This window comes from Rhodamnia argentea, chromosome 10, assembly GCF_020921035.1.
Source record: "Rhodamnia argentea isolate NSW1041297 chromosome 10, ASM2092103v1, whole genome shotgun sequence".
Lineage (NCBI taxonomy): Eukaryota > Viridiplantae > Streptophyta > Magnoliopsida > Myrtales > Myrtaceae > Rhodamnia > Rhodamnia argentea.
Genome location: NC_063159.1, coordinates 11518493 through 11656085, shown reverse-complemented (window position 1 = coordinate 11656085; position 137593 = coordinate 11518493). Strand labels below are relative to the sequence as shown.

The following is a 137593-nucleotide window of genomic DNA, read 5'->3' as shown; positions in this document are numbered from 1 at the left end:
ATCTCAAAAGCATGGTAAGAATCTTCTTCATCATGCGCCGGCTCGATGTAAGGGATAGTCGTTTCATTGAAAATCCGGTAATCTTCCTCTCCGTGGACAATCACCAACTTCTGCTCAACCACGAACTTAATTTTTTGATGAAGGCTTGACGGGATAGCCCCGGCGTTGTGAATCCAAGGACGGCCTAGGAGAAGGTTAAAGGTTGAAGGAATATCCAAGACCTGGAAGAGAACGTCGAACAAAGAAGGCCCGATCTGAATCTCCAAGTTGATTTGCCCCAAGACATCCTTCTTCACGCCATCGAACGACCGGACGGAAGTCTTGGCCGTCTGCAACCTGGCCAAGTCGATTCCAAGACAATTCAATGTGGCTAATGGGCAAATATTCAGTCTTGACCCGTTGTCAATAAGTACCCGAGCCACGTGAGTTTGCTTGTGTTTGATCGTTATGTGCAAAGCTTTGTTATGACCCCGCCCCTCGAGCGGAATCTCATCGTCGGCGAACGCGACTTGATCCTTTAGAAGGATCGTCCCTACAAAGTTCTCCGGTTTGTCCCGCTCAATATTCTCGTGTACGTGAATTTGACCGAGTACCTTCATTAAGGACTCCCGATGCTTCTCGGATGATTGCAGAAGTTCAAGTAGGGACACCCGAGCCGGTGACTTCCGCAACCGATCGACAATGCTATACTCACTCGCTTTGATCACGGCTAAGAATTCCTTAGCATCCTTCTCAGCAACTTGCTTAGTTGGCTGGTCGTCGTTATAAGCACGTCCCGATCTTGTTATCGGGGCAAGATCGTAGGACCAAGGAACCGCCTTGTCGCTAACATACGGAAAAAGGTGGGGCGAGGCAATGACGATTCCGAGTTCATCATCCACCGCATCTTCCAAGGCGGGCATATCTGCCAACTCTGGGTCATTCTTGATCAAGTCAATCACATCAGCATCTTCTACCCGAGATTCTTGAAAGGTCCCGGGTTGGGTCAAAGCCGCAAGCTCCCGATCCCAATCAATGACAATGCGGGATATGGTGGCCACCGTCCCGACTTGACTTGTCCAAACTATGAATCCGTTCTTCAAGAGACTGGAGACCTTTTCCTTCAACTGATCGAGTGATATCGGTTCACCGACCTTATAATATCCCGCCCTGATCGGAGCGTCGAGGATATCGGCTACTTCAACCTTAACAACACCAACCTGTCTAATTCCTAACCCAAATACAGCATTAACTTTATTTGAATGATCCGGCAAAGGATTATTCCGGACGTTCGGCTGTTTGTTGCCCTGGAACGAGAATGCCTTGGAATCGAGTAGATCTTGAATCCGATGCTTCAATGCAAAACAGCCGTCGGTATCATGTCCAAGCTCCCCACAATGGTAATCACATTTCTTTGATGGTTCGTATCTCGGCGAGCTCGTGTTACTAGGTCCCAGAGGCTCGGAAGTCGATAAGCCTCTCTTACGTAGAACCGCAAGTACCTGCGACGGGGTTCCCGGTAGAGGGGTAAACCGCCGAGGGGACCGTAGATTCCCTCTTTGTCGTTGTGCGCCGAAATTAGCCTCTTCTGATTAGGAATCTGCACGACCGGCGTCCGGGTCATGGGTTTTTGGCCGTAGGTCATGTTGACTCGTGGGGCCGACTCCTTGTCTTTCTTTACCGCAAACCTCTTGGTTGTTGTGGCGGCATCACCGTACCAACCTTTCTTCACGCCGTTCTCGACCTCTTCAGCCATTGCGATGAGATGGCTGAATGACGTGGCAGCAGATCCCAAAACTCGAGTTCTCATAACTTGCGGCAGGGTGGAAACAAACAATTTCATGAGCTCCCTTTCGGGAGGGACCAGGTTCAGCTGAGATGCCACGTTCCTCCACCCGGTGGCATACTGCTTGATCGTTTCTCCTTTCTTCATCTCAAACTGCTCAAGATCCTCTCTGGTGGTGAGCACATCCAAATTAAAGCTAAAATGCTTGACGAAAGCATTAGCCGCCTTCTCCCAATCATCCATCCGATAGATCTCGTAGTCCGTATACCATCTCATGGCAGCTTCCTTTAGACTAGCCTGGAAAGTCCGAACCATTAGGGGGCCATTGGTCGCATGCTTGTTCATTCTTGCCTGATACATCCGAACGTGCTGGATTGGGTTGGAAGTCCCATCATACTTCTCGAAATCGGGCATTTTGAATTTCTTAGGCACACCGACCTTCGAAAAGGCGGAGAAATCAACCTGAGGTATGTTGTGGGTACCCTCCATTTCCCGTATTCTTTGTTCCATCCGGGCCAACAGCTTGGTCGTTTCGTCATTTGGTCCAGGAGCCACGGGATCGGCTTGGAGAACTGGAAGCAACGGTGGGGGGCTTGATCCGGTACCGATTACGATAACATCTTCTAGTGACATGGTATTGATGGGAACATGCTCCGGAACCTTGTCAAGATTGCCCGCGGGGGGGGACGGAGGAGGAATGACTAGTGGAGGATTTGAGCTTGATGGCCGATACCGAGCTGCAATGCTGGCCATCATCTGCTCCATTTTTTGCGACATCATCCCTTCAAAACGCTCGCTTAGAGTGTCGAGCTGCTCTTTCAAGGCCTCTCGGACAGCAGCATTGATCTCAACTCTCTCCGCCATTTTTCTTGCGATCGATCGAGTAATATGTGGAGGATCCGTGATAAATTACCTACACAAGTATCAAGCCAAGGTAAGTGCAATGAACAAGAATAGTGGGTCAGTCCATGACGCTCCTCTAGACTCAACGAATGAAGTAGTTATGATCAATCAACTGAATCAGACAATTTTTAATTTCGTCAACTTCGTCTTAATTCGTACGTTGATGAAGCTACATCCAAGTTTTACAAGCTTGTAGTTGAAGGTCTGCCGGTCAAAACGCATTGCGGTTTCCGTGTGTCGAAAAAAAACGTGAGTTTGCTTTTACTTTGTCCCAAGTAAATAAAATCCCTTTGTTCTGGATCTTTTATATGTCGAAGATTATTATGTTGCCTACGACTTCCGTTAAGAGCATTTACTCAAAGCTTGATCGTAGAATTTAGTAAAAATCGTACAATAGAGCAAGCCAAATTAGAATTGAGGAAAACCGACGAAATTACTATTAATGTAAAGACTATGGAATCGAGGTTTTAAATTGTGAAACATGACAATGAAATTCCTAAACAATCAATCTATGAAAGTAAAGACATGACTCAATTTTTTAAACAAAGCAAAAAATCAAACGGTCTTTCTTTTTTTAGAAGCTACATGCTCTATAGACGAATGGGCCTTCAAGGCGCGCCGTAATCGTGCATTCTCCTTAGCCAAAGCATCTGCCTTTTCCTAGGCCTTCATTACCTTCTCCTCGCTAATTTTCAATTGAGTTTGACGGGTATGCTGCACTGTCACGATCGGGATCTTCGGGAGTATCTCAGCGGGGATGGTATGAGACCGAATATATCCGGTTGTGGCAAAGTGACTCTTCATTTTTCCAGTGAGCTCATCTACGGGCCAAATCGGCTTCTGATTAGAACACTCCTGCCAAGCTTCAAAATGACGTCTAAGCTCGGCTCTGTAGTTCTCGTCCTTCTCAAACCGAACTTGGAATTCATTCGGCCGAAGTGAGGGCGGGAGCTTACGGAGAACTCGAAATTGTCGTGCAACTCGAAGAGGCCGATAGCTGGTTGCTCCATAAATGCCCATCAAAGGTATGGGCTTTTGATCACCATGGTATAGCCGAGCCTCGCCTACTCGAAACCATACAGCTTGCCAAAGGAAAATCTTAGAGTTTGGATCTTCAAATAAATGGATCCACTGTGTATAGTGCAAGTTCTTAGTTTGATCTTGTATTTGTTTAAATCTTAAAACAGGGTTATCAATCATGCCCATTTCAAATACGGTCATGTTTTCCCCAAATTAAGAAAGGTGTGAGAAAAACCAGATTTGTAAAAGCTCAATTGGGGCTCGAAAAGTCTTATCTTTTTCTTTCTTGTTTTCTTTTTCGGAATGAGCAAAACGTGTCATTGAAATGAAAGTTTCAGCAAGAATGGCATTTACAAAATTGACCCCACGACAAACTTGTTTTACCGTCCAGGCTATCACAGGATCTATAGCATTCTGACGGAATGGAAAAATGATAAGTCCGAAAAAGGCTAAGATAAAAATCTTAGATCTCATGAGGTCAGAGTTATTTTCAAAACATTCAATGAAGAAAGATAATGGGCATGCTTGGCGGTTATTCTTCAGCACTTTTTCAACTTCTTTTTTAGTCGAACTCAAAAATTCAGCAAGCACTACCACGGGATCCACCCGAATAGGTGGTTCAACTATATCCAACTCGATTGACTTTCCAATGGCAACACTGTATTCTTCTAGGGTAGGCGTGAGCTCAAACTTACCTCCTAACACAAACGTGGTCGTCTCGGGGCACCAAAAATGAGCAAGTGCTTGCATGATCCCACTCTGAACATCGATGTCAAGAATCGGCAACATGAACCCAATATGCTTGAGCGCGTATCGCCGACCATCCGGCTTCAATCGACCCCATAGCTTCTTGAGCTCTAGCTTCGGAGTAGGCACGAAACGGATATCGTTGCGACCCATTCGTATATAGATCACGCGCCAAATAAATCAACCTAAATCATGGACCAACCCAAAATAAAATGAGATGACAGAGGATAAGGGATATGAAATTACCGCCCATGGGAAGAAAATGTCAATCACAAAGACATGTGCATGAATTGTGAATTCAAATTCTATTTCTTTTAGCAAAGTGAACTGAAGGACGGAACGACATGTCGCAGCCTCGCGCACGTTCATCATGACTAGTTGCCGCCTCGCATACATAGTCATGACTAGTCGGGTCCAATCATTTCGGCTTGGTTCGGTCGACAAGGGCAACTCTCATGCATCGTAGCCTCACGTGCATGAGAACAACCCTTGAGCCATTTTTTGAAGAATTCGGGATCCAAGTGGGATAACCTTTAGCGAAGCCTTACCACCAAGATTAAAGAACCACTTAAATACCATCCTAAAACTATTGGGTGACCCGGGTTCGGTCACAAATCGATGTGGTATAGTGCAATTATACTAGGGGCATGCACAACATTTTAAAATCAAACAGCGCTCCAATAGTTAAAAATTTAAAATTAAAATTCTCATCACCAATCCCGCAAAACAAAGGGTTAGCCATAGACTCCTCCACTTATAACTCCCTTTCTGCAAAACCATTTAACACCTAGGGGTTAGAATTCAACCAAAATTTCCAAATCAAGCGAATTTTTCACGAAATTATTTGGCCTAAGTCCTCCTAAAATTTCAAAGAATTCAAGTTTAAGCTTCCCCAATGGAGTCGCCAAGTTGTCGCGACCTAAAATTCGGATGTTCCAATTTTAGGTTAATGGATTGCCAAATTAATTAGATTAATTAATTTAGCTCGAACTCTCCCAAGTTCTACCAAATCGTGACTTATGGTTCAAATGATTATCTTTCAAAAAAAAATTTCGGAGCCGCCACTAATCATTTCTTGGTAGGTTGATTAGAAACCTAAATAAAATAGTGGGAGAAAACTATTTTATTTCTGCAAACCAAAGATCTTAAGTTCGGGACTTGGTTACATTAATTTTTCAATTAATGCCCTTACGGTACCAATTTCATGAAAAAAAGTTTGATTTGACAATTTTGATGAATTATGACTTGCGGTTCAAAGGTGTAATTTTTGGGTTTTCTTTTTATTTATTTATTTGTATTTTTGATGTATTTTCGAAATTAAAAAATTAAAGGAAAATGAGAGTGAATTGGTTCAAGATCATCTTAAAGTTTTCGGATTTAACTTGCATTAATTCCAAAATTTTTTAAGAAAATATCTTAACCCTATGTCTGCATCTTTTAATATCTATTCTAATGGATTCCCAAGATCTTGTTTATTGAATGTAATCCATGAGATAAGATTTCTAGAAAATCCTATCTTTCTAAAAAAGTGATAAGACGTGGTTTTTAAGAAACCATATCTTGCTACATCCTTTTTTTATTTTCTGAGATTTTGTGACATGAAAATTAAACATGAGACATGCACGATTTGTTTCTTTTATTGAATTTTTCTGATTTTTTTTTTTGTGATTTTAAGTTTTTATGAATGAATTTAAATTAAAGTTGCAAATCTTTTAATGGAAAGGATAATTACCGCTATTTCTTTCGAATTAAGTTTAGGTCCGAAGCCCGACGGATCGACCCTAAAAATTCAAAATTCCCGCTAGGGAAATAATTCCATCTAAAGCCCGATAGATAGACTTATTCCCATGTACGCGGTTGCGGATTAGGAAATTCCTAATCGATCACATTTTGAAATATTTTGGTACCTTGAGTATATTCAAAAAGATTTTTGGGTTACCACAAGATTATCACCAAGATTTCAAAATATTTGCATTACGATATAATCTTCCCAAATTAAAGACAAGATATATTGCAAGATATATTCCGAATTTCTTCCAAAAAAATAACGTGCAATCTTCCAACTCAAGCAATGAAATATTCAAAACTTCTAATGCAATTTTCTAAGTAATGCAATTCAAACAATCAATTTTGCAATCAAATATTCAAGATATCCAGGATTCGATTTTTGACATACAATCTTCCAAATCAAGCAATTTTCGGGTATCTCAATCTTGCAAAATGATTTCTCAAGATATGCAGCAAAATATTCAGATTAAGAAAATATCCTAAGAATATCGTGAGATTAGATAATTACCTAATTTCGAAAATTGAAGCAGAAAACTGTAGCACCAAGCAAGCTTTCTTGGACAAAATGGCGAGGAACTTGTGCGCACCTAGGGGAAGGATCACGCAAGCCCAAACGGACTCTGGACAGCAACCAATTTCGAGCTGTGATTGGTGTCAAATGACAGGTGTTCCGCTCCTAAATATGGGGTACTCGATCCCGGACAGTAAATATAACCAACCCTGAAAATTGTCAAAGAAAACACCAAAAACTGCGCTGTTTTGGACCCAAACAGTGGCTAAAACAGTTTTGGACAGCAATTAAATCAGCTCTGAACAACAGCTAAATCAACACCAAATCACAGGGACTTCGTACGCCAAACTCCAGCACAAATGAGCACCAAACAGTAAGGATTTTGGCACACAGTAGCAGCTAAACAAAGAATAAACAGCAGCACAGATTCGCCTTGGACAGCTGCGAAAACGTTTCACCCGGACAAGAATTTGGACTCATTCAGGTCGCACTTCGATTACGTCGGGACAACAGCTTGGATGGTGATGATCAGCAGTTGGTTCTTCGACCGCCGTCGTGCTATAACAGGCTACTTCGGAACAGAGTTGACGCTGGGACGATGCTGCAACGTCGGTGGCAATGCAGCGGTGATGACGGGAAGGATAAGGATGGCACGCGGAGGGAGCTTGGCTCGAAGGAGGGTTTCGCCCCTTGAAGAGAAAACTTTCGAACTACTTAAACTCCCTCAAAACCCCTCCCTTTCTCACGTGGATTTCAGCATATAAGCAGAAACGATAGTTTTTTTTTTTTCTCTCTCTCTCGCCAATAGCTCTCGACGTTCTTTTTTTTTAGAAGAATCCCCCCTGAATGTGGACAAGAAACCTCTTTTATAAGCGAAGCAACGGCCCATACAAGAAAGAAAATAACATCACTTTCTCTTAGAATATTAGTATATCTCTTCTTACTTTACCCACACGGCCGAATATATAATTTTCTTATGAGCACAGTTAAATTTCCTTCATTTGACAGTGTATACATCTATTAGTGATTTGCTCGTATTTCCTTCTTATTCCCTCATGGCCAAATATGATTCTAAGAGATATACTCTAGTCTATGAGAAAACCAATATTATTTAATTTCGGCATTGCAATTTTCGGCAACACATGTACGTGTGAAGAGCTTGGCCGAATATCACCGCGGGCTTAATCCAGATGTTTAAATTCAGAATTATCAACTCGAGTTCATCGCTCGTCCAATTAAGTCAATCTCGCACCGCCGATGCGAATAAATGCTAATGCAAATGCGTGAACTTAAAATCGAGAAACATTAAATATGTTATGCATAAAAATTATTTTTGGCGAGAACTAAAGTTAATTCTCATTTTAAAAAAATATATATGACTAATTTAAGAAAAACAAAAATTTAGGTGTCAACACCAGCGACCTAATATTTTAATATTTTTTTGCTTTTTTTGCTTTTTTTCTTCCCCTTTGTTGACACCTAAATTTTGACTAAACTTTTCAATCATTTTTGCATAGAAAATTAGAGCTAATATTTTAGTTCTAGACAAAAATAATTAAGTCATTTTTCATTCATGCATTGCATTAGCATTTGTCTAGATAGGTGGTGCGAGACCGAGCTTAATTTGTCAGGCGATTTGGACTTAAACGAACGGGCAAATTTTTTGGCAATTCATGGACATATGTGCCGAAAATTTAAAACTATTTTGGAGCTTATATTTTAGAAAAAAAGGCTTTATCTAAAATGTCAATTATTTGGAAAAAGCCTAATTAAGCTCACAATTGACATGAAAAATTCGACTAGCCCATCTATATGGCTAGGCCAAAATTTTCAGTTCATTCAAGGATCAATTTGTGCAATTACACCCTTCAGGACTTAATTCAAGTTATATTTTGAGCCCGGGTTTATTTTGCAAAATTTAAGAAACCTTAGGCACTTGATTTGGAACACTTTTATCTATAAATACAAGTGTTATGCCTAGGGTTTGGGGGGCATTCATCATAATACACGGCCTCAAAAATTTCTTTGCGCGAAACCAGGGAGGCTAGAAGAGACAAATTTGCCAGGTTCTCGTGCAAGAATCATGGGGATGAGGAAAAAGACCATGCTTGGTCAACTAGAGGAGTGAAATCAAGCGGTCAAGATGATTACTCATCACCATCTTCAACATGAAGACTGGCGAACAAATTCACCGGAAAATAGAGGGAGTCTACCCGTGAAGTTTGTCACATGAGAGCCGCACCACCCTTTATCCGCCACACGCGAATCCTTTGCCGAGCCAAGTCGATCGTATTGAACCCTACGCCGACGGCGAATTCCCGACTCAAACGCTAGCGGCAATAAAAAATTACCCACGACAAAGCTATTGTCTGTGCGACTAATCTTCGACTCAGATTTTTTTTCTGTTTTGCAGGTTCCGAGGTCTTTCTGATGACCGCTCCTCCAACGAGCCTTTTGACCCGAGCTGAACAATCTCGAGTTGTCCAACGATCATCCACGACTAGATTGGTTTTGCCACCAAGCCATCTCCCTCGCGGTGAACTTCGACAACACCAGTTTTCTTCCATGCGTTTCACTTGAATTTTATTACAGGTCTTTTATTTGATACACACGTGAAACACGGAGAGTGGATAAGTGGAGGATCTAATCATGGGGCCTGGGTAGTCAAAGTTCGCCATTCAAAAGGGAGTTCAGATTGTGAAGTTCACAGAAGCAAAAGTCCAAGTCAGATAAAGAAAGACTTGGCAAATCATTCAAGAATAGACGAACAGGGATGCCAGCTACAAAAGGAGAATTCCTTTTGCTTTATTTTTTTCTCTGCAGGACGGAAAGGACGCGAAGAATTCCACCATGATTTTGGATCTTTCACGCGAGAACCCTTGTCCACAGTGCACTTGTCGGAATTTCCTTGTCGGCTTTCCCATTGTCGATCACCGTATCGCGAGCCCTCCAAGCCGTCCCCATCCGCCGGTCCTGTTCGCAAGCGTGATCGAGCCGATTTGATTCAATTCCTCATTTTGGAAAGGTCATATGCAAATAAGGTAAATTTTTATCTCAAATATTTGTAGAATAGTCGCTTGCCTAGTTTTCTATATAGTTTTGCATATCATATTTGCATATTATATTCGCATATCATATATTTGCATATCCGATCATATCTTACATATTGCGTAAGTGGATATTTTTCAAAATACATATTGATTAGGAAATTTTTTTTTCCTAATTTGTAACTTGCCATACGATCGAGAAAGTTCATCTTTCAGATTATTGATGGAATACTCAATTAAGCAAGGAATTTGGGTTCAATCGTTAATCGTAGGATTACGAATTAAAGATTGACTCAAATATTCGCGAAATATTTCAAAACTTGATTGATATATCCATTTTCTCGATTGACATTGATTGGCATATTCACTTTCCTCATTTGGTTTGAATTGTTTGATTGTCATATTTTTTTAGCATATATCCGTCGCATGATGTAATCTCGAAAATTCTAAAAGATTCGCATTCATTCACTTTCCATAGTTGAAAATTGCATATCTTTTCAAAAAAATAGCATCATGTAGATAATTGCATATCTAATCCTTTTTGTAAATAATTAGGTTAGATTTCATTTTAGAATAGAAATTGCATGTTTAAATAGAATTTTATGTCTAAAATAATATATCTTAATATATTAGGGTTTAGGTCAATTTAAACTCTAAAATATGCAACATAAAAATTATTTTGGCATAGTTCTAATTTAGGAAATAAATTCATCCGGAAAAAAATATATTCATCTATGCGGTGTCATCTATGCCATGTCATTCATGCCACATCATCCATGTCATGTCATCTATGCCACGTCATTTATGCCATATCATCTTTGCCACATCATCCCCGCCATGTCAACTTTGCCATGTCATATTAGATTGCATTTTAGGTTAGATTGCATATTAGAATTGCATATCTAGGTTTTAATTAATTTACATGTCATGTAGTTAATTTAATTAATCCATGGTTTCTCTTGCATAATCATTTAATTCAATTTGCATGTCATCTAGTTTAGTCTTGCATTTAATTCATAACATTGCATCATTTAGAATAGGTTCATGCATTTATATAAAAATTGAAAATTAAAAAAAAAAAGAACCATCTTGTGTGGCGCTTACTCCCTTGAGTTTATTCACTTCTAGATGTTCATTAATTGATTGCGCACCCGCATGATAATCTTTGTTAGTGACTTATGTTAAAATTAATTAATATTACCTTTTCAAATGATTTTTCATTAAATAAAATGGTATCGAAAGGGCATTAGAGTAATCAGGCGTAACCAAGTCCCCGAACTCTTAATCTCTAGTTCGTAGGAATAAAATAGTTATCCCACTATTTTATTTAGGTTTTTAATCGACCTACTATAAATGATTAGTGGCGGCTCCAAAATTAAAATATATTGCATGTTATTCAATTAAACCTTAAGTTGCTATTTGATATGGACTTGGGAGAGTCTGAGTTAGGTTAGTTAAATAATTAACCCGATAATCCATTAACTTGGAAATTCTCGAATTTTTTAGGTTGCGACACCCTTCCCTATTCTTCGGAGGAATGGCCGGTCGCTAGTTGGCAATCGACGAGGCTCTCATTGGCCTCGCCGGATCCGGGTTGGTAGGTGAGCCTTCCTTGGCCATGGCGAGCATTAGCCTCGCCGACAACTGTCCATCCCTCCGAAGAAGAGGGAAGGGAAAGAAAAAAGAATAAAAAAAAGGAAAATAAAAAAATAAATAAAATAAATAAAAAAGAATTCAAAATAAAGTATTAAAATATTTGGTGGCACGATGATTGGTGTCCAAGTCAGCCTTGGCAAACAAAATTCGTCGGACAAACCGAATTGACATAATTACAAAATGTTTAAGACTGAATCGATAAAAAAGAAAAGTTTATGACTAAATTGACATAATTACAATAGGTTTATGATTTTTTTGGTAATTTTTCCAAATTATGTGAGTGGAGACTACATACACGTTGCAAATACTCCGGTTGAGGGCTGAAATTTCAAATAGTGTTTAGGACATTTGAAAAAGGCGTCGAGTCGATTTAAGCGAGACATAATGTACAAAAGACAATCCGAACATCGTGTGTCTCTTTTCATTTTCCTTCTATCCCCTTACCTTTTGGTTCATCTAATTTTGCTTCAATTTGAGTATTCCTGTAGATTTCATCGTGTACGACACCTGGACCTTGAATCAAATAGCATCTCTTCGGAATCGTCTATATTAACTGGCGCACAACTTAGGTGGAAAAAGGAAATAATAAAGATTAATGAATAATGTGAAAAAAAGTCAATCAGAGTCTTACAAGGTACAAGTGAATTAGCATGTCGATGGTAATGATAAAGCAATCAAATATTTAATTTAGGGCAAATTGTCAAAAAAGTCCTAATCTTATTACACTTTTGCCAATCCAGTCTTAAATATTTTTATTTTGCCGCTTTCATCCTAATTCTTTTGTATTTGTGTCAATTTAGTCATAAATCTTTTTCTGGGTCAATTCAATCTTATTTGATTATGTATATCTCTCAGGAATATGCATATATCTCCTTTGATAGTGCATATTTAATTATGTTTAGTGTTATGTTTATATTATTATCTCATATAGTCATCTAATAAAGCTTATAAATAGACTTCGTGTACTCTTTTTCACATGACAATATACAAAAATATTGCCTTTCTCATTTTTCGTTTTATCATTTTCAACTTGGTATCATAGTCTCCTTTCTTGAGGCAACCCTAGTGCATCGGTAGGTGCATCCGGAATGTGCAACTGCACATTCTAATAAATACATTCCCGTGCACAAGTAAATCCATCATCGTTGTTCAATAGTGTTCATAAGTCTCATATGAGGAAGCACTTAATCGAGCTGTCCCCCAGTGCACATCCCAATAAGTACATAGCCTTACACAAATAAATTTGCCATCGCTGCTCAACAGTGGTCACTTCATGCACACAATCTCATCCGAGGAAGTACTTAATCGAGCCCATTCCACAATAGTCATGATTCGACGCTAAACGCATCGATCGCGTTACTTAGTCCAACCTTTTCACGGAGATAACTTTCTTTCGATGTCACCTGTATAGGCTGCATAGCTCAAGAACTACTTTCCCAAGTTAGCCACATAGGCAACTTGATGCTATAACGTCGGTTGCACGGCCCACTCGGATATTGTTTCGCAAGCCGACCACATTAATCACTTATTGTTTCCCCTCGGATTCTCGACTTTTGGGCGGCATTTCGTGAAGCCAACACCACCACTAGACCGGCCGCCCTCATACCAATAAGATCTGGAAATTTCACCACGAATAGCCACCAGACGCCGCCTAATCTGTCCCGTCTCTGCTGGGAACGCATTTAGATTTCTATTCAAATTCAAATTGACATATTCTATGCACCTTGAATTTGAGTGGATTTAGCGATATTATAATATTTACTTGATTCTACATATCTCTCAGGATTATGCATATATCTCTCTTTTTTTGTCATATATTTCTTTTAATAGTGCATATTTTTATTTGAATATATTGGATGTCATGTTTATCTTATTATCTTAGATAGTCATATAATAAAATCTATAAATTGGCTCTATGTACTCTTTTTCTATGCACATGAAAAATATACAAAAAATTCTCAATTCTTTATCGTCCACTTTATCATTCTCAACTCATATATTCCTGATTCAAAATTGGCCAATCGGGGAAGAAGACAGCTAATTACACATTCCGAAGCTCCGCTCCCGGCTCAGTGTTCCGTATGGCGACTTTACATCCACGTAACCACTGAGGGCTGACGTGATCTAACAACGACGTATCGTTCTCTTCCAAATCTGACTCTGGTGGAGAGCTGGGCCCCACCTGAGTTACGATCAGATGGACTCAGGCCTCCCGGCAGAGTTTGTTGTCCGTTGTAGAACCTTCCAATACGACAACCCGTATGTTTAACATTGTATTGGCTGTCTATGGGCCAAAAATAAAAAAAAATAGAACACGTGACGAGGTGGCCGACAATGGGCAACTGGAGATGTGTCGCAAGTGCATCGTGAATCATGTGTTCCATATTACATGTTTTGAATCAGTATCACTTCACAAGTCATTGAAGTACGATATCTTCATTGAGAAAATCCTCAAAAAAGAGCTCAATTCTAAATCCATTAATATTTTTAGTTAGATCCATCTATATTCGAAAGTTTAAATCAATATTTTACGCATATAACTCAACACTGTTGTTGTTTGTAAATCCACCCAAAAATGGAGATAGGTAACACAAATGGAGAGAATAAAATTGCCAGTGCAATCCAAGAGAGATTTTACTTTCACCCATGAGAGAAAGGACTTTGTTTGCATGGGGGAGAATTAAAGCGCAGCCTACAAGATAAAATTCAACCATGCACATCCTTCTGTTTATGTTTACAAATTTATTCGTAATGTATGCTTAATTCGCCTCCCTCGAACGTTGCAAACCCAATAGACGACAAGAAATATTCATCAACGGACGCATTTCACTCGCGCTTCCACGACTCAATGAGTTCGGCCAACGCCGACCGAGACGACCCGCCGGGACCCAGCGCAGCCATAGCTTCTTTCTTCATGGCAAGCGCTCGCTCTCTCACCATCTTGCCCTCCTCACTCTCCATCAACTCCCTGACACGCTTCTCCACCTCCTTCGAACTCACCGACCCGTGCTCTGACTCGTCCACCGGCAGGGCGATCCTCATCTCCTGCACCAGCAGCACCCTGTTGTGCCGCTGCTCCGCGTAGAGTGGCCACGCCAGCATCGGCACGCCCGTGCACACCGCCTCAAGCACCGAGTTCCATCCGCAGTGAGTCACAAACCCGCCCACCGAGGGATGGCTCAGCACTGCCACCTGCGGGGCCCATTTCTTCACCACGAGCCCCCTCTCTTTGGTACGTTCCAAGAAACCCTCCGGAAGCAGCGAGCCCAAGTCTTGGTCGGGCATCGCGGACGTCACGGCTTTTTTGTTCTTGTCCTCGGTTGGGTTACGGACCACCCACAAGAACCGCTGACCGCTCCTCTCCAGCCCCGTCGCTATTTCCTTCAGCTGTTCCACCGAGAAGACACCCAAGCTCCCGAAACACAGGAACACGACGCTTCCTCTCTTCTGCGAGTCCAGCCACGTCAGACACTCTGGTGATCCGCCGTCGTCACCTCCCCTGCTCGAGATCAGCGGACCGAGGCAATAAAGAGGCGGAGTGGGGCTGCTGGGCACACACTCGCCGTCCATGATTGCTCGTATCGCTCTCGGCTCGAGCTTCTCAAAGGTGTTGACTATGATCCCGGCCGAAGTCTGCATCTTCAGGGACGAATCCAAGAAGCCCTTGTAGGCCTCGTCGAAGCGATCCAGTAGTGGCTTCGAAACATCGGAGGGCGGTATAGGTGGTGTGCCGGGGACATCTATGGGGGCGTCCAAGTCTTTAAAGCTTTTGGTGAACTTGTTGTGAATAGTTGGGAGGAAAAGGTAAAAGTTGAGGACACCAGCTCCACTAGCGAAGTAGTAGTAGTAGGGGATATTGAGCTCGAGCGCGATGCTGACGGCAGCAACGCAGAAGAAGTCAATGATGAGGCCGTGAACGACGTGGTTTTCAGAGATAGTGGTGAGGGTGCGGCGAACGTTCGGATTGTTGAGGCGGAGGAGCTCGAGGGCGAGAGTCTCGTGGTGGGGGGAGGTGGTGGAGAAGTCCGGGGGGAGGCTGGTGGCGGAGAAGTAGTGGAAGGCAATGCAGGGGACAGTGTCAGTGACAGAGGCGAGGTAGGTAGTGGTGGAGCCGGCATCGTAAGCTTGGTTGGTGATGAGGATGTGGATGGAGAGGGACGGGCGGTGCGTGAGGAGGAGCTTGCTGAGCTCCACCATGGAGATAAGGTGGCCGATGGCCGGTGACGGATACAACACGATGGCTTCCTTCATTGCTTGGGCCTTTTGGTGTTGCTGGAACGACGTTGCAGCTCTCTGAGACTGGGGGTTTTAGTGATACGGGTTTGCTTGTTTTTGGTCTGATTTACAAGACATGAATTTATTGTGCGTACAAAGTTAGATTTGAACCACTGAAGATAATGGTCTTACCAAATCTGAGGTTTCACATTTAGTTTAGTCTCTTTCGGCTCATGTAAGCTACACTCATTTCAACCACCGACAATGAAGGCTTCAGGGTGAGGCCCACTTATAATTTACCTATCAAATTAATATGTATCCACAACATGATCTACTGATTGCATGTGATATTTTCTTATTAATGACTTGATAAAAATGTAACTATTTCTTAAACTAGCCGGACCCCTACACGCCTTCGGAGAGAGCTTTTCAAAAGCACTGATTGTGTTCGATCAACCACGTTCTTTTCTTTTTACAGCTGGCGGGAGCTTTTCACGATCCAACAAGCTCTCCGCAAAAATCACAACATGAGCATTATACCTATTCGGAAACACCATAGAGAAAAAAACTATGTAATTAACTTATTTGAAAACTCAATTCCACGTTATGTAATCGTTTCATAAATGAGTTGTATATGAAAAAGTATCGATAATATTGGCACTTAATGCGATGACTTAGAAGTCTTCTTTGGGGTCACCGGTAGAGTCTAGAGATGCCAAACGAGAAAATTCGGACAGAGTCTTTTCAATGATTGTCCGGACATGGGAATCACGTCAACACCTCACTCACTCCCACCGAGGGCTGAATAGTGATTAAGACATTGCACCTATCCGGACACCGCGCGCTTCTATTCCTTTGCTTTTGTTCCCCTTTCTTTTTTGGTGAAACTAACATGGAATTGCTTATTAAAATATGCGATGAAAAATCAATCAGAGTCTTATAAGATAGGAGTTTTTTTTGGGTCAAATATAAGATACGAGTTCATTAATGCGTTACTGATGATCACAATGCGATCAAACGTGTAATTTATAACGTGATTTTTGCATATTTATCTAATTTCTAAGGATACTCGTTTTGATCGTTTCAATGGTCAATCACTATCGCCATGAACCAAAATTGCATGGAGGTTTAGAAGCTAAATATCGTTATCTAAGATTTTGCCAAATGTCATTATCATCAAAGTAACTTTTATCTTTGAAAATAGTTATGCATATTTCTATTCACCTCACTTTGGGAAAAAATCTTGGCTCCCCCATTGGAGTGGAGAAAGAGAGAGATAAGGTTCTTTTTTTTATTTTTTATTTTTAAACTAGAGTACATTTGTCTTGGGGCCTTTTTGTTTGCCATTACTCAAAAGTAGACATGTCAAAACCCATTTAATAAGCCATTTAAATAAGTTATAAATGAATCATGATCAACTTAGCATGCAAACATAATAGATTTGCAAAAAACAAGAGATCAAAATAAGTGATATGGACCCATTTATAACCCAATTAAAACAATCCATTCAAGAGGTCCTTTGTTTTACTTTTCTTTTTAATTTTTTTCTTTTACCTTTTCTTACGCGCGCAGGCTAACCCTCGCAGACCGCCGGCTAGGTCGTGCTGCCAGCTGCCGCCGCCCGATTGCCGATCGCTCGCTAGTTTATTGCGTGACCGCATAGATTTAGATCTACTCTGAACCTTTAAACCGAGCACCACCACCACTCGTCACTGAACCACCAACAGATTCAACAATCATTACCACCTATATGGCAGGTGATCCAGACGCGCCGTCAACACCCACCTCTATCACCATTGTCCAGAAGAGAAGTACCCAACCAGTAGAAATTTGAAACGAAAAGGAAAGTGACGGACCTGAGAAATTTTAAGCGGAAACAAGTAGGGTCGCAAATTACGATAAGATAAACAGAACAACGAGACAAGAGACGTCAAAGCACAAAAAGCAAGAGAAACAGAGCCTTCGAGCTAGAGAGAGAGAGAGAGAGAGAGAGAGAGAGAGAGAGAAATTAGGTACGAAATTCAAATGAAGAAACAGAACAGCGAGTCTTCAACTCCAACATGAACTTCGGGGACTTTCAATATTCCAGGCCACATCAGAGCCCACGAAAAATCCTTCTATTTGCGACAGGACTTCAAGTCTAGACAAGAGTTCGAGCACAAACTCAACCAAAACGGAACTAGGCAAAATGAAAATGGACATGGCATGCATGCAAAGATCATCATCTCATGAAAAGAAGACAGCGGGGCAGGCGGGGGCAGTGGCCAGGGGGGTGGCCCTCACCTGTGGTAGTTAGAGATATGCAGCTGGAATATATGGTAGTGTCTCCCTTGATTTCCGTTAATTGGCATAATCTCTTGAGGATATATCGATGTCTAACGTTAACTTTTTGCCTTCTCTTAATGCAAAATGGAACAGCAAAAGTGCAGTATGGCACTTCTTTATCTGATGCAGATTGGTTACATTGAGGTGCCGAATCACTACTCACTTTGGCCAACTTATTTATAGTTCTAGGCTTGAGAAGAGCCCTTAGGAAAGCAAAAGAGACAAAAGAAAGCACAACAGTGGGGAATCTAGAAGAGAAGTCTTCTGTATAGGTACAAAGAAGTTGAGCTTGTGGTTTTAGCTGTGCTGGCATCATCTTTGGGTCTCTACGCCTTCTTATTTTCTATATTAACATCACTGTATTTCTGCTCCTATGCAGATGTAATTATCGGATGGCTGAATCAGATGTATTTATTCACTCATACTATAATTTAATAGAAACAATGTTAGTACAATTTAAAGATTGAAGGACATCAAAGAGATTGGAGGAGGTGTCTGATATGGGTATGTTTCTGGCTCTCTGTTTTAGTCACTATGAAAATTGTGGTATAATTTAACGGAAATAATGCTTACTGTAACTTGTTTGTTTCTGCTATACCTTAGCTGCACATAAAGGATGAGAGATTGCAGACAAGGGGAAGGATCCATCTGAGGAATTAGAGGTATGGTCCTTCAGGAAACAAATACATGCATTATCGCGATTTCTTATGCTTTTAGTTTCCACGAACGCGTATTGTATTCTCTCTAAAGTTTTCGTGTTGCTTACTGCAGTCACGGAGAAACCACTAAGGGTTCGTGTTGGTGAGAAGCTCATTGGCATGGAGCATCGCATGGATGCCGTCATCTCCTCCCTCTGAATAGTTAGAATAAGATGCTTGATGTGGAGTTGGAGGAACTTACATGTTTTATAGATACCCTTTTTCTTTTCTTTTAACCTGAATTATCTACTGGTCACTTCTGCAGTCCCAAAAGGTCATGACTCTGATAATGAAGAACTTGACCATGGAAACTGCATTTTGACCTCGGTTGTACCCTGTTAAAATTCAACAACATCTTGGTGGATCAAATGCGGTATCTAATGTATATATTTATCATTGATGCCAGTTCATTGTGAAATAGTTAGGCAGATAGAGATATGCAGCGCTTCTCCTTAATTGCAATTTAAGTCTACCAAAATCAACAATGCTTGCTTTATCAGGATATAGCTAAACTGCAAGATATCTAATAGCTTCCCACCTTCAGGTGGTGTTTCGAAAAACTTGGGAGTTGCTATAGCTTTTGCAACATGATCTCACTATTTTTGGAAATTTTTTGGCTTCTTACCTTGACATCTTGACATTATAAAACTGATTTTGTTGAGCGACTACTTTTGAGATATCACGATAACATTAAAAATCGTAGCACAAGTAAAAAGAATTTGTTAGAGATCAACCGCCGTAGATCATTCATCATGCTACAGAAAACTAAAACTCCCTATCAAATTAAAAAACTGGAGGCTAGAAATTGAAAAGAAGGATAGTTCTACTATAAAGCCATTTTCTTCGACTAAGAGACATTACAGGAGAAAAATATATGATTCATTCCACCCAGGTTTTCACTTAAAGACTTGGTGAGAAACCTACCATGGGGAAGAGAAAGAATTGGAAAAATAACATCACATTTGAACATTTGGATCCTATTCAATTTGCCAAGACAACATCTCTTGCCAGGCCTTTTCTCATATCTAGAGGCTACCGAATACTACTCCAAAGCAAATGCAAAGGATATCAATTAGTCATCATAATCAGGCAGCCAATCCTCAGTCGATAAAACTCTGACGCCGCTTCGCGAAAGCGGCCGACCCGGAATTCATGACCGCTGCTGCCGCTGCTGCAACTGCACTTTGGACAAGTCGAACCCATAAAGAAGGTGCCTGCTTCCTCACTGGAGATGACAATGCGTTTGCATTTTCCAGATGAATTCTTCTTGTTCGTAGCTCTTTGGCAGAGCGGAGTTTACTCTTTGTAAGAGAGCATGAACCCAACTCCTGCATATTGTAACAACAACAACAACAATTTAATGAACCGCTCACTCACTAGGAAAAAAAAAAAAAAGACAAAATAGTAGGTGGTTATACTTGCAGTTTTATTCCGACCAAAAAAGAAAACACTTGCTATTTTACAAGCACAAAAACTGTGTCCTGGTTCCCCAAATATATAAGAGACGAACCCCCAATCCAGCTTCAGATATCTGAGAACAAGATATCAGAAATATCCAAGGCCAATAATTCCTCTTTTCTCGTAAATTCTATTATGCAGGAACTTACAAATGAACCTAAAACAAAGAGGGAAAAAAAAAAACTCTCCAGCGAGTAAAAGCCAAGTGAAGGACTAGTCGCAAGAAGTCATTTTCTACCCCCCAAAGAACTACGAACAAGAGTTCATCTAGAGATCCGGTCAACTCCAAAATAAGCAGTAACAATTGGCATTCGAGAAGTTCCCACAGGAATCTAGCACATTATATTCAAAAATCCATCCGAAAGAGATAATCTTGCGTGTCACCAACCCCATGTACGGAACTGTAACACCAAAAGAACCCATAATGTAGACACACTCACAGAGCAATCTTTCAGACACGTACTGGTGGCTCCGACGAAAGCGAGCAGGAAGTAGAATCCGAATAGATCAGCCTTGGAGCGGACTGGTCTTGTTGGCTCGGGTGCCAGTCTGGGCGGCGACGAGCTTCTTGAGGTCGCCGATGGTGTCGTCCTCGTTGCAATTCACCCTCACCTTCTTCCCCAGCCGGTCGTTCAGCATTCGACGGACCAGAGGTCTCTCTAATAGGTTGGGAGTCGATATGGGAGGGAGAGATCAGAGAGTTGTCGCTGGGCGTGAGACAGGGAGAGACGGCAGAGTAGGGCTTCTCGGTTGTGAGTCGAGAGGGATGGAGAGGCCCCACAATTGCCGCATGTTGCACGATAAATGCTTATTTGGACTACGTCAGCTTTGCCACTGTCTGTACGCAATATTTTGTCCTATATTTGCTAAAATTTGTGGAAAAATCCAAAAAAGTCCGAAATCTTTATGTTTTCTTAAATAAAGGCCCTAAATGAATCCTGTTTTAAATAAAGGTATGAAATACCCTTATTTTCTCAAATAAGGGCCTGAAGTGAACATTATTTCAAATAAAAACTTAAAATGACCATAAAATCTCAAAAAAGGCCTAATTTCAAGGGCCTTTTAATCTTTTTACTTATTTGATTTTTTTTTCTTTTTTATTATACTTTTTGTTATCTATTTTCTAAAAAAAAAAAGTGGACATTCACAAGCGGGAAGGGCAACCCTCCCACCTGTGGCCACCGCCGAAGGGCGGTAGGCGACGGCGGCAAAGGCTAACGGGGTCGCAGCGCCCCGCCGACCCGGGGTGAGGGCCGACGGTCCCCGCGCAGATCGGGGGCCGCCGCCCGTTGCCCCGTCCCCGGGTGGGGGTTGCCGGGTCAAGGCGACCCGCCTGGTCCGGGCGACGCCCAACGGCCCCCGATCCGGGCGGGGACCGCCGGCCCTCACCTAAATGTGGAAGAGGGTCCGACTCTCTCCCGATTTTAGCGAGGGCCTCTGGCCCTCGCCTCTGATAGGTGAGGTTGCTAGGGTAGCCGGCGACCCCGCCGGCCTTCATCGCGCCCACCAACCGGCGACGGGCCGGTGGCCACAAACGGGAGGGGCAGACCCTTTTTTGAAATATTATGGCCACTTCGAGCCCTTAATTGAAACGTACTATGTCATTTTGAATCTTTATTTGAAACATAATTCATTTGGGGTCTTTATTTGAAAAAATAAGAGGAGTTCAAGCTCTTTTTTGGATTTTTCCCTAAAACATTCCACACATATCCACGTGTGCATGCACATCATACTTTCTTGTTACCCGACGGTCCCATCAGCTTAATCTGGTTGAATCTAATGTCGGAGGGATCTTATTAAAAAAATTGTAAAAGTGAGGAGTTGATTATATTAAATAAAAGTAAAAAAAATTAATCGGATGAGAAGTAAAAGCATAGGGACAAAAAGTTAAAAAAAAATTATCGTGTGGAGGACTTTTTTAGACGTTCACGTGATTTGACTGGTGTGCTAAAACCTACTTTTTATAATGCAATCAAACATATAATTTATTTTGACAAAAAAAAACATGTAATTGTAACATGATTCATATATATTTACCTAATATCTAAGGACGCTCTTGAATTACACTTTGATCATTTCAATGGTCAATCGCTATCGCTATGAACCAAAATCATATGTAAGTTTAGGAGCTAAATGTTATTTAAGATTTTATCAAATGTCATTATCATGAAAGTAACTTTTGTCTTTGAAAATGGCTATGCATATTTTTATTCACCTCACTTTGGAAAAAAAATATTGGCTCCGACATTGGAGCAGAGAAAGAGAGACAGATAAGGGTTTTTTTTTAAAACTGGAGTACATTTGTCTTGGGCTTTTTTGTTTGCCATTACTCAAAAGCAATCTCTTTTTTCTCTTTCCCATCCAAATGAAAAATTGAACAAAAAGTTTTAAGCCTATTATACTAAATTTTTCAATTTTGACAATTATGTCATAAACTTTTTGACACTTTGCCGGTCGATTCATGTTAGGATTCAATGCACAATCACAAAAAAGTAGAGTGTAAAAACGAAAAAGATAAATCAAAGATAAAAAGTTTATCTTGATTCACAATAAAATTAGGGCTATATCTAACAGATAATTTTACTATAATTAACACTCCACGCCTCTCTGTTACATAATTTAATTACAAGAGAAAGAGATAATATATAGCAAGAACCATGCATGAGCCCAAATTCAAATATCAATAAAATATGAGCTCGAACAATAATAACAAGTTATCTCGATGGGATGTATAAACCACACCTCAACTATCTATCCTATTAAATTTAATCGAAAATCGCCGACGTAGATATCGGACTTTCTACGTGACACTTTCACTATCGACGTAGACAATTTGTATACTTTTTATTTATTTATATTTGCTTTTTTTTTTTATTTATTTTCCATTTTTTCTCCTCTCAAGTCCGGTGAGAGCCGGCCAACCATCCCTTTTGCTGACGAGGGTGGTGGTGACACTTGTCTGCGAAGCCCTCACCCAGTCACCCTCACCCTCACCGGACTTTAGAGGAGAAAAAATGGAAAAGAAATTAAAAAAAATTGTAAAAGCAAGGAGTTGATTATATAAAATAAAAGTAAGAAAACTTAATCGAATGAGAAGTAAAATATGGGGACAAAAAGATAAAAAAGAAAAATTATCTTGAGGAAGACTTTTTTAGTCGACGTTTACGTGGCCACGTACTGCTTGTTGTTGTTATAAAATCACGTCCTTTTTCACAAATGCAAAGAGATATCGTACAACATATTGCGTGGTACAGGATATTCTAGCGCTTAGTTTGAAAATTCTAGTCTTTACACTAAAAATATTAATAAACCATGGAGTGGACCATTGATTATCCTATGAGAAGCGAATTATTCGCACTAAACTCACTTGTTAACAGCTTGTCGGTATCAATTCAGCAAAAGCAGAAATTTCTATTTTGCTCCTTCTGCGAAATTGAAAATATTATGCCACGACACTTCAATGCCCAATTTTAGAGGGGGAAAAGCGCATAATATATGAGATTTTGTGAAATTATTGTCAATTATTTTAAAATTTTAAGCTATTAATTGAAGACGTAATATGTTATTTAAATATTTTAACCCTCCCCCTCAAGCGTAGGGGGACTTTGATCTTAGTCTAAGACGTGAAAATATCCAATCGGGGAGGTAAATAAGAGTCTGGAAGATTTCAACTTAGGACATTTGGCTCCCATGCTATGTGAGATTTTGTTAGACAACTATCAATTTTTAACAAATGGGTATTTAAATATTCCAACATAATAAATGTATTGTTGTAAATTTTCCTCGGACAACAACCATTTTTCATCTTATTGACGTAAATGCTGGATGTCACTCCATTCCACTCCCTCGCTTTCGCTTCCACGACTCAACGAGGTTACTCAATTCAACGCTGGATGACCCGCCCCGGCTCAGAGCAGCCTTCGCTTCCTCCTTCAAAGACTTCACCCGCTCCCTCATGATCTCACCCTCCTCCGACTCCATCAACTCTCTGACTCGCTTCTCCACCTCCTCGGAACTCACCAACCCGCTCTCTGACTCGTAGAGCGGCAGGGCAATCTTGATTTCCTCCACGATCAGCCCTTTGTTCTGCCGCTGCTCCGCGTAGAGCGGCCATGCAACCATCGGCACGCCGGCGCACACTGCCTCGAGCACCGAGTTCCACCCGCAGTGAGTCACGAACCCACCCACTGAGCTGTGGTTCAGCACCTCCATCTGCGGCGCCCACGTCTTCACCACCAGGCCCCTCTCCCCTGTCCGCTCCAAGAACCCCTCTGGGAGAAGCGAGCCCAGGTCTGGGTCGGGCATCGCTGACGTCGCGGTCTTCCGGTCTGTGTCTTGCGGCGGGTTTCGGACCACCCACAAGAACCGTTGGCCACTCCTCTCCAACCCCGTCGCTATTTCCTTCAATTGTTCAACCGAGAAAAAGCCCAAGCTCCCGAAACACAGTAACACGATGCTTCCTTTCGGCTGCGAGTCCAACCACGTCAGACAATACGACATTCCATTGCTGTCGCCCTCTCTCTTTCCTTCTCCGCTTGTGATAAGCGGCCCGATGCAGAACAGCGGCGGCGTGGGCCCGTCGGGCACGCACTTGCCATCCCTGATCGCTTGCACTGCCCTGGGCTCGAGCTTCTCGAACGTGTTAATTATGATCCCAGCAGACGTGGGCATGTTCGTGGAGATCTCAAGGAAGAGCTCGTAAGCCCTGTCGTTGCGGTCTTGCACCGGCTTTCCTATATCGGAGGACGGCAAGGGCGGCGTCCCGGGGACATGAAGAACGGCGTTGAGGTCCTTGTAGCTCTTAGTGTAGAGCTTGTGAAGAGTCGGGAAATATAAGAACACGGTCAAGACGCTCGCGGGGGAGGTGAAGAAGTAGTAACAAGGGATGCTGAGCTCATGCGCGACGCTCAGAGCCGAACCGCAGAAGAAGTCGATGACGACGGCATGGACGACGTGGTTCTTGGAGATGGAGGTGAGGGCGCTGTGGACGTTGGGACTGTTGAGGCGGAGGAGCTCGAGGGCGAGGGTCTCGTGGTGGGGGGAGGTGGTGGCGAAGTCCGGTGGGAGGGAGGTGGCGGGGAAGTGGTGGAAGGTGATGGAGGGGCAGGCAGCGGAGACGGAGGCGATGTAGGAGGTGGTGGAGCCGGCGTTGTAGGCCTGGCTGGTGATGAGGACGTGGATGGAGAGGGAAGGGCAGTGGGAGAGGAGGAGCTTGCCGAGCTCCACCATGGAGATGAGGTGGCCGATGGCCGGCGATGGATACAGCACCACTGCCTCCTCCATCTGCGGTGTAGAGAGAGAGAGAGAGAGAGAGAGGATTCTTCAAGATGTGTGTGATGTGTTGCGATTGTGTGGAGAAGTTGTTGGAAAAATGGAATAAATTGAAGGGTGAATGAATGAGAAATTAACGCTCAAAAAACACCCTTGAGTTGAAGATGGGAAGTGGAAAAACACTAGTCCCACGTTGAAAGAAAGAAGTGGGCCTCGCGACAAGCCCATTTTGCCTTCTGGTCTATTTTTTCCAACTCAACCTGTTACGATTTTTTTTGTTTGTAAAAGCTGCTGAATTAACTCTGTTGTTATGTTATAACAGCTGCTGAATTAATTTTGTTGTTACGTAATTAATATTACAACGGTCGATTTAATCAGCCGTTATAATTCATTTTCCGAAACGCCCCCACTTACCCTAGATTTAATCTTGCTGTTATAATTCTATCTTTTGCAACCAGAAAGACTTCACTTTTTCTCGATTTTTCTGAATTCTTGCATTGCCTTTTACGAAAGTGTTCATTCTCATTTGGTTCAAGTTCCCCGAGAGCTTTGAAGCGTTGTGCTAGCTTCTTTGCTGCCGACCGTTGTATCTTGAGAGACAGACGTTCACGAGACTTCAAGCACGTATCAGAGGGGGCAAATCTGTTTTAAGGAAACTGTGTCTAGCACAAGCCTCGGTATTTATTTGTATCGAATCCATTCCCTTTCATTTCAGTTGTTCTACTACTATAGTCTTAATTTTGTGCGATTATTTCTTCAATTTGTTTATGTACAATTATTTTCATCAATTTGTATACTGTGCATAACGTACACTAATGCCATACTGAATGGAAATAAATATAGGACGGATTCCCCAAAATTTCCACGAGCAAAAGTGCTAGTAGGACAAAAGTCGGTAAAGGGGATGGGAGTGATTTTTTGCGTTTGTTGCAAGTCAAACAAGAAGAGAAAATCTGAAGAGTGGGGGCAACCTGCACACGTGTCAATCTACCAATGAAAATCTAAAGTGTGCTGTATTTGGAAGGAGAGTGGGAGAAAGCGACTTCAGGTCATTGCTTCGGATTAGGAAAAGTCGATTTCGGATAGCTTTCAGCTCACTAAAACTAAATTTAGATCATTGACATACTATAACCCAACTTACATACCTAACCTAACATTTCGTCATCTTCACATTAACGCCACATCGATCCTTTAGATAGATCTAAGCAATGCCCGTTTCGATAATTTCACATGCTGATTAACTCCACGCGAAAAGGTTGGCAAAGTCCTCGCCAGAGACGAATGAGATCTGTCAAGTCTCATCATATGATGCTCCTCATTTTACTCTCTCTCCTTCCATCCTCCTTTTCCATCTTCAAATTTTCTGTCGTATTATGCTATTACCAATAGAAGAATTCGATTGCGCATTCAACAAGAGTTAAAAGGGACTCGATCGCCCAATCGAAAAAATTAGAGCAACCACGTAATTTGACCGGTGTCTTGAAACCTACTTTTTTAATCGCAATTGCAAGAAACCTTGGGATGAAGTTAATTTGAGTGTACCAAAACGATCAAGAAATACTATAACCCAACTTACATATCTAACCTAACATTTCGTCATCTTCACATTAACGTCATATCGATCCTTTAGATCTAAGCAATGTCCGTTTCGATAATTTCACATGCTGATTAACGTCACACGAAAAGGTTGGCAAAGTCCTCGCCAAAGACGAATGAGGTATGTCAGGTCTCATCATATGAGGTTCCTCATTTTACTCTCTCTCCTTCCATCCTCCTTTTCCATCTTCAAATTTTCTATCGTATTATGATATTACCAATAGAAGAATTCGATTGCGCATTCAACAAGAGTTAAAAGGGACTCGATCGCCCAATCGATAAAATTAGAGCAGTCACGTAATTTGACTGGTGTGCTGAAACCTACTTTTTTAATCGCAATCGCAAGAAAGCTTGTGATGAAGTTAATTTGAGTGTACCAAAACGATCAAGAAAGTTAGGTATGATGTAAATGAGTGGGACAATCAAAGCATCCCCGCCGACAAGTTTCTGAGCACCATGGGGGTTACCCGCGTGTCAGCCTTATGGACCCCCGTCGTTAAATCGTGTGTGTTGTATTGTATTGTATTGTATTGTATTGTATTGTATTGAAGAAGTTAAGGTTTCGATGACGTGCTGGACTTATCGAAGTAGCATTTTGGCACATCCGATGTTCAGACGGTATCTTCACGCCAAGCACGATCGTTTTGGTTCGGATTCACTCCCACTTTTTTAAATTTTCCTCCAATGGCTTCGCACCTAAGCGTCAGGCCTTCGTGATAGCAAAGGCTCCTTAAGGATATCCAATTTCAACCGAGCACGGAGGTAACGGGAGAGTTATCCCAAATAATGATAATAATAAATAAATCTATTATACCACTATCGATTCAATCTTAAATTTTCTAATTTGATTAATGTGGTTATAAACCTTTCGACTAGTACTTAATGTAGTCCATCCGGCTAATTCAGATCGAAAATCGCTAACATGACCGACTAGTTAGAACTTAGTGCCGACCGTCGTACATGACATGGTTAGCGGGTGATGTGGACCAAAGAAGAAATTACCAAAAAAGTCTTAAGTCTATTGTGCTTGTGTCAATTCAGTCCTAAATATTTTGATATGGCAAATTAAGTCCTAAATCTTTTGACAAATTGTCAATGTAATCCATTCAGCCAATTTTGATTGAAAATGTCCGATGTAAATGCCAAGCGTCACCTGAGCATCGATAGGCCTCATCGAGCCTCGACGGATCTAGCGAGGCCGACCCTTGCCGATGATTGGCCACTAGCAAAAAGAAAAAGGGAAAGAAAAATAAAGAAAGGAATAAATTCAAAAAAATTATCCATATCGAGACCGGTCATGCCATGTAGGACAGCCGACATCCGTGTTAGCGATTTTCATCCAAAATTGGCTAAATGGACTACACTAATAATTCATCAAAAGGTTTTAGAACTTAATTGTCCAAAGTAAAAGATTTATGGCTAAATTATCACGATTACAATAAATTTAGGACCTTTTAAGTAGTTTCCCCAGACTTAATGGTGTCAATTTGCACTTTTTCAAAGTTTCCAAATTCTTTCTATTTTCTTTTTTTATTTATTTATTTCTTTGCATATTTTTCTATTCGTCTTCTTCCTCTGCCGTTGCCTTGGTGACGGTTGGGGAAGGTTGCTGACTACAGGTGAGGGATGCGACCATAGATGAGGGTAACGGACCTCATCGTCCACAGCGAGCCCTGCCTTGCCTGTGGCCAACGAACTTCATCGGCACCCCATGGAGGAAGAAAGTAAATAGTGGAATAAAAAAAAAATGCGAAGAAAGAAAGATTCAAAGTTTTTTAAAATAATGGTCGGATTAAGTACGTCGAACAATCGTCAAATGGTTTAGAATTACATTGGTGAAAAGTTTATGATTAAATTGATTGTCGTACCGTAGGTTGATGACTTCTCGTACAAGTTTCCCTGCACGTAACTAATTTTCAAGAAAAAGTGAACTTTCATTTATCTGGTCCATGCTAAATGAGGCTAGTTGATCAGCTGACATTTCACCCTTCCAACCACGATTCAAAAATAGTTATTACTGCGGTCCTTTTCAACGTCGGGACTTCGAAATTTGAAATATCACATAGTTCCAAAATGCTGATGGACAATTTCAATAGGTTGCTTACCAAATCGAGCAAGAGTGCACAATAAAATACTTCTCTTACTTGTCTTCCTCGCGTATCATCAAAGTTTTAAGGGCAACAATGTCGATCTTACCTAGATACGAGTTATTGATGATGTGGGTTTGACGTGACCCCATGTTATAAAATTTTTTTTTATTATTATGGGGAAATTCGTTAGGAACAAGCAAGCGCTTATTATTTTTCAGTGCTTCCAAACAGAGAAGTCGAAAGCTTAGAAAATAAATCGAGAAAATGCTCAATTTTTAGTTTTTTTTTTTTAGTCTCACTCCTCTATTCCATGTATTTATGTACGCGGTGGTTATGGTGATCAAATCCCGAACGTAATACTCTCCTGCCCTCCTCCTCCTCCCTTCCAAATGGCTTTGCCAACATGACCGCATGCCTGTCGACGCTCAATTGTTAGCTAAACATCACATCTTTTCAAGAGTTGTTTTTGTTTTTGCATAAACATGAATTACAGAGCGTATCGCACGAAAACAGGTGATGGACGTCAATATATATAAATTACTAGGTGTTGACAGCAACCACGTGGTCGCATGGAGTGCAAGTGCTTTTCGGTCAGCATCAAATTTGAATTCCAACCCCTTGAAGGAGGAGCCTCTCCTCAAGAGAGAAGGGAAGGGCGACCACCAAATCCAACACCTAATACATAGTAATATGTGTCGCCTGTAAGGGTTTCCCTTCTTGCTTTGACAAGAGCGTGCGAGCATTGCTCTCCCTTTATCGCGGAATGAAAGAGAAGACCCCGTTCTCCTTCGTCCTGGATTCGAGGAAATATATTCTCCAACCAAAGCTTTCGAAAGCATGTGGGTGATGTCCATGATTTGTAACTTCCTAATTAAAAACATTCGGGGTGAAATTTCCTCCAATTAGGTGCGGAGAAAATCATAGCTCTCGAAGATAAATCGGGTTAAATTGAGATGATGTTAGGTTGTCACCACCGTAGGTTGCGTTGGTCTTTACCAATGGTTAGCTGAATATCACGAGGCTCCCAAGTCCAAGTTATTGTTTGCTGTTGGATCGCGCCCGAGGGTCGAACAGTCTCAAACCTTTTAATTAGATCAATTTAGTTATAAACCATTTCACATTTTATCGATTGAGTCCATCCTGTTAATTTTAGTCGGAAAACACCGACTCGGTCGTCAATCATCCTTCGTGGCACAGCTGGGACTTGAAGTTAACACTTCTAATAATACTCGAATAAATTTTTTTTATCATTTTTATTATTTCTTTCGGATTTTTTTTTTTTTCAATTGATGTAGAAACTTCCGATGTCACAACGAATCTTAACCACCGATTTATTGTCGAATGGGAAGCACATGCGTAGATAGAGTTATCCATTTCTCTCGGCAGGCTCTCCCCGATTTTCAATTTTAGTTATTCTAGATCAGCAGAAAATTAAGAGGATCGTCGTTGCTTAGGCCCATCTGTTGGTGACTTTATAATTTGCGGAACTAAAGAAACGAACCAAAAACTACTTCAAGATAGCAAAACGACAGAAACACTTGCCCCATTCATTACAACCCTTTTTGGCCATAATTACAAACATGTATTCATTTATGAAAATTAATTGAAGACGTGGCTCGTAATACGTTGTTATTTTCACAAATTATGCTAGCAAAAGACGCTTTGTCGATGTTCCAAGAATAGTAGATTGTGCCATGGTTACTCTTCTCCTCGCACCATTCCGCTTCTAAATGAGTCCACCAACTTTGCCATCGCCACCCGCGACGACCCTCCCTCGCTCAACGCCTCCCTCGCCGCATTCCTCGTCTCCGCCACTCGCTCCCTCACCGCTCTCCCTTCCTCCGGGCACATCAACTCGGTGATTCGCCCCGCCAACTCGTCCGCCGTCACGAACCCGTCTTCTGTCTCGGCCACCGACAGTACCAGCTTCATCTCCCCAGCTACGTACGCCCTAATCAGCTTCTGCTCTGCGTAGAGCGGCCAGACTATCATGGGCACACCGGCGCACACCGCCTCCATCACTGAGTTCCAACCGCAGTGGCTCACGAACCCGCCTACCGAGCCGTGGCTCAGCACTGCCACCTGCGGGGCCCACGACTTCAGCACCAGCCCTCTGTCCTTGGTTCTGTCCATGAAGCCACTCGGAAGGATCGCATCCATGCCTAAAGAGAGAGAGAGAAAATTGTTGGGCGTACTAAGAAATATTGTAAAATGGTGACCGACAGCTCATGAACTGGATTATTTGACTTCTGACCGTGATCCGGAGTCCCGCGAATTATTCTTAGGCCGCTTGATGTAGACAAGAGACGGAAATATACCTGGATCATCTTCTGGTTTAATAGCTAAGTTGCCCCAGATTTCATCGTGCGGTGGTGGCCTACGCACCACCCACAAGAACCTGACGCCAGTCCTCTCCAGCGCGTGAGCGATCTCTCTCAGCTGCTTCGACGAGAACACCCCCATGCTCCCGAAGGTCATAAACAAGACGCTTCCGCTTGGTTGCGAGTCGAGCCAGCTCAGGCAATCGCGCTGACTGATGTGATCGTTGGCCGCCACGAGCGGCCCAATGCAGTACACCGGAGGAGTTCGGCCGTCCGGCAGGCACAGTCCCTCCAATATCGCTTTGACGGCCCTTGGCTCGAGCGCCTCGAACGTGTTGCTTATGAGCCCGGCAGATTCCGCCAGCCGCACCGACGTTTCCAAGAAGTGGCCGTAGATTCTGCTACTGCGGTCCAGCATTCTGGACGGCATGTGCTTCGCCGGAATGGGGGGTACGCCCGGGATATCGACGCTGCTGTCCTGGTCTTTCAAGCTGGTGTTGGTGAGCTTGTGTAGGGTGGGGAAGTAGAGAAACGCCGCGAGAGGGTTCGCGCCAGAAGGGAAGTAAAAGTACGCAGGGAGGTGGAGCGCGGCGGCGACCTTGGCGCCGGCACCATAGAAGAAGTCGACGACGAGGGCTTTGGGCTTCTGTGAGGGATTGGAGGCGGAGAGCAGCTCAGACAAGGCTTGGTGGAGGTTGGGGTTGTTGAGGTGGGCGTATTCAAAGTACATGGCCGGGTCGTCAGAGAAGGCGGTGGGGGTGGAGGAGAGAGAGTGGGGGAGGGAGAGGGAGGGCAGGTGGCGGAAGGCGATGGAGGGGGAGACGGAGGAGATGTAAGGGGTGATGAAAGGGAGGAGGTGGGGAGGGGAGGAGATGAGGACGGTGACGGAGAGGCAAGAGTGGTGGCGGAGGAGGGACTGGGCGAGCTCCACCAGGGACATGAGGTGGCCTCTTCCCGGTGACGGATACATCACTACATGACATTTGTCTGCTTCCTCCGTCATGGTTTCGCTGGTTTTTGGGGTCGTTGTTGCGCTGCACTTGGGAGCTGCCTTCTTCCGCAGTGGCTTTATAGGGACACGGACGAAAGCAACGGGGCAACTACTACTATATACATATTGCATATACAAATGGGGTTCATCAAGAACTCTTTCTTCGGATTATTGACAAACATTTCTTATGAATAGATCAAATTCAATGCCTCGTAATAATTTGTCCCTTCACCTTCGCGTGTACATAATTTGTGAATCAGTCTCCAACGTTTTCCTTTGTTTTATGATTTTCAGCTATACAAAAAGTATTGCGGACCCCCTTACCAAAATTTTTTTTGTTCCTTACCAAAAAAAAAAAAAAAAAAATATTGCGGACCCCCACCATCCCGAAGAATAGTTCATTGCACGTGGAAAACCTTCATTATAAAAAATAAAAAAAAGTACTACGGTATACAATGTAAAGAGATTTTCTTTTAATCCTAGACATCCTTCGCATTTGTAGTTTTTTTTTTTTTGTCACAAAGAACATAACATGTACCAATAAGAATCAACTATACCGTAACCCACGACCCACTCTTGAAAGGCAACCATGGGGGCATTGGCAAGAATTGCACTCAAAATTATCCTAAATCTATACTACTATGTTGTGAATCTTGTGATAGTGTAAGCTTGTCCTCCTTACCTTACGACGAGGTCCATCACAAAGAGGGCTAGGGCATAACAAAGGATGTGTTGCCCATTGAATGAAAATACGAGTGAACCTTCCTCGTTTGAACATTTGTACTAAAGAAAGTGGGAAAAGGGGCAGCCTTTCCCTGGATCAACTAACTGAACCTTTCCCTTAATTCAGTTCAGAGCTGCTTTTCTTCCCTGGATCAACACTTTTTTTTTTTCCTGTTTCCATGGAAAGACGGATCAACTATCGTTAAGAGCTGCTGAAGAAAAGGATGAAGATGAACCTCCCAGCATTACAACGGAGAGGTTGAGAATCCACACTGTTCATCAGGATACGGTTCGTGAAGGATAGCTTTCACATTACATCACAAGAATGAGTAGCGATTGTGGAGGTGACATAGACTTTGCTCAAAAGTCAACAACGTTCACTGAACTGGACCCACTTTCGGATCATTTTAAGGTGCGTCTGCTAGTCTATAACATGATGACCCCGTCAAAAAGAGTCCTTTAAAAACTTGCATCTAATAATACATAAATCTACGCATTGGATTCACAAAATTATATAGAGCAAAGAAATTACATACATCGCCAACTTCAGTGATTTTCTGAAAATATTCTGTGAAGATCTTTGAAGAACTTGGACACCATCACAATGTGCGGCAGCATCGCGACGTTTATCATGTGTGCAAACAACAGCAAGCACAAAAGGGTAAAGAGCAAGACCAGAAGCCAGAGCTATATTGCTTCTCAATATAAAATTCACGACCAGCAACTTCATTAACAATAATACATGTACTACCAACAACTCCGGTTTTTCTATGGGAAGGTATTTCTACAAGATTCAGACACAATCCATAAAGCATGATTCATGAAAACAGAACAGAAGCAACCAAAATGTAAATGAGCATGACTTCTCTCATAAAGTTACAGAGGACCACGAGCCTAATACTCCCATTTCTTCACCTCCATACCTTCAGGAGGACTTCCCTCTACCTTCTTCGACCCCACTTCTTTCCAATTTGTGGACAGGACTGTTCCATTTGACTCCACCTGTTAAATGCATCGTTACAAGTTGAGCAAAATCTAGTCAACACAATTGTATTTAAGGCAGTACCAAACGCTGAAAGCTTCCCCAGTGAGGAAAATATGCAATATCAAACACGAAGAAAAGATGACCTTTGCATGCCCTTCATGAAAGAACTAAATGTACACAAAATCATGTCATGCATAAGCTACAGCTATGGAAGATAATCCAAGAGCCTTCAGTCTTACAAATGATTTTCTCATTGCTCTCCTTGTGTCTTCATCGGCATCCTTGTAGATATCTTGGAAAAATTTGTTCAAAGCTGCATCCCCATCCAACTTTTCTTCTTTCTCCTAAAATTCAACCAGCAAAAAAAAAAAAAAAGCCTCAGGTCAAATGCAATTCTCCGCTACATACTATTGTAAAAATGATCCCTACACTCTAGCTTGAGATAGATAAACGAGACATCAGGTTGACGACAAACCTCCTTCTTTACTTGAGCTTCGAGCTTATCCCAGTCTACCCTTCTTGGTTTTGATGTCGGATAGGAGGGTCTCTGAGATCCAGTGCCTGTGAGTTTCATTTAGCATGCTAATCAATAGTAAAATCTCCCAGATAATTCAACAGTATAAGAGGAGGTAATCTTTCTTCAGGACAGCCATGCTCAGACATGGTGGATAAATCATGTACAATCCATCAATAGTCCAATGACCAAAACTGGTTTGTTAGTTCTTAAATAATAATGTTTCAAGACTCCATAGGTTGCCATGTTCCAAAGATGCATAACCTTCTTGTTTAATGAACTTGCTTGTTTGTAATATACTTTGGATTGTTACATCACCAGACATATATAGAGAATGCCCCTAACAATCTCCTGACTCCAAGGCAGCATTTAAGTGAGACAAATTAGCAGCTAATTATCTATATCTATATCTGTGTAACTAGTAACACTTTCATAATGAGTTAAGTAACAATGTGTACCTTCCGAATGAGTTGAATAACAGTCTGTACCTTCAAAAATTTTATAGAAGTTAGCAAATCTAAGGTAATGTTGCAAGACATCAGGTGTGAGTCCACAAATTCAAGACGAAGGGCGGCTTTTTTTCTTTTTCGCGGGGTTAAAAAAATTTCAGGAGGTTTGACAACCCGAATACAGGCAAGAAACAAAATATGGAGCACTTTCACTATAGGTACGAAAGAAAAGCGGAACATGTACCTGAAACTACAGTAACTGTTTTAGGAATTGTGCTGTCCTTGCTAAAATCAAGAGAAGTCCAGTTTAATGGCTCAGCTTTAGCAAGGCGGACTTCGATTTTGCTAGGCAAGACATCATATCTGCACTTCTCTGGTGCAATCTGTTAAAAAAGGAATCAGAATGAAGCAGAGCAGAAAAGAAACTGGATGAAAAAGACCAGCAGAAAGTACATTTGCTAGACTCGATTGGTACTCAAGGAAAACTATAAAGTCCTAGTGATCCCATTGAAGATCTTGAATGAGAATCCTGTCTCAAATGTAACCCAAGAAAACCAACTAATTAATGCATAATTAGTGCCTTCTCATATATGTGATAAGACCTATTGCAGAACAACCAACTCACAAATTTAAATGTATTCGCCTCTTTGCCCATATTTGAAACAGGTAATTTTTAACTTAGTTTCCTTCCAAAATTTTGGAAACTGAAAAAAAAAATCTAGTTTAAAAGATTATGAAAATTATGTATGAATCAATCTGTCAAGGTTAGTATATTTTGAAAGGTTTCTTAAATATATGTTAACTTGCAAAAGACGCAAGATTAGATTAAAAAGTTACAGTTTAACGTAAAGGTCGCTACAAACAAACAAATTATAGAAGCTACTCTGCTACAAATTGCTAGGTTAGACACCTTTCCAAATAGGCGGGGTTGAAAATGATACGCATCCTCACCAGGGACATCAATGATAACGCTAAGCTGCAAAGGACATCAAAATCAAGTCAATCTCCGTCCTATTTTTCAAGCAGAAAAATGAGCAATAAGTCCAACATCAATAAGCAAGAAAACCTATGTGATTAAAACCTTACAATTTGTTCACCGAAATCAATTGCAACATTTTGAGCTGGTATGCCCTTTGCAAATATAGTTATAACCACTTCCTCAGGCTTCTGGTAGTATTCATGCCTACACTTGCAAAAGAATAGCAATCAGATTACTGGTAAGCCTGCTTAAAAATGGAAAGGGCATCCATTCTGAGATTTATTCTAATGGATGGTATAAAGGCTTTTTAACTGGTACAAGCATAACAATTGCGAAGTCATCACTAATGATAAGCTGCAAACTTCCAGAATCCAGGCGTGACACCATGATGATTTTGAAACTAACAGAACAAAAGTGCAGCTCATATACAATTGATCTGAAACAAATTCTTCAGTAGTAAGCATAAAGCGTATGACCTGTATTTCTGTTTTACATTCAACTGCGAAGTCACCTCATTGGGAGCCTCATTCAAAATCTGACCACTTTCCTGATCACTTTCCACAGATACCACCTCGGTTGAGGCCTTTTCAAGTGGTTGGTCAAGTAGATCACCAGATTCCTCTAGAGCATAATTCCACAGAGCAGTTGATCATTAAGATGTAATTCGATTTCCACCATGTGAAACAAATCATCCACACAGATCAGTACAAACACGCACACTCATGCATGAAAGGTGCCTAGATCATGTGAGAAGGTTGGCCCATTCAAGGGGAATAACAACGAGCTTAGCTTATGCAACGGAAATAGATTCTGATCAAGTTCAATTAGCTCCAAAACTATATTAAATTAATTTCAATCCTCAAGCAAAAAAAAACTCGAGCAGCTTCAGCAACTAATCAAATTATGGTTTTAGGATCTCTTTTAAATAGATTTTCACAAACTTCTGTATGAAGCAAGACTATCACACTGCTTCTCATTGATATAACAAATTGAGAACCCAAGTTTGAGCTCGACTCAAGCTCAAATTAATTGAGTGGAGACAAGTTGAGCTCAAACATATCGAGTATCTTACAAAACGAACCTCAAGATAACAAAATAAGCTTCATTTGACTCAAAATACCGAGCTTTTATTTCTCAAGAGTTAAGTTCCAATAATACATTGTGCATCCACTTGTCTCAATCACACATTTATGCAGATTCATTCATCATCAAAGTGATTTAGCTGGTCTAGTACCTGCAATACGGTCGTCACACTTTTTGATTAAATTGGCGAATCTCGCATCCCCAGGAGCCAGAGAAGAACCTAACTCAAATGCTGCTTTGGCGGTCTCATACTCTTCAAGCTCATAACAAGCATTGCTGAGAGAGTGAGTGAGTAAATATCAGGTCTCAACAAATAGCATAGTTTTACATAAATGAACAAAGATGATCCAACTGCAAGTTCTAGGGCAACTTTACATGCACTACTTCATAGGGAAGCATGTGAGATAAGATATACCTCCTATCTTTTTATCCCACACGCATGTACATGACCTTCTAAAGATTGAATGAAGTGAATATCTGTCTTGACAGACTAAGCAATAATGGTAGGCGAGAATGGAATTAAAGACAACGAATAGTCACGACGCATGAAGCATGAAGTCTTGAATAGAGGTGGGGGAAAACAAGTTTCAACACACGATTATCACAATTAACTGATCCATGGTCAATCCAGATGTAGGAAAGGTTAGGGAGGGCATTGAGTGATACTAACCCCTTGCGAAAGTATGCTTTAGACAATGAAGGATCTATCTCGATTGCTTTGTTTGCATCAGCAACAGCCCCTACAGAGGATCAGATTGACATAATTAGTAAGCAGGGAGGGCTACGTAGTAGTCTAAACAAGACAAATTATGTCCTAGCTAACAAAAAAACACATTAAGACCGATAAGAGTAAGGTTCTCTCTTTTTTCTCCACCCTTTCTTTATTTCGAGCCTGTTTTCTCCGAAACAAAGTAAACCGGAGAAAGGCAAAAAGGGTTCCGCAGAAAGTATCGAGAAAACAACACAAAGCAACAAATAAAGCACAATCTCAGACGGATGTACTAGCTATATACGAATCCCCAATTGCGTGTAAAGCCCCGAAACAGCGATCTGTAATACAACATCAAACTGATTCCTCAATTACTTGAACATGAAATCAAATAAACCAAAGACTCGACGAAAGAATGGTAGAGAGGGAACAAGTGTACCGGTGAAGTTGCGGAGTTTAAGGTTGGCCTGAGCGCGGTCGGCGAAGAGCTCGGCGTTGTCAGGGCTGAGGGAGATTGCTTGAGAGTAGAGGTCGGCGGCGAGTTCGAAGTGGTCATCGATGAATGCTTCCTTCGCTTTGGTTTCGAGATCGGACGCCATGGCCGAAGGATCTGAGGAGCAGAAGACTCTAGAATCGAACCACAGCGAGAGAGAGAGAGAGAGAGAGACTGGGCAATAGAGATGTCGAAAAGTAACTGGACGAGGATTGACTTCAATAGGTCGTGATTTTAAATGTAAAATCCTCTAAAATACGATTTTATTTCCAGACCCTCCTCCAGCAAAAAACCGGGGGCTGAAATGGTAATTTCCCTTTGTGAAATCACTAATGCGACATAGGTAAATAATTGAAGTTCGATATCTCTTCAAATAAACTTCCGATTTCCTTAAAAGACCGTTCTTGTTCAGCCAAAAGAAATATTCGCTGCCCTCTTTTTGTTTTACGTTTTCCCCCCTTGAATTTATCTTCTCTCTTCCCATTTGATATTGTAATACAACAAAAGGGAATATTTTGTGTGGCTTTTTCAATACCCCAAATTATTTTTTTTAAAAAAGAAGTTTATTTCTCATTTTTTAAAATATTTTTCTCGCATCATAGACCGATACTAAATCCTAAAAACTGGTTGAAGGCACTTAAATCTAATTTATAACTCGGCATTTATATTGTATGCGTTGAAATATCTCACGTCGTTTGGCTATGAAATTTATTTTTATACACACGCATATATATATATATACATATGTCATTTTATTGATTTAAGCTTTTTTATTAGATTTATTAAGGCATGTGTTCTACTCGTTTTGCATTTGCGCCCATGCCTCTCGCCAAATTTCGTGCGATATTTCTAATCCGGCCTGTTTTTGAGAGGCTTGTTAAAATATCCCACCATTTATATACTCATTAAATATATATGAACTCCTTTCGCCTGTTATGAATTGCATTTTCTAACAATACGAAGGAAAGTGAATGCGGATTATCAAATCTAATAGAAGACCATATGAATTGCATTTTCTAACTGTTTCATCGGGTAAGACAAGGGAAGGGGCCTCTTCCGATTGATAGACCACGAGCATGTAAACTACCGTCGGATGCCTTATCACATCCAATGTATTTCGTAGGGTGCGTTCGATTCGCGAAAAATAAATAATTTGATTTTTTTTTTAATGATCGAATTTATTGCTCGTAAAAATGGCTGAACTAAAAGTATTTTCATTATCCATGCAATTATTTAGACATAAATTGTGGTCGATGATGAAAATTATTTTATCGATTGATTATTTTTCACGCAACGAAAAGACCCTTATTTAAGTTGTAAAAATAGAAGAAACAACGATCCAATATAAGCTTGCATTTCAATTGTCTCATGTATTGGGAGCGTTCAAGTAGATAGGACAGACAAGAGACAAGCTTCTGGCCCGCTTTTAGCATATTTTCAAAATTACGTAGTCATTTCGAATGGCATTTCTTCTTTTTTGAGCTCACATCATAGAGAGATCATTTCAGTGAGAGAGTATTGCCTAAGCTCCATGCCACATTCAAGAAGTCATGGACATCATTTTTAATCTCTTTTAGATTAGACTTTTTAACAACACGAACGAAAATAAAACGGATTGCATAGACTTTGTCGCGTCATTGAAGAAGTCGTGGAGACCGTCTTCAATCTCTCTCTGAATCAATGGGTTTGGAGTAGACTTGCTGATTGAGCCCGTTAAGGCAAGCTCAGGCCCATCGTGCTCGGCTCCAAACCCATGATTAATATATGGGTGGGTCGGGCCTGCTTGAAGGCCCATGTCCAACCCACCCACCTCAAAAAAAAAAAACCTCAGAAATCTTGCCAAGCCCACCTGCCAAAAGTTCCTAAGACTATTATAAGGCGGTTAATTTAGTCTTAAATGTTTTGATGATTTGTCAAAATAGTACTTCCAGCCAATTCTGACAAAAAATTGCTAACTTGGACAATTATTTTTTAAATTCTCTAAACTTTTTTATCTTTATTTTCTTTTTCTTTTTTATAGATTTTTGGTCAGCGAGGTCACTAGTAGGCGAGGGCATCCACCGGAAATCAGAAAATAAAATAAAATAAGGAAAAAATGAAGAAAATTTCAGCATCGGTCGTGCCACTTAGGACAACCGACGCTGACTAAGAATCAATGTAAGATTTCCCAATTAAAATTGGTTGAGAGGACTACATTGGCAAATTGTCAAAATGTTTACGAATAAATTGACAAAATTAAACAGTTCGGGATTGAATTGATCATCATATAACAGATTTATGAATTTTTGGACAACTATCCCTAAATATTATTATAAGGCTCTTATACTTGCAACGTGACATGCGACTTTATTCTAATCACAATGTGCCATTCAACACCCGATAATCTTAAAATTGATAAGTTACTTGCAATAGTTTCACCAAATTGTTAGAGGTTCACGATTCACTTGTATAAACTAGCTCCACTCGAGTGCTAGATATCTTCATAAGTTTGTGTTCATGTGCTTATAAAACTTAATTTGTATCGGTAAATCGGGTCGTTGACCATCAGATCTTGTTGAGTTATTGGGAAAATCACATGTTCCTCGAAAAGATAACAAAATGAGTGAAAATGCCGATTAGAGAAGAGAAAATCGTATGTTTCTGAGCGTTGTACATAACTTTTGATACTTCTAGTATTCTTCTTCCCCGTATAATTTGTAGCCAATAGATAAACCAGTGTTTTGCCAAATTTTTTCATCGATTTGATTTGGGTAGTTTTCGCAATTCGGATCGATTTCCACTTCTTGAACGTGCACGTGTCAAAATTCTTAAAAGGTTCAACTCAATTATCAAATTTCTTCTATGGAATCTTGGACTGCTTCGGAGTTGTTCGAAGGCATTCAAGTTCATTGGCCAAAATTCATTCTGCATGTTCGATGAAACGCCTAAGTGACGTCAGAATGCATAATCATAGGGAAAAAATAGTTCAATTAGCCATATCATTCATTGTTTAAACAATTAGTGAAAAAAGAGAGATTAGAATTGAATTAATACAATTGCAATAAGTTTAGGACGTACTTTTCCTCTTTCACTTGGGCTTCGGCTTTATCAGACTCTACTATTTTCCTGATGGATAAAAGGGCCTCTAAGATCCAGTGCCTGTGAGTTTCATTTGGCATGAGTTAATATTTGTACCGGACAACCATACTCAAACGTGGTGAATAAATCATGTACAACCGGTCAAAGCACCAATGATAAAAAAGCAGCCTGTTAGGGCATTAATTAAAATGTTGCAAGACTCGAAAGGTTGCCATGTCCCATTGAAGCTTCATGTTTAGATGAATGTGTTTGTATGCAGTATGATTTGAATTAATATATCCTCCACCAAGCAACACAATAAATATCGCATCACCAAAATGGCCAGATTAGCTTGACTGGCTAGTGAAATGGAATCTAGACCTGAGCGCGAAACAAATCGACGCATTTTGGATACAAAAAAAAAAATCATGAAATTGACGTCAAATGAAAGATATGGATGTCTTTTTCAAATTAGGTCAAATTAGGATAATCATGATTAATTTTGATCAGAAATCACTAACGTGGACGCCGATAGTGTATATGGCATGACTGGCATTGAACTCAGATAATCGGCAGCAATCGACCACAAGCAACGTAATAAGTGCTATGTTCCTCCCCCATCCTTAGATGAAAAACAAATGAAGCACTTATAGGGACATGGTCAACATGGTCAGCGAGTGAGATCTTACCACGTGGCAATCATATATCACAGGAAGATCAACAAATCATGCAGCATCACACGTCATGAGGACATGGGGTGATCACGCATTTGAAGGATAGGGCTAATCCAAGATCTTGCCAGTGCCACTAATCTAGAGTTATCACTATTTAAACCATTGTGTCACGCAATACACTATGATATTATATGCATGTATGACTTTAATATTATACATTGACAAATTTGTACATCTACATTTTGCCCACTTGTATGGAATCCTTCAAAATTTGAAAGGTTGCCCTGCATAAAAGAAAAGATTGCAAGATTGCAATTGGTGTGGCCTTTGATGATTTAGAAGTAAATTAAAACACGCGCAGCGTTAACAAGACGATGATGATTTCATTAGAAGATGTGGGCATAATCGTAATAATAACAAAAAATCGCAGTTGCGAAGATCACTCAACATCCCGGTCGAGGCATGAAGTTCTCGCAATCGGTGAAACTGAGCATCTTGCTCCAATTCCTTGCATGTAATTTTGATTAGCCTTAGATCAAGAAGTTTGCATGTTGATTTCCTCCTAAAAGAGGGGGCCTTAATGTAAACAAGGTAATTAAGAGATGCGTGCACAAGGGAGGAAAGTGGAATATCTCAAGAACAAGGAGACCACTGAAGGTAAATCTTACTGGAAATATGGACATGAGACAAGGGTTGGAGGTGGGAACTCAGTTACAACAAATTTCTATTTCAAAAAGTTGAAATTGATTGCAACAAATGACAACTGAAATGCAAGGATAATTATTCCAGGATGCTTCTTCACCCTAGGATTCGATAAGCTTGCGCCTCATGAAAAATGCTAAATTACTAGGGGAAGGTAATGACAATAGAAAGTATTTCTAGTCTATCCCTGTGGAAAATGAAGAGGAAAGAATGAGCGAGACCAAATTCTATAAGGCTGATTAGAATCTCTCTTGCTGCACCACTATCTACGTCCATGTGAGCACATTTGTAGATTTCTTCAAGCTCGCTTCGCATCTTCAAAAAGAGCTCCTCCATCTTACTAGCCTTTAGCGCATTCAACCTCTCTATTTCAAGCTCAACTTAGAAATAATAGGTTTAAGCATGTTTACAGAAATGTGACAAGTCGCATCGCCTGCAAGTGCATGTTGAAAACAAAATTTAACAATTCATTGCAGATATTTTTGGTTAGCCTTAGAATAAGAAGTTTGCATGTTGAATTCCTTCTAAAAGAAGGGCCTTAATATATATATGATATAACTAGCGCTGACTTGCATAATTTTTTGAAATTTTTTCAAAAATTTTCTTTTCTTCCTTTCTTTTTCCCTTTTGTTGCTAGTGGCCCAACTCAAATAATTGGTAGCAACCGACCCAAGCAATGTAATATAGTGCTATGTTCCTTCCCCATCTTTTGATGAAAAATAAGTGAGGCATTCATAGGGATGTAGTCAATATGGTAAGTGAGCGAGATCGTACCATGCGGCAATCATATCATAGGAAGATCGACGAATGGTGCAGCGCCACATGTCATAAGGACATGGGGTGACCGCACATTGAAGGATAGGTCTAATCCAAGATCCTGCCAATGCCACTAATCAAGAGTCATCACTCAAACTGTTGTGTTACATAATATGCTCTAATATTTTTATGGGCCTGAGCCCTTGTCAATGAATTTGAGAAATCATGACAATGAATGATATACATATATGTAATAATATACGCGTGTATGACTTCAATATTATACATTGAAAATTTGTACATCTACATTTTGCCCCTTTTATGGAATCCTTTAAATTTGAGAGGCTGCCCTACGTAAAAGAAAAGTTTGCAAAATTACAATTGATGTGGCCTTTGATGATTTAGAAGTAAATTAAAACACGCACAGCATTAACAAGACATTGATGATTTCATTAGAAGATGTGGGCATACTAGTAATAATAATAAAAAAATCCGCAGTCGCGAAGATCACTCAACATCCTGGTAAATAGAGTAATCATGAACATGGGGAGAGCATAGACGAGGTACGAAGTTCTCGTAATCATGACATCAAAGCGAATGCATGAAGTCGCTTCTCTTGGCTTGAACATGATCTGATTCATATTGGAAAAGTTTTGTCCGTGAAGATGGTATTAGAATCAAAAGCTAATTAAAGAAATATGCAATTAGAGGAAATCAAGTATCATTGCTTTGTTTAATCACAAAGTTAGGCAGCTTGACCGCAGGAATTTCATGGCGGGAACAATGCGAACAATGTGCATCCATGGAATTAGAACCGTTCGAGATGTTTCTCTACTTCTCATATTTCTGAAATTATTCTTTCGATTACGAAAAGTCATGTCCAAAGGCTACAATTCTCGAGTTTCAAACTTTATATGATTTATTGATTTGCTTTTAATTACTGCCTAGGGATAGACAGGCATAGGGACTGACATTTAGAAGATGCAGAAGATGAATTTTGCATAGAAAAGAAACGTTAAAGAGTGTGTTTGTTTCTCGAAAAACTCCATGAAAAAGGAAAATGATTTCTCGAAAATTATTTTCTGGGAAATCCGGTTTGTTTTTCGTTGCTTGGAGATATGTGACCGAGTACGTTTTCTAGTGTTCGGTTATTATTTGGAAAATGATTGCAATCTCATGATTTTATAAAATAAAAAAATAATTTCAATTTTTTAAAATTTTATGTTTATGTTTATTTTTTATTTATTTTCTATGTTTTCTTGTTTTCTTTTCTTTCTTCCTTCTTCTTCCTTCTTCATCTATCTCACTATTTATTAGTCATCCAAAAGAGGAGTAAATATCGCATTATCTGGGCAGAGCAGACCCTTCTTAACATCCTCGAGCTCCCAAATATTCGGTGCCAAGGACCTGGTTAGTCTATCATATATGTCTGGTTTGTTTAGATAGATCTTACAAAATAGCAGTAAAGGCAAATTCTCTGTCATCCAAAGGGAAAAAGAAGAGCCGATATACCATCTGTTCATCAAATGTGACATCCTCAGTTCTGTTAAAACCGTTTTCAACTTCCATTGGGTCATCTCCTTCCATTCTTGACTTGAATGGGGAGTAAGCAATCCAGCTTGAACAATGATTTGACAGTTCCTCTGTGTTGGTGCAACTCTTAACACTCATTGTCTTGTAAATTCCAGTTACCTGTTGAAATAAAGTAGTGTCAATTGACCGAGAAAGAGTGAGATCTCCATGTTCTTCAGGCTCAGTATGATGTTTACCTCAACTCTATCACCTGGCTTCCCTGCACCTACCAACTTATCATATCATTAGCAAGCTAACTTTATGTGGTGATCCCCCTTCAGGGATTTCATCTGGTGTCTCCTGGAGCCTCACAATCTGCTTATCTGCAAAGCCGGTTCATTGCAAGAATAGACATCAGCTACAGTCGCAACAAACTTCAAAATATTTTTGCTGAAAGCACCAGCACTGCCTTTCTAACGTAATACGTTTCGTTGTCCGCTGGCATTTCCAATTGATGCCCATCTTCTAATTCTCCCCTCCTTCAAGTATCCGACGCTCAACAAGAATCGACAAGGTCTTTCCTCATGTATCCTGATATTGGGCTTTTCAATAACAAACATGAAGGCTTCACCAATTATGAGTTGGGCGCTTTAACCATTCGTGCTTATAGCGGGGATCCTCATACATGGTGATTAAACAAATTCCAAATAAAATGAAATCTTTAGGAGAAGCCAATGTAGTTTAGGAGAATTCTATGGAAGGACTGGTGAGCTAGTGCACAACATATTAAAACTTTGAAAAACCTTTTGGAGCTTGAAGCATGGACACTTCTGCTAAGACAAGGTTCGAGATGACCATCTTGGAATCACTAAAGACTAATATGTTTGTTTGTTTGTAGCGAGGATTGGCTTCCAGATTGCAAATAAACCATTACCATCCATAAGGAAGCCACTTCCAGTATCTTAGCAAGTGATGGTGCAAAAAGAGGATGCAGTTTACATTTCATAGCAGCAGAAGAAACGATTGAGCCTCACTCAATAAATAGCTTAACAAAGCTCCTGACTCCTGACCAGGTTTGGAAAACCAAATCAGAGGGGTAAACTACCTGTATCGATTGTGAACTGAAGTCATGGAATTCTTGGTAGCACATTCCTCCTTCATACATCTCTTAGGTTCACTGATTCTTCCTGAGAAAAATGAACTGTTAAAAACGAAAATCAAGCCATTCTTCTTGATTAGCTTATTAGCACTTACCTCTTTCAACACGAACAGGATCAGAATAATATCCACGGACGAGGCATCTAAAGACAGCTTCCCTTATATCAGAGATTGCTGAACTGCACCGGATTATCATTCCTTTAAGGGACACCATCTTCTCAATATCTAGTCAACACAAGACATCATCCGTTACAGACAAAAGCACTTAAAGCTCCACAATTTCATTCAGAGAAACAACCAAAAACCATGGAATAAAAGATATAAAGACCAATTTCACATTAGAAGTAGCAAATGCATACACAATAAGCCAATCATACATTCTTAATGAACTACTTGCAATGATATGACATGCCTTTGAGTGACCGTCAGAAGCTCTAGTAACTGGAATTCCAGCGCAAGTTTCAATTCCTTTACTATCTTTATTCCAACCACAAAGTTAAAGTGAATGCTTCGATTTCCACTAAAAGTTGCTGTAATTGTTCTAACAAGTCTACACGATATTGACCGACCTTCAGCTTAAGTTACAAGATTTGTCAAAACACCTAAAGGCAGACAAGAACCTCAATAGGCCATACAGACTTGCTCGGCCGGGTTCACATCCTGCCCGCTGATGTTGGCTCCCCAGACGTACATCTGCTCGGCCGTGTGGCGACAGCGTCGTCGGTTGAGGAGGGAGTGGACACCTCGAAGGGCCTCCCACTGGGGCCGCTGGACGCCCGTCCGTGCGTTCGGGAAGGGGTACGTTGTCGGGAGAGGAGAGCATGCTGCCAATGGGGCTGGAGGGAGTAAGGACCTGAGAATGAAAATGAAAGAAATCACATAGCATGACCCAATCGTGCATTTCTAGATACGTGTACCAGTACTCAGCAGACGGAGTGAGTACCCGTGTCGGAGGCCATTGGAGGAGAGAGAGGATGAAGTTTGCGTTAAGGCGGTAGAGACTGAGCGGAGATGATGAAGCACGGAAAGAGGGAGACCGCGAGAGAGTTTTGTGGGGAGTCTGATCGATCTTTTTTGGCGGGAAAGGTGATGAGAATTTGGGCCCCCAACGAAGGGAGGGTGTGTTTTCGGGCCGACCGCTTTTAGGCTGATAACGGCCCAAGAACTCTGTCGAGATTATCATGGGCCCATTAGGCCCGGCCCGGGCCTTTTCACAATGGGCCAAATGCACTTGCGATCGTTACAATTCTTCGTACAATTTGTTCCTGTAATACAATGCCATCCCCTGCTTCGACAAGTGCTCACGTTCCGTCTTGACTCGAGTTGAGGCTCGACTAACAGAGCTAGAGAGATGCATGAATTATACACGAGTCGAAATATGAGGAGGAGGTCGCATTCTTCTCGTCATGCAGAAGATGGATAGCTCACTCTCAAGGTGCTTCCTGGTATCTATCGTCGGAAATCTTTCATGCAATGATCGAAGCGCCGTCCACATCGTATGTTGATCTCGAAGAACATGAATCTCCTGGCTATGTTCTGTTTCTAAAATCGTCGCTCTCAGCTTTCCAACATTCGTAGTTCGTACAGCTAGGAGAAAGAAACATGTCACGCCCGACCCTAAAAGCGGTCTTCGGTGAAAACCCATCATCACGTTTCAGAGATATTTGCTCCCGGATATTGGTTTTTTGCAACTCACGGTCTCTTAGAGATGGTATATGCGTTCACAGCCCAGTTATCAAGTTGGGTTTCGAGGATGATCTGTACTTGAGCAACAACCTCTTGTGCCTTTATTCGAAATGCCGTGGTCTTGAGCAAGCACGCCAGTTTTTCGATGAAATGCCACACAGGGACGTCGTGTCTTGGACGGGGCTTTTGTCTGCTTATGTTAAAAGTGGGAATCATCAGAAAGCCCTGCAGTTTCTCTATTCGATGTTGATGTCAGGACAGACTCCGAATGAGTATACTCTTTCGAGTGTCTTGCGGTCATGTTGCGCACTAGAAGAATTCGATCTTGGATCCTGTATCCATACTTATATCGTAAAGAATGGGATGGAGTCAAATCCAATCCTCGGTAGTAATTTGATTGATCTGTACTCCAAATGTGGTTATAGAGAGGAAGCCTGTAATATACTTATGCATATGGAAAATAGTGATGCAATTGCTTGGACAACAATGATATCGTCATTTCTTGAAGAGCGGAAATGGAACTTGGCATTACATCTATACCTCCGGATGGTTGAGGCCAAGGTTCCTCCAAATGAGTTCACGTTTGTTAAGCTTCTTGCTGCGTCGAGATTTCTTGGTTTGAAATACGGAATGCTTATTCATGCCCATTTGACAATGTGGGGAACTCAGTTGAGTTTGATATTGAAAACAGCTTTAGTGCACATGTACTCAAGATTTCACAAGATGGAAGATGCCATCAAGGTCTTCTCTCTAACGCCAGATTGTGATGCATTCTTATGGACTACAATAATTTCTGGATTTGTGCAGAGTTCAAAAGTCAGGGAGGCCATCGAGGCATTTCTTCTGATGGAAGTATCTGGGGTTACAGCAAATAATTTTACGTACTCGAGCCTTTTGACCGCTTGCTCATCAATTCTGTCTCTGGAACTGGGACAACAGCTCCACTCAAGGGTAATCTTGGTTGGCCTGGATGAAGATGTATCTGCTGGAAACGCACTTATAGACATGTATATGAAATGCTCATGCACGGTGGAAAATGCCTTTCAAGTATTTAGATGCATATACTCACCAAATGTCATCTCTTGGACCACCTTGATTGCTGGTCTTGCTGCACATAACCATATAAGGGAATCTTTCCAGTTCTTCCTAGAAATGCAAAAAGCTGGAGTTGAGCCAAATTCCTTCACTCTCTCTAGCATTCTAGGGGCTTGTGGTACGGCAGAATATCCTACTCATGCTATGCAGCTTCATGGGTTTATAGTCAAAAGTAAGGCAGACCATGACATAAGTGTTGGCAATGCACTTGTTGATGCTTATGCTGGACTGGAATTGTTCGATGATGCATGGGGTGTTATAAGCACGATGGACCACAGAGATACCATCACATACACAACTTTGGCTACAAGAATGAATCATGCGGGTCATCATGGTATGGCATTGAAAGTGATTAGACATATGGTAAAGGAAGATGTCGTGATGGATGAATTTAGTCTGGCCTGTTTCTTGTCTGCATCAGCAGGGATGAATGAAATGATTTCTGGGAGGCAACTTCACTGTTGTTCTGTAAAATCAGGCCTTGGTAGATGGATTTCAGTCTCAAATGCCCTAATTGATTTGTATGCAAAATGTCAGTGTATGAAAGATGCACACAAAGCTTTTGAAGAAATGCCTGAACCAAATACTGTGTCCTGGAATGGGTTGATCGGTGGATTGGTATCGAGAGGGAATATTTCTCCTGCTTTCTCCATGTTCGAAGATATGAGATTGTCAGGAGTCAAGCCCGATTCTGTGACACTCTTGTTAGTGCTTTCTGCTTGCAGCCATGGGGGTTTGGTTGATCTTGGTCTAGAGTATTTTCATTCTGTTAAAGAAGCATATGGAATAGCACCAGAATTGCTTCACTATAATTGTCTGGTCAATCTTCTAGGCCAAGCAGGACGTCTAGACGAAGCCAGAGATATGATAGAGAACATGCCCCTAAAGCAATATGCAATGATCTACAAAACGTTGCTCAGTGCCTGTAGAGTACATAAGAATGTACCTTTGGGTGAAGAGATGGCAAGAAAAGGGATGGAGCTTGACCCATTTGATCATACATTCTATCTTTTACTTGCAAAGCTGTATGATGCTTCCGGAAAATCTGATCTAGGTGATGGGACTCTCCAAATGATGAGGGATTTGAGGAGTTTCCCTCGGCTGAATCAAAGGGTCTCTTTTGCTGGAGAAAAGTTCAATATGCAGATGTAATATCTATGGAAGCTCAACAGATTGGATCTTGCCTACCGGATGATGTATTTGTAAGGATCACTGCAATATTTCTGAGATTAAGCCACCTCCTGTTGCAAAGCTCAGAGATCTCACCTCTGTTAACGACTCAATTTGCTTGACTGGTCAGTCTAGTGAGAATATGGGCAATGTGAAATCAGGTCCTCAAGATACGGAATGCATGACAAAAACCTCATCTGTGGCAATGAGAAGCGGTGAAGAAATTTCTTATCACCTCAAGCTTCTTCATGTCCAAAAATCTGACCATACAGTACTCATCACCCGGTCATTTCATGGTTAGTCAAACGTTGCTAGGCAGGGCAATTTTTCCCCAAGCCTCCCGACCATCTTGAATTCAACCGTAAGCATAATTTTTTGCAAGGCCATTTCATATGCAGAAGGTGTCCGGGCCGAGCGTGGAGCGTCATTTCATCAGAGTTGAAATCTACAGACTCCAATAGTCAACGATGCACACGTGAGCAAGAAAGTGCCAAAACTCTAGACTGTTGATTTCCAAGTGTTATGACTTGCGGTAATTTCCGATGAGTGATGAACATTATGTTTACTGGATGTAGAGTTTTCTTGGAAGATAATGCAAAGAAAGTTCCCGTTCGACCTACCATACATTTTATCTGATCAATTAGACTTAATTTCTTTCTCACGTAATGAGTGAAGATGCACCCTGATTCCATATCCTTGAAGATTCAAGATTGAGAGGAAGACATATCATATTTCTCTATTACCATTTTCTTTTTACGACACAGCTTCTTGTTCTTCTTCATAATATTGTGCATAGGCCTTGCATGATTGTCCTGGAGACGGGCTTCTTCCGAGCTTCATCAGCAGGAAAAGGAATACTGTATACTTCTGGTATGAAGGAAGAACAAAATTTGCTTCCACAGGGAGAAGATATTGTCAGAAAAAATTCCCCTCTCATAAATCAAAGCCAAGTAAAATTTCAAAACTACCTACATGTTTATCTTCTCTTACCACTCTGATAGAAAGACTATGACAGGCCCATTGACAACTTTCGCCGCAATCAAAGAACAAAATATATTCTTGCTAGTGAAGAGACAGTTCGTTTCTGCCACATATGTAGTTTTCTCCGAGAAAACGAGTTTATACATTACGAAAATCTCATTTTTCACTGAGTACGAAACAAAGCTTAAATCCCTCCCATGGCACAGAAATCAATAAAAAAAAACCTTGAGATTACATGCTGAATGCTTCGAAATGAGTCCCCCAATGCGAACTAGAGCATCTAGAAGAAGGGCTTATTACAGAATCACACATCAAAGAGAATATGGAAATCACATTGTCAGATATCAAGAGCCGGCGGAGCTTCATGCCTTCGACTGAGATTCGCCAGATGTCACTTCAGGCTTACTTTCCTTCTGGCCTATGCTAATAGTCTCCAGCGTCTTGTAGAACTCCTCCGGCAGTGGCCCCGGCCGGTGCTGGGGGACATGCTTCGGAATAGGAGCATCGTTCTCAATAACCTCACACTCATAGTCATCAGGGACACCCCATGGATCCCATTCTGCAAAATGACAAAGTGCACGATAAGCACTATTTATCCACAAATGATCTGTTCCTAACATTCTTCATCCGAGACACCAGGAACGACATCAGCAGAGTGTGAAACAGAATTATGAGTCTGGTTATATACTAAACAGTAACTAACAACCCAATATTTTTTAAATTTCAACTCTCCTGAAGAGATGCTAAAAACTGAATAGACTCAATGAAGATAATGGCAGTTTTATTCGGCAAACTCCCATGCTATGATTCTTTGCAATATGCCATGTCTAGATTTGTTGCTTCATGCGGAACTCAATTCAAGACGCCTTGCAACTGATACAATAAAGAATCAAGTCAAAAGAGCAAAGTCAGAACTTCATTCAAGGCTCATCCAAGAAGCAAACTATGTGGAATAATCCTAATGCAATGACCCTCTTACATCGGAAGCAAAAGCCTACAAACTAAAGCACTCGCTGCCACGGGGTTTCCCAAAATTATGACTTAAAACAACAGACACGGACGGATATAACCATCTCAACGAATGACACATACTTCCCTCTGAACAATAAGTAATGCAGATCTCGAGGGAGGTGGAACTATGAGTCTTCAGGTCCCTAAAGGCCAACACTTCATTGGAGGCTTTCTATCAGCAATTTCCACGACAGTCATTCTCATTTGCTCCAGATTCATCAGAAAGATTTCATCATTGTCTCGCGAAACCTAAATAAGTCGATAACTTACCACTCTAACGATCATTTTCAAATCTAGCAGCGCAATTCCAAGGATGCGCAAACGTAATCGTTCATCTTAGTAGATTCTGTGTAATCTAGAGTAGCATATATAAGAACATGTAAATCACTGACACAAAACCTCTTCGACAACGAAGACCAATACACCCTCATCCATCCATCGAAATACCACTGCACCACCAGAACCTATCCAGAAAACACAATGCGACAACCAACCAGAAACAGTTTTTGAATTAACGGACCGATCATTTTGGAGATGAGAGTGAGCTCGTCACGCGCTTCCTCGATGAGCTCCTCAACCTGGCCGCACCCCAGTCGCTTCTCGATCGTCTCCCAGTCCTCCTCCTCCTGGCACACCTTCAACCGGTGCCTCGTGAAGCTCTCCACCGCCTTCCGGTAGCCCTCGTCCTCGGGGACTGCCTGGATCTCCTTTAGGGTTTTGCCGTACAGCTCGATCAGCACCTCCCTCGCGTTCGGGACCACGTCCAGCCCCACGATCCCCGTCGTCTGCTTCACCTTGGCCATGAGTGGCCGTCCGATCGCTCGCAAAAACATCTCTGTCGCCGGTAGCTTCGCAAGGCACTGGATCGATCACTCTCTCTCTCTCTCAGCAGTTGGTTTGAGCTTCAGGAGAAATGAAGGAGCGCACTGAAACTGCGTTCGTGAAGTGGATTACTGGGTTCTGTTTGGTAGGGCCCAAGTTCGATGTAAATGGGCCAAAAATCAAATGCACGGGCTTTATATGGGCCTTGGCGTCCAGTTTCTTGCCAATCAAATTGTGAATATGTTTTGGACCAAAATAATAATAATAAATTGAATATGCTATCTTTCTAATATGGTAATTAGAGCATTTGAATTTTGAACTATCTAGCTTGAGTAAAAAATATTCTCCTTACACAAAAAATATGCTTTTCATGCCAGGAAATAATTTCGTCTACACCATGCGGCAAGGATGCGACAAAATATGTACAAAAATCGATGTTTGACTCCTTTTTTTGTAGTAAAATCTCGTGTCTGACGTGATTTAATGTCACCGAACGAGACTGTTCGACAAAATATGTACGAAAATTGATGTTTTGACTCGGGTTTTTGGTGTTAATCATGTATCTGTTTGGCTTAATGTCACCGAATGAGACTATCGACAAAATATGTACAAAAACAAATGTTTAACCCAAATATGTACAAAAACCAATGTTTGACCCAAGTTTTTGGCAAAAATCGCGTGTCCGGCGTGGTTTAATGTCACCGAACCAGACTGTGTGACAAAATATGTTCGAAAATCGACTTTTCACTAGAGTTCTCGGCATAAATGGTGTGTCTAACGTAGTTTAATGTGACCGAACGAGACTTGATGGAACTCCTTTTTTTCCTCAAAACTCCTGCCTAATCGAGTATAAAATCTGCTTGAGTGCGAGTCTCGCTTCCTCGAGGCGAAGGAGGCATAAGGAGAGTCTTAGCTACTTGCTCATAGTCACTCAAAGAAACCCATGGTCAGAGCGCAGGGAGATCGCCTCCGATTGTGAGTGAAAATTGTCATGTGAAGGCCACAAAAAGTTGTCGAGGTAAGTGGTTTCAATTGACAAAGCTAGATACTCTTAAGGTTCGTTGATCGGATCGTGGCAAGTGGTTTTAGTTGACAAAGCTATATACTCTTAAGATTCACTAATCGGATCACATCGTACGCTTTAAGCATGCACTGAAAGTCTTTCAAGGAAATTCTTAGCAAAAATTCACGAGGAAAAAAAAAAAGAAGCGGTTGTTAATCTTTCTTCTCCATGTCATTTTTGCTAAATCCAGTCCTTTTTTTTTTTTCCGTCGAGCTAAATCCAATCTTTGCTCAACACAATCCCGACAAATTCGAGCACACATGATCGAGCTCATGGGCCGAGCCGAACCCATGTTCCGCCCCCAACGTGCGAGATCACAAAATCCATCCAAGGTTGACCCAGCTCGGCCCACCGAGAAAGGTACGTTCAATGTTACAAAGCATAGCCGATTTAAATATTAATCAGCACGGTCCATGATGGATCGCTCCCCGTTCTTTTCTTCTCGTACATAGTCGTGTATTAAGTATTCCACTTGAAAGCAACATCGATGCCGCCCATCTATTTTTCAAATCATTAAGATTAGAGCCACATTTTGCCGTACAGCCCATTAGAAAAAGGCAATGGAAATATTAAGATCGTTTGTCATTTATCTAGGAGGAAAAAAGAATTGGGATTTGTTCGCCGAATAAATCAAAATACGGACGGAAGCTTTCGAAGTCCTTTTAGATGGAAATTACCCAAAAATAGAAAAACAAAAATAAGGTCATACATAATTGTTCTACGGATCGTTAAGAGTCCATTTGGTTCGCAAAAAATGAATAATTTACAAAAAAACATTTCTAAAAATGATCGTTTATACTTATTTGAACACATATTACAAGATATGATGACAGTATTTCTCGTCGATTAATTATTTACGCAATACAAGTGATCATTTTTTATAGGAAAATGCTTTACAAACCATTCATTTTTCGCGAAATAAACGGCGCTTAAGTCTCTGTTAATAGCGACGATTCCATAAGATAAAAGATAAAATCGTCAACTCGCGTTTGCCCAATTTCCAGCATTAGATTCCACACACGACCTCACGGGGCGATGCATGCGTGGAGGATGCTCTCTTTGATATGAACAGCCCCCGGTTATTATAGGAGCCCCATCATTATTGTCATCATTAATAATGATTATTTTAATGGCAATTGCGGAGGTACAATCTCTTTTTTTTTTTTTTTTCTAAAGTATCGTTTCCTCCTCCGTTCAGACCCGATGACGAGGAGATAAGCACGAAGGAATGGGATGAATAAAATAGGTTTGACCAGCTATCGCAAGTAAGAATAAGAAATATTTGACCAGAGAAAAAAATAAAAATAAAAATAAAATAAATAAATAGATTAATGGGCCACTAGCGTGAACAGGCAAAAAGGCATCTTGCGTTGGTCTCGTGACAGAGGCGACTGGAGCGGAGCCGGTCACGCTCTTCGGCCTCCCTCACAGGGAACCGACAACTGTCACGCACCCACTTGCCTTTCCCTCTCTATATATATCTTTTTATTTGAATTTTTTTTTTTTTTAACGAAAACATGCATTCGGTTCATGCACGGACGGATGTAAGTTCGCGATCTCGGTAAAAAGGCAAAAAAAAAAAAAAAAAAGTGGGCGATCCTATCAAAGTGAGCTTCTTTGTAGTCTTACACGTAGCGGATAAATTGATTCTTTAGGATGCGTCGGGTCGGGTATATGACGTTGGTATTATGCAGAGGACGGAATCGAATCAACGCAAAAAGAAGAGGCCGGTGGCATCACGGGGGGGGGAGGGAGGAAAAAATAAAAAAGACCGAGGGTCGAGGCATGGCAAATGCCGGTGACGAAAGAGAGCACAAGATGAACACGATAAGCCCACCAAAACATCAAGAAAAATGGATAGACGGTAGAAGAAAGAGAAGGTTTGAAGCTGCTAAACTTAAGTTCCACTTTGATATTCCACGCACCGCACACCTACAATTTCTTTCTGTACATACAAAAACGAAGGTAAGACTCGGAAGATGAAAAAAGTTGAAAAAACAAAAAAGAGAGGGAGAGAGAGAGAGAGAACTGAAAAAGTGAAAGAAACAGAGAGAAGCATGGCGATGGATGGTGGCGGAGGGAAGAGAGATTCTTCCTATCTAATCTCTTTCTATGCCTAGTCGGTGGTGGACGAAGATCTATCAAGAAACAGCAAAAAAAAAAAAAAAAAAGAGAGAGAGAAAGTCTTCGTATGTGCGAAACGATCCGACTGTGTACATCTATCCACGTCAAGTCTTCGACTTTTCGAACTTTTTTCCGGCGGTTCAATGGCCCCCGCCAGCGGCGGAGCTGAACCGGGAAAAATCCGCCCGCCCTTGACCCGACGAGAAGTTGTCCCCGGAAGCCGGGCTCTGGCCGAGCTCTCGGAGCCCCATGAGGATCTCTTCGCTCATGGCCGACACGTTGGGAATCAGCAGGTCGTCCTCATCTTCCTCCTCGCGGGCGCCGTCTTCCTTGTCCATGCCCAGGTCCTCGCTCATCGGGAGAGCGCAGTGATGGGCCACCTCCTCGTCGATTGGAGCTGTCAGAGGGGTCGTCGGGGAGAGGCTGGCTGTGGAGGAGGAGCACGGGGCGGCGGGAGCAGAATGGGCAGGGCCGATTGGGTCGGGTTTCTGGAGGGAGGAGGTTGTGTTGAACCTGCTGCGGGTGCTGCCGGCGAGGGAGTTGCGGTGGGTGGGATGGGGGTGGTTGTGGTCGCCGGTATAGGTGATGATGAAGATGTTCGGGTCGGTGTTGCTCCGCTCCACTTGCTTCCTCGCCAAACAACCTTTTGTGCTACTGCATCGGTAGTAGTTCCTGTTCATCATTTTCATCCAAAATTATAAAAAAGAAGAAGAAGAAGAAGATGAATGAATGAATGACTGAATGAGACTGTGACTGATGAGTCGTGTGAACTCGATCATAAGAGAGAAAGTTCATGGGATCGTTGGGGACCTCGGGAATGGAGAGCCTTTGATGGGTTTTTGACCGTATTTTCGCCAAGCCCACGGATCAGACGACAGATTCTCCGCCGTCACCTGGCAAACCGACTTCTTCTGCTGGCTCTTCCTGCCGCAGGAACAAAAAAACAAAAGAAAAACGAAATTAAAAATCTCTTCTGACGATCCGGCGAAACTGTTTGGCGATACGCGAAAGCTGTTACCTTTTTCTGGATCTTGGTGTCTGAGCCTGCATGGCAGGTCGAGAGAACGCAGAAGAAACAGGCCGAGCGGGAAGCACTTTACGGTCAAAGCCCTGGTGGTGCACCGCCTGTTGCAGCTGCGGCTGCGGAGGAGCTTGGAGGTCTCCAATGGCGGGTGCCGAGGAAGCGCGGGTGAAGTGGGGGACGACGGTGGCGTACGGGGGAATCGGCGCGGGGAAGCCGTTTGCGGGTGCGAAGTCGGAAGCGAGCGAGAGGGAACCGTCGATGTTAGGGTAAAAGGGTCTGGTCAGTTCTTGGAGCTCATCGAGAGCTTCGTTTCTGGGCTCGACAAGATTCGGAAACCCAAACGGGTGGTTGTCTTCCTCCTCGAAAGTCAACGAGGCGAAGCAAGCCAGCGGGTTCTCCTTTTTCGGGGCGGCGGCAGAGGAGCAGCTCCTGACCACGGCGCTGAGATCCCAGTCGTCGGCCATTGAGCGCAAAACAAACGACGGCCTTCAGACAGCCCAATGTCTGAACCTGGGTTCCTTCTTCCTGGGAGCAATGCTTCTTCTCTGGTTCATGCAATTGGGCTGATTGGAATTGGAACAGTGGGGGAGGGACAGAGAGGACGGCGCTGACTTTTGGGTGGTGAGAGAAAATGAAATGGAGAACTCGAAACAGAGATAAAGGTGGAGAGAGAACCAGTGATGGGGGTCGAACAGGTGGGAGCACTGACTTGGTAAAATTCTTAATTTATATATACACGAGCGAAAGGACACGGAAATTGGGAGAGGAGGAGGGGGACGAGGGGGGGTGTTTTCGCCTTTTCCTTTTTCTTCAAATTTTCCTTGATTTTCCTTTTGTCTTTTTTTTTTATTTATTTTCTGGTGGTGGGGTCCACCGGGAGGTGTGGTTTGGTGGCGTTCGCGTTGTGTCCCAAAGTGGCTTTCCCATTGACTTTGCGGAAATGTCAAAATGGGGACCATGCAGAGTTGCTCAGTGTGGGAATGGAAGGCTCCGATGCTTCCTCCTCTCAAAACTCTTGACAATAAAATAATAATAATAAAAACAGAGAAAAGATGCTCTCGTCTCGGTCTTGGCAGAAGAATCCCTCGCGGCTCTCCGATTCCGTAAGTCGGGCTCTCATTGGAACTTCTCTCTCTTCCCCCATCAAAGCTCGCAACTTCATGAATTTTATAAGACGCGACTTAAAATCCTCCGATTATGAGCCTCGATGTGAAATGTCAGTAATTTTATGGCGTTTAAGTGAGCCCCGTATGAAAGTAATGAAATTTGTAGTGTTCTTTTCCTTCGTTTCGGTGTGTGATGAAATCAAAACATAACTTGTAACACTCAATTAATCGAAAAAAGATTATGACCCTCAAAATGAGCCTCATACACGTTTTTTTTTTCATTATTTCGACGTGCCGCGAGATCAAAAACATTAGCACATTACTCAATATTTGCTTCGCTTGCTATGTTCGCCTTCAATACACGTGCGTGTGGCCTGCAGGGACGCAGATTAGGATGGGCCCAAACTTTCATTAAACCCTCTCTCGATCGATTCTGAAGAAGATGTTTGGCACGCTACAAAGAGAATTGGGGCATGTTTACCGAGATGCTCGTGGGGCGGTCAAATTTGTCCACTACATTTCGGCAATACTTAGTTTCGTGCGTTTTATTGAATTTCTATCGCATCTTTTCTAATGAACAACTCCCACTCATTTTCAAACGGATGTGTGGATGTTCTGGTCCAAACTGGAAGCACGGTTCAGTTCGGGCCGGGTTTCGGTTTATTTCTCTTTTTTCTTTTTTTTTTCCTTCTCTCTTTGCACTCTCTGTCACAACAATTATTTTTTTCTTCTTCTTCTTTCGTTCACACCTTGTGTCACAACAACTAAAATTTGCCTATCAGGTCTGGCCGAATCGGTTCGGGTGACACGCCTGAGCGCAAAGCCCGCACCTATTGGAAAGTTTATGGAACACCCGGGAAGCCTCGTGAACCGACTTTACTGTTAAACTGAGTTTGACTTCTTCCTTTTTTTGTCATTTCCCATGCTAAATAGACAATCTTAACTTCGAAGCAGCGTTCCGCTCTGTTCTGCTCTGTTCTGGCCCAATGAGCTTCTCGCCGGAAGAGGAGGTAAGAGAGATTAGTGTCCTGAAAGGATAACCATCTGTCGCTAATCCCAGCTGCTCGAGCGTTTTCTGGGACACGGAAAACAGAACACATCGGGGCTGTTCCTCACATGAACGTATGCAAGTGGAAAGGGGGCAAATTACTTAATGGCGAAAATCTGCAGGATTCCTCAAAAGCACCGCAAAACAGCAACTCGCATTTACGAACCCTTTGGATTTTGCCATTGATGGGATCCTCGATCTTCGGTCAGGGGAATCAATCCGTTTCGATTGGGAAATCACTTTGATCGAGGTCAGTGCCAGCCAGTGGTGTTGAGATCGACTGAAAATGGGTTGGGAGACAATTTTTGGTTTGGCTCTTTTAAGTTTGTGATGCTTTAGTTGATTTGTTACGTCAATTTTTTTATATCGATATTGCTCCGACCCTAAGATGCCATCTTGCAAATGTTACCCTTACTATTTCTAAAGATGTACCAAAACCATTGGCCTGGATGTGAGACTCGCAGTGCTGTAGAGATGGATGATGTCAATTCAATCATGAACATTTCAATTTTATCAATACGGTAATAAATCTTTATGTTAAATTTTAATATAGTCATTCCGGTCAATTTTCATCGAAAATCGTTGATATAGCGGTATGCCAAGTAAGAAGGCAAGCGGGTGACGAATGGACCGTCGCGTCGACGACTTTTTGCGAAAATTGGCGGGAAGGACTACATATCAAATTCGTGCAAAGGTTCAGGCCTAAAATGCAAAATTAAAATGTTTAGTACTAAACCAATGTCTGTCAAATATGTTTAGGCTTGATTGGGTAATTTTCCCCACTATTAATGCCTGAATTTTTGTCAAAATAATAAACATTGTTAAGAGACTTTCGGATGGTCTAATTATATCCTCGAAATTTTGTGTATTGTCCTGTTTTAATAAGTTTGGTGCCATCGTTGAATTAATTAGAGTTAACAAAATTTGCTGAGACGTACACAAAAGATTATACACATGGACTTTCGGATGTAATATTCACACAAAACTACAAAAATGACGCGTTCCTTAGCCATGTATCGTATTCACTTTAATTGAACAAATTAGGGAAGTAGGATAAGAAATGAAGCAATGATATTTTTTGCTACTAAAATGCATATATAGAGAATTTTTTTGTTCTCTTTTGCGATATAGTGAGCAATAATCACCCATTCATTTCATTCTACATTCCATGAGACCTTGATAGAAAGGTTGACGAAGAAGGTAAGATCGATCGCATTGAGTTGGAGGTTATATTGTGGTTTAGGTCCCTTTTTTAACACTAGGATGACACTGAACCAGTTAATTAAAACAGTACAAGGACTTCATCGAATTAAATGCAAAATGCAGGGATAACATTTCATACTGGACAAAAGATATAGCGATCTAATTCAACCACCCGAGAGTTCCTGGTTGATATTGCAAAAGGAGAGTTCAAAGACAAGTGTGACATATAATTGGAAGCGGTTCACGGAAGCAAGTGAATTTCACTGAGATCTTCTTTTGAATTTTATTCACAATCCTTTGGAAAGTAGTTTACTATTATCTTAGTTTTCATTTACAATTTTGTATTGCTCCTATGCAATCTTTAGTTTTATTTGGGGATAATTGTCCAAAAAATCGTAAGTATATTGTGCAACACCCAATTCAACAAGGCTGCGTTTGGTTTTCAGAATAAAAATCGGATTTGTCATATCCTGTGTTTGGTAAATGTCTAGGATATGATATATATCAGATAAAAACATCCTGAAAGAGGGAGCGAGATATACTGGATAGAATTTCTCAATAGAGAAGAAGTCTCTTAGGTTGAGGATTTTCTATAGGAATGATAATGGTAAAAAATTGTGAATAACATGGGGTGGTCTTGAACTTCTTTCACCCTCAAAAGTTAACTGAAATGGTTAAATTTTTCCTTATACTTATAAACTGAACGCTGACTCTTTCTAAAATTGATATGGGTAACGCTACCAGGAAGATGCTCGTCGTCCATAAGAATAGTGGGGAGTCAACGGCGTTGTGGTGAAGTCAATGAATAGAGAAGGTCAGAGGGAAATCGTGGGCGAGGGTGATTTGATGGGTGACAGTGGCCACTGGGAAGTTCAAAAGCTTTGGTTGGCCCACCTCTCCGCATCGGATAAGGGATCAGAGAAGGAAGTCCACGGGGATGCACTGCACGTATGAATATGATGGCACGAAGCGCTTTAATGGGAGGGAGCTTGAAAAGCTGAATGAGATGACACCGATGTCTGTCGTTCTCGCATGAACTGTGCGTGTAGAGAGGTGGGGGATGGGGTCTTCGGGGTTTGGCAACAAATCGAATATAAAAGAGCGAGCTGCCCCCGTTTGGGGGGGTGAAGAAGGGGAGGGGAGGGGAGGGTCCTGGTCCTGGTGTTATAGGAGTGGATGGTCATAAAGACGAGCAACTTTGTCAATGTTGTCAAAAAAAGGAAAGATTGCAATATTGAAGCAAAACCCCAACCCCTATTTCCCCTTTCTTTTGTCTTCGCCCTTCCCCTGCTCTTTGTTCTCGACAAGCCCGCTTCGCCTTTTCTTCTCAAATTTCATTTGATATCCTCGGCGGTGGTAATATGAGTTCTTGGAATGGTTGAGACATCGCATTAGTGCTTTTCACGGTCGTGGAGACTCTTATCATAATAGAAAAGGGTGACCTTCGAAGGAGGTGTCAGTGTATTCTACTCGGACATACATAGGTTTCGTACAGCAGAATAGGCTCACTCTCTAGTTACTTCGTGTTTGTAGGGGGACTGGCCAGTGGGCACCATTAGACAACGTGGGTGGGGTGAGAAAAGTGCCCATATTGCTAGGAGATGCTAAACGATGCCCCCCGCAGCAACTAGAAGAGTGCTAAGAGAGAAGATAGTGCCAAAACACAGATGGAGATGGGGGAGCCACGTATTTAATTCGACTGCTGCAGAGCAATTTTTGAGTTGAATATAGCCCCCCACCCCCGTAACACAGAGCAATTTTGGCCTTTGTTGGTGCCTTTGTCCATCATTATATTCGTCTGCTATGCGCCTTCACGACCGGAAATGGTAATGGGAGTCCATCACTGATTGCGCTCCAGTGACGAGTGTGTGCTCTCTTGGTGAAGTCACACGACTGAGGGGCAAAAGCTTTTTCTTAAGTAACATGCTGAGGTCTGAACACGGAAGATTGCTATTCATATTCCATGATACAGGCATATTATCTTCGACCCGAATTTACCCACTTCCGCCTTGAAAAAGAGGGAGAAAGTAAAAGAAGATACCTCCCACATGGAATTGGTCAGATATCTAATAAGCGACAACCCGGGTTTTATATCCGCAAAGGAAAAAGAGGAAGAAACCTATTTTTCGGTCTTGGCATACCGCATCCGCAGCAAACTCTCTTTCGGATTTATCCCACATATGTAACCTGGGCATCTGCATGTTCACGCGTACACAGGTGCATTCAGATTTGCATATTAGAGAGAGAGAGAGAGAGAGAGAGAGAGAGAGTAATCATCTATCATGGACATCAGGAGATAAAAGGCACATTCAACTTACATTCCAGCATATCATGGACTCAACCTAATACATGAGCTACAGGGAACATCACGTACATTGTTGTCTCTGTTGAATGAAATATACAAGATCGGTTGCCTGTCACCAAAACTATGTTAATGCTGCTTTTTAGCTTCACTTCTTCGAATCAATCGAGATGATCCTGTCTTAGCCAATCCTGAATAATAATCACCAACATTTGCCACAAATAGCGGATCCCTATCCTCACTAACATCGTCGATGCTACCAGTAGCATTTCCATGATCAGTCTGTCCTAATTCTCTCGTTAAATCTTCCATCGTTTTCTTCAAAGTAGCTTTGCTGGCTTGTCCTGCCTCCCCCATTGAAATGCCAACCATCGTAATTTTTGGAAGAAAAGGATTAGGTTGCAATTTTTGCTTCACAGGTTCACCAGACAAGCTTTCTAATCTGTGCATGGTACATGAGAACAACATAGTCAGATGCCAGAAAGTTCATCACATCACATTGAATATATGTGCTACTAGGAGACTACCTAGCACCAGCTTCTTTCTGCAGCTTCTGTTGTTCTTTTGACCAAGGATGTCTTAGCCAATCTCCAAAAGGGAAGCGGAAATCTGCTTTTTGTCCTGGGTCAACATGGTGGTTTTCTTCTAAGGCAAGCTTATCTGTCGACTCTTGAGAAGATTCATCTGTTATTATTCCACGATCACCGAGATAGTGGGTTAAATCAGAGGCTCTAATTAAAGATGCTGCACTCCTGAAGAAAAAGGAACTTTAGTGAAAAAAATATAATGGAAAGATCCAGAGCTAAGTTGACCTAAGAAGGCAAATAAGTACTTTAAGTAATCTGAAAGCAGTGACGCCAAACAAAGAGGTTGTAAAATTTCAGACTGTCGTACATATATAGAAAGAGGCCCATTATCAGGAAGAGAACAAATTGGTTCGATGAGGTGCACCTAATTATGTTGTGAAAATTATCCCAATTAAAGACAGAGAACTACAAGATTCCCCAACTCACAATGTAAGTGTAATCCCAGACCAATGGCTCGTAAACTACGGTGTTAGATTACCTAATTTATCGTAAGTTTCTAGTGGTAAGAGCATATGGGAAACAAGGTATTTGTCCAGGCAATATCAGTGTTCTCCTTGTATTAGTAGTACGTACCTTCGCTCAAATGAGTCGATTATATAAGGAAATTTTGGTTGAATCCCAGTGGCTTTGCGCAACCATCGATTTCCCAGGATCACTTTGTCAACAGCATAGAGTAGCTGCATCTCAGCAGCCTTTGAAATGACACTTAAAGGTATACCAGGATGCCCCATCTCTTCCAAAACTTCTTGAACCTTTCCAACAAAATAAATTGACATCAACTAAATCTGCGCTTGAATTGTATCATGCAAAAGAAAGATCATAATCGATATTCAAGACACTATTGCCCCCTAGGTGGCTAAGATAAATGGAGAATCAGCACAACATAAAACACTGAATCTCCAGCAAATAGCTTTGTGGTCACTAGATAGCAAAAGCAAATTGCTTGCAGATTGGAATATGGTTAGTCCACACATCAAGTCTTCCTTATCGTGCCTCAAAAATGTTGGATCGTAGTTTCTCTTCCTTTCCACACATCGAGTCTTCTCTTTGGATAGGTTGTTGACTTGGGATTTGGTTTTTTAATTACTATTATTTATTAAGGAGTCAGGTTTTTTGGAATTGTTGAAGAGGTAAATCAGATGCTGTACCTCTGGAGGCTCCCATAGACTATCTCCCACATCATCAGCAACCTCGGTCAGGTTGTCGTCAATCACATCTTGACGCCGCTGCATGTGCCGAGTTTGAATCAAAGAATGAAAATGCTGCTCAACAGATTCTTCAAGAATGTTGTCAAGCATGTTTTTATCAAAAAAATAAGGAGTATACCTGATAAAGAGAAGATGAGGAAGTAGCTGTTAGATACCACAAAAGACACTGATCAAACATAGTACCAGCAAATAAAAAAAAAACTTATGCATTTATGTTCACGGGTAAGAATATACCAATGAAAAGAAGCATCACAAATCCATTAAATCAAGTCCAATATTCAAATATATGACCAATTTGAAAATAATTAAAAGATAAGGACTAGACTCCTGCCAAAGAAACCTGAAGAGAACTAGGGGGGAGAGAAAGAGAGAGAGAGAGAGAGAGAGCTGCTTGAACAGGGGATGAATATAAAGGAAGGAAGAAAGGAGCTAATGACATTTGGGATGAAGGACATAATCAAGTGCAAAGTGCCAACCAGCAAAAGAACTGCTACCAGGAAATGTCAAGTTCTTGATCAATAAAATTGACCAAATAAAAGTTAGATGCCGCAACAGATTCGAGTCTCAAATCGATAAAAAGAGACGTGCGTCGAAGACCTTACCATTTGATACCGTCTGAAGTTGCTATTGCAATGTCTAAATTTTGGGCACTAAATACGGGCACACCATCAATTTGTCTATTTCCATTACCCTGAGATATTGTCTTTACAAGTTTGTTGGCTGCCTTGACCTTCAAAGGAAAAGGGAAAAGCTTAGACATCCATAAACTTGCGAGCGCATTGAGTAAGATGGTCTTGCCAGATACCTGTTTCTCATTAGGAACAAACTGGAACAAGTGAGGTTTCTCCTGCATAACATTGAATCAAAAGATAAGTGACTATATATCAGTGGGAGGTATAAACTTATCACGGATATCTCAAACCGGAATCTGTGGGTTTCCTGAAAAAGTCATATAAGTATTGTCGACCATTTTCAACTGAAACCCCAGACTTGCAGATTCTCTCAAAAACCTCACATCTCTCTCGGCTTAGATTCCTTTCTACAATCCCACATAACAATTTCTTTGCTATGGGTTAAAAATTGCTCGACGGTTAACCCCCACATTTTAATGAACTATCCACTCCTGTATTTTGTACTGAACAACACAGAAGTTGTAAAGCTTAATCAGATATTTTCAAACAAAACATAATGAAACATATATCAAATCATATTGAACAACAGGAAAGAGGTAGTGACATATATGCACAATACGTGCTATGTATACTAGTGTATATTGTTTAAAAAGGAATGATTCAACACTCATTGGATTGCGGCATAGAAACCACAGAACTAAAAGATGGCAAATGAAGTAGAAAAGGCAATCAACTGATAGGTATCATGTGCACCATACAAGAAAAGAAAACTTTCATGGCGATAGGGTTCAAGGATGTATCAAGGGCTGGGAAATGACATGGCTTTTTAATTGAATCAAAACAGTACCTTGAAATGCTCATATGCTAGATCCAGTCGACAAGCACCCACAACACCACTTGGGATGTTCAACCGCTTAACGTAAGTAACTACAAAAAATACATTCCGATCAGAGTTTCAGCCGTCATCTGAGCATGCTATATAGAGTGAGTCAGTTCAGAAAGAAGCATGCACTCGGTTGAGTTTGAGCAGTAAAATATCCCCCAGTGTAATTACTCATTTCGTGTATACCAATAAGAGCAGACATCTTCCATCAATTTCACTGAGAATAGGAGGCTTCGCAGAGAGAATTGAATGATTTCTAAAGACACAACTATGATCATACAACAGCAAAGGCTACAGAAAAAAAAGAACAGGTCATTAGTCACGTACCAATGGTTGGCAATACCATCGAATATAGTGAAGAGGTTCATCCTAAAGCAGCTAAGAGTCAGAAGCATACTCATATAATAAAAGCAAAATCATACCTGCGTCGCCTAAATCCATGAAGAACCGGAAGACAGGGCCATTCCTCTCGCTCTTAGTAATCGAAGCGAATACCTTCTTCAACCACTCCGGCGTTCTGCACATCAGTTAAACAGCAACAAAAACCCTAAGACGTTCAACCATCGCAACGAAGCAATCGACAGAACAAGGAAAGCACAATTGCACAGTAAAACAAACCGCTTCGAAATGAAGGGAACATCAAAGTGCGTGGACACGGCCATGAGGCCAGTCCCCGAGAGGTCGCACATGCTGAACACCTGCCCGACGAAGGCCGGCCCGCCGCCCTTGCCGTTCGACTTGATCGCCGAAACCCGCACCGTCGACGGGAACGCGCCGGAGCTCGACTCGGCCGGGGCCGATTTGAGCGGCGTCGGATGAGGCGGGGCCGGCGACTCGGAGGGCGAGGTGATCGACAGGGTCCCCGGGAGTTGGACGGGGAGGAGTAGCTTGGAAGGCGGAGGCGGAGAGGCCAGTTTGTGATTGGGGATGAGAGAGAGGAGAGTGGAGTTGAGCAGGTGGGAGAGAGGGTTGGGGTGGTGACGGTGCTTGTGCGGTGGCTCGGGGGAGACGGCCATGGCTGAGCTCCGTTCGGGTGCGACGGTGGAAGATGGAGAAAGGAGGAGGTAACGAGGGATAAGGGAGGGGAACCTTCGCGCTCTCTCTCTCTCTCTCTCTCTCACCCGGCTTCTTCTGGATAGACTGTCCGCGTCATCAGACCGGTTCACGCGCGGTGGCGCGACTTTGCGTGGTTCTATTCTACCGGTGCCTCATCGCTATCGACACGATCAATCAAAGCCAGAGGGCGCAAAGCAAGGTGCGATAGTAAATTCTAACTAAAAACAAACTAGAATATATGTACGCATAAATGTATACCGACTCTTCCTTCTGCTCCCTCTTTGAACCTCGTTCTTGGCTTTGATGACCTCTCCGACGACCATCTTTTATTTTATCATTTTTTGGTCTAACGACTGCTAATTGAGAAATTTTGTTTTTGTTTTTGTATATTTAAAGAGAAAATTGAAGGCCAGTGGCAGTGGGTGCAAGCACGTGGTTCTTAACTTCTTGTGGCTTTATTGTTATGTGTGGTTGTGGCTTTGGCAAACAAAAAAAAAATTGTATAATTCGGGGTACTTTTCCCAATTCAATCCTGCTCATTAAGTCATATGTAAATAGAGATTTATTAATATTTTTTACAAGAGTTCATATGTCTTATTGTTTTAAAGTAAAGAAAAATCACCTGGTAAGTTCGAACCAATTAAAAAATGCCACCTCTTAGATCCGGTAATTCGGAAAAATTGTCCAAAAAGTTATTAATCTGTTTCAATTTTGGCAATTGAATCATAAACTTTTTTTTACGTTTTGTCAATTGATCCTACCTTGCCAATAAGTGAACGTCAACTATCCTACGTGGCACAACCGAGACTGCCGTTGATAAAATTTTCAATATTTTTTAAATTTTATTTGTTATTATTTTTTTCCTTTTCTTTATTTTTTTTTTCCTTACTATGCCTAGTGAGGGTCGTTGAGCCATCACTCTTGGTCGCAATTGTCTTACTAGCAACATTAGGAAAAAAAATAAAGAAAATGAAAGAAAATAAAAAAGGAAAAAGTGAAGAAAAATAATGAAAAATTAACCTATACCGTATAGGACGATTGACGTCCATTTCAGCAATTTTCGAGTAAAGGATAGACTCAATAGACCAAACATAAAAATGTTTAAGACCGAATTAACAAAAATAAAATAAATTATGACTTTTTGAATAATTTTCTCCAGATAATTTGGACCATCTTGTTTTAAAAATTCACTAAGGTGAGAAAACAGTCCCGACCTAACATGGGCCCCAAAACCCAAGTCAATTTGTTTTGAGCTAGTCCGAATTTTTGGGCCCTTAGGGCTAGAAAATTTTCAAATAAAGACTTGAAATGCCCTCAATTTCTCAAATAAGCGCATAAAGTGAAAATTATTTGATGCAAATGTTTGAAGCACCTAATTTTTTCTAAGAAGTGCATGACCAAAGGCATTTTGGTCCTCAACTCTCTTCTTTTTCATTTTTCATTTTTTCTTTTTTTTTTCCCCTTCCTTCTCGCCGGTGGCCGATCTCGGGTGATGGTCGGCCACCAATGACGGCCTCGCCTAGGTGAGTCGAAGGCGGCCCTCGCCCAAGTGGGGTGACCGTCTCCCAAATCTGGCAAGGACCGGCCTCACTTGTGGCGGCGAGGTCAACTCTCGCCAATGGCCGGCCATTGCCCAAGATCGGTCACTTGCGAGAAGGAAAATAAAATAAAAAAGGAAAATAAAAAAAGAACAAAGGAAAAAAAGTAAATAAATAAATGATGATAATGCCTTGGTCAGACTCTCATTTGAAATAAAGTTAACTTTAAGTTTTTATTTGCGAAAACGATAACAATTCAGATTCTTATTTGGAATTTTACTTCCTCCGAGCTATTTCTTCACCCCGGATAAGGGGCCCTTCGTGAAGGAAGGAGCTTCATTATGCCTTCTTTTTACGGCAAACTTTCTTATAACTTCCATACCTGGACCACCTTGGTTCAAGCCAAGAGATAAGCAGGGAAGAATTCATATTTGCGTGAGGTGTCTCTCTCTAAATAAAATATCACTGCCAAACAATACGGGCTGTGGATATGACCACACGGAAACTTGAAAACAATAGGCCAGCAAAATCAAGAGTACGTCTGTAGTCATTCGACACTATAGTGATCCTACTCGCGCGTACCCTTATCGGAAATTTCTTAGCAGCAGTGCTCTGCCCATTCCTGGGGAATCCAGAAAGCACCAACATGATCATAGTGCCAATACCTTCCTCACACAGTCATGTGAACCACGAGTCTCCCCTCCATACTCCGGATCCTTCGCTTCAGACAAGCACAGGCCATAAAACAAGCAAAGACTTCTAGCACATTATCTGATGCGATGGAAGAGATGAACTGAACACGTTCTCGCTTTAAGCTGCTATAGATGCCACTGTCAAAAACTTTACATACATTAGAAGAGATCAATCAGATTCACAAACCCCATCTATGTCCGGAATCATTTCATCAGCACTAGTTGTGTCCCCTTCCGATACGCTATCAGACTTGTTTAATTGCTTAGTGTCCTCAACCATTGCATCACCATTCACACTGCTGCTTTTGTTAGCGTCATTGAATTCATTCAGACGCTTCGCTGATATTTTAACACGCTTCCCTTTGATGTATCGGTACTCCCATTTTGGCGGTGGGTATTTCTTTGTTAATTTCTCATATTTGTCCATCATACCTAGCTGTTGGAAGACTTTTCCCATCATTGAAACAATTGAGACATTGGGTTTCACCCCAAGTTCCTCCATATCAGCAAATACCTAGGCAGGAAGAACAAGGAAAAACGAAGAATCATAAGATATGATCGATGATGGGCCATGAAAATAAATGGAGTCCAATCATGCACCAAGATGGTCTAACCAGCAAGAAGAGATGGCAATTGAAAACATAGGTATCTCATATAAGCACAAGTACATCCTTATAGATGGTGAATAGTGAAAACCGTATGGGCATGTGCATAGTGCATTTCCCAATAATCTTTTAATGAATTGCGCACGTTTTCAGATGCTTGAATATAATGAAGAGCTAAACCATAACCGGAGCAGTGCAAACTTGAGTCGCAGAAATTATTCGAAAATCAATATGCCATGCCTATCTCCAAGAAGATTAGAGTACCAACGGCATCTTTCATGCTCACAGCTCAGAAAAGTGACGTATACTTTAGTAAGACCAAAGAAGAGTACCTCAAACATCTTCTCATGCATGCCCCTCTTATAGTATATTGACACCATTTTGTTGAAGAAAATACGAGGTGTGCCTTCCAGATTTCGGGAAAATATCGTTGCCCATAGTTCCTCAGCTTCGTCAAGCCTGCCATCTTCAGCTAATGCATTAAGCAATATAAAGTAACTTCCCATCGTTCTTCCTTGACCTTTGCTTAACATCCACTTAGTGACCTACGGCAGCAACAGGGTTTATGTGATTTTATAGTAAAGAATTCCAGGCCACTATGCAAGAGATGAGAACAAAAAGGGCGGAAGGGCACAGAAGCTAGAGAAGTGGCACCTGTATTATTCTCTTCCATTCTTTCTCCTTCTCAAGTGTCTTCAAGGCTTTCTTGACTGTGATCAGAGGAAACTCTAGTTCCCAAGCAATAAACGAATCAAGTGCCCCATAAACTTCCTCTTTTACGTTTGACAATCCCTTCACCTGAAACCCAAAAACAGCTGTTTAAAGATGCAAAGACACCATATCTCATGAAACAATTAATTTTTCAGAAAATTCGATGCCCTAATACCGGTTATATACTTATATTAGGTTCCTATAATGTACAGATAAAGGAATGAGATGAGTTCATAAGCATACACAGTCAACAAGCTTTTCAGACTTGGAGATGGTCCCAATTTTCTTCCGTGATTTCCATACTCGAGGATATCTAGGCCGGGGACCTTTCGCCGCGCACACCTAATAATTGTCAAAAAGCCTCATCGTAAGGTGAGGATTGGCCATCTTATGTTTGCACTAAAAGAAACAACAAGACAGTTTCTTTTTGCGATAGAAAATGCACTAGATCGATCACCAAAAAAAAAAAAATTGCTACTGCATCATCTGGGGCAAAAAATCCGTAATCATTCACTCTCTCATTTGCAGGTCAGTGCTAAGCAGTAAACCATGTGGAAAAAGCTTATTCAAATGTAATGCATCGACGAGCTGCTCCGCCATGGTCATTCTTATCGTACCACAATACTTCTAATGTTTCTGGAGATCTGACTTGATTCAAATCTTCTCGTCGTAACTGGCAGCGAATACCTGAAACTAAGCATCCTGAAGAAAAAAAATGGGCACAAAAGAATCATTAAATTTAGCAGATTGAAGCTCAACAAAAAGCAAGTTTCGTAGCAAAGAACCATAAAACGATTCGCAGTGTAACGACCCAATTTCCGGAATAACTCTACAATTTACCGGTGATTGCAAATTCATGAATTTCAAAATAACTCCCGTGTGTCCCCGAGGCCCCGCTGATTGCGGACACAATCGAAACGTCATGCTTCTTTCTAGTACGATGTAATCCTAAAACAAACGATCTTCCGACAGCTTCCAATTATAACGACACGAAACGCAAACGCAAGATTCACTGAATTAGCTGAGTACGCATTGAAAAATGGGGCCACGCCACAGAAAGTGGTAATCGGATGACTGTGCAAAGTTCCGACTCGGCATTATCTCCGCAACACAGAAAACTTACCGTACGGAACAGCGCGGGCCTCAAGTCGAGAGAGTCGGAATTTGATGATTTCCTTCTTATCTTCTCTGAGAATCCCTTTCGCCGTCGAAAACTCTCTCTCTCTCTCTCTCTCTCCCTCACCTGCAAATTTCTATCGCCGTGAACAGTGGAAAGAGAGGGATCCGTCGCAGTCGAGTCCGAACTCCGAAAATCGCAACGGCGAGCTTCGGGTTTGGGCACGAAAGATGGGCTTCTGTTTGGCCCTAAAGTTCGCCACTCAGCAATGTATGGGGCCCGTAAAAATTTAAGAGAGGAAAAATTAGGTCGCTCGTGACAACATTTCTGTAGTAAAATTTCTGCTTCATAAATATTTTCAGAATAAAAATTTATTTAATTATGTAATTTTATTTTGCTACTTTTGAATTATTTTTTTTATTTCACAAGTATTTTTGTAATCACTTGCACAAAAAAAAAAATTACTAAGTAGAAATATTAACTTTTGGTTGAAAGTTGATTTATAAAGCAGAAGTGTTGCCATGCGTGCCCTTTAACAATCGAAACGAAAAGCTTCCTCCAGCTTTTGATTTTTTTTTTTTTGCTTTCAATTATAAATAATAAAAATTGAATAACGAGTAAAATTACTTTTCCTTTCAAATAAGATAATAAGGATTATTCATGACATTCATAGTAGATTCCTCTTTAATGCTTTGAAAAATTGCTTTTTTTTTTTTAGGGAAGACCACTTAAATAAATGTTTCTGTTTGATGACAAACATCGATTCCAACTAGGGATGTGCATGGTCCGGCCGGTCCGGTCCGGTCTACGTATGGAACCGGGAATCGGAGCGGTAGTCCCGGTTCTTGAATTTTTGGGACCAAGGATTGGACCGAGACTAGCGGTCCGGTCCGGTCCCACCCCCGACCCAATGAGACCGCTAACACCAGCTGTCTATAGAAATCTAACTCTTGAAATACAATATGCTTCAATTGCATATTAATTTACAATCTATACCCCCGGTCGAATAAAAAAACACGCGAGTCCAGTTTGCTCACCTTCATAATGAAGGCATGTCTTCACATAATGGTAGGTTTAACAGTGACATTGGTTTAATCGCTGACACAATAGAGGTATATAAAGGACAGAATCGAAAAAACCTGGTCGATGAAGACGTATTAATAGTGATGTTGTTCACAAAAAAGGATTCCACATCCAAGTAGTGTGTAGAAACAAAATACGGGGCTACTCATTGAAATGAACAACTGAAACGCATGGATAATAAGAAATTGCTACCACTATATTAAATGAATTGATTGAATCATTTATTTCTAGAAAGAACGCGTCGGTGTACACTCACCGCACAATGCAATGGAAAAAACCAGAATAAATAGGATAGATTGCATTCATAACATCGAGAGGTCGTCCGAGTTTTAAAGAGAAATTGATATAAACCATTATTGTAAAGTGGTTTCTCTAGCATTCAACTTAAACATGCTTTCATGGTTCCAACTAAACTGCCACTTAATTCTTTCGGGATTCATATCATTATTAACAGGCAAAGAACATGCTATATATGCAAAGCATTCTAGAGATATCTTGTCAATAATGTACAACCTCATAATAGAAATGGCTTGAGAAATGAACATTGAAAACAAACGAAAGCTTCATTTTTTTAATTGTATATATTTATTTATATAAATAATTGGTGGTCCGGTCTGGGCGGTCCGGTGCGGGCCGGTCCCATCCACCCGGAACAAGGGACCGGCCTGCCTGGTCACCGGTTTGCCCGGTCACCGGTCCTATTTATCGGGACCAGAGACCGGATCGCACCCCTAAAGAACCGAACCAATCCGCCCGGTTCGATCCGGTCCGGTCCGGTTTGCTCTCGTCTAATTCCGTATTTTATCATGGGAAGCATTTTATTCATTTTTATAGTGACCACGGTTACACTTATCCCCACCCAAGAAGAAATCCGTTTGCTAGCCTCTGTGGTCCTTAAATGGTTCGAAAATTCGAAAATTTCTTTATCGAGAACGAGGAAGAATAAATTTTTTTCCATCATCACCACACTCTTCTTGATTGGAAAAAAGAAAAGAACCGAGCGGGATTCAAATGCTAAATATCGCAACAAGCACGAAAATGTCAATTGTTTGAGTAAAAGGAATTTTTTTTTGGCAAAAATAGTATAATCTGAAGTAATCTTCTATGAAAAAAATAAATAAATGGGAAGTGGATATTCTCTCGAATACAACGTGACGTCGAGGAAAATTCCAACCCGATATCCTGATCAAGATCTCTAATTGGCTCTTTCGGGCCGAGCCCGGATTCCGCACGACGATGCGAGGCAGGCGAGGGATCGGGCTAAAACGTCGCGCGTTTTTCTGCAGCGAGCTGCGACGACATCTGAGCGGGTTGCGTTTTGCCGAAACACGAGACGAGGCGATATCACCTCATCCGCTTCATCCTTTCTGGCTTGGAACGAACAAAGGGAGGCAGAGAGAAGCGCTTGCGCAGCTCCTGATCTCACGCCACTTCGCATCTCGATTCTCCGTTCAGCTGAAGCAGCTCCGCCGACGATGATTGAGTCGGCCATGGCGGTCCGGTTCGCCTCCAGTTCGAGCTTTTGCTCCTCCTCCGCCATAACTTGTAACTCGGTTGCTTCCTCTTCTGTTTCCTTTTGTTTTGTTTGCTGAGAAATTGGCGATTGCAAGCGTTTGCCTTCGTTCATTTTCATACTAGAATTATCCAGTTGAACATTGAACACTTGCTCAATTCTGCTCGAATGTTGATTTTCTTGTGATATTCGTACATTTCCTTATTTACTAGAGAAAGGCATAATGTTGTCCACTTAATGGAGCAAGTTTAGATTCTCTTTTTTTCTTTCAAAGGTCACCGTTCATTCTGGAACGCGGATGAGTGTCCTGGCGTCCACGTGAGCTCTCGCCGGATTTCGCATTCTGGCAGCTTCGACATACCGTGGTGAGTGCTAGTTGCTTAGGCTTGTTTTGATAGATAAAAACTGTTTTGGAATAGATTTTATTTGGATTTGAAAGTAATGAGATCGGTTTACTGCGACAGTTACCAGAGATTCAACGGTGGTTCTCTCATAAAAAAGAAGAATGTTGTGAGGAACAAAGTTAGAGCTACTGCAGAGCATTTAGGCTCCGCTTCTGAGCCGGCGAAGTGCAATGGAAGTGCCGGATATCATCCGTTTGAGGATGTCGCTGAATTAGCATCTGGTGGGGATGCGACACTTACTGCCGCGGAAACCAGTCGGACGATTGTCGAGGTATTTTTGCTATATATCACAGGCTGGATGTTCATATTGAAGCTTTTGCTGTTAATTATGTGGCTTTACATTCGATTGAAGTGTTGTTCTTACTTCTTGGTTACGTAGCTGATGCTTCTGTTAGTGTGTTGAGTTCAGGTTAACACCAAAGCAACCCTGTTGTTTTCTGGTATGATTGATGATGAAATCCACGAGAACATTCTTTGGTCAGAGTTGCCATATGTGACTGATGAACAGGGAAGTAAGTAAGCAAAGTCCATTTTGTTCAAATTATATAATCCTGGTTTTACTTCCCTGAGCCACGTGAAAAAAAGTATGTGCTCTCTGCTCTGGCATTTTTCAGATATTTACTTTCAGGTAAACAATGATGAGGATATTATTCAAACACTAGCATCAGAGGGTAATGTTGTGGTATGCCCTTTCCCCTAGAAATATGTTTGTGCACGGTTTTCAAGTTTGTATAATTCATAGTCTTGCTTCTCAAGCAGCAGCATAGTGTATTGACTGGCAATAGTTTGCAATTCATTCCGCAAGAATTTCCCAAAAATGCTTCTGTTAGTGTGTTGAGTTATTGTGTGTGATGTAAAATGCAGCAAGTGATAATAGGCCTGGATACCACAGACATGCTCAATGGGATGGAGGTATCAAGTCCAGCAGATATTGAGTTTGGGATCGAGGAGATTGGGGAGGATGATAGTGATTTTGAAGATGATGAGGATGAGGATGAGGATGAGGATGGTGAAGATGATGATTATGGAGAGGTATACATACTTCCAGATACAAAGAAGCTTTGCAATAATGTTGTATCATGTGATATTTTCGACTTTAGTTTTCTCCTTAACTTTGTCCCCACTATGTGCTTACTATGGCTTACAATTCCCTATTATCTTGTGTTATTTATAGTGTCTTTATCCTCTAGTTTTCTGGAATGAAATCTGTCTATCGACTTCTTATCCTGTCTTACACACCTTGCTACTGTGATTCTAACTCTTCTTCATTATTGGTGTTGTCTTCCATTTCTCATACAATAACCAAATTGCATTTTTTTGGAGGCCAAAGAATTGCATTTTGTCTATTTTATATCTTTTCATGTGAAGTTACAAGCAATTGCTACACTTTCCGTCATAGAAAAAGAGAAATGTCGACGCAACGTGAAAATTGCTAGGTCTCTGAATTAGTTTGTCAACTGTGATAGGACTGGGTTTCTGTCCTTGACGATGAGGATGATGAGGACCAATCTGATGGAGATCCAGGAGATTGGGCACAGTTGGAGACGATGAGATCTTCTCACCCCATGTACTTTGCCAAAAAGTTGGCTGAGGTAACCGAATGCCGCTAGAGTTTCAGTCCTGGACTATTAAATACAATTTGAAACAAGAATCGAGAATGATGGAAGCTTGGTGCACCAAAAACTTTTAATGCATCTATAGTATTGTAGTTCATGAAATAAGAACACATCTGACAGTATCTCTATTTTTGTTCAGTTTCCACTTTCACTAGAATTCTTTCTTCAGGTTGCTTCAGATGACCCCGTTAATTGGATGGAACGGCCTCCTGTTGGCATTGTCATACAGGGCCTTTTAAGCCCTGCACTTCTCGAGAAACACTCCACCAATCAGAGGCACCTATCTAGTCACCATTCTGGTGCCGAAATAAATCACACTGGGAGTATCCTTGAAGACAAACAAGTAGATTCTAGTACCACTGATGCCGATAGACAAGAACATTCACTTGAAGATGGCCCCAGTAGGGCAGAGGAACTGAGCAAGAATGGAAGCCCCAGGAGTGAGAAGTCACTTTACAAGCTCGAGATGATTAATATTCAGCTGCTTTCAGTACATGGTCACCCGGTATGTTCTCGAGATTTTAGTATGCTGATGAAGATCCCATTCTACTTGCTGACCGTGGGTCTGTAAGTCATCTCTTTGTGCGGCAGGATCATGTGCTTTCACCACACGTTTATAAACATTTTCACCTTCTAAGCTATTCTGTTTCATATATTTCTCACTGTAGTTGAGCCATTATAATAAGGCAGCAAAAGGAGGAGATTTACATCGTGCCCATATTGATCCAGACATTGTTGAACTGGCATGCATTGAGTTGTTCCCATTCCCTTCCTACTTCCCTCCTCCCACCTCCCAAGAAAGGGAACACAAAAGTTGGCTAGATTTAAATTAATGGTCATCCTCTGGTTTGTCGTTCTAAATACTACACCTTGGGTTGAGGAGACAGAGCTTCAGAACTAAATGGCCAAATACATTCTAACGTCTCAGATCAACTGGAATGCTTTCAGTAGCTGTTATTGGATCTTGAAATATCATGCGTGGTTTCCTTTCTTAGAATAATAGCTTGTGATGATTTTATGTCCTAGTTATCTAATTTTTGCTCTTCAACCCAATGCTGCAGCACACTGTTGAAGTAGAAGATTTCAGGAAAGCACAGCCCGATGCTATTGCTCACTCAGCTGCCAAGATTATCTCCCGATTGAAAGTTGGCGAAGAGAAGACTATTCAAGCCCTCAAGTCCCTCTGCTGGAGATGCAAGGGAATTCAAGTGGAGGTAAGATACAGAGAAATGGTAATTAGAAGTGTTGTGGTGCTTGAGCTGCATGCGTGTACCACTGCTGTTGCGGTACTTGAGGTGCATTCCAGTATCACTACTGTTGGGGAAGGAGTTCTCTCAGTTGATTAAAAACTTCTCATAGCTTGGTTTGCATCAACTGAAATTGTTTGTACTTCTATGCAATTTCCGCAATTTTGGGAATACAACATGAATTGGTATTTTAACTGAAGTGACTCGGTCATTCTCAACCCTGAAATTAATTATTGCCATTTTGTGAAATCTGTTTCCTAATGTGAATTTACTACTGCAATTAGTTACTATGATGCTTTTCTTGAGTTCAGATATCCTCCCCCAGGATAGTAAGAGCGATTTTTTTTTTCCTTTCTGACAGGAGGCTATGATAATTGGTGTTGATGCTCTTGGCTTTGATGCAAGAGTCTGTTCAGGAACACAACTTCAAACATTGCGGTTTGCATTTCACGCAAGGGTATGCTATTTCTGTGCCGAAAAGCATTTCTCTGGAGTCGCTATAAATCTTGATTGTCCTTTTCTCAAGTTTATGGTTTGTCAGCTTCAGCCAAACTCCCTTTGGAAGCTGTGAGCTAATGCGAGAATAAAACCCCAGAGGAGCTCCCTTGTTTTTGTTTCTTTTCCCTTGCTTGAATTGGTTAGAGCTTAATCCTTTTGCGAACGGCAGCAAGATGCATTAGTGTGAATATGGCCCTTTTCTATTAAAAGCCATCAGGGCAAAGTGATCCCAGCAAACAGTGACAAGTTTTTACAAGCCGTCCCTTTTGGTGGGTTCACTGAGTTCATAACTTGAAGGAATATTCATTTATGCACCGTTATCCATCACATTTTCCCATTGCTTCTATGTTTAACTTTGCCAAAATTTGAAATGTGTTTCTTGTAGCCGCCATTTCATTCTTCTGACTATTGTACTTGCAGGCCACTTCAGAGCAAAGTGCAGAGAGACAGCTTAGTAATCTACTATTCCCAAGGGCCCAGCACAAGCCACATAATAAGAAGAAGGCTCATTAAAAAGGAAACGGGACGTTTTAGGTTTCAACACTAGTGCGGAGTTGTTTGTTGTATTGCTCTCGATTGATTAAAAAAAGAAGAGAATCGAGAAGGAGCATACGAAGAGAAAAAACACAGGATGAGCTTTGTACATGTATTTGGTGCAAGCAGTGAATGTCAATCTTCTTCAGAGTCATTTGACATCCGACCCTCGGCTATTTTTTCATGTTATTTTTTCCGTACATGGTTGGTTCACTGAACTGATCTTGGAGGTGAGTGAGTTAATTAGACCTATGGTAGTTTCTGGTTGATTCCCAACCAGATCGTGCAAGAACCATAACACAGTCGGATATAAACACGGACCATGCAGATTCCAGATTAACCTGAATATATACAATAGAAAATCCGAACAATGGAAAAAGCACATGGCTTAGGAAATTAAATTAACTATACATAGCAAGGGCAAAAATGTACCACTCATCAGAGAGATTTGCTCTTTAGTACCATAAGTGCCGTGATAAAAACATCAAGACACCCCGTCAAATATGGCACAACATTGAACAGCTTAAATAGCTATAGCTTTCGCTCAGATGAACAATCATCGGGTGAGGTGAACCCGAAATTGTGAGCAAGAACAAGTTCTGATTTTGGTGTCCGAAAATGTCCAACTCACTCACCTCATAGATACCGCGACTTTTCTATAAAAACCATCTGTTAGTGGTCGGAATGGATTCTCGGCCTGATGTTCAACTTGAATAACATAGCTCTTCTGAAATGCCATCTGCCAAGCAAGTTATTGTCAAACCAAATATAAGAGCTCAGATTACTTCCCTTGAAAACCCCATCTTTACGGCAATTACTTTTAGAATGGGATACACAGAGTGCTACCCCTGTTCAAGTCTGCAAGCAGTAGAACAAAGCAGGACCGAATTTCCTCCTGCATAATTGCAACTATGATCCACTGAAATGGTTAAGCTCAAGCTCAACCTGAGGTATATCCGTTTCTATATCCACCCACCAGTCCTCGTCTTCATCCACAAAATTGTTCTCCTGCAATATGTGTAGCATACTATAAACAATTTGACCAGCCTGCTCGTCCAGCAATAAAGCAGAACTCTCTCTCTCATCAGGTTATTTAGGTCATGATGAAGGGTTCTAGTATGACATCTCTGGAAGATCCTAACATATTTACACTAATAAGTAGAGTGGATGACTAACCTTGTTGTCGTCCTCCATGACCTGTTTGTTTTCTATAGCATTTGAGACCCTTATGGCTTCGAGCCACCAAGCATCCACAGGGGAGCAATTCGCTGTATTTTCATCATTGTCAAGCACATTATTTGTTACATTAGGAGGATTAACCATCTGCACCGAATCAAAGAATGCTGATAGATCAGGCACAATATCCTCTGGGATTGGACGCAAGGGAGAGCGGTAACCTGGGCCATCAGAAAGCTCACTTTACCATCATTTTCACAAACAAAAGTTTCAAATGGACAAACGCAGGACAGAATTTTTCTGTACCTTTGCAATCAGGATCATGACATTTCTGGTAATATGCAGCCCAATTCAGATCAACAACGTAGATAACTGGGCCACTCGAAGTAGGGAAACAATAAGCTTGTTTTTCCCGAAGGTAAAGTTAAAATGTACGAATCAAGATACGAGATTTTTTCATTAAAACGGCACACATATACCGTGATTGCTTTTATGCTCTCTGCCTATCCGCTCACAGAACCTGTTCCTTGACATGCCGTAAACCATGAGTCCATGCACTGAGAACCAGTACCAGCTTCGAATTTTACCTATAGTGCGACAGAATCATCAGCATTATAGGAGAAAAGAAGAAGAAAAGGATAGGCCTTTCAATAGATCATTTTCTTGATGCAATTGCTAATGAAGCAGAAAGTGCCAATCAATAACTTGGTTTCAAATCGGACATATTAATCAAATTAAAATTCTTTCAGGTCTGTCACTTTAGAAAAGCTAGGTATAACTTAATTGTCTTCCTCAGAAAAAAGTTAGCAACTTTAATATCATCTACAGTCTCAACTTATCTATGAACTATGTAACAAGCAACTGAAATAACTCAACCCTCTGTTTATCTGAAAATAAGACAATAGCAATCACCTGATACAGTTCCAATTGAGGCCACAGATTCTATGAATTTGTCCAACATTGGAAAAGGCGACTTGCCAGGGAAGTAATTCTCCGAACTATTACTAGGGAAAGAGTTGAAATTAAGCTCTTGCGAAGTAAGACTGTATCTTCCAAAGTCACCATTCATCTGCGTAAGGGAGAAAAATCCATCACATGAGAGACCACCACAGAGTTCTAGCATACTAGACAACCTATGCTAAGATGTTTCTGGATCATAGCTCCACCAACTCAGGACCATTAATTGTTTGCTGATAATGAAAAGTCCGGCAAATCATGCGCAGTTGATGAAGGGGGCCTGTACAAGAACTAATTCAAACTTGTAACTACCTCGGTCTCGAACTGAAGTGTCTTTGCACAATCTAACTCCATTTTGCAGACCAAGAGCTTCTGACAATCAACATCCATATTGCAGATCAAAGAAGCCACGAACATGTCTTCCTCAGACTGTCAGGAGAGAGCAAGTACATTTTGAGTGTCAAGAACATGAACCTTTAAAGAGCAACTGCAAAAGAGTGATACTACTCTTTCAAGCACTGTCATATTTAATTCTCTTTTCTGTGTGCATATGCACATCTTCTTATGTCTTAATCTAACCTTTATAAAATAATTAGAGGCATATAAAGACCCTTTGTTGGTGGATTTGAGGAACATTTTGAGCAAACTAGGAACAGATCACCACAACCATGCTACAAAGATGCCTCAAAATTCACTAGATCTCAATAACAAGAAGTAACATACCATGTCCTTGCATTTGTAACGCCCAGTCGGCAGAAGGACAGAACTCTTGCCTGCCTTGGACGACAGAGCCAAACGAAAGCATCGATTCCTTGAATAGACAGCAGTGTCCACAAAAATTTGACATGTTGATGTGCTGGAATCTTTCTTGACAAACAACATTTCATACCTTTTGTCTGTCTCCCTTGCACTAGAAATCCGCAAGCATACCTGTCCAATGGCCATAAAATCATCATGGCTGCATGCAATTTTATATTTCTCCAAAAAGGTGTGCATGCACAAAAGTACAATCTCCCACCCCCCCCTTCTTTTCCTCTGCCACACACACACACACACACACACACACACACAGAGTTCCTGTAGTTCAGCAAAGTTATGAGAATGGTGTAAAATGGCGTATGCAAGAGTAAAAGATATCCTTTAATTCTGAGCGGATAAAATATCACAGAACAGGTGGCTAACTTGAAAAGCATGATACCGATATCCACACAGAATTATTGAATTTCCAATTGTCTCTTCCACGCAATAACTAAAGCTTCTCACCATGGCATACCTCCGAAACAAATGCACCCACATGAGAGTTGTCCTTAAAAGCAGTCATTGGTATCCTCAGAATCAAATGACGAGAAAATTTTTCTGCATACAAGCAATGCTGTCAGTGATATTGCAACAAACTTGCTATGTTCTATGAAAAGATTTAACATATACAAGGGGGAAAATGTTTCACATGAGATATTCGTAGTGTTTCAACAGGCACATGTTCGAATCAGAAGGCACATACTGACTCATCAAGTTACAGATTCTTCCGTGCCTGAATCTTAATTCACTCCAAGTCTGACAAAGAGTTCTAGTGTCCTATGCGTAAATCCTATTAGCTGTGCTATTAACATCACTCAACCAGTACACTTTAGTGACCCAGCACTGTGAAATTATGACAAGGAAAAAATGCCAATGAACTTCGCTCCAATAAAATCCGGCTCATCATGTGTCTATATATCTGTAACTCCAGACCTAAATATATCTAGAAAAAACACCTCATTAGGCCTCAAGAAGAATCTGAAGCATTGTAGAGTTAAACAGCCTTTGTAGTGTCCCATGCAGCTCCAACAGTAGATGCTCCTTGAAAATAAGTATCATAGGGAGCTCAACCCTATGTAGAAAAATCGAATAATCTTACCTATATAGCTCAAATCTAAGATAACCATGGTGTGCAATATATTCCCAGTCAATCCTATCCGTGCAATCAATGGTGTCTCAACTTCCCAAAGAGGTAAGTCACTGAAAGGCATCATTTGATTTCCATCTTCATAACTGCTTTTAAGTGCAATTTACCTCAAAATGAAGTGTTAAATTGCTCAAACAAAGATGGACCTCACTAGTGCCAGAGATCTCAGTCAAAGCTTCTTTCCAACATTAAACCTGACGCAGTTCCCTAACATCAAATGTGAAAGGTCTCAAGAAGAGTAATAGAAAAATGTAGCCAGAAGGCACTGTGAAAAAGAACAAGACAGCCTCTGGCTCAATAGGGAGTCTACACGGTTTTATGTTGATACAAATATCCAGCGGAAAGGTGATGTAGCTTATAATATGTGACTGAGTATTGCATACACCACCCGCGACTACTAATGCAATAATAGCTAACAGAAGAAGGAAATTCAAAGTCAGCATACCTTCAGTTGAAGAATCGAGCTCAACTACCCATTCCTCGTTTCCTTGGATTGAGTACTTGTCAAGCAACACCTCCAAAACAACTAATATCAGAAGATCAACCATCTCGTCTCCATTTTTGTCAGCATTTTCCCTCTTATTGAACTCCAAATCAAAGTATAAGTGACAAGGAAGACCCTGGCAAAGAATATGTTGATGGTAGAGCCAAATTTAGATTTGAAAAATGCAAGTGACAAGCAACATACTATTACATTATGTGTTAGATAAAAGTACTAAAGTAATGTCCTCAAATGCTTCTTTCAATTACTAGCGCTATTGTGCACTCAATGAAATCACATCCAACACTGATTTTGCCACCTTGTCCATAGTACTTCCTCCTTCTACTTATGGCTTTTAATTCAGTTTATCACTCGACACTTAAAAACAGTCAAGAGCAAGAAGCAAAGGATGGAACTAAGAATTGGCTATAACAGATACAAAATAATAAAGGAGAATATCCTAAACCATCCCAATGAGACTCTTAATTGACAGATCACGTGGAGAGATGCATCTCTCTAGAATCCATTATACGTTTTGCAAACTCATATCATGCAAATGAACGCGAAAGCAACAGGTTCTCACCTCCTGAATTACTTCATAATGGTGGCGCAACTTTGGATCCATAGTATTGTACCTAATTGAAAAGTATACCACAATACAGAGTTACGTAGAACACCAATACCAAACATGGGCACCCTAAAATAGCAAATAAAAGATGACCACCTCTTCCAGAATTCCTGGTAAGAAGATACAAGAAATCTTCTCTGGCCATTGCAATGGTCTTGGTAACTGAACACATGAACCTGAGGATGAGCCTTAGCAAACTTCATTGCTTCTTCTTGCCTTGGGAATGTGGTCCATATTTCCTTCCTAAGGTTGAAAAATGAAAGGAAACTGGTTATTCAACTATCGAATGCAATAGTACACGTGCAGGTGTCCAGTAAAAACGTGAAATTCCTCATGGAAAAGCAAGGAAGATACAAAGCCAGATATCTTAGCAGAAAAGCCGCTGGAAATGGAAGCAAAGTGCCTGCGCAGGGATTATGTGAAAACATACAAGGACCTTAGCTTTGATGAATTTTGTGCAGCAAGATCAACCCGTATCTCATTCAGCAATCGCAGCAAACTAGATGGTCTTTTTGGAGGCACGCCATTAGGAGACCCGTAGAACACCACTGGAGAAATATGCAACCCTCTCCTCCTTTGGCTGAACTTGTGTGCTCTAATTGTTGCTGAACCAAGCTGAGAAGTAGCAAACAGAAACTCGATCAGCATTTGCCATGACAAACACTAAATCCAGAGCTTAAGCGCCGCAGCAAAAGAAAAATACAGAATAAAATGATTCATTCGATAATCCACTCGGAACTCGCTAAATTGCCTTCCTCAACAGCAGCCTTGGTTGTTTCTAAGATGTCAATAAACCAACTCGTTTATGAAGACACGGAAACAAATTCATCTGTTGACCCCACAGTTTAACATAAAGGAGAAATATCACCTACGTCCCATACTTTCTCGCCACAAAGCTGTACGTCCGTTGCCTCATCATGCCTCTGTCCTGATGATCCTGGACTGAGAGCGCTCGATGTGGAGCCTTCATGTACTGAGCTCCCCTCCTGCCATTTCCTTTTAACTCTCTTCCTCTCTCTCACGGCCGATTCTGATAAGATCGATAAACAAATGTCACGAAGAGAGCACGGAACAGGCAAAGCAGAATCGACCGCAAAACATAATATCCTTCACTCAATCAACCGCCAGCATTCCCCATTAAAGCATACCGCACGTCGGAACGAAGCAACGGACGTTTCAGACCTGATCCACCATGGGCAGTTCGAAAACTCACTCGAATTCTCCAATCGGGAACGGATCTAGCAAATCTAATCAAATGAAGCGAGTGCTCTGAGGAAGTACCGGGAGGAGAGATGCCGCACTTGAAGCACTTGAACAATCTGTCGACGTCGTCCATGGAGAGAGACTTCGAGCTTTTCGAACGAGAGGAAACTTTGGTGGCGCTTACATTGGAGACGTTCCGGTGAGCGATCTTCTTCCAGAAGCTTCTCTTGGTTTTTCTCTCCTCTATCCCCCAGAGCGAAAGAGCAGAAGGTAGAGGAGAACGCGGGATTGATTTTACGAAGGCGAATCAATTCGAGAGCGACCACCAATTTGAAAATGGAGGGAAAGAGGATTTCTCGATGATAGTTGAATTTTGAAAAATTAAGAAGCGAAATAAACGATGACTTTTGGCTTTATACCTAAAAGGCAATACATTTTTTTTTTTCACAATTTAAAATAAACATTTATTCAGAACTCGGATATAAAATACTAGAAGAATTATTGCTACCAGCTCCTCACATATCGAGGCGTCGGTCGAAGGGCCAACAATGCGTATCTCCGACTGATTGTTGGGTATAGGGTTAATATCACGAAAAATTTCAAATAGGATTTTTGGTGGTCAAAAAATTAATTTGAAGTAAGTTTGTTACAAGTGTACAGCTCATATATCGAGATTTGAGTCGAAGGGCCAACAATTCTAGGTGTACCGGTTTGAGATTTTTGATAATCAAAAAATTATATTGAGGCTTGGGTCAAAGGGCCAATAACCCACATCTCCCATTAATTGTTGGGTATAGGGTTAATACCACAAAAAAATCCTAGATGTGCCAGTTTGAAATTTTTGGTGGTCAAAAATTAATTTTGCGTAAATTTATCGTAAGTGTGCAATTTGGATTTTTTGAGGTTAAAAAATTAATTTGGAATAAATTTGTTACAAATGTATAGTTTGAAATTTTTTGTGGCATTAACTCTTGAATGTATTTAGTAACAGTGTGGGTAATTTTGAGCCTCTTTCACTCCAAAAGTTAGCTGAAAATGTGAGTCTTTATCTTATACTTATAGACTAATTACAAGTTTCTTTCGCAAACGATGTGGGATATAACCCAACACGAGGGTAATGCATAGGGCGAAAGTGGATAGGTCACTCAAGGAGTGGGCATTCTCTATGTTGAAGGGTAATTTTGAAAGTTAAAAAGTGAAGCAAACGACATTTTTGACTTAAAAATGTAAATCATTAATCTTCTGTTTGGGGCCAAAATTAGCTTTTTATTGGGCCCGAAAGGGATGGAGCCGCGAACATCTCATAAAAACCACAGTTCAAAATGCACCTAATTAATGGGCGATTAGAACCCGGGTATCCTAGACCATGCATCCAGGCGCTCATCACTTATCGAATCCAAGAAGAGAATTGCTTGCTCAAGTAGCCCATTTTCCCTTCGGCCGGCAGGACATGGACGGGCCGCTAGCCCGGTGATTCAGTTTATTTCGAAGAGATTATTGCACTCACTACGTACATTCGGGCAATTCAATCCGGTGGAAGCTCCCGTTGAGTGCTATGATTTGACCTACAGGACATGGGTGGGCCGTTATTCTGGTGATTGAGTTTATTTTGAGGAGATTAGTGCACTCGCTATGTACATTTGGGCGATTCGATCCGGTGGAAGCTCCCGTCGCATGCTATGATCCCTAAAGTGTAATAGTTGCAATAGATTCGAGATTCATGAGCCCGACTTACTAAAATCTCGGAGTCAAGGAATTTCGGTCATGAAAAGGGGTTGACAAACGTGCCCGGTCGAGCCATTTCTTTCTGGGTCTCTTTCTTCGAAAAATTTTGGGCAATGACAGCTGTTGCCTGCTTGTTGGCCAGTTTTAAATATTATTTGAGTCATGCATGGCCTGGAACATGACGTGGGTCCTGCTGTGGACCGCGATCGAGTCGTTACAACCCACTACATTGCCGGGCACGACGGGCCACGGAGCGTGCCAATCCATTATATTCCATCCCAAGTCACAAACTAAGAGATTCCTACGCTAGGGCTTTATTGAGTCCTCCAAACATACCGAAATGATTATATGACCGTCTTTAATTCATTGTGAGATTACCAACATGTTCCGAGTCATAAAAATAAATAATAAATAGTTAAAAATTATTGTAAAGTTCATTCATTCGAAAACTTGTAGCCCATAGTAGATTGTTGCTCTAACATTCACTAAAAGACAGTTACAATAGCAAAACTCATTCTGGATAAGAAATGGCAATGATTTCGCATCCTACTTGGGTTTCCTTTCTCAGTAATTATCTCGCATGCAATTTCCTTCATTTTACGGGCCCGTATTCAACTTGTCTTTATTCGACCGATTCCGGCGGAAGCTTTCGATCAATGGCTCTCGGCCACCAATTGTTCTCTCCGAAACTTCCTTTCCGACTCCAAGGTAGAACGATGACGTTCGACGAACCGATCAAGTTGCCAAATCAAAGCTTTACGAGAGGACATTGTCTTGATATCAAATTGAATAATAATGCGTGTTTGACCACTCGAACCTGATGTAAGGAAACTTTGCGACAATACGAGGCTGATGTAACTTACAGCACGGTAGGAGTTAATACTATGTGAAGAATATCATCAGGACAACACAGAACTCTTTTTACGAAGTGATACGGAAGAGCATCCCAGACTCTGGCAATGCACTTTGTAAGTTGACTTATGAAATCGATCTCTGTAATCCTAGGATTGCTCGAAAAATGCCAATCTCTCGAGAAAAGCTGTTGAACCACGGTTGTGGACGAGTCCAATATTATGTCCCGCCGATAGCTGTATCTAATGTCAATAAATTCGGCGACATAGACAAAAGTTTGGATTATTCTACGTCATAACGAGGCGAACCTAATTTGGTACCAAGTCATATTTTACTTTAAGTATCGCAGATGCTTCTTGCTCTAAGCTTCTGTCAGCAGCACCGAGGATGCATGCGTGGACGCCGTCTCGTTTACTAAATCTCCTACATAAACAAAAGAATTGAACTTGTAATTTTCAGCATTGCAGGTTTGGGGCATGCCAGATTGAGGGCAATATAATATATTCTTTGTGACAAGAGTATCTGCAGACTGCAGCTTGAGTCTTCACATTACCTGGCAATGGCATGCATGTAATTTCAGAAGCCAGCCACCATCTACCTCCAAAGAAAAAGTTTTCTGGTGAAGTTTCTTGGCTGCTTTTTTCTGGATTTTTCTTGACCTAACATGTTATGGACCTATGGAAGCAATTGCTTTTAGTAGTTTAGCACCGTTTCGAGTAAGTATACGTCCGACAAGTAGAAACCAAAAGCATAAAAACATGCTAGGATATACGTGTGAGTAGTGTTAGAGAAGTCCTACATCGGAGAATTGATGTGGTGTTGTGCAGTTAATATATCCAAATTAGCCCGTAACTCATTGGTTTAAACTTTTGAGTGAAAGTGAGTCCCTTGTTAGGACCCACGTGAGGGCCTCTGCTGCACAGCACAAAACCGTTGGAAACAATTCATATAATGCTCACCATGCGCAGATCTTTCGCAAGATCAGAATATTCCTACACTCTCGGAAATAATCACGTTGCCGGTCACCGAGCAGATGATTGGTTGCGCATGCATCGTCCATCCTCACCTACTCCAAAAGCAAGTCCAGTGCATCGTCCATCCTCACCTACTCCAAAAGCAAGTCCATCTCGAGTTTTAAGTGGACCGCGATTAATTTAGCATTCTGAAATAACCAGTGCCGTGCAAAATGTGTCCGGGAATTCTGGAATCTGAAGGCAGACACAGATACTAGCCGCCCCAGTCCGTCACGAGGCGGGTCGTTAACTTGATTATGCATAAGGACTTGCTTAGGTAATGCGTCGAGAAGGCGCTTTCAATTTCCCTTCTGGGGCCACATTTCTTATTTCAGTGTAGCTACAAGACGAGTTCGGCGATCTATCTAGCATGTCGGGTTAACGTGTGTAACCAAAACCGCAGTCGCATTCAGTCAATAGATTCATATTTAAAGCAGCTTCCTTAGTCCAAAGGGGAGATTTTATGTAATGTTTTAATCTTCAGTTATTGGTTGCAGAAAGCTCCTTCTTTCTGCAGAATCCGCAGACAGCAGCTCCTTTGGCATTTCTGTGTCCCAGATTTTGGGGGGGCCTGTTGAATTTTTGGCCAAGCTTGCTTCCTGTCAAACTTTTAATCTTTTCTCGTTGTTTTACGCATAGCTCTCGTTCTTAAAAGTTCGTGACCAGGCCTCTTTATAATCACTTCATCATCATTGCAAGTAGCACTCCAATTCAGGTCCGGTTTCTATTTGGCCTTGTAAGATCACGTTCCATGTATAGAGAATGAGAACAGACGATGTACTGTGTTGCAAGCCAGAGTTCTGGGTGTTTCTAGTTATATGTTTGGCTCTAGTGATATTTGCCGGCATCACTTCCGGGCTCGCTTTGGGACTCCTCTCGTTTAGCCAAGTTGATCTCGAGGTCCTCATGAAGGCCGGACAGCCTCATGAGAGGAAAAATGCAGGTTCTTGTGAATTATGTCTTTCTCTTGGCAAATCTACGCCAGTTCTTGTTAACAATGTGCTTCTTTTGTTATACTTACCGTATTCGTTACTTCTGCCTTGGGTTATTGATATTCAGCCAGGATCTTACCGCTCGTAAAGAACGAGCATTTGCTTTTGTGTACCCTTCTTGTTGGAAAATCACTGGCAATGGAGGTTTATGCACTTCTTTCTCTACTTTTGGGTTTAGCAAGAAAGCTTATGACCGCTAATCCATTACTATTTTTCTCTTTTGGTCATGAAAGGCACTTCCCATTTTCCTGGATTCAATTCTCCCATCATGGGTGGCGATTCTAATGTCGGTCACCCTGGTACTTGCCTTTGCAGAGGTAAACTATTTGTAGTTCCTGCTATTTTATAGACCAAAAAACTGCAGAACAAACAAGTTCCTTGACCTGCTTTCATTTGTTTAAACTCCAGATCATCCCACAGGCTGTGTGCTCTCGGTATGGACTCAGTCTCGGTGCTAGATTATCGGCTTTTGTTCGGTTGCTTCTCTTGGTCTTCCTCCCTGTATCATACCCAATAAGCAAGGTAAGCTTTGTGCTTTATATTATTGACATTTGGTTTAGTCATCAGGCAATGAAACCCGTAGACCTGCCATAAAGTCCCAGCGTTCTGTACGGACTCGACAGGAAATTAAGTGGACTAAGCAACGTAGAGCCAACATTAAAAGGATTGTTCGTCATAAACAAAATGGAAGTACGTTGATTACTCATTCTGGTTATGGAACTCGGTCGATATAATGTGAAGCCAAAGCAATTTGCACAGTTCAATCTCTCAGAAATTGCATGGTAGCCTTTCTCTACTCTTGTGAACCTGCCTCACAGTTGTTTGGGACATTAAAAACCATAGTTTCTCATCCAATATTGGAGAGCAGGATCTGTCACAAGCAAAAGAGCGACTCTAATATTTCGTGAACTGTCGTTATGTTGTCGATCTCCCTACTATAGATGTTGGACTGGCTTCTGGGGAGGGCACATTCGGCATTATATCGGCGAGCAGAGCTGAAGACTTTGGTGGATCTGCATGCAAACAAGGTTGGCTTCGTCTGTTCCATCTGCCACCATATCAATCATAATGGGCATCTTATTCTGTTTCTGGTGCCTACTAGCAATCCGGATCTTCTGATAAGAGATGATCATTCTTCAGGCGGGAAAAGGAGGAGACTTATCGCATCACGAAACAAGCATAATCACGGGCGCTTTGGACTTGACACAGAAAACTGCAAAAGATGCAATGACTCCAATATCAGAAATATTCTCGCTTGATATAAATTCCAAACTCGACATGTATGTTCTTGGATATTTTATTTAACCTGATTACCAAATTCGCATAATCCTCTCATGGTGATTACATTGGTGTTTTCGTTGTAGACACACAATGGGACTCATTGTAAGTAACGGCCACAGCAGGATACCTGTCTACTCGGGGACCCCAACGAATATAATCGGCTTAATACTGGTAAGCAAATGTGAATGACCTTTATATCTGGTTCAAGGCTCCATCTCTACCTGCATTAGTTTCATTGAAGCTGTAAGGTTAGGATGCGCATAACGGAGAAGCTTAACTGAGCTTGAACTTTACCATGAACTATTCAATTTGGCAGATGTCTGTTGTTCATCTAATTTATCTTGCATTCTTGCTTGATAGGTGAAAAATTTGATCTTCTGTCGCCCTGAAGACAAGACCCCAATTAAGTTTCTGACTGTCAGGAGGATTCCTAGGTAGAATCTTCGTGCCCTTTTTGAATTCTTTCATTTCCCCAACATCTTTCTTTCAGATGAAAAATTTCTTTGCTGGTCTCGTTCTATAATCAACGCATAATACTTTCCTCCTTCGGCGACAGAGTACGCGAGGATTGGCCATTGTATGACATACTGACTCAGTTCCGGAAGGGTCACAGCCACATGGCTATTGTCCTTAAGAGCAAAGAGGGTGCCCAAGACACGGATAACTTTTCTGACAAGCCTGCGACTACCGTGGCAACTACCTGTTTGAACTTGAAACAGAATCGAGAAGTGAAGAAAGGTAACAACATTTGCTCGCCCCGACGTAAAATTGAATTCTGGCTAAAGTTCAATATTTACACGAACTTTTCCTTCAGAATTTGCTGAAGTTATGTCATTGTATCTGCAGGAGGACCCTGTTCTCCCTTGAGCCACAGTGAGGGAATCAACATCTCTGCAGTCGCAACGCCTTTATATTCCACTGACTCAGAATCTCTGAGCCCGTCTTTGGCAGATGTTATGGAGATGTACAAAGATATGCCCTCACGGTTCGAAAGGGCCAAAAACAACGATGCGAATATCCCACTGGAAGATTCAGAATCTCTACCAGGTAACCTAGATGAAGCGGTCATCGGCATAATAACCTTGGAGGATGTAATGGAGGAACTCATACAGGTAAGCTCTGCGCAAAATGCAACACTCACACATTCACAATATCCATTTTTTTTTTCCTTTCAACCATTGTGTATCAAGGTAATGACGTAACTTGTGCTTTTTAAGGAAGAAATCTTGGACGAAACTGATGAATATGTTGACCTCCATAACAAGTGAGTACAAACAGCTTCTGTTTTGCCACATCAACCAAGCCTGAGCATCGTTTTTTAATATTTGGCATCGAAGACACTACTTTGGTGATCATTCAGCATTCTTCTTCTTTTGTTTTAATTAGGATCAGGATCAATCTGCCATCTTCGAGAGCCTCATTAGGATCACCTGGAAGGGCACCGATTTCTCGCATCCATTGGAGAACTCCAGAGCCATCGCCACCTTCATATACTGCTATACTGAATTCACCCATTTCCCCATATATTCGGCCACCGCTTGGAAGACCAGTTTTATATGCCTCTCCTGGTGCTTCAGTCAATTCATCAGCCGGCTCTACATTGCCGATTCGCAACTCTCCTTTACCTCACAAGGTATGTCAAGTAACCTGGCTTTGGTCCTTTCAAAAAGTAGAAGCACTCCATATTCCGTGTTACAGAGTCTAGTTGAAGTTTTTGTTAATCTAGTAAGGGTATGCAGTGTCAACTTCAGCCACTTTAGCCCACTGGTAAATCTCAAGAGGGAAGAGAACTTCAGTTGAGTTGCACTTAGATAAACGAACTTCTTGGTTGAATAGAAACTTACCAATACATCAATCTGATGCAGACCTTCAGTAAAATGGAATAAGCTGTGTCTAATTATCCAGGACATGCGTGCACTATACCTACGTAGGGCCGGCCAAACTAACATAAAAGAACAGAACACTTGTCGCTGTCTGCTATACCTCCTGTCATTCTCTGTCGAAGGTTTTAGGAGTTATAGAAGACAAAATTATCTAAAGAATATGCTTTAGCATCCGACTACTAATAAGAAGTTAGAACTGCCACCTCATAGCTTGAGAATGACTTCTTCATCAACATGTTCGCTCGGCTTCATTGAAATGCCTTCACCTGCGGACAAGGAGGAAATCAACCCTTTTCCTAGTTGAGTTGAGCATCCAAGCCAGCTTCACTACCTCTCTGTCTAGCATATATAGTTCTAGAGTCACCATCGTCACATGGATACCCAAAAGACATCCATTATGTCTCTTCCTGTTGGCAGATCTCAAGGAAGTCATATGAGAAGCTGGACTGTCCCGCCTGTTAATGAAGATCTTCCTGATGCAACAATTCGCATAACCACCAATAAGAAAAGAAGAATCTCGATCTCCAAATTGGCCCAGAGAAGTATGATGGCATGTATTAGTCGGCGATATTTTTCTAGTTGTAGCGCAACCAGTGCAAATTTGATAGAGGCATCGTGCGAAAATGGCAACAGTGGAATGGTGCGATGCATCGCAAATGATTAAGCAAGCTTCCTCTGCTGCACTATTAGTACAATGTTACAAAGCCATGCAATCCAATCAGCTGTCAAGCTGGACATATCACCCAGTGTCAAACATTTTCTGTAGATTAGAGAAAGAAAATACTCAGATTTAACATTCTGAGATCTCCATAGGTACGGAGAAGTAATTTGGTCGTATGAAACTGCTAATCGAGTGCTGATGACAAGAAAACATCAATATCAGTCCCGCCGACAAACCGAACTCAAACACGATAATTTCAATAAAGGATGGACATTTATAACTAGCGCATTCAAGGTTATAACTTATAAGCCAGAGTCCCAACACTTGAGAGATATCGGCTCGCGGCCTACTTGCTTCATGAGAAATAGAGAAATGTCACCTAAAGCATATGAAGGCCGAAAGCCAAGATACTTGTGCTATAATCTGTCCATTTTTCAATGTTCACTTAATAGCTTATACCATGCACAACATTTAAATAGAACGTCTTCTCAAGAAATATCTTTAGCAATTAGAGGGGAAAAGAATCTCAGCAGAAAGTGACAAATAAGAAAAGAATAACCTACGAAAAAGAGTAAAAAGGAAGGCTCTGTCTGTCCACTGATTTTTCCGGATAAGGTATCAATCTATGTGATATTGTCGTGTCACGAGGAAAAAAAAATGTGAACTTTGAAGCAGCAAGCCACCATGAAATCTCTCCTATTTACCTCAAAACCGCCATTGATCTCCACGTCGAATTTGCAACGACATCTCTCATCTACGCACTCCTCCTCCATCCCTCCGAACCGCCGCCGCCCTCCGCCGCTCAAACCATGGAAACTCGACGCCAAAGCCAAGGGCTTCGCCGGCCCTCCGCGGCCGCCCGGAAAAGCCCGTCCCACTGCCGGAAGACCCGACACGAGCAAAAGCAACTACGACGACGGTGAAGACGACGACCAGATCCCGCAGGCGGTGTTCGGGAGGATGATCGGGAGGATTCTGGCGTTCGTGGGCGTCCCCATGGCGACGGGCGTCGCGCTGCTTAACGTTTTCGGGGCTATTAAGGAGCGAGAGCTGTGGGACGTTCCCCGGTGGCTGCCGTTCCTGATGACGTTGCTGTGCTTCGGGGCGTCGGCGCTGGGGATCGCGTACGGGACGCTGTCGAGCAGTTGGGACCCGGATAAGTCTGGGTCGGTTCTCGGGTTGGATGAGGCCCAAAGGAATTGGGCCGAAATCTGGAAAGAGGAAGAGCAAACGTAGGAACTTGGGAGCCCCCCCAATTCGCGGTTGCATGGTCAATGGTCAAGCTCACAAAAGCTTACTTAAGTATGTGAATCGACACGATTTTTCGTATGAACTATAATGTGATTAGTTTGTCCACTACCTATGCATGTTATATACCAAGTTGCTTTGCATAATAAAAAGGTGACTAGTTAGGTATTATAATCTTACTAATCGATTAATATAGTAACAATGAATTTTATTTTAGGAAATTAATCGCTAAACTTGTTAACCGTCTTCAATCATCGTATGTTTCTTTGGGTCCATAGGTGCATAGTCTTCCATCCAAATACTATAATTCAAGATTCTCCCATATAAATTTCCGTTCAACAGGCTATCGAAACACAAAAAAGACACGATCACAAGGTTCCTCATCGTATTATCTCAGCTAGTAATAGTGTCGCTTTTTCATCCACTCGATTATTTGGGCTCCTATGACACCACTTATCCTATAAAAACTTCAGAATGAGCACAAATACATTCCAAATTTTTTTAACGATTTACCAGGAAGATTTATTAATTTATTTACTTATTTTTGTTTCGACGTTGTTAAGATACCTATATGTCCCTTTCTCATCACGTCAGTGACATCCTAATATGACTTGTTCTAACTTTGGTTGTCTCGACATCGACGGGTTGTGGGACATGGGCATGAATGGGACGAGGGAGAATCTCAAAACGGGAAAGACAAAAACGTGGTCGTATCGAATCGGATTGGAACGTCAGCCAGCGCAAGTGCGCTTCATCCGGTCACGTCAATTTGAAAACCTGCATGTCCTTCAAGGACGACGGCAAGTGCCACTCGAAATCCGAATTGTTAAATTATGACAGAGGCCACCATCGGGGACGGACAGAATTTCATGACTAGCGATCGCGACGTGATGTAACAGCGGACCCCGAGATCTTTGTATCTATCTGCGCCAGCCGGCTGGCCAAGAAGAGGAGATTTTCCAAGAACTAGAATATCAAACTTGAGATTGGGATTAGCCAGATAAAGAAAAAAAAAAAATACCTACCACGCGGTAAAGGCGTCGCCAAGATTTCATATACGTTAAATTGAAAACTTACCATGGGGTCAAATCAATCCAATTGGTAAAGCTATATAAAACACATTTAGCATTACTTATTAGTGTGAAAGATCTAGGGTTTGATTATGCTCATCTCCTCCGGGAGGAACCGAAAACAAGAATGATAATTTCGGAAGTCGGTACCAAGCGCACAAATAAGACTGGAGAGAAAACTTATTGAAATGCAAATGCTTTTGTTTCGAGTGTGTTTACAAGCCCGAACTTCACAATCTTTATAGAGGTTGGTCGCACAATGTCTGAGTTGCATTTGAAAGACAATGTGGCTTTCTTTTTCTTCATTCTTCTTTGATAGCCCTCTTTCATTAATTGCAAATAGTTATTCTTGTCTTCGTTCTTATTCATGCAATAGTTGTTCTTTTATCGCCCACGATAAATCAAGGTTGTCTCTTTAAATTGTACCAATAACCAATCTAGAAATTACACCTAACATGCTTAAAAATTCAATAATCAATTTTATGTTATTCAAACACCTTTTACTTGATTTCGGGTTTTCCCGTTTACTTAAATTTTTCGATTTATTCATAGATAGGTTATTCGCTTCATGATTGGTGTGAAAGAGTGTGCGCCCGTGCAATGGTTTAGTTCATAGATCTTGGCTATTCGACTTATGTTGAGTCTATTTAGAGGGAAATCATTTTTAGTATTTTAACTTTTTTCTAATCCTCATTGCTCGTTCGATTTAACTTTTCTTTAACCCAAAACATCCATATTAGTAAATTTGTACTTATATCTCAACATAGACTTTTCTTAATTTTGCGACATCTAAATCATTTATTGGTTGGTTACAACTTACGAGATTTATCTTTTCAAAGGAAAGTGACGAGGTATAGTTAGACAGTATACCATCCATCATCAGATTAATCCCGCCCCTCAAAATTCTGAAACTTTTACGACAACTTTGTAAGTAAAACAAAGAAATGTGACCGGCTGGATGATTATGAGTATATCTTCTTTTGGACATTGCCCGATATCGCTGGCCGAACACCCTAAGCCCCTAAAGGGAGGGATCGAACTCCCTTCCTCTCCCATCCAAATTGGATGGGTAACCAACTAAATCGCTAGTGATTGCATAAATTATATTTCTCTGTTGCCGTTCTAATCAGAAACCTAAGCTCTAGGGTAATAACAAGTACAAAAAAAAAAAATCAATTTTACAAGACAATTTAATAGTCGCAATTGGACATTTGATTAAATCTTGTGGTTGGAGCTATTGATCCAAACAACCCAATGCTCTCGTACGCAGGATTTTTCAAAGCTCCGACCCTGATTGCGTCCAATCGTTCCTTTCTTAATTAGCAGATAACTCGTTCGTACCAAAGTCATTAGAATATGGATTCAGACGGCTGAAAGGGATGCTTAAAGTCATGTTTTTACTGACAGATGGGTGGATTTCCTTCAAGACATAGTATTCAATAATTATTTCAAAGCCTGCGTGCGACGTATTATCTATTGCTTGGATAGAGATATGTCAGGCCGCCCGTATTGTCATCTCATGCCAGACTTTTATAAAAGCTTTGCGTAATCTCCAAAAAAATCTTGCTCGGTGCTTGGCTTGGTTTCACCGAAAAAAGAAAATCTCAACATCCTTATCCGTTTGATATACAGGGATCGCCAGCTCCACAGATACGTTTTTTTATTATAACATGCTAATGCCCGAACATTCTACACTCTCAATAGTCAATCATATCTTCTTTTTCTTCTTCTTTTTTTCTAATGGCGTGGAATATTTTCTAGTTGTTTAACGTTTGAGGGATCAGGAGGTCCCAACAAGATTTTGGACGAAGCAGTTCAAAGGACTTACTTAGGTCTAGCCTACCCTTTTATTATGTGTTATATTTCTTAGTCACATGCTCAAATTTAATTTATCATCGACTTGGGGCAGAACCAAGACATTGGCAATGATGACCATGTTCGACCGAGCATCGATGGCAATTATCATTCGTTTGCCAATGCGATCACAAACATTTTAATTTTGCCAATTGAGTTCTAAATCTTTTCACGTTTTTTCAATTAAGTTTATCCGGCCAATTTTGGCTAGAAATTACTGATGTGGACGCCGATCGTCCTACACTATATAGCCAGCCCTACTTTTATTTATTTCACTCGTTTTTTATTTTCATTTTCATTTTCTTTCTATGTTTTTTCTTTTTCTGTTCAAATGGCCGGTGGCCGCTCTCCCTCGTTGTGGCCACGAGGGCTTGTGACGCCCTCGCCGCATGGCCAACGAGGGGCCATAGTGAGGGCAATGGAGGTTGCCGGCCCTTTAGACCAAAAAGACAAAATAAAAAAGAAAAAGAAAAGAAAAGAGAAATAAAATAAATAAAAAAATTCAAAAGAAATGTTAAAATATTTACTAAAAATTGTCCCCGTTAGCTATTCTAAGCTAAAATTGGCCGAGGGACTTAATTGATAAAATGTGAAAATGTTTAAGATTCAATTGGCAATATTAAAAAGTTCATGACTCAATTGACAAAAGTATAATAGATTTATGACTTTTTGGATAATTTTTTCCAAATTGCATGGGCAACCAACTAGCTGATAACTTAGATGACGTTACCACGCTGGTGACGGCATAAACTATTATTTTCTATGTTAAGGTTCTATCAGAAAGCTAAGCTCTAGGATAAAGATGGGTGTTATGGGTCGATTTCGTTCACAAAACAATGTAATATTCACAAGTGGACATTTGAATAATCGATCATCTAATGTTTGGAGCTATTGATCGAAACAAACCAAATACTATCATGCATAGCATTATTCAGGGCTCCAACATTTAATACGGGGAAAGCGAAGATGGTGAAATCATTGTGACGTTCTAGCAAAATACAAAAGAGATAATTTCAGATTAAAGAAACGTGAGCGCCCAATAATTCCATTATGTTATTGCTCGAATAGAGATTTGTCAAACCGTCCATATGGTTAATCATGCTAGATTTTCAAAGAAGCTTACGCAAATCTTTGAAACTTCATAAGTCGTGCTTTGCCTCTTCCAGCAAGAAGAGAGTCGTGCTGTTATACGTGTCGGTTTGACCAAGAAAATGAAAACATCGACCTCAAGTTCTACGAGGCTCAATTTTTTGATCTTGTCTTTTTAAAATTTCTGAGTCACATGCTCAAACTCAAGTGACCATTGACTTGGGCAGAACCAAGGCAATCGAATGAGCATTGATGACTAGTTATAACTCAGGTTACGTCGGCTTTGCCGGGAAATCAACCTGTTAACGTAGGTGTTTTTTTTTTTTTTTCCCCACTGCGCTGTCGCGTGACGTGGACAACTAGCGAATTAGCAGCGTGGCCCTTTGTCAGTAATGAGAGATTTAAGTGAGAAGCCTTGCTTCTGTTCTGTCCGATTCGCACGGTTAAGAACCCAACACTGGATCCATTGCATGATTGATTCTTCAATCAAGTTTGCAGTCCAAACCAGCCGGTGAGCCTCCCTAAGTCCCCAGCAAAGAAGAAGAAAAGACAGGTGGAATCGAGAAAAGCATATCCCTCGGGGAGCAAAATCAGAGCACACTCAAAATCCTCAATTAAACATAGAAGAAGAAGGATCAACCCCAGAATTTCACATACTTATGTCCAAGTCATTTTCAGCCGAAGCGGGAAAGATTAGTTATCAGACGAATTGACCCAGATTTCAAGATCTTGTCTTTTGGCAAATCTACATATTCTATGCAGAAGATCCGAACGAAACATCGAATCAGCAGATGACGCAGCCATTTGGATCCTCTTCTACGCTCACGTGTCTTCCGTAGTAGTACGGGAGTGGTGGAGGAGGAGGAGGTTGATAATAGAGGTATGGAAACGGGTGGACTTTGGCCGGATCTGCCTTGTTGCCCTTGTTATCGTCCTTCTTCTTGTCCTGATCGTCTTTCTTGTTCTCGTCCTTCTTCTGAGCCTCTTTGGCCGGTCCGACCGAGATTATCTCCGTGCTAAACGTCTTCCTCAGCTTCCCCACGAGCTTCACCGGATCTATAGCTCCGGTCACCGTCAGCTTCTGGTCCTTCGTGTTTATGTCAATCGAATCGACCCCTGCACGGATGCAGCGAAATTCACACTCTGTTTTGACTCGGATTTCGTAACTGCAGAAACTAAGACATGGGATCTGTTCTTTCTATAGAAGTGGAGAGACAGAGGTGAGAAGAAGGGTTGATCAGATTGACACCTGCAAATCCAGAGACTATCTTCATGGCCTTCTTCTTGTCCTTGTCGTCGTACATATCCAGCTTCAACACCGCTTTCTGTCACCAAAATAAGGAACCAGAGCAACGTCAGAACAAACCCCTTTTAGCCCAACAAAGGACCGCTTCCTCTTCAACCAGTATAAGTAAAAGTGCGAGATCGCAAAAGAAAGGCTAAAGGGAATAAGAAATTTAGATACTCGATTGAGAATATGTTATGGAGCACCTGAGGGCGAGAGCTTACCTGCATGTTTTTGCAATTTGACAGAGCTTCACTTCGTATATTTCGATCAAATGGAGGTCTCAAGGAGAAAGGGCTAGGAATCCTGCTGGCTTTTTCTCTTCTCTTCTTGAATAATTAGAGAGAGAGAAGTGAAGAAGCCGAGCAGAGGAAGGTGAGAATGAGTGTGTGTTTATGATGAGAATCTCAGGGACGACGAGGGGTGAGTTATATAGGAGTCTAGTCAACCCGAGTCAATTTCGCCTCAGTCAAACATATACAACTCGAAGTAGTCTCGTCCGTCGGAGCATTTAAGCTCGCAAGTTTCGTCTGAACGGCGTCGTTTCAGGCCGACCCGATTTTTACCGTGGCCCGGAAGGACAAAGTTTCCAGAAAGCAGTTCGCCTTTTCCGCAGTTTCAAAGAAGCTGCCAATCGACACGCGAGTGCGCGACGCAGAGGGCACGGAGCCGGGTCAAGGTCGAGTGGGGTCGGGTGTGTAGAAAACGAAGGCCCAAGGATGCACTCCTGTCGATGTGGACCGTCGATTCGTCTGTTCAATCATGCGGTGAGAAAGGGGGCCCACGCCGGCCAAGCGAAGAGCCGGTGGAAAAATGGTACAAGGAAGCTCTCGGGGTTGGCCTGACGCCGGGGTGGTGATGGGGATCTGATTTGATTGCATCACGCACCCCCCGCCACTTGCACAGTCGTTCCAAGCTCCGAACGCCGGGGCTAAGCTTGCTCGATGCGGTGATTCGCGTTGGATGGTTCTTACAACTCGAGGGTAGGAAAATTTGACCTCAGACCATTATGGGATGTGTCGAATCCGCAACCCTCGAATTGCATTCTGTTGTTCAAGAAACTCATGACGCTCCCTTTTTAGGTAGGCAATATTGAAAAAGTTAGAATACTGTAGGAGCTTTATGATAACACTTCTGATTCCGGATTTCTCTGCCAGAAGTCAATTTGGTAGGAAAATTCGTTTGATAAAAACCTTGCCGAAGTAAAAATCCGTTTGGTAAAAAAATTGACTTATGATAGGATTTTCAACTTAAAACAAGATTTTTGACCAATTTTGAGAAGTAAAAATTTTTTACTTCTCCGCTTTAGAATCACTTTTTCGAACACATAGACCTCCGCCCACCCACCTCCGCCGGCCGCCGACTACCCTCCGCCTCGTTGCCCAGCCGTCGCTGGCCTACTATTGGTGGCGACCATGGGTGAAGATTTTGTTAATAATATTTCAAAAGTAGAAATTTTCAATCGTTATCAAACGAATTTCTCTAATCAGAAGTCAATTTGGAGTAGAAGTAGAAAAATCAACTTCCGCTTTTGAGGAGAAGTAGAGAAATCAACTTCTGGTCAAAAGTTGATTTCCGGTATAGAAGTATTACCATGCGCGCCCTTAATGCCTTCTAGGAAAGCGAAATGCTGAGGTGACGTACGGAGGAGTTGATGCTTGACTTCAATTTTCATGTATAGATGTACTACTACGTATTCAGAATTAGTGCAACCTTGGGATGGTCTTGGTTGAATTACAAGATGATAGGACTTCTCAATCTTGTTTTGTGATTACAAGAGTTTTGCTGATATGGACAATGATTACCCCTGCCCTACTACATATATATATATATATATATATATATATATATATATAGTTCTCGTCCTTTTCTGTCGAATCATACAGACACGATTTTTTCCTAGTTACTTTATTTGCTTGGTTAATTACGGTAATATACACACAAAAAAAAAAAAAAGGTTTCGAATGGGTAATACAAAAAGAATAGGCAATTTTTGCTCATTTGAGTATCGATTCATATCCTTTTGATTTTGGTTAGGTTAATAATATGAGATTTTATGATATCACTGTCTAACTATTCTAAAAATTTAAAATAATAGATAAACGCATGACTTAATATATTAAAATCCCAATGGACAGGGTTTTACATTTCGAAAATGCTCACTTTCTTGGGCCAAAAAAAAGTGAATTAAATAGAAATAAAAAGTTGCTTTCTTGGCCCCAAAAAGTAAATTAATTAGAAAAACACGGTCGCTTTCTTGAGCAAAAGGCTGCTCTGCCACTAACAACGGTCCCTGTTTGTTCTTACCGCTCGATTCATTAGATCAATCTAACAGCTATGTTGCACCAACACGATACGATATGCCGACACGTGATTTCTTATAAAATAAAGAATTTCAACATACTGACCATTTTTTGAATTTGTCCCTCATCATCATTATTATGATTTTGTAAATAATTAATTAATTAAAAAATCATAAAATGAATTTACACTAAAAGACATTTTGGATTTGCCGGCATATTTCTTGCAAAAGACGTCCAAGGCAAAAAACGAGATTGGGGCTGTTATTTGGATCATGACCAGCACAAAAGTCCCACATCAGCCAATAAATAAAGAAAAAGAGAGACAGCTCCCTATAAAGTGGCAGCTTAATTAGCGTTATAAGCTACTGAGATGGATGGGCTTGACGTGGCCATGCGAAAGGCTCATGGGGCTAGTGCAAATATGGATTTTGAAGTATGAAATTTCCATGAGTTGATCTTTGTACTTGCGAGTCGAAACGTGTCTTATTCATTGACTGCGTTTCCAAAATAAGTTGACACGCATTGATTGCGTGTCGGGGTGTGTCTGACCGTGTCCGAGCGTTTCTTGTGCATGTTGGACACCTACACGTGTTAGACATGAGAAAAATGGCTTAAGGAGCGTGTTCGTGTAACATAGCTCAGTAGGGGTGAGCGGTTTCCGATCCATTTTGGTTCCAATCAAAAATTGGGAACCGGATCGGTGGTCTCGGTTCCTACTTTTCGGAATCGCGAACCGAATCGGCCAACCTCAAAACCGGGCCGACGGTTCCAAGGTGGAATCGCGAACCGGATCGGCTACCCTTAGAACCGGGAACCGGACTGGCGGTTCCAAGGGTTTCCGATCCGTAGTTCTGAAAAGTGGATGCACACTTTGATAGAAGACGTGATCGAGCTCGAGGTCGAGGAAATAAGAGTCGATATACCATGAGTCGGGCGAAGTCAATGCCTCTTTAATTGGTAACTCCGAATCGAACTCGTCCACCAGCAACTTGGTTACGGACGATGCCAATAAAGTCCGAGGCAAGACAAGCGGTGGGATGATTCAGGACTCGTCTGTGTATCGAGAGAAGTGGAGACTAGACAAAGGAGAAGTAAGAAAAAATGTTTGCGACGCTACGTTGAAGTGAAGCAAATAAACCCTAAAGGACCTAAACATAAATAACAAGTAAATGTTAGGTTTGTTCTTTAAAAAAAAATTAAAAAAAAAGACCATTTGATCTAGGCGATCCGATCTGGTCCCGGGTCCTGGAACCGGGAACCGGACCGGATCCCCCTAAAACAGGGAACCGGAACATCGGTCCCGGTTTGGACGGTCTTTTTTGCTCACCCCTACAACCCAATATGATATTGTCCATAAATTAAGCGGGTCGGGTCAAAGTTGGATTTTAACATCGACGAAACCCTTTATCGACGTTTTGTTGTAGAATTGCCTAAGAACTTTGTTGAATCATCGACGCGTCCTTCACAAATCTTCGGGCCCACAACGGTTCGAATATAATCACGTGCGGAAAATATTCTTGTTTCACAACGTAAATGCGAATGATTTTGAAAATAACGATTTATGCTTTTCTTTGTGTTTGTGACGGAGAGGGAAAGAAAAAATGAACGTACTTCCGTACGTTTCTTTTCTGTCGTTAATTTTTTGTTTCGAAAGTACCACTTTAAAATTATCTATTTCTTTTATAAATAAGGAGACACCCATTCGAAAGACACTTCTTCGTAAGACCATCATCACAAACACATCCGTTCAGATACCATTATGGATCTCGTTATTATAACACGTTAGTTGTTTGTTAAGACATGAAATAGTAACGAGTTAGTCCATAGGCCATGCGCGGTACAAGATGTTCATTCGATATCAGTTCACACTTCCCACACAAAGACAGTGGACAATAGCGACCTCTCATGTCACGAAACATAATTTGCATTGCACAAGGCAAAATGACATGAAACATCGAATAATGTCGATTTGTCTACCGGTAGCGAAAACAAGATTTTCAGCGATAAAATGTCACGTGTGGACCAAAACAAAGTAAATCACATTTAGAATTGAATCTCGCACGTGCATAACGAGAGCTTTACTCGTCAAAACACGAATTTTCCTACTAAAAATCCTCTTTAGCAATTGGTCAGAGGTCGCAATTCCTCTTCTGTTCTCTACTTATTACCGTGCCCTCTCTTTCCAACTCTCTTTCTTTTTGTGGGGCGGGGAAGGTGTGCACTTGCTGTCTGACCAGTTCCAATCCCAAATTCGGCCTCCACAACATTAATTAGCCTAATCTAGAATACCGGGTCACACACAATGTCTGAAATTTCAACGATTAACAGAAAGGAAAGCGTTAGATGTCGTAACCCAAAAGCGAAAATCAAAAAGAAAACCTTAGCAGATCAATCAAAAGAGTCTGGGGTCGTTTTCCCATCGCAAGTCATCAATTTCAAGATCTTGTCTTTTGGCAAATCTACATATTCTATAAAGAAGGTCCGAACAAAACATCGAATCAGCAGATGACGCAGCCATTTGGATCCTCTTTCTTGTTATCGTCCTTCTTCTGAGCCTCTTAGGCCGGTCCGACCGTGATTATGTCCGTGCTAAACGTCTTCCTCAGCTTCCCCACGAGCTTCACCGGATCTATAGCTCCGGTCACCGTCAGCTTCTGGTCCTTCGTGTTTATGACAATCGAATCGACCCCTGCACGGATGCAGCGAAATTCACACTCTGTTTGACTTGGATTTCTTAACTGCAGAAACGAAGACATGGGATCTGTTCTTTCTATAGAAGTGGAGAGACAGAGGTGAGAAGAAGGTGTTGACATTTAAAATAATCCAAGAAAGACTCGTGACAAGCACATGATGGAGCGATAATCAACTACGGGAAGGAACACTGAAGCAAGGTACGTGCCAATCAAAAAGGTGCCACGTGTCGGGGTAAATTCCGACGCTACTTCCTTCCGGAGCAAGAAAAGCGCGCGGAAGGGGGCCACGATCGAAGTGGTTGGCGGTAATCCCCACGAGGTAAAAAGAAAAGGTACGAAAACCGGGAAACCGTCATCCACGTGGCTTATAGAAAAGGGCAAAGCGTGGGGCCAAAGGAAGAAACCGCTCGGCGGTTACCAAAGAGCCTGCCTATAAATTCCTCGCAGTAGCAAAATACACACACAACAAACCCAAAACACTTGCATTTTCAACTAGCTCTTAACCTTTAGCCTAGCCTAGCTATAGTTTTTAGATCCCCGTCGTTGATTCAATTCCGGCGAGTATCATATCCAGAGTTAGGTGTCGTTGATTAGATTCCGACGTCTACTCACTAGGTTCAGTACCATCGATTAAATTCCGGTGTTGCACCCTTCACCCATCTTATCCAAGACCGTCGATTCAATTCCGGTATTGTGTCATACAATCCCCCGTCCAAAGTTGTTGATTAAATTCCAGCATTGTGTACTACATCATCTCCCGATCCTGTCGATTTAATTTCAGGATCGTGTCGAAATTTGTTACATATTTCTATTACTATTGGGCCGTTGAAGTCGTTAAAGATCTGTTTATAATGCGCCTTTTGTGTCAATCTACTGCATTTGACACTCTCTGTCCAAAACCGATCCAGAACTCCTTTTCGGAAAACGAACGGATTAAGTTCGATAAAAGATTCTCGCGTTAGTAACCCTTTTTTGGGCTATAGTCATTTTGGTCCTAGAACCCATAACAAAAAAAAAAACCCTGTCGAAGGATTTCGACGCGCAACAGAAGGGTTGATCAGATTGATACCTTCAAATCCAGCGACTATCTTCATGGCCTTCTTCTTGTGCTTGTTGTCGTGCACATCCAGCTTCAACACCGCTTTCTGTCACCAAAATAAGGAACCAGAGCAACGTCAGAACAAACCCCTTTTAGCCCAACAAAGGACCGCTTCCTCTTCAACCAGTATTAAGTAAAAGTGCGAGATCGCAAAAGAAAGGCTAAAGGGAATAAGAAATTTAGATACTCGATTGAGAATATGTTATGGAGCACCTGAGGGCGAGAGCTTACCTGCATGTTTTTGCAATTTGACAGAGCTTCACTTCGTATATTTCGATCAAATGGAGGTCTCGAAGAGAAAGGGCTAGGAATCCTGCTGGCTTTTTCTCTTCTCTTCTTGAATAATTAGAGAGAGAGAAGTGAAGAAGCCGAGCAGAGGAAGGTGCGAATAAGTGTGTGTTTATTATGAGAATCTCAGGGACACCCGAGTCAATTTCGCCTCAGTGAAACATATGCAACTCGAAGTAGTCTCGTCCGTCGGTGCATTTAAGCTCGCAAGTTTCGTCTGAACCGCGTAAGGTTCCGCGGCCCGGAAGGACAAAGTTTCCACAAAGAAGTTGTTGGCCTTTTCCGCAGCTTCAAAGAAGCTGCCCATCGACACGCGACGCAGAGGATACGGAGCCGGGTCAAGGTCAACTGGGGTCGGGTGTGTGAAAAACGGAGACCCAAGGATCCACTCCTGTTGATGTGGACCGTCGATTCGTCTGTTCAATCATGCGGTGAGAAAGGGGGGCCACGCCTGCCAAGCGCAGAGCCGGTGGAAAAATGGAACAAGGAAGCTCTCGGGGTTGGCCTGACGCCGTGGTGGTGATGGGGGATCTGATTTGATTGCATCACGCACACCCCGCCACTTGCACAGTCGTTCCAAGCTCCGAACGCCGGGGCTCAGCTTGCTCGATGCGGTGATTCGCGTTGGATGGTTCTTACAGCTCGAGGGTTGGAAAATTTTGAAGGGATTTATCGGAACCGAATCGGATGATCACACAGAGAATCGAGAAAAATTGAAAGACGCACGAGATTACCCAGGTTCACCCCAAGATTAGGGCTACGTCCCGCAAAGAGATTTTCACTATATTTTTTGGTTTACAGCCAATTCACATATTACAATAATAAAACCGAGCAAAATATATATGCCCAAAAACGGGCTAAAAAACCTAAATCTCTTAATCTCAACCATATGGGTCGGCGGAAACCCCGTCGGGAGGCGCCGCCCCCGAACCCCCGCCCGTGGACCGGGCAGCAGGACACCCGTGTCGGGGGCGTTGCCCCCGAACCCCCGCATCCCGCGCGCAGGGGTCACATGTCGTTGGGTAACACTTCGGTTTCCCTAAACTCACGTGGGCGTACCCGGTGTGAAAAACAAGGATCTCCGAAGTATTTGCCAACTCCAACAAATTTGACCTCGGACCATTCTGGGATGGGTCGTATCTGCCACCCTCGAATTGCATTCTCTTGTTCAAGAAACTCATGACGCTCCCCTTTTCGGTAGGCAATATTGTAAAAGTTAGAATACTTTAATGCCCTCTAGGAAAGCGAAATGCTGAGGTGACGTACGGAGGGGGTTGATGCTTGACTTCAATTTTCATGTATAGATGTACTACTACGTATTCAGAATTAGTACAACCCTCGGATGGTCTTGGTTGAATTACAAGATGAAAGGACTTCCCCATCTTGTTTTGTGATTACAGGATGATATGGACGAGAATATATATATACGCGCACGTGCGCGGGGTTTTTTCCTAGTTACTTTAGTTGCTTGGTTAATTACGGTAATATATAAACACACAAAAAAAAAAGGTTTTGAATGGGTAATACAAAAAGAATAGGGAAAAATCCAAAAAAAGGGCTCGAAGCCCTCATGTTTTCTCAAATAAGAGTCCCAAGTGAATCTTGTTTCAAAAAAGGGCCCGAAGTCCTCATTTTTTCTCAAATAAAGGCCAAAGTGAACACTGTTTCAAATAAGGGCTTGAAATGACCATAAAATCTCAAAAAAGGGCATGATTTAAGGGCATTTTAGTCTTTTTACTTATTTAATTTTTTTTTCTTTTTTATTATAGTTTTTGTTATCTGTTTCCTCAATCCAAAAAGAAAAAAGAAAAAAGAGGAAGTGGATGTTCACGGGCGGGAGGGGCAGCCCTCCCGCACGTGCATAGTTTTTTTTTTTAATCAGGAAAAAGAAAAAAAATAACAAAAAATTAAAATGTGAAATGACGAAAACGCCCTTCAAGTCGGACACTTTTTTGAAACATTATAACTACTTTGGGCCCTCAATTGAAACGTACTATGTCACTTTAGGCCCTTATTTGAAACATAATTCACTTTGGGCTCTTATTTGAAAAAATAAGAGGACTTCGTGCCATTTTTTGAATTTTTCCCAAAAGAATAGGCAATTTTTGCTCATTTAAGTATCGATTCATGTCCTTTTGATTTTGATTAGGTTAATAATGTGAGATTTCGTGAGATCACTGTCCAACTATTCTAAAAATTTAAAATATTAGGTAAACACATGACTTAATATATTAAAATCCCAATGGATAGGGTTTTACATTTCGAAAATGCTCACTTTCTTGGGCCAAAAAAAAGTGAATTAAATAGAAATAAAAAGTAGCTTTCTTGGCCCCAAAAAGTAAATTAATTAGAAATAAACGGTCGCTTTCTTGGGCAAATGGCTTCTCCGCCACTAACAACGGTCCACATTTGTTCTTACCGCTCGATTCATTAGATCAACCCAGTATGATATTGTCCACAAATTAAGCGTGCCGTGTCAGAGTTGGATTTTAACATTGACGAAACCCTTTATCCACGCTTCGATGTAGAATTGCCTAAGAACTTTGTTGAACCATCGATGCGTCATTCACAAATCTTTAAGCTTACGATGGTTCGAATATAATCACGTACGAAAAGTATTCTTATTCCACAACATAAATGTGAACGATTTTGAAAATAACGATTTATGCCTTTCTTTATGTTTGTGACGGAGAGGGAGAGGAAAAATGAACGTACTTCCGTTCGTTTTTTTTTCTATCGTTAATTTTTTATTTCGAAAGTACCACTTTAAAGTTATCTGTTTCTTTTATAAATAAGGAGGCACTCATTCGAAATGCACTTCTTCGTAAGGCCATCATCGCAAACACATCCGTTCGGATATCATCGTGGACGACGTTATTATAACGGTTAGTTATTTGATAAGACACGAAATACTAACGAGTTAGTCCATAGGTCATGCGCGGTACAAGATGTTCATTCGATATCAGTTCACACTTCCCACACAAAGACACTGGACAATAGCGACCTCTCACGTCACGAAACATAATTTGCATTGCGCAAGGCAAAATGACATGAAGCATCGAATAATGTCGATTTGTCTACCGGCAGAGAAAACAAGATTTCCTGCGATAAAATGACACGTGTGGACCTAAACCAAAGTAAATCACGTTTAGAATTGAATCTCGCACGTGCATAACGAGGGCTTTACTCGTCAAAACCCGAATTTTCCTACTAAAAATCCTTTCTAGCAATTGGTCAGAGGTCTCAATTCCTCTTCTGTTCTCCACTTGTTACCGTGCCCTCTCTTTCCAACTCTCTTTCTTTTTGTGGGGCGAGGGAGGCGTGTACTCCCGTCTGACCAGTTCCAATCCCAAATTCGGCCTCCACAACGTTAATTAGCCTAATCTAGAACACCGGGTCCCACGCAATGTCTGAAATTTCAACGATTAACAGAAAGGAAAGCGCTAGATGTCGTAACCCAAAAGCGAAAATCAAAAAGAAAACCTTAGCGGATCAATCAAACGAGTCTGGGGTCGTTTTCCCATCACAAGTCATCAATTTCTCGACCGGACTCATCGATATCTTATTTAAAACCTAAGAGTCGAACCTGCACCACCACCTTGATATTATTTTCTCTTGGCCCTTAGTTTTATCATCTCACGGTAGCATCCAGACACGAACGAGATGAGGTAGAATCTTAAGATTGTGGGAGGGACATGACGACAAAAAAAGACAAAAAAAGGAGTAGCTCTGGGTCGATGGCTATTGGCTAGTGCCTATAGATTTTAGTAGGTCAAGAATTCATATACCAACACTGCCTTTGAGGACACGGCATGGCGCTAATGTTTTCCAAATCTCGACTCTATGATTGGAGTTTGATGAGACATGATCCCAATATGGTCAAAACATGTGATATAGCAATGGAAGGGATAATCACTTCAGCTCACGAACATGTGCATGAGATACTACTATCTTTTTTTTTCTTTCGTAAGTGGATAAAAGAGATGTTTTGTTGGAGGGAGAAGGGATGAATTGACAAATGAATATGAAAGGCGCCTCTTATTATTATCGTGGTAACTTTACCTTTCTTTAACTATCATTCTCGTCGCTTTGTGAAACAAAAAAGAGGAATATTGCTGAAGAAGTCATACAGTAGGATCGCTGGCGACCATCGCCGATCATTGAGCAAGGGCCAACAAGCTCTTGCCGGTTGCTTGGCCCTTTGGCGCAAGTGAGGGGTCACAGCCCTCGTCCACGGTCGAGGTGGCTCTCGCTAGAGGCCAGTGAAAACGAAAGGAAAAAAATTATGAAAGTTGTCCACGTCGGTGCTTCCGTATCGGCATATACGTTAATGATTTTCTATCCAAATTGATCAAAAAGACTCAATTGACAAATTGTGAAAATTTTTAGGATTGAATTGATACAATTGAAAGATTTATAACTAAATTGATACAATTATAACGGGTTTAAGTCAATTTTTTTGGTACTTGAAGTGCCAAGAGTATCCAAAGATTTGCTATCTTTGATGACTTAAATGTTTCATGATGTCAAAGAGCAACTCGCCCACTTGTTGGACGTTTACCTTGGAAAGTATTCTCTGACTTTTGAAGAAGCTTTGCGCGCAATCTTTAAAACATCTTGCACTGTGCTTGGCAATTTAAGTCATGCTTTGCCTACCTCAGCAAGAAGAGAGTCATGTTTCTTTGCGTGTTTGGTTTGAGCAAACAAAGAACGTCTTATAGGTCTCCCCGAGTTTATACCAACTAAACCAACATAGCTATATTTTTAGGCCAATTTTCTCTTGGGGCTCAACATTCTTGTATGATTTATATTCATTTAATTTCATTTTGTCACGTGCTCAAGCTCAGTAGATCATTGAATTGGGCAGAACCGAGACATTGGCAATGATGACAATGTTCAACCGAGCATTGATGACTAGTTATAACTTTAGATTACGTCTGCTTTGCAGGGAAACCAATCTGTTAATGTTAAAATTACATGTTTATAATGTCGGGGAGAGGAGGGCTGGCAGCTGTTTCTTTTTCTTCTTCATTTTTTTGTCCAATTTGCACGGTTTTAAGATTCCAGCTCTGGATCGAATGCACTGATTGATTCACTGAAAGATGGAAATTACTTTATGCGGAAACTCTGCCCGTCCGAAGCGTGTAATCTAATCTAATCACCCAAAATATAAAATCATGGCCGCTTTTCTGTTGTATCACTGTACTCCAGCGAGTCTCCGGAGTCCAACAAAGGAGCCGGTGAGCCCCAAGTCCCCGACAAAGAAGAAGAAGAAGAAGAAGAAGAAGGACAGATCGAATCGAGAAAAGCGTATTCCTTGCGAGCAAAATCAGAGCACACCCAAAATCATCAGTTAAACATCGAAGGACAACAAACCCCAGAATTTCATACGCTTATGTACACACAAGAACTCTGAACAGGGTGATAATCTTAAGCTGAAGCGGGTAAAGAACAGTTTCCAGAACAGTTGACCCAGATTTCAAGATCTTCTCTTTTGCCAAATCTGCTTATTCTGTGCAGAAGATCTGAGCAAAAACGTCGGATCAGCAGATGACGCAGCTATTTGGATCCTCTTCTGCACTTACGCTTCTTCCGTAGAAGTACGGGGGTGGTGGCGGAGGAGGAGGTTGAATATACCCGTATGGAAACGGGTACTTCGGATCTTTCGACTGCTCGTTCTTGTTACCCTTATTATCGTCCTTCTTCTGAGCCTCTTTGGCCGGTCCGACCGAGAGTATCTCCGTGGAAAACACCTTCCTCAGCTTCCCCACGAGCTCCACCGCATCTATAGCTCCGGTCACCGTCAGCTTATTTTCCTTCATGTTTATGTCGACCGAATCGACCCCTGCACGTATGCAGCCAAATTTTCACACTCTGTTTTGACTCGGTTTTCTTAACTGCAGAAATTAAGATCTGGGATTTTGGCTTTCTATAGAAGTAGAGAGACAGAGGTGAGTAGAAGGGTTGATCCTTTCGATACCTGCAAATCCGGAGACTATCTTCATGGCCTTCCTCTTGTCCTTCTCATCGTGCAAATCCAGCCTCAACACCGCTTTCTGCCACCAAAACAAAAAGCACAGAAACGTCGAAATGAATCCCTTTTAGCCCCCACAAGGACCACTTTCTCTTCAACCACTATACGTAAAAGTCCCAGATCGCAACAGGAAGTTCAAAGGGAACAAGAATTAGATACTCGATTCCTAAAGTACATGTAACACCTGAGGGTGAGAGCTTACCTGCATGTTTTCTGCAAGCTTGTTGAATTTGACAGAACTGACAACCGAGCAATTCAACAAAATGAGAAATCTCAAAGAGAAAAGGCCTAAGGATCCTGCTGGCTTTTCCTCTTCTCTTCTCGCTTAATTAGAGAGAGAAAGAGGAGTGAACAAGTCGAGCAGAGGAAGAAGCGAGCGTGTGATGAGAACTTGGGGACGATAAGGGGGTAGTGTTATATAGGAGATTGGTCAACCCGTGTCGATTTGGCCTTTATTCAAAGATATGTAAGTGGTGGTAAGGCTCGTGGGACTGAGCATCAAAGCCCGCAGAACCATCTAAACGCGGTCGTCGCTGCTTCAAAGGAGCCGCCTGAAGCAAACACAGGTTGCGTGGCGCGTGTGGCGGAAGGCCAACACGTGGCAAGAGGGTACGGAGCCCATCAAGGTCAAGTGGGGTCGGGTGCGTTGAAAAAAGCAAGAGTGCTCCGTTGCTGTGGACCGTTGGTTCGTCTCTTCAATCCTGCGGTGCGGGAGGGCGGCCGGTAAAGAGTCGGTGGGAAAACGACACAAGGAAAGCTCTTGGGTTAGGTCTGATAGGGAATTTGATTGCATCACCTATCCTCCACCACTTGCACGGTCGTTCCAAGCTCCGAACGCCGTGGTTCAGCTCGCTCGATGCTGGTACTGACATTGGATGTTTCTTACGGATCCATGCTCGAAAATTCGACCCCAGAACATTGGATATACGTTCGGTAGGCCAAGCCCGAATTGAATTTTAAGGAAATTAGGGTTCAATTATTTCGCAAAAAATAAGTCATTTGGAAATTTTCGCACGTTTGATTAATTATTGGTAATTCCGATCTAAAAAAAATTAATTGGTAATTGTTCCTTCGGGAGAAAAGGGTTTCGAAAGGCATAAAGCATTGAGAATGGGCAATTTTGCGATTGTTTTGACTGTCGGGTCAGATCCTTTTCAGTGTTTGGTCGGGCGAATCGGATCCAGCCTCTTCGGCTTTTGGTCTCTTTACGTAAAAGTCCCTTTTCTTTGGCCCAAATAACTCAATTAATTATAAAATAATGGGTCACTTTCTTGAGTAAAATGGCTTCGTCTCCACTAACAACGGCCCACGGATTGTCCTTCCCGCTCGATGTAGACGAAAAAGATAGATAATTATCGAAGCTTCCCCCTCCCGTTTCATCTTCCGGTGAGTACTCCCTTCTTTCAAGCCCAAAAAGGCTGTAAGAATCAGAGTTACGGACGTATCTTTCGTTTGAATGATAAAAGAATAATTACTCATGTTTTAATTTGTTAAAATAAACACAGATATGGGATAGGCACATGCATTCGCGTTTATCTAGTGTAGTAATAGACGTATATCTTGATCTTAACATTCCGTTAGTGTAATAAAGAAGTAATAAAGAAGTTACAATTCTTTTTTAGATTGATCCGGATATCATATTATCCATACTTCAAGCGGGTTGGGTCAACTATTTGCTAAGACACGATGTAGTAATGAGTTAATCTTTAGTCCATGTAGATTTCATGGGTAAAGCAATTTGGTTATCACTCAATGTTGCCAGATCCAGATCCCTTATAGAATGCAGTATTTCTCTTGGTCTGTGGGCAAATTTGAATGGCTTACAAGAGATGGAGAAGCAAAACAGTTGACATGAGTGTTGTAATGATTGATAGTGGAAATGAATTTGTTATCAACGGTTGAGATCTGGTCGAAATCCGAACAGAAGCAATACACGAGACGGAACATTTTGATCCGACGTTGGTTCCAACACAAAGACAGATAAGAATACCAATCTCTTGTGTCACAGAATATAATTTTGCATCGTGTAAGGAAAAATGACACGAAGCATCAAATAGTCCGTACTTGCTCTCACGATTTGATTTCATTCCAAACGAGATTGTTTGATTCGGACACCGGAAGGGAAAACAACATTTTCATGATAAAATGACACGTATGCACCAAAACCAAAAGTAAATCACGTCACCGTCCAAAAGCAAAACAGAACTCGTGAAAAAATCAGAACTTTCCTTATAAAAATCCTTTGCAGTAATTGGTCAGATGTCTCAATTCCTCCTTGTAATCCCACTTATTGATGTCCCCTCTTGTGTGTACTCCCCTTTTTGAACAGTTCCAATCGGAAATTCGTCCTCCACGACATTAGGGGTGAGCATGATAATATTTTTATTTTTATTTTTCTGTTCCTAAAAATAAGTTTGAAATAAAAATCTATTTTGTAATGTAATTTTATTTTTTTTATTTCTGAAACAAATTTTTAATCTAGAAATATATTTAGAACAGAAATGAAAAGTGAAAATTTTCTACTTTTCTATTTTTTAAATTGAAACAGAAATAATAATTATTCTCATCGCTCACTCCCTCTCTCTCGGGTATGATCTCTCTTGCTCGCGTCCTTGTAATCGGCATCCATCTCGCGCCTGCTGGCCCCCGTCCACCGTCCGAAGCCCGACAACCAGAAAAATTTTATATTGTTATCAAACAAATTTATGTTTCGAGAATAGAAATTTTATGTCGTTATCAAAAACGTTTCTCTACTCAAAAACTCATCCCGGGAATGAAAATAGAGAAATATATTTCTAGCCATAAATAGCTCCGAAAACAGAATGATTATATTCATGCCTTAATTAACTCAATCTAGAATACTTGGGTCACACACAATATCTAAAATTCCAACTATTGACGAAAAGGAAAGCGTTAGATTTCGTAACCCAAAGGCCAAAAACAAAAAGAAGACCGACCATTTGGATCAATCAAATTCGCGGGGGTCGTTTTCCATCACAAGTGATCAATTTCTTTTTAGCCTTTGATCTTATCAACTTACGTAGGACTGAGAAATGAATAAGATGAGGAGGGATCTTAGGATCGAGGGAGGACATGAAGACAAAAAAGGGAGCTTTTTGCCGTTTACTAGTGCCAAGTGCTTTTGGTCCGTAGGCATTCCAAATGCTTAGCGCCGTTGTGGACCCGGCAATAACCCTAAAGTTTAATGACACCACTCGCCCCGCACCATCCATGAAGCGATTCTGATGAGATACGTAATATGGTCGAGACATGTGATGTAGCAATGGAAGTGACAGGCTTAGAAGTTTCAAGATTTCAAGAGCAACTTGCCAACTTTCTGGCTGCTCGCGCTCCTCTTGTTCCTGTGCAATAGACTAACGCTTATTGAGAGAAATTACGCAAGCTTGATGATGCGAGAGATTACGATCTCAAAGCGATAAACGAGACAAGTAATAAACTAGAAGAAGTAGTGTCCAATTCCACTAAGGAGTCTGCCGTGACCTGACTATTTGCCCCCACCAAGATGTGAAAAGACCATGAAAGAGGCGTGCGTCTTTTCTATTTATGAATACGTGGAGAGAAAATGGCCATAGCTAGTCTGGCCGAATGATTCCAAGCATTTGCCTTGGCATCCATACACAGTAATAGGTGCAACAAGAAGCCCTGAAGGTCCAAACTTTGCTTGTCACGCTCATAAAAGTCGACATAAAAACACACAAAAAAAAAAAAGAGAGGATGCGTCACCACGGTTTGAGCATAAGAAACCCTAGGCTTTTACATGCTCACCTGGAAGTGGAAGCACTTCTTGAACGAGATCCTAATAATAAGGATTTGAGGGATAATAAAAAGATGGGTATGGTGGATTATAATAAGGAGGATATGGATATGGGTGATCCGGGTAAGCTTCTCCCAAGTAATAATCGGTTGGGCTGATGACGCTGTTGTCGTTGCTAGGCCCTACGGTTGTGGGACCTTGCGGGGTCGGACTCTCTTTCGGTCCGAGGGAGTCTATGTCCACATCAAATCGCTTCCTCAAGTTCTCCACCAGCTGTACCGGATCCACGTCCCCGATCACCGTCACCTTCTTGTTGTCCAGGTCCACGGCCACCGATTGTATCCCTGCAAATCAGTGACAGAAGCCACTTTAAGATTAGCTAACTACGAACATGTCAAGTGTAAGACACGCTGTTAAAGAGTCATGCGTTCTATTTGGACCCATAGCCCTGGTTTCAACCGCGAAGCTCGAGATCTGAGCTTATCATTACGCAGTTTTGTTTGGATCGCGTGGATATAGACGGGGAGTCTTGTGGTGGTACCTTCATACCCGGAGATCATCTTCACGGCCCTCTTCCTTTCCTTTTCGTTGCCCCATCCCACCCTCAGAACGGCTTTCTGTTCCAAGACAAAGATGGCAACGACGTCATAAATCTAATGATGTTCTTGTCTTTGTGTTTTTTCCGTTTCGGACCCCACAAAGAAAAGTTACAAGGAACGCAAAGAGGAAGACTCAAGCTTGAGAGATGACGTGGGAACAAAAGATCCTGACCTGCATTGTTAGGCAGAGCTAGTGAAGCGGACTAAAGAAGTAAGCGTGCCCTTTTGCCCTTCGCCGGAGGAGAAATGGAGGAGTGGAGCAGGAGAAGGGAAGTGTGAATGGAATTGACAGGGATCTTGGGAAAGCGACGGGGTTTTCAGATAGGGACAATCTGGTTGACCCGAGTCAAGCGGAAAGTATTAGTCAAATTTAGGGGTCTTGTACCACGAATTCAAATCAGCTCAGTCTAGCTGGCATCCGTTCAAATGTTCAAGACAGACAGCAGTCAAACAAATTGCTTATTGCATACAAAAGAAGTGTTAAGTACTTGGCGGTTTTTTTTTTAATAATATAGTTTAGTTGTTATTATACCGGTTTTGAGAAATCGAGGTCCCAAATTCAACTGTATAATGGATCTATATGGCATGGCTTGATTATAGAGTTTCTATATATATATGTATATATATATATGTATGTATGTAATCACTACACCTATTAATTTAAGTTGTTGGATGCACTTTCAAATAAGGTATCTAACTTAAACTTTAGCGTCTTAACGAGAAATTAATTCAAGTGGGTATTGCACGTGCGCAGTCTATTGGCTAATAGATTAAAGTATTGATGTACAGCTGTTCTTGATATTTGTTTCAAGATTCTCTCTTGTGGATTTTAATGATTTTCGATTATAAATAGATAGTTTTAAAAGTAGAAATAGACAGACAAAAATCCGCAAACGGCGGCTGAGTCCATGTGGATGCACCTTCGAGGAAGCTGCCTCCAGAGGCGCGCCGTTGGGAACATTTTTCCGCAACACTAGGCTTTTGAACTCCCCCGTTCATTTTAATTCACATGCAGCTCTGTTTAAATCTTAAATCACAGTATTTCTGGAAGCTACTTGTCAGAGCTCCAAGTCTGGCTCGGAGCTTCAGTTCCGACAAAAGTGGTGGGGCTGTTGGTTGCAATGGAACCTTATTTCTCGACGACATGTTGACTGGAATTTTGAGGCGGCTTGAAGCGTTTCTGCTTGGAAAGGAAAACCGATTCCTCGTCTCTTGCTTAAGCTTTCATCGAGTGGGCATCTGGATCTGGCTTTGGGTAGCTAGGAACAAATGCCTTCATGATTCTCCTTACGTTGTAACGTGATTGTACTGAGGTTAGGAAGAAGGGAAATGGTGACACTCGCAGAAATCCTTATTGGACTTGGGATCCAGCTCACCGGCGTCTAGCCTCTTGAGCATCTAGCTGGCTGCTCCCGTCGCTCTTTTTCCCGTGCAATAAACTAAAGCTTATTGAGAAGTGTGACGCAAGCTTGATGACGTGAGAGACTACGACCTCAAAGCAATAACCGAGACAATTATTCAACTAGAAGAAGTCGTGTCCCATTCCAATACCAAGTCCGCCTAACTATTTGCCCCCACCAAGATCTTCCTAATCCCGTGACCATGAAAGAGGCTCGCATCTATTCTATTTGTCGCTAGGTGGAGAGAAAACCACCGTAGCTACTCTGGCCAAATGATGCCCAGCATTTCCCTTCGCATCCATACATACTAGTAAAAAGGCGCAACAAGAAGCCTTGAAGGGTCCAAACTTAGCTTGCCACACTCGTGAAGTCGACATCGAAGGTAAACAAAAAGACGCGTCGCGAACCGTCTTGCGCATCATAACATATTAAGGCTTCTACCTGTTAATCAGGAAGGGCTTGGCTCCAGGATGAACACTCCTGAACGAGATTCTAATAGCAACGATTTGAGGGATAATCAGAAGATGGGGTATGGTGGATAATTGCTTGGGCTGTTGACGTTCTTGTCGTTGTTAGGCTCTTCGCATCATCATCCCTTTTGGCTGCTCCGTTCCAGCCTCAGCGCAACTCTCTGTTCCAAGACAAAGATCACCACGACGTATAAATCTCAACAGTCTTCTTGTTTCTATTGCTTTCGGACCACGTAGAGAAAAGGTACAAACAAGGAACGCAAAAAGAAACACTCAAGCTTGAGGAGAGACGTGGACATAAAGAAGTAAGAGATGCATGACAACTATTCTACTTATCTGTTTCTATTCCAAACTTATTTATGGAATAGGTTTGGAACAGAAACTCGTTTGGTAATATAATTATATTTTTCTATTTCTTAAACAAAAATTTATTATAGAAATAGATTTGGAAGGAAAATCATAAACTAAAAATTTGGCCGTTGACCATGGCTTGCGGCCAACCATCGCCCACCGCCACCATCCACATGTCGCCGCAACCATTGCCGACGCCCGCCGACCATCGCCGACCTCCGCTAGCCGCCACCGCCGGCCGCCAGAGTAAAAAATAATTTTTAGAATTAGATATTTTCAACTATTCTCAAATGAACTTATGTTCTAGGATCAAAAATTTTATATCGTTATAAAACGCATTTTTCTGCTCAAAGACTTGTCTAAAAATAGAAATAAAAAAATTATTTTTAGAATAGAATAATAGTCACGCACCTTTCAATTGTGCCTTGCTCTTTGCAAGTGGAGAAATGGAGTGGGAAGAGTAGAAGAAGACAAGTGTGAATAGAATAAGCTATAGGAATCTTGGGAAAGCTCCGGGGTCCTAATTATAGAGAACCCAGTTGAGTTGACCGGAGTCAAGCGAAAAATACTAGTCAAATTAAGGGACTCGTCCCACGAAATTTCAATTCCGCTCAGTCTCGTTCGCGTCCGTCAGTGGTCCAAACGCACAGGGAGTCAAACAAGTTGCGTTGGCGCAGACAAACGGAGTTTATTTATTCATTTTTTTTATATACAGTTATCTACCTTCACGTATTAATTTAAGTTTCCGCTAAACCGTGCCCGATTCATTTCGCATGTGCGTTCAGTGTTCACTTCCTCAGTCAAAGTCCGCACGGGTGTAGGAATTATGCGACTGCGACACATTTATCCTAAATCTTTTTTGTGCCAAAAAAAAATCCAAAATTTATATTTGTGTGACACATTTACCCTTCGACAAAATTCGATTTAAAAATCTGAGGGGCCACAAGCGCTATGTTAATTACCGTGGACATAGTGATTTTTGGCAAATAGTAGTTTTTAGTATTCGTCTTTTAAGTTGAATGGTTTCATAGGTAATTATATTATTTTGTTGAAAAAAATGAAACTAGAAAAAGCAACAAAAGAAAAACACCTAAAATCGAGCCAAAACATAAGATAGGTTCCAAAACAAATTCCAATACAAATAGGATAGGTTCCAGATTCTAAAAAATGATAACCAATTAAACATGGTAGGTTTCGGGTTCTAGGTCTACTCACTCTGGAACCGATCACTCCTAAACGTCACCGTGTAGAGAACACAACCCCAAAAGATTGAAATAACATAGAGAACACTTTGTAAGTCCCAAATCTATATATAGATCGAGGTTAAAGAGCATCAAAATCTAGATCTAGTTCTAAATCGGGAGAGAAAAACTATAAAGTAAATACCAATTGAATACAAATCACTTTCAGACATTCAGAAATACCGACTGCTGAAGATAGCAGCAAAGGAATCTCGAAAACTTGTGGAGCATTCGACAATCTGGAGTGAGTAGGAAAGAGCGAGCAAATCCAGAGAAAGTAGATTCTTTTGAGGCTCTGGCGCTTCTAGCTCTAAGAAGGTCGATCGCATCGTCTATGAACACAACCAAAAAGGTTTAAAAGATAGAGAAATAGAGGAACACTAAAAGATGCGAAGGGGACCAGAGATGAGAAGGGAGAAAGGAGGAAGAGAGATTCTCTCTCGGAAAATTTGCTGTTGGTGGCGGCTAGGTTGGAGGAACCCTAAAGGGCACAGAGAGAAAAGGGCCTACAGAAATTTCAAGTAAAAGAAATTTTTAATATCAATTCACGTGCAGATCTTTTAGATCCCATTATCTCCCCAAGCTACTTGTACGGACTCCAGATCTGGCTTGGAGACCGCCTTCCATGGAGAAAATATTGATAATGCAATCTTTTCTAGTCAGGCCGATATCACACCAAACCAAACAGTTCATTATCGTACATACAAACGGTAGGGCAAAGCGATACAAATGAAAGCAGTACAGGCAGAGCCAAAGCTCTTGCGAAGTCCACGTAGCCATGAACCACGTATTCCTACTGAGGGCCATAGTAACCATTGTAATATCCGTACGGCGGCGCGGACGGATCCCTATTGTAAGGATCGTGGAGATTTGGGTGTCCGTAGGCTGGATAAGGGCCATGGCCATAGTTCGGGTAGTTATAGTAGGGATCGGGATAGCCATAGTTCGGGTAGTTAACTGGAGGCCTAGGCTCTGGTGTCGCCTGCCGGGCATCTACCGCCTGCCGGGCATCTACCGCCCTCGAGGCCTCGCTCTCCATGAAGACAATCTCCGTGGCCGGGAATCGCCTTCTCAATTTTTGCACGAGCAATATGGGATCCATGTCCCCGTCCACCGTCAGTTGCTTCTTCTCATCGTCCACAGCAAATCCTTGTACGTCTACACGACCACATAAAAAAAAAGAGAGAGAAATATTACTGAAAACGTTAAATTATTTTCTTCTCGTACGGACATATTCAAGTCTCAAGTCTGAAAGACCTTTGTCTTCGGAGACTATCTTGATGGCCTTCTTCTTGCTCTTCTCGCAGGACCATTCCACCTTGAGAATAACTTTCTGCGCCAAAACCAAAACCAAAACCGTATCGAGATTACCGTAATTTACATCCCCCCTCTTTCCTCACGCTTCAAAATCTGCAATTTACCATCCTTGTCTTTCCATGGGGGACTTCGAGATGCATCTCTCGCCCACACGTAATTTACACAAACCGAATTTGTCGCGAACGAGTTTGGAACAATAAGCTAGACCCAACCCGACCCGACATAACAAATCTCGAAGGAGGACACTGTACCTGCATTGTATTTGCCGGAGTTTCGAAGTAGATAGAAGAGAATTCTGCCGGCTCTTCCCCTCGCTCGAGTTAGCTTGGACCGAGCACGTGAACTCTCAAGCTTGTTGGGAAGATGTGGAAAGACGATTGAGACGGTTTAATAGACAGGCAAGTCAATCCGAGTCAAGCTCCGTCCCGAAAGAATTTAAAAAAAAAAAAAAAAAAAAGACGAGGCAGGCGGAAAATACTAATCAAAATAAAAAAAGGCAAAACCCACTCAGCGTCGCCGCCCTCGGATCCACGAGAAGGGTGGGGTCGTCTTACCTAGGCAGCGTGACACTTGATGAAGTCATCTTATGCTGAGCTGGACTAATTCATTGGTGGTGCGGTACTTCCCCAAATTCAATCACGGCTCTGTTGGTGGACGACGTTGGGCCCCACCAGATGATATTGTTTTCTCACGATTCCTGAACAGGTGGGTTTAACCTACTAGCACGATCTCCTAACCAATAATTATTTTGTACAAAATACGCAATAATGATATGTGAATATACAGTTGAAATTATATCGTCTCTTATTTACTGTCAGAGAAGCATTTCTCTAGAATATGTCTAATTAATGTATTTCGCTAGTTTTTTATTTTGATCTGTTTGATTGGGAAAATTGTCCAAAAAATTTTAGATTTATTATGTAGCAGTTAATTCAATCCTAAATTTTTTAACTTGACCAATTTATTCATAGATCTTTTGACTATTTATCAATATAATCCTTCTTATCAATTTTGGCCGAAAATTATTGACGTTACGGTTTAAGACAAACACCGCCGATATGTATACTTTTACAAAAAAAAATTTATATTTTTTTCACTTCGTCGATCTCTAATGCCTCGGCAATGGACCAAGGAGGTCGCTAACTAAAAGCGAGGGCCGCAAAGCAAGGGGAAACATGGAAATTGAAAAAAAAAAAAAAAAGGAAAAATATCAAGTTGCAAAAATTATCCACGTTAGTATTGGTCATACCACGTAAGATGACCGGCTTCCACAAAAGCAATTTCTTTTCAAAATCGGCCGAAAGGGCTAAATCAGCAAGTCATTAAAAAGTTTAAGACTAAATTGATCAAATTAAAAAGTTTATAATTGAATTAACCGCCGTACAATAAGTTTTAATACTTCCTGAATAATTATCCCCATTGGATATTGTTAATATACAATGCGTGTACAATGAAACTATTTGATTTATGTTTGATTTTTTCGCTTTTAATTCACTCGAGTTATAATTTATATTGTGTTTCAATATTTAGCAATCTTGATAATTTAGGGTGCGCATGATAACACTTATGGAAGTGAAATTATGCTCCAAAAGTGCTTATGGAGCATAAATCCCTTTGGTAATGTTATTTCTGAAACAGAAATCTGTTTGATAAAGATTTCCATTTCTAAAGTTATTTTTCCTCTAATTTGAGAAGTTAAAAAAATAGTTTTTTCAACTCAAGAAACACTTCTCGCCTTACTCTCTTTTTATTATATCCTCACCCTCTTTTTGATCATACCTACATCCGTTAACCTTTGCGGCCGCCGCTCGTTGCCAACCGCTACCTATCACCGACCTCCACTAGCCGCCGCCCACGACCACTGCCGACCATCGACCATCGCTTGCCCTTGCCCACGGCGGACCTCCGCCGACCATACCCGGTAGCCAATTATTGCCGACCTCCCACCGGCCGCTGCCCATCGCCGATTGCAACCGCCCATTGCCAACCTTCGCTAGCTGCGGTTGTCACCAACCGCCGCCCCTTGCCTCCAACCATCGATCACCGCATCGGCCGCCGTCGCCGAGTCGCTGTCTTTGGGGACCCGACCCGACCCGAACAAAATAAAATGCTTAGGCTCTACTGTTAACTTTATTATTTTTGTTTGACCATCCCCCCCCTCCCCCCCCCAAAAAAAAAATCGCCAGTGGGACCTATATTATAGGAAATCTTTTCCAATGTAAGAGAAGCAAAGATAGCTCGGCCATGGCCATAAAACATCCTCGAAGTCCACGAACTTAGTTTAAGGTACACGTTTCAGGCCCCCGGATCGGTCCATGGAAGAGCACTCAGAAAAGATGCACGATAAAGCAAAATATATATATATATATAGAGAGAGAGAGAGAGAGAGAGAGAGAGAGAGAGAGAGAGCACTAAACAATCATCTTGTTAGGTACTAGATAAAAGGGATTGAGCAGAGACCACTTCAGCTCTTACCCCAACCACAGTCCGATCATCATCCCATAATCTGTCGACAAGTTGCTCGAAAACCCTTCCATTAAACAATCTTTCTAGTTCAATGAATTTTTTTTTCACATATTCTCCAGGAAATTGGAGGGAAAATTTGAAAAGTTGGGTTATTCCAAAAGCACCACTAGGGAAAGAAATGATTATGTTAGTTAATCGCATACTTAAAGATTGATTTGGAAAAGATATGGTCTGTAGTGATCCAGCCCCCTGGAATAAAGCTAGGCTCTATCACCGTCCCCGGCCGCCGCCCATCGCCGGCCTCCGCCGATAGCCGCCGACAACCACCGATGACCATCGACCATCGCTTGCCCTTGCCCACGACAGACCTTCGCCGGCCGCCACTTGCATGCCGTCCCCGGTAGCCAACCACCGCCGACCTCCATCGACCGCCGCCCATCGCCGCTTATGATCGCCGACCACCACCCATCGCTGCCTATGACCGCCGACCACCACCCACTACCAACCTTCACCGGCCGCAATAACTGCCAACCGCCGATCTTCACCGGTCGCGATTGCCACCAACCGCCGCCCCTTGCCGCCAACCATCGATCACCGTATCGGCCGCCGCCGTCGGAGTAAAAAATAAATAATAATTTTTTATTTTTAAAAATTAAATAATATTTTAATAATAAATATAAAAAGTTTAAAAATGAAGTGGAAATTTTTTGGCCACCGATAATAATTTTTCATAGAATATTTTGTGTTAATAATATTTTAGAAGTAGAAATTTTCAATTGTTATCAAACGAAGTTCTCTAATCAGAAATAACTTCCGGAGTAGAAATAGGAAAATCAACTTCTGCTTCTGAAGAGAAGTAGAAAAATCAACTTCTGATCAGAAATTGATTTTTGAAGCAGAAGTGTTACCATGCGTGCTCTCAACTTATCGTAGCGTTCATTAAATGAGGTTACAATGAGATCAAAGTGCCGCAAGCACGGTCCAACAAATGGCAACATCAACATGGAGTTTACTAATATTTTTGAACGTGTTAGGCTCCGTCTGCATGGATTTATTATATTCTATATCAACAAATTCCCTATGAAAGGAATATATCGCTTGCAATCAGATAGGGACATTAATCAAACATATCTACGTATATTCGTTTATTTTTCTTAAAAAAATAAAATTAAAAAAAAAGAGGGAGAGTGACTTAGGGGCAGAAGTTAGTGGCTGATGGGAGAACCATGGTTATTAATCTTATTTTGATCATCATTTTATATATTAGAATGTTAAAAGATGGTCAAAAGATTCCCTCCGTCAGTTTCTACTTGGTCGGACCCAGCGAAGAAAAATCTGCTGATGCCCGGAGAAAATTTCTTCAAGCGCTTGCTCCCCGAAATTTTTGGACGTGTTCGATTGGAGATGATGAAGATAACTCAGGAAATTCCCTTTTTGACGTTTCAGCTGAATGTACATCCTCAAAAGAGTCGTCGGCCCTATTTCGTTCAGCATTACAAATGAGCATTGGGGCTCTAAAAGCCCCTTGGCCAAATACAAATGGTGTTTGGTTCATTTTTTGGCTCACTTTGGGGAGATGCAATTGCATCTCAAATGCTCTCCAAAGTTATTTAGTCCAAAATAGGTACTTTGGGCTAAAGGACTTTTACGAAATGCAATTAATTAATTATTTATTTTAATTTTGTCACCTCCGCTTGCCGTTGCCGCCCACCGCTATCGCCCATCGCCCGTCGCCTGTTGCCGCTGCTGCCGGTCTCCACCGGTCGCCGATCTCCACCGGCCACTGATCTCCTCCGCCGGCGATTGCCGGTCGCGGCCGCCGCAACCGGCCGGCCGCCACAACAGGTCGCCGTCGGCCGGCCATCACCTTTTTTTCAAAAAGAAAAAATATTTTACAAAGTTCATTTTTCACCAAACAACATTTATGTCAAAATTGCTTTCCAAATGTGTTTTTAAAATACACTTTACCAAACACTACTTGCATTTTGAAAAAGGCCTTTAGCCTAAATGTATTTGCATTTTTTCAAAATCCCTTGGCCAAATGCTGAACCAAACATGGCCGTCTATGACTCTGCTATAAGAAATTGTAGCAAAGTCCGAGGGGAAGCAAGACACTTGTCATGACTTGAGAGGGGAAGCAATGGATGGCTCGGGTGGGCTACTACATATGCCTGAGAGGTTTGAGGGACAAATCGGGGGTTCGGATGTCGTCCTCGTGTGAGGAAGGCCCGATCAGCCTAGGTCTGGTCCTAGGCAAGAATTTTATAAGGGTAATGGCACGGATGGTTCATAAACTTTGATATATTGTTCAATATGATCATTGAACTTTTAATTTGTTCAATGTGAACCTTGGACTTTGATACATGTTCAATGTAGTCATTTCATTGATTTAAGATCAATGATAATGTTGAACATTTTTATACAATCCAATGATTAAATTGAATATGTATAAAAAATTCAGAGATTATATTGAACAAATTAAAAGTCCACGGATGATTTGTGTTATTTTTCGAAAATTCATATGTAATATTTGTGTTATGGGCAGATTGCGGTTGCCCAACACATTAGGCCCGACCTTTATCGAAGTCTCGAAGGGTGACTGGCCAGCCTTCAATGGGCCTTCCCCCAAATGAGGAAACTAACTTCTAGTTGGGCCTGGAAGTTGGTCCAAGCCCAAATGACTCGTGCGGCATATACTTTGCAAATATGCGAAGCACGGGGTTTATTTATGTCCCTGGAAAACAGGAAGTCGCATAGCCTCCAAGCTCCCACATGCGGATGCCTCGAAAGAAATGGATTTGCAATGAGGCCATTCAATCTCAATCTGCTTTTATCAGAACAAGAATCTCGGACTCGATCTCTTGGAATATCTCCGGCGACTACCCCGGTTGGCCCAAATGTAGCAATGGCTACGCTTTTTGGGCTCATGGAACGTGGATGAATGCCTATCGAAGCACGCGCCTCTTTGCCCCACTACCCATCCAAGCCGATCGCTCACATTTCTGTGGACCTTCGAGGATGCGTGTACCACCGGATCAACATGAAAGTCATTCTGACTCGTCGATTGAAAATAGTATATCACAATATTCTGTATAAAGATTGTGAGTAAACGCATCCCGATTGCTTACGGTCGAGAAGGGGCGCGAATGTTAACTATTCCGTTCCCGAGAACAATTCCTCCTCTGTCGGATTATGATTTACATAAATAGATTTTTCTATTTTTATTTTCTGAATGAGTTTCTGACCAAAGAGACCAGATTGATAATGATACAAAAATTCTGTTATCCAAACAAAAATTAGTTTAATAGCAACATAAAATTTCTATGGTGACTTGCGGTTGGCGGACTACGATAGAGGATCGACTATCAACGATCGGGGAATGGCGTCCGACGACTGGTAGCCAAGGACTAATGACCGGCGATCGAGGTACGGTGGCGGGGGACCGACAAAAAGAAGAGTTTTTATTTCTGTTTTCATTAAAAAAAAAAGAAAAGTAGAAAAGTTTTATTTCTTATTTTTATTCTAAATTTATTTCTGAGCTAAAAATTATTCTCGAAAATAGAAAAAATAAAATTATATTATCAAGCGGAATTATATTTTAAGCTTATTTTTTAGAATAAAAAAATTGAATGATTATTATTCGCGTCGGACCGTTCTCTCGGTGCCACCGGAATGGGAAGGAAAGAATCTGCCTTTTTTTCACTCGGAGCGGGGCCCACGGGAAAATATCTAAGAAGAGATTGTGGCGTTGGGGGATGGGACCATCGTGTGGCGGTTGTTTGTTGGCCACCGAAACCGGAGACCAGTGGGCGTGATGAACATGAGGGCGAAGGGTTGGGATGTCAGCCACGTATCCACCTCTGATTGGCCTTGAGTGTCCGCTCTACTCCCTCCTCCTTTTCAAGTCCCCCTCCTCAGTTAACCGCCGAAGCTTGGCTTCGGAGATGCAATCGCCTGCTTCCCTACCCACACTACTCCCTCGTACTCCTTTTCATAAGCTCTAATTTCAATTTTGTATGTCTCTGCTGTAAATACCCACACAATACCTCTTCATTAGAAAATCATCAGAGCCGTGCCGCTTCAATGAGGTCAATCCAATAAATGCGAAAGATCTATTTATTTCGCAAAAAATTAATAATTTAGATAATATTTTCATAAAAATAATATGTTATATCGCTTGAAATAGTTGATTAATAAAAAAAAAATCATTGTGGTCAATAATTTGCATCTTTGCATTGCATGGACGATGGAAATATTTTTCATTTACGTCGTTTTTCTAAGCGATACAAATGGGCATTTTTAGAACAATATTTGCTCAATCATTTTCTTTCCACAAATAAAGCGCACCAAAGATTGATTTAGTAGTTAGATTTATATGATTTTCTTACATGCCGAAAGAAATCTCTCCCTTCGAATTCCATTTTGCCCATGTCTAATATGCATGTACCACGTAATTTTAGCACTTCCTTTTTGTAACTACGAAATGCATTCCGTGTTTTCGGCTCTTTTGAGCCATTTATAAATTTGCATGACTTCGACCTTAAATATTTTGCACTTGTTTCTTATACTGCAGTTAATGTGTAAAAATTAAACGGTAGTGAAAAACTCCACATTTGAATGTCGAAGGGGTGCTAATAAATTTTTTATTTCTATGCATCTTGAGCATTTTAACTGTATTGAATTCGAAAGTAACATTCTTGTGGTAAGGAGACCAAAAAAATGGTAGCTCAATTGCTACAATTTGTTGTACTGGATGGCCAATGGATTGCAATCCTCCATCAAGCCAAGCAGTCCATAGCAAGCGCATTAATTAAAACGGAAATGAACTTAAGAAATCATTGTAAATTCCAAATAAATTATTGGAAGATATTTTTATCAAGTCCACGCTACCAAGAAATGTTGACAACATAAGATCATCTTGACGAGAATGGCCACATCACGAGAGTCGATGGATTTTTTTTAATCAAGTCAATCACAAATGAACAAATTAAATAAATGTAATCTCAACGAACCGGATGAAATTAAAGAATATATTATATCTTTTATTTCAATTATAAATTTAAGTTGTTTACGTCAAAATCTTGTAAATATCCAAATTGCGTACTTCTCGCGCGGTTACTCCGATTTTCACTGGAAATATCAGTGAGTAAAAAAGGTCTTCCCTTGTAAAAATATCCTCGTTTTTCACTGCGCTTCCATCGGAAACGGGGAAAATTTACTCGAAAAGATGCGATAAGGTGGAACAGAAGTACGAGGATTTTAAAAAGGTAAATGTTCCCGGTTAAATTATCTTTAGAATCGTGGCGGCGTTTGGTTGGTCCACGTGTGATAGACCACCTGATAGCGGACGCAGGAGAAACCAGCCTGCACACCCTTATATAAGCTCCGAGCGTCACCTCTCTGCAACGAGCCTCATTTTCTTTTCTCGCTCCTTGCCAAGTCTGACTGAAAATCCATAAACCCGAACCATAAACCCACTCTCATGGTGTCCAAGAACCCGAACCCGGCCGAAGGATTCTACCTGGATCCGAACGGAATGGCGCTCCCCGGCTTTGGGCCTTTCTCGGCGGCGAATGCGACGGCGTCTGCCACCTCGTCGTCGTCGGAGGATCTGGCGAAGAAGATCCGGAAACCCTACACCATCACCAAATCCAGAGAGAGCTGGACGGAACCGGAGCACGACAAGTTCCTCGAGGCACTTCAGCTGTAAGTTCGGCTCCGAATTGTTCGCGCCCTTAGGGATAGGGTTTCGGCGCGTGAAGCGCGTGGGATTGTGCGCGCGGGGGTAGTTTCAGCTATCTTGCGGGTTTGTTCCCCGGTACTTTTATATTGGATGCTAATTGGTGGGTGGGTTCGGGTGTATTTGAGGAAACTGACTTGTGGAGTGATTTGACGCGTTCTAATGAGTGTAATAGTTGTGTTGTGTTGATCTGGACTTGAGGAATGGTGGTGCCTGGCTTGATTTTCTCATTTACTGTTTTCTATTGCCCAGGAAAAAGACGGAAACTGAGTGAAGGGAGAATTTCCATTTTCTGCATATTACTAATGATAAATTGTTATTTCTGGTTCAGAGGAGAAAGATCTTCCCTTCCTTGGGATACGAACATTGCTGGTATATGGCAATTGGATTAAATTATAGAATGCAATTTGGAAATTGCTATTTTGCGAATTTTTAGCTGATTTACCTTAATTAAAAATGAAATTTGTTTGCTTATCACCTTAAAATGAATCCATGTGCATGGAGAGTTGTGGAGGAATTGGGATGTGACTTATGAGTGGCTTGAGAAATTAGCTATCTTACGATGCATGATTATAGTCCTGCTTTACGATTGTCTGGGTTAATGACGATGTTCAACTGTCTGTGGTACGTGCAAAGGTATATTTTTATTAAGACTTAAACATGCATTCCCCAAGAATGCACTGCTTTATCAGCTTGCTGATGCTATTTAGAGACTGCTTTGTTAAGGTTGAAACTCATTTGATTGTCTTGAAGACCCATCTACTTAAACTCATTATCCTGGTGTATTGGCTAAGACCCTTATTCTTGTCAATGCTTTTACAGCTTTGACCGTGACTGGAAAAAGATTGAAGCCTTTGTTGGGTCAAAGACAGTCATCCAGGTACCGCTTAATGCATTTACTCATTTAGTGTATGGAAATATTCATGAAATTATTGGTTTAATTTCGGAGAAATAAAGCGTTTGATGGCATATCTATCATTATCACAACGATATTCTGAATTATAGCCTTGCATCTCATCAGTATTCTGTTAATGGTTGCTATGACCCATGTGGATCTATTGATGAGTTGAATGGAGAGTGATGGCTTTGTGATTGCAGACCTTTTGGTTGTGTGAAGACTTTAAATAAGATTAGCAATATCAGAAGTTGCCCTGATCCGTGTTTCACATGTTGGGCGCAGATACGCAGTCATGCTCAGAAGTACTTTCTGAAAGTGCAGAAGAGTGGCACAAATGAACACCTACCTCCCCCTCGACCAAAAAGGAAGGCTGCTCATCCATATCCTCAAAAAGCCTCAAAAAATGGTGAAAAATTTAAAATAGATTAATGGATTGATGCTGAGCTGAATGGAGAAAGTCCTTTTACTTATTTTTGTTATGACTAACGAGTCATATGTGGCAGCTTTGGTTCCGACACAAGCCTCAGGGGCTTTTCATGCTTCACCAGGACTGCTTGAATCTGGATATGTTCTTCGGCCTGACTCCTCTTCAGTTCTCGGAAATCCTGTTAAAAATGCTCCAGTGTCTTCTTGGACGAATAATACAGTGCAGACAGTCAGTTTCTCCCACCCAACAAAAGGTTTGTGCATCAAATTCGCTTGTCCAAAGCAGACTGTTATCCAAAGAAGTGACCTTGGCAACTTTCTATAATATATAGAGAGCTCTTGCACTATATTTAGATCAATAACGATGTGTTTTTCAGGCACAAATGTGATCAATAACTCCTGTAGCAGCACTGACAGCACTCCGAGAACACGGCCACTTTGCGAAACAACTGACCAAGGTCATAATGCCACTGCGCTGAGAGGTACTGAATCCATCTCTTCATCCCTTCCAACCCTTCTCGAGTACAAATTGTTTCAGGCTAATTTCAAAACTCTGGGAATTTCTGATTTACTTGTAGAGGTACTTCTGTTCAGTTGGCGACTCAGTTGATTTGTATAATGTAGCTCTCAGATGTTGACAGTCGTCTTGATTTACTTTCATGCAAGTTTTCAATGAATCTAAATCAATTTTATCTTTTAAATCAGCTGTATATGTGCATATTATGTGGATTTACAACAGTCGTCGCTCTTCCCTTTTTAGCTCAGTTAGCTGCCCCTACCAAGTGTCTAGTCAATTGCTTATTACTGTGCATTTCTTGGACATTCAGCTGTACGGTTGCATCATCGTTTACCAACTTTTGGCTCTATTTTCCTTTCATATTCTAAGAGTCATTTTAACTACCCCAAATTCTCGTCTTCCTTGCGTGTTGGAAGAGAGATGTTTGCACCAAATGTAGGTTCTGGATTGACTTAGTTCATTAAGAAAGTTGAAGAGTCGGTGCTGAAAGTTGAAATGTTAAAGCTGCTGCTAAGTGGCTATAGTATTGTCATGTATTTAATTGCTGTCATATGTTAATTCAGTTTTGAGGGAGGCCTGGTGCACCATTGTGGACTCTGCATATTTTTGCTTCTTGTTTGGTGTTGAAAATTCACAAGTCGGTGTTTGTGCTGGTGTAATCATGTTGCATGTTGCATATACCATGGAATTATTCCACCCTAGTAGTTTAGGTGAATCCTCTTTTGCTGGGCGTTTCCCTCATCAGCATTTATACTAACTAGTAACATATTTTTCTTTGTATGTGGTGCAGTTTTACCTGATTTCGCTCAGGTATACAGTTTCATTGGCAGTGTCTTTGACCCGAACACCTCTGGCCATGTGCAGAAACTGAAAAAAATGGATCCTATAGACGTTGAAACAGTATGTGTCCTTCTGCTCTTGCAAATTTGTGGAACTCTTTTTTTGGTCGCTTCCTTAACCTAGAGTTTAGGCTCTGTTAGTAATACATCATGTCTGTTTTTCTAGAATTAGTGTCCTAGTCATTGGATGGTTTCAGATTTTTTTTGTTTTTTCGAACTGTAAGATCTCTAAAATTTAGTGAGAAACAGCTAAATTGTCAAAGGTTAAAGAGTAAATGTGTGTTCTGTTTGAATGTGTGAAGTGGATTACTTCAAGGCTTATGGAGTGCAGAATAAACTGGAGGGGAGTGCATAAGTATGGGAATTTAAGTTTCTGGTATCAGCAATTCTAGAATTGACAAACAGAAACAGCTTATTGGTTTTTGGATCTGTTCTGTCTTTGAGCTTCTTGTCCTGAAGTACTCATTACTTTCATTGTAGTCTTTTGGCTTCAAACATCTCGATCGGCCTGAGCAGCTGTATTCATAGCTATATCATTTATGTGGTTCTGTTTTTTGCCCAACCAATAAAAAACAATCGCATGATTTTTAGTTTTACGTGGGTTCTTTTGCCTTTAAGGTCACGGGAAAAAATTCTTTTCCAGAACTGCTCATGCCTCCCATGCTTTTCAAACTTATGTTGTCATTTCTTTGTTATAGGTGCTTCTGTTGATGAGAAATCTATCCATTAATCTGACAAGCCCAGATTTTGAGGATCATGTGAGTAGAACCTCTCTCCCTCTCTCCCACAACTGTGAGCCTTCTGTTGGCATGTGATTTTGTTTTTACCTGTGTTCATTGAATTGTTTCAGAGAAGGTTGCTTTCAACCTACGAGATAGATGCTCATATTGGTGGTGGAGCAGACTCTCATGATGATCGACCCAACAATGTCATGTAATTTTTGTAGAGAGAGATGCAAAAAGAGATCAATTGGTACTTGCCAGTGGTGGATCGCCAAACACTTGATATCCATGGTCACCAAACCAGAGGCGTTGATTCTCGGGCCATAAGATTGTCGGTGCAGTCTTTTGTTTTGTGATGGGGGTAAAAGATCAAAGTAAATTCCAAAGTAACCTGTCGAGGTCATTGTCTCTATTCGTGGTTACATATGCGGTCTGCTGGGTATATATTACCGGAAGGAAATAATGTGGGGTTGTATAGTCGCCAAGATAGGTAGTGCTTGTGCTGGAGTCCCCAAATCCCTTGGCCGAGTTTTAACTGATTTGAACAGGAGCTGAGCGTCAGTTTGTATAGCTGTAGGTTTCTTTGTATTTAAGTTTTGCTTCCCCTAGTAAATAACGTTTTTTTTATCGTTGTCATTGCCACTGCTCCTACTCTTTAACTGGGCTTGCTTGGCTCTTGATATTTCTACTTGTCCAAGTTACTAATCCTTAAGAACTCAAGCAGAGAGAAGAGGTGAAGAAAACAGCTACCTTCATGTAGCGCTGACAAATTGCGTATTATTTGTACATCTACGGCAAGTGAAGCCAGAATCCTAAAAACCACAATTGGAGAATTGATGCCACTTGTGGGATGGAAAAAGATTCGCGACGTTCAAATAAACAGGCAGAGTGTGAAGTTTCAATAGTTGTACCGCTAAGTCACAAGGTTAAAAACAGGTGGAACGGGGAACATATGGAGCGGCTCATGCATTCTGTCTTCCCTGGTCCATATCAAAAAAGACACAACATGATCTAGGAGACTTCTAGGGAATACTTCACCATGGGACGTTGACAGACTTCACCTAAAGTATTACGACAAAGAAAAGGGACAAGAAAGTCAAGACCAAAACATTCACGAACTGTGTTAATTTTGTACGACAACTCAGTCCACTTCCTCCATCTTGCTCTCCCCAGCACCATCCTCCTCCAAGGCGGGCATATCGGCATCATCGCCCTCTGCCTCGTCCTCGTCAATGCTAAGACCCAATTTCAACATCCTGTGAATCCTGGCCGCAAAAGTGTTGGGATCGTCGAGGCTGAAACCTGAGGTCAAGAGTGCAGTCTCGAAGAGCAGCATCACGAGATCCTTCACCGACTTGTCATTCTTGTCGGCCTCAGCTCTCTTCCTCAGCTCCTCCATGATTCCATTGTCAGGGTTAATCTCCATAGTCTTCTTGCTAGACATGTAGGAGCCCATGCTGCTGTCCCTGAGGGCCTGCGCCTTCATGATCCTTTCCATGTTCGCCGTCCAGCCATACTCTCCTGTCACCAGGCAGCAAGGCGAGTCCACAATTCTGTCGGACACAACGACCTTTTCCACCTTGTCCCCGAGGATGTCCTTGATGGTCTTGCACAGGTTCTCGAAGGACTTCTTTTTCTCTTCCTTCTTTTTCTTCTCCTCTTCAGTCTCGTCGTCGAGCTTCAGGCCCTCTTTCGTGGCAGAGACCAGCTTCTTCCCATCATACTCCTTCAATTGCCCAACAGCATACTCATCAATGGCATCAATCATGAAGAGCACTTCGTAACCCTTCTTCTTAAGTCTCTCCAGGAACGGTGAGTTCTCAACAGCTTTCTTGCTTTCACCAGTAATGTAGTAAATATCCTTTTGGCCCTCCTTCATTCTGGTGACATAGTCCTTCAAGCTGGTCATCTCCTCGCCGCTCTTGGTTGAGTGGTAGCGGAGCAAGTCTGCCAATTTGGCTCTGTTCTGGGTGTCCTCATGGATACCCAACTTCAGGTTCTTGGAGAAACCCTCGTAGAACTTGTTGTAATCCTCCTTGTTCTCTGCAATCTCATTGAACATTTCGATGCACTTCTTTACAAGGTTCTTCCTGATAACCTTCAGAATCTTGTTCTGCTGCAGCATCTCACGGGAAATGTTGAGTGGCAAGTCATCGGAGTCGACAACTCCCTTCACGAAGCCAAGGTACTCAGGCATAAGTTCCTCGCAGTTGTCCATGATGAACACCCTCCTGACATAGAGTTTGATATTGTTCATCTTCTTACGGGTGTCGAATAGATCGAATGGAGCTCTCTTTGGAACAAAGAGTATCGCTTTGAATTCGAGCTGGCCTTCGACAGAGAAGTGCTTGACCGCAAGGTGGTCTTCCCAGTCGTTGGTCAAGCTCTTGTAGAAGGAAGCATACTCCTCCTTGGTGATCTCCTCCGGCTTTCGCAGCCAGATTGGTTTCTGCTTGTTGATGAGTTGCCACTCGTGCGACACCTCCTTGATCTTTTTCTTCTTCCCCTTCTTATCTTCTTTGTCCTCGTCAACGTCCTCAACATCTCCCTCCTCTTCCTTCTTGGGTTCATCTTCATCCTCATCGTCAGTTATCTCCTTCTCAGTTGTCTTCTCGGTCCAGAGGTAGATGGGATAACTGATGAATTCGGAATGCTTCTTCACAAGGTCCTTGATCCTCCTCTCCTCCAAGTACTCCAACTGTCAACAGAAAGCCAGGCATAAACAACCATAACCAGTGACCGGTTCAGTCCATTAAGGTTGCAAATTCAACGGGCTACAGGAACACAGATGCTGAACGATCCAGTTGGAAGTCGGGAAAATATCCTACCTGGTCCTCCTTGAGGAACAGTGTGATTTTGGTTCCTCTGCCAAGTTGCTCTCCACTGACGTCCCTCGTAACAGTGAAGGAACCTCCAGCCTGCGATTCCCAGATGTATTGCTCATCGTCATTGTGCTTCGTGGTCACGATGACTTTCTCGGCCACGAGGTAAGCCGAGTAAAACCCAACACCAAACTGGCCAATCATGCTAACATCAGCGCCAGCTTGCAATGCTTCCATGAATTCCTTGGTCCCAGACCTTGCTATCGTGCCCAGGTTATTCACAAGATCTGCTTAAAACAAAGAGCCAGAATTAAGATCTGCCAGAAGCAAATCATTTTAATAAAAAGGAACACGAGAGAGCTCATTAGGCAAGTAAATCTCACCTGCTTTGGTCATGCCGATACCACTGTCGATGATTGACAGAGTCTTGTTAGCCTTGTCCGGAACAAGCCTGATAAAAAGCTCGGGCTGTCCATCGAGCTTGCTCTTGTCTGTGAGACTCTCGTAACGAATTTTGTCCAGAGCCTGTATTTTCCCGTGGCAAAACCAATTTTAGCTCGGTTTTCGAGGCAATTAATCTAATTCCACCATAGCCAGACATATCAAGTCATCCAAATCCATCCCCTGAATATTCTGCACGCTACATTCTATTAAGAGATCATCAAGGCCCACTATGATAATACCCTTCAAACCACTGGCTTGTAGCTGTACACCTACTCAGAGATTCGTTGAAAGACTTGCAGTACAGGGGACAACCAACTGATTCTTCCTACGTCAACGCAAAGTGATTCGAGACAAGTAAAATTGACCAATCTACAGGCAGTCAAATCTAAACTTGATCTTTTTTTTTTTTTTTGTCTGTGATCTTTCAGCCTTCCAACTCGATTCCGTACCAGGCGTCTCATTCACTAAGCGAACATAATGCGGTGCAGGGCGCACATACAATCACGGACACACGCTCGCAAATAAAGAGGAGGAAGCAGAGAGACTTACGTCGGATGAATTGCTGATGATTTCGCGAAGGAAGATCTCCTTGTTACTGTAGAAAGTGTTGATGATCAAACTCAGGAGCTGGTTGATCTCCGCCTGGAACGCGAAGGTCTCCCCGTCCGCCATCTGCACATCCGCCATCCCCGCACGCTAGAAGAGGAAGCACTATCGGCGAAAGAGAGCGCAAGAGAAGATAAAGAGGCAATGTGGAAGATTGAATCGATGATCTCTACTCTGTTTCAGAGAGGAGAACGCGCCGGATTTTATACAGAGAGGCCTGGCGCGAAGTAGACGGAGAGCGCGGGTTCTGGAGAGTTCCATGCGACGACGCCGTTGACGAGGACGGAGATGCCTTAACCCCTTCGCGAAGTCTCTCACGTGCTACCGTTGTTTGGAGAAATAGAAATCGAGAAGGTTCGTCCAGGTCACGAGTCTCGAATGTTCCGGTCGGACATAGTTTAAATTACTTTTCCGGTTGACTCAGATTGGTTTCTTCCCGAAGCGC

The 137593-nt window shown here is 41.6% G+C and overlaps 18 protein-coding genes and 2 long non-coding RNA genes across 34 annotated transcripts; 7 read left to right on the top strand and 13 right to left on the bottom strand.

Moving 5' to 3' along the window:
- Positions 1-14259: 14259 nt before the first annotated feature.
- Positions 14260-15793, bottom strand: LOC115742828 (UDP-glycosyltransferase 88B1-like). Its single transcript, XM_030677336.2, has one exon. It carries the CDS (start codon positions 15686-15688, stop codon positions 14264-14266), a length of 1425 nt encoding a protein of 474 aa, XP_030533196.2. The 5' UTR covers positions 15689-15793; the 3' UTR covers positions 14260-14263.
- Positions 15794-18056: 2263 nt separating this feature from the next.
- LOC115742728 lies at positions 18057-18887 on the top strand. Its single transcript, XR_004015599.2, has 4 exons — positions 18057-18249; positions 18357-18481; positions 18581-18639; positions 18749-18887. It is a non-coding gene; the product is annotated as an uncharacterized LOC115742728 (long non-coding RNA).
- A 4918-nt stretch (positions 18888-23805) lies between these two features.
- Positions 23806-25473, bottom strand: LOC115742779 (UDP-glycosyltransferase 88A1-like). The gene has a single exon (XM_030677273.2). It carries the CDS (start codon positions 25414-25416, stop codon positions 23962-23964), a length of 1455 nt encoding a protein of 484 aa, XP_030533133.1. The 5' UTR covers positions 25417-25473; the 3' UTR covers positions 23806-23961.
- Positions 25474-30754: 5281 nt separating this feature from the next.
- LOC115742719 (anthocyanidin 5,3-O-glucosyltransferase-like) lies at positions 30755-32415 on the bottom strand. The gene is made up of 2 exons (XM_030677167.2): positions 31409-32415; positions 30755-31252 (listed from the first exon to the last, which is right to left on the bottom strand). The coding sequence occupies exons 1-2, from the start codon at positions 32412-32414 to the stop codon at positions 30789-30791; spliced, it is 1470 nt and encodes a 489-aa protein (XP_030533027.1). The 5' UTR covers position 32415; the 3' UTR covers positions 30755-30788.
- A 1372-nt stretch (positions 32416-33787) lies between these two features.
- LOC115742703 (protein SGT1 homolog) lies at positions 33788-38571 on the bottom strand. 3 transcript variants are annotated; one of them, XM_030677144.2, is made up of 11 exons: positions 38284-38571; positions 37806-37875; positions 37287-37411; positions 36529-36673; positions 36160-36256; positions 35984-36049; positions 35318-35456; positions 35083-35112; positions 34586-34671; positions 34350-34454; positions 33788-34127 (listed from the first exon to the last, which is right to left on the bottom strand). In XM_030677144.2, the coding sequence occupies exons 1-11, from the start codon at positions 38441-38443 to the stop codon at positions 34020-34022; spliced, it is 1131 nt and encodes a 376-aa protein (XP_030533004.1). In that variant the 5' UTR covers positions 38444-38571; the 3' UTR covers positions 33788-34019. The 3 variants fall into 3 exon arrangements, with proteins under 3 accessions (XP_030533004.1, XP_030533005.1, XP_030533006.1); XM_030677145.2 differs by having other exon boundaries at positions 35083-35106; XM_030677146.2 differs by lacking the exon at positions 35083-35112 and having other exon boundaries at positions 38284-38570.
- Positions 38572-47502: 8931 nt separating this feature from the next.
- Positions 47503-50674, top strand: LOC115742811 (pentatricopeptide repeat-containing protein At5g52850, chloroplastic). The gene has a single exon (XM_030677307.2). The coding sequence runs from the start codon at positions 47799-47801 to the stop codon at positions 50127-50129; it is 2331 nt and encodes a 776-aa protein (XP_030533167.1). The 5' UTR covers positions 47503-47798; the 3' UTR covers positions 50130-50674.
- A 506-nt stretch (positions 50675-51180) lies between these two features.
- Positions 51181-53060, bottom strand: LOC115742817 (probable NADH dehydrogenase [ubiquinone] 1 alpha subcomplex subunit 5, mitochondrial). The gene is made up of 2 exons (XM_030677320.1): positions 52660-53060; positions 51181-51687 (listed from the first exon to the last, which is right to left on the bottom strand). Exons 1-2 carry the CDS (start codon positions 52970-52972, stop codon positions 51491-51493), a joined length of 510 nt encoding a protein of 169 aa, XP_030533180.1. The 5' UTR covers positions 52973-53060; the 3' UTR covers positions 51181-51490.
- A 2646-nt stretch (positions 53061-55706) lies between these two features.
- On the top strand, positions 55707-56173 carry LOC125312586. Its single transcript, XR_007196625.1, has 2 exons — positions 55707-55989; positions 56035-56173. It is a non-coding gene; the product is annotated as an uncharacterized LOC125312586 (long non-coding RNA).
- On the bottom strand, positions 56055-57987 carry LOC115742815 (probable WRKY transcription factor 27). Its single transcript, XM_030677317.2, has 3 exons — positions 57167-57987; positions 56959-57072; positions 56055-56820 (listed from the first exon to the last, which is right to left on the bottom strand). The coding sequence occupies exons 1-3, from the start codon at positions 57634-57636 to the stop codon at positions 56289-56291; spliced, it is 1116 nt and encodes a 371-aa protein (XP_030533177.1). The 5' UTR covers positions 57637-57987; the 3' UTR covers positions 56055-56288.
- A 4809-nt stretch (positions 57988-62796) lies between these two features.
- Positions 62797-67302, bottom strand: LOC115742813. Its single transcript, XM_030677314.2, has 9 exons — positions 66760-67302; positions 66564-66658; positions 66106-66185; positions 65432-65473; positions 65229-65356; positions 64567-64744; positions 63992-64170; positions 63359-63583; positions 62797-63273 (listed from the first exon to the last, which is right to left on the bottom strand). Exons 1-9 carry the CDS (start codon positions 67155-67157, stop codon positions 62961-62963), a joined length of 1638 nt encoding a protein of 545 aa, XP_030533174.1. The 5' UTR covers positions 67158-67302; the 3' UTR covers positions 62797-62960.
- Positions 67303-69471: 2169 nt separating this feature from the next.
- Positions 69472-72071, bottom strand: LOC115742816 (pentatricopeptide repeat-containing protein At4g21190). The gene is made up of 6 exons (XM_030677319.2): positions 71867-72071; positions 71361-71445; positions 70987-71085; positions 70687-70830; positions 70365-70577; positions 69472-69941 (listed from the first exon to the last, which is right to left on the bottom strand). Exons 2-6 carry the CDS (start codon positions 71442-71444, stop codon positions 69597-69599), a joined length of 885 nt encoding a protein of 294 aa, XP_030533179.1. The 5' UTR covers position 71445; positions 71867-72071; the 3' UTR covers positions 69472-69596.
- Positions 72072-74137: 2066 nt separating this feature from the next.
- Positions 74138-78787, top strand: LOC115742814 (uncharacterized protein At3g49140-like). 2 transcript variants are annotated; one of them, XM_030677316.2, is made up of 11 exons: positions 74138-74455; positions 74731-74821; positions 74921-75131; positions 75270-75372; positions 75475-75542; positions 75725-75892; positions 76327-76452; positions 76646-76981; positions 77538-77690; positions 78085-78180; positions 78642-78787. In XM_030677316.2, exons 1-11 carry the CDS (start codon positions 74419-74421, stop codon positions 78732-78734), a joined length of 1482 nt encoding a protein of 493 aa, XP_030533176.1. In that variant the 5' UTR covers positions 74138-74418; the 3' UTR covers positions 78735-78787. The 2 variants fall into 2 exon arrangements, with proteins under 2 accessions (XP_030533176.1, XP_030533175.1); XM_030677315.2 differs by having other exon boundaries at positions 74138-74488.
- Positions 78788-79616: 829 nt separating this feature from the next.
- LOC115742812 (DNA-directed primase/polymerase protein) lies at positions 79617-85449 on the bottom strand. Of its 5 annotated transcripts, none has more exons than XM_030677311.2 (14): positions 85224-85447; positions 84815-84972; positions 84373-84557; positions 84039-84185; positions 83898-83949; positions 83279-83453; positions 82162-82244; positions 81612-81818; positions 81201-81317; positions 80844-81000; positions 80411-80518; positions 80238-80303; positions 79932-80152; positions 79617-79763 (listed from the first exon to the last, which is right to left on the bottom strand). In XM_030677311.2, the coding sequence occupies exons 1-14, from the start codon at positions 85276-85278 to the stop codon at positions 79665-79667; spliced, it is 1830 nt and encodes a 609-aa protein (XP_030533171.1). In that variant the 5' UTR covers positions 85279-85447; the 3' UTR covers positions 79617-79664. The 5 variants fall into 5 exon arrangements, with proteins under 5 accessions (XP_030533171.1, XP_030533168.1, XP_030533169.1 ...); XM_030677308.2 differs by having other exon boundaries at positions 84379-84557; XM_030677309.2 differs by having other exon boundaries at positions 84824-84972.
- A 3852-nt stretch (positions 85450-89301) lies between these two features.
- On the top strand, positions 89302-94200 carry LOC115742780 (DUF21 domain-containing protein At5g52790-like). Of its 2 annotated transcripts, XM_048271773.1 has the most exons (14): positions 89302-89405; positions 89468-89678; positions 89795-89871; positions 89961-90044; positions 90136-90249; positions 90669-90755; positions 90868-91007; positions 91092-91179; positions 91369-91442; positions 91565-91746; positions 91855-92120; positions 92226-92272; positions 92395-92641; positions 93309-94200. In XM_048271773.1, exons 2-14 carry the CDS (start codon positions 89498-89500, stop codon positions 93351-93353), a joined length of 1632 nt encoding a protein of 543 aa, XP_048127730.1. In that variant the 5' UTR covers positions 89302-89405; positions 89468-89497; the 3' UTR covers positions 93354-94200. The 2 variants fall into 2 exon arrangements, with proteins under 2 accessions (XP_048127730.1, XP_048127731.1); XM_048271774.1 differs by lacking the exons at positions 89302-89405; positions 93309-94200 and having other exon boundaries at positions 89551-89678; positions 89799-89871; positions 92395-93074.
- A 28-nt stretch (positions 94201-94228) lies between these two features.
- Positions 94229-94971, top strand: LOC115742781 (uncharacterized protein PAM68-like). The gene has a single exon (XM_030677277.2). The coding sequence runs from the start codon at positions 94237-94239 to the stop codon at positions 94786-94788; it is 552 nt and encodes a 183-aa protein (XP_030533137.1). The 5' UTR covers positions 94229-94236; the 3' UTR covers positions 94789-94971.
- Positions 94972-99372: 4401 nt separating this feature from the next.
- LOC115742730 (heavy metal-associated isoprenylated plant protein 12-like) lies at positions 99373-112929 on the bottom strand. 7 transcript variants are annotated; one of them, XM_048271789.1, is made up of 3 exons: positions 112718-112922; positions 100063-100138; positions 99373-99956 (listed from the first exon to the last, which is right to left on the bottom strand). In XM_048271789.1, exons 1-3 carry the CDS (start codon positions 112721-112723, stop codon positions 99598-99600), a joined length of 441 nt encoding a protein of 146 aa, XP_048127746.1. In that variant the 5' UTR covers positions 112724-112922; the 3' UTR covers positions 99373-99597. The 7 variants fall into 7 exon arrangements, with proteins under 7 accessions (XP_048127746.1, XP_030533044.1, XP_048127744.1 ...); XM_030677184.2 differs by having other exon boundaries at positions 99373-99929; positions 112718-112917; XM_048271787.1 differs by lacking the exon at positions 112718-112922 and adding an exon at positions 100305-100515.
- Positions 112930-116315: 3386 nt separating this feature from the next.
- LOC115742727 (heavy metal-associated isoprenylated plant protein 39-like) lies at positions 116316-117170 on the bottom strand. Its single transcript, XM_030677179.2, has 3 exons — positions 117062-117170; positions 116832-116907; positions 116316-116634 (listed from the first exon to the last, which is right to left on the bottom strand). The coding sequence occupies exons 1-3, from the start codon at positions 117065-117067 to the stop codon at positions 116333-116335; spliced, it is 384 nt and encodes a 127-aa protein (XP_030533039.1). The 5' UTR covers positions 117068-117170; the 3' UTR covers positions 116316-116332.
- Positions 117171-121144: 3974 nt separating this feature from the next.
- On the bottom strand, positions 121145-122064 carry LOC115742782 (heavy metal-associated isoprenylated plant protein 46-like). The gene is made up of 3 exons (XM_030677278.2): positions 121920-122064; positions 121609-121684; positions 121145-121509 (listed from the first exon to the last, which is right to left on the bottom strand). Exons 1-3 carry the CDS (start codon positions 121923-121925, stop codon positions 121145-121147), a joined length of 447 nt encoding a protein of 148 aa, XP_030533138.1. The 5' UTR covers positions 121926-122064.
- Positions 122065-129533: 7469 nt separating this feature from the next.
- On the top strand, positions 129534-133902 carry LOC115742736 (protein REVEILLE 6). Its single transcript, XM_030677195.2, has 8 exons — positions 129534-129840; positions 130697-130754; positions 131055-131178; positions 131276-131452; positions 131576-131680; positions 132506-132615; positions 133253-133312; positions 133405-133902. The coding sequence occupies exons 1-8, from the start codon at positions 129617-129619 to the stop codon at positions 133489-133491; spliced, it is 945 nt and encodes a 314-aa protein (XP_030533055.1). The 5' UTR covers positions 129534-129616; the 3' UTR covers positions 133492-133902.
- Positions 133903-134222: 320 nt separating this feature from the next.
- Positions 134223-137365, bottom strand: LOC115742632 (heat shock protein 83-like). Its single transcript, XM_030677042.2, has 4 exons — positions 137092-137365; positions 136482-136623; positions 136105-136385; positions 134223-135974 (listed from the first exon to the last, which is right to left on the bottom strand). Exons 1-4 carry the CDS (start codon positions 137227-137229, stop codon positions 134418-134420), a joined length of 2118 nt encoding a protein of 705 aa, XP_030532902.1. The 5' UTR covers positions 137230-137365; the 3' UTR covers positions 134223-134417.
- Positions 137366-137593: the final 228 nt, after the last annotated feature.

Bases quoted from the DNA above. Each gene is read 5' to 3' on its own strand.
- LOC115742812 (XM_030677311.2), bottom strand. From the start codon at position 85,278: ATGGACGACGTCGACAGATTGTTCAAGTGCTTCAAGTGCGGCATCTCT. The intron at 84,558-84,814 runs GTAGGTGATATT...GCTACTTCTCAG, and splicing joins GTGGCGAGAAAGTATGGGAC to CTTGGTTCAGCAACAATTAG. The intron at 79,764-79,931 runs GTTAGTCATCCA...CACATATTGCAG, and splicing joins TCATGGAGGACGACAACAAG to GAGAACAATTTTGTGGATGA.
- LOC115742780 (XM_048271773.1), top strand. From the start codon at position 89,498: ATGAGAACAGACGATGTACTGTGTTGCAAGCCAGAGTTCTGGGTGTTT. The intron at 89,679-89,794 runs GTTCTTGTGAAT...ATTGATATTCAG, and splicing joins TCATGAGAGGAAAAATGCAG to CCAGGATCTTACCGCTCGTA. The intron at 92,642-93,308 runs GTATGTCAAGTA...TCCTGTTGGCAG, and splicing joins ACTCTCCTTTACCTCACAAG to ATCTCAAGGAAGTCATATGA.
- LOC115742632 (XM_030677042.2), bottom strand. From the start codon at position 137,229: ATGGCGGATGTGCAGATGGCGGACGGGGAGACCTTCGCGTTCCAGGCG. The intron at 136,386-136,481 runs GTGAGATTTACT...TGTTTTAAGCAG, and splicing joins TATCGGCATGACCAAAGCAG to ATCTTGTGAATAACCTGGGC. The intron at 135,975-136,104 runs GTAGGATATTTT...TTCTGTTGACAG, and splicing joins TGTTCCTCAAGGAGGACCAG to TTGGAGTACTTGGAGGAGAG.
- LOC115742828 (XM_030677336.2), bottom strand. From the start codon at position 15,688: ATGAAGGAAGCCATCGTGTTGTATCCGTCACCGGCCATCGGCCACCTT.
- LOC115742779 (XM_030677273.2), bottom strand. From the start codon at position 25,416: ATGGAGGAGGCAGTGGTGCTGTATCCATCGCCGGCCATCGGCCACCTC.
- LOC115742727 (XM_030677179.2), bottom strand. The intron at 116,635-116,831 runs GTACCACCACAA...ACTGATTTGCAG, and splicing joins GATGATCTCCGGGTATGAAG to GGATACAATCGGTGGCCGTG.
- LOC115742730 (XM_048271787.1), bottom strand. From the start codon at position 100,328: ATGCAGGTAAGCTCTCGCCCTCAG. The intron at 100,139-100,304 runs GTGCTCCATAAC...TTTTGGTGACAG, and splicing joins AGGTAAGCTCTCGCCCTCAG to AAAGCGGTGTTGAAGCTGGA. The intron at 99,957-100,062 runs GTGTCAATCTGA...GAGTCAAAACAG, and splicing joins GATAGTCTCTGGATTTGCAG to AGTGTGAATTTCGCTGCATC.
- LOC115742816 (XM_030677319.2), bottom strand. From the start codon at position 71,444: ATGCTTAGTTTCAGGTATTCGCTGCCAGTTACGACGAGAAGATTTGAA. The intron at 71,086-71,360 runs GTACGATAAGAA...GACAATTATTAG, and splicing joins GAAACATTAGAAGTATTGTG to GTGTGCGCGGCGAAAGGTCC. The intron at 70,578-70,686 runs GTGCCACTTCTC...TTGCTGCCGTAG, and splicing joins AATGGAAGAGAATAATACAG to GTCACTAAGTGGATGTTAAG.
- LOC115742719 (XM_030677167.2), bottom strand. From the start codon at position 32,414: ATGACGGAGGAAGCAGACAAATGTCATGTAGTGATGTATCCGTCACCG. The intron at 31,253-31,408 runs GTATATTTCCGT...CTCTCTCTTTAG, and splicing joins TAAACCAGAAGATGATCCAG to GCATGGATGCGATCCTTCCG.
- LOC115742815 (XM_030677317.2), bottom strand. From the start codon at position 57,636: ATGGCCGACGACTGGGATCTCAGCGCCGTGGTCAGGAGCTGCTCCTCT. The intron at 57,073-57,166 runs GTAACAGCTTTC...TTCCTGCGGCAG, and splicing joins ACACCAAGATCCAGAAAAAG to GAAGAGCCAGCAGAAGAAGT. The intron at 56,821-56,958 runs GTCCCCAACGAT...AATGATGAACAG, and splicing joins AAAGGCTCTCCATTCCCGAG to GAACTACTACCGATGCAGTA.
- LOC115742817 (XM_030677320.1), bottom strand. From the start codon at position 52,972: ATGTTTTTGCGAGCGATCGGACGGCCACTCATGGCCAAGGTGAAGCAG. The intron at 51,688-52,659 runs GTCCGTTAATTC...GTCATTTTGCAG, and splicing joins TCTCATCTCCAAAATGATCG to AATGGGATCCATGGGGTGTC.
- LOC115742781 (XM_030677277.2), top strand. From the start codon at position 94,237: ATGAAATCTCTCCTATTTACCTCAAAACCGCCATTGATCTCCACGTCG.
- LOC115742813 (XM_030677314.2), bottom strand. From the start codon at position 67,157: ATGGCCGTCTCCCCCGAGCCACCGCACAAGCACCGTCACCACCCCAAC. The intron at 66,659-66,759 runs GTTTGTTTTACT...ACTGATGTGCAG, and splicing joins GTTCCCTTCATTTCGAAGCG to AACGCCGGAGTGGTTGAAGA. The intron at 64,171-64,566 runs GTACAGCATCTG...TTTGTTGGAAAG, and splicing joins GTCTATGGGAGCCTCCAGAG to GTTCAAGAAGTTTTGGAAGA.
- LOC115742736 (XM_030677195.2), top strand. From the start codon at position 129,617: ATGGTGTCCAAGAACCCGAACCCGGCCGAAGGATTCTACCTGGATCCG. The intron at 130,755-131,054 runs GTACCGCTTAAT...TGTTGGGCGCAG, and splicing joins GGTCAAAGACAGTCATCCAG to ATACGCAGTCATGCTCAGAA. The intron at 132,616-133,252 runs GTATGTGTCCTT...TCTTTGTTATAG, and splicing joins ATCCTATAGACGTTGAAACA to GTGCTTCTGTTGATGAGAAA.
- LOC115742782 (XM_030677278.2), bottom strand. The intron at 121,510-121,608 runs GTCTTTCAGACT...GTGGTCGTGTAG, and splicing joins GATAGTCTCCGAAGACAAAG to ACGTACAAGGATTTGCTGTG.
- LOC115742811 (XM_030677307.2), top strand. From the start codon at position 47,799: ATGTCACGCCCGACCCTAAAAGCGGTCTTCGGTGAAAACCCATCATCA.
- LOC115742703 (XM_030677144.2), bottom strand. From the start codon at position 38,443: ATGGCGTCCGATCTCGAAACCAAAGCGAAGGAAGCATTCATCGATGAC. The intron at 37,412-37,805 runs GTTAGTATCACT...TCACTCTCTCAG, and splicing joins AAAGCATACTTTCGCAAGGG to CAATGCTTGTTATGAGCTTG. The intron at 35,113-35,317 runs GTACATGTTCCG...AAATTTTTGAAG, and splicing joins AACAGTTACTGTAGTTTCAG to GTACAGACTGTTATTCAACT.
- LOC115742814 (XM_030677315.2), top strand. From the start codon at position 74,419: ATGATTGAGTCGGCCATGGCGGTCCGGTTCGCCTCCAGTTCGAGCTTT. The intron at 75,543-75,724 runs GTATGCCCTTTC...TGTAAAATGCAG, and splicing joins CATCAGAGGGTAATGTTGTG to CAAGTGATAATAGGCCTGGA. The intron at 76,982-77,537 runs GTATGTTCTCGA...CCAATGCTGCAG, and splicing joins TTTCAGTACATGGTCACCCG to CACACTGTTGAAGTAGAAGA.